The 121,896-nt window shown below is 37.3% G+C and overlaps 1 protein-coding gene and 1 pseudogene across 4 annotated transcripts; one reads left to right on the forward strand and one right to left on the reverse strand.

Moving 5' to 3' along the window:
• Positions 1-34,307: 34,307 nt before the first annotated feature.
• On the reverse strand, positions 34,308-105,983 carry Lepr (leptin receptor). Of its 4 annotated transcripts, none has more exons than XM_042676156.1 (19): positions 105,882-105,983; positions 93,207-93,266; positions 90,019-90,348; positions 87,720-87,843; positions 73,267-73,475; positions 68,976-69,118; positions 67,167-67,311; positions 63,460-63,750; positions 63,184-63,301; positions 59,932-60,131; positions 56,556-56,704; positions 55,178-55,337; positions 54,980-55,062; positions 51,083-51,299; positions 48,462-48,644; positions 47,046-47,141; positions 45,634-45,739; positions 44,517-44,592; positions 34,308-36,432 (listed from the first exon to the last, which is right to left on the reverse strand). In XM_042676156.1, the coding sequence occupies exons 2-19, from the start codon at positions 93,244-93,246 to the stop codon at positions 35,611-35,613; spliced, it is 3,492 nt and encodes a 1,163-aa protein (XP_042532090.1). In that variant the 5' UTR covers positions 93,247-93,266; positions 105,882-105,983; the 3' UTR covers positions 34,308-35,610. The 4 variants fall into 4 exon arrangements, with proteins under 4 accessions (XP_042532090.1, XP_042532067.1, XP_042532082.1 ...); XM_042676133.1 differs by lacking the exon at positions 34,308-36,432 and adding an exon at positions 37,646-39,975; XM_042676148.1 differs by lacking the exons at positions 34,308-36,432; positions 105,882-105,983 and adding exons at positions 37,646-39,975; positions 105,762-105,832.
• On the forward strand, positions 53,943-54,024 carry LOC122113077 (annotated as a pseudogene).
• Positions 105,984-121,896: the final 15,913 nt, after the last annotated feature.

Raw genomic sequence — 121,896 nt, forward strand, 5'->3', positions numbered from 1 at the left:
TCTGATGTAAATGAATCACTCCAACCACCCTCCCCCAAATGCCAGAGAGCTTTATACTGAGATCTGCCATGTGTGACTTCTATTTTAGTATCTTGCCCATTTCAAGAACTCTTGTGGTCATCTCTTGGTGAATGTATGAGTCAGAGTTGCTGGAAGAGGTTTCTAAAAACTCCTATTCTTAACCATGAGGAAACTTATTAGTGCTCTGGAAAGGGACACCCTTGAGCAGATTTTTCCCTTCCACTTTAACTGACACCTACCTAGCAGACTTCCAGAGCTGGAACTGTGACACATCTTGTCAATTACCAGTTGCTTCCAGAAAAGCCTCTAAAAGGGATTCCTCTCTGAACTTCTGTATAACTGTCTGTACCTGCTAGCTGATATCTTATGTAAACTACCTTGAATTAGGTATTCTCCATTGTCTTATAAATCAGGCCTATCTTTTTCTAATTTCCATTAAAGTTTTTTTTAACTTTTTATTTTATTGTAAAGATGCTGTACAGAGGGGTTACAATTACATGAGTAAGGCAATGACTACATTACTTGTTGATCATTGTTACCCCTTTCGTTCCTTGGTGTTGTCCCACTATCCTTTCCCTCCCCCATCTCCTACACTACTCCCCTTTCCCCCCCACCTCCCACACTCTTCCCATTCCCCCCACCCTCCCACTCCCCCCTACCCCGCCCAAAGTTGTAAAGTTCATTTCCAATATACTATCTTGTGGGTATTCTTTTGCAATGGGTCATCCTGTGTCCTGTTTCAGTGTTTTGTTATTGCCCTTCCCCTCCCCAGATTAGACATATGTATATATAAGATGCAGGATACCAAAATCAAGTACAGTGACAACAGAGGATATGCCATAAGGGGAAGAACATGCAAAGGAAACAACAACAACAACAAAAGATAAAATCACGAGGTACATTTAAAACAATAACAATAAAGACAGAACTCTTGTTTCCATATCTTGGGGTTCATTTCACTTAGCATTGTCTAATATGGTCATTTGTACATGGCTTTTGAGCTTTTCAGCTCATCTGATAAGATTATCCTATATGTGTACTAATTGTTGCAAATAAGGGAAACCACGGGACCTAAATTTCTTTGGGACTCGGTTACTTCAGTTAATATGATTTTTCCCAAGTTTTTCCATTTCCTAACAAATGGGGCAGGGTCGTCATGAGACAAGGTGTAAAGACCCTGCCTCTACCATTTTTGTGTCTGCTGTAGAAACATACTCTGTTATGGAATTAAGTGAGACCAAATGGAACATAGATGTAGCTATAGAGCAGGTTCCAAGAGATAGTGAAGAATCTCCTTCACAAGTATTCCAAATGAAGAACTCATCTTTAGACTGTTTGACAGAATGGATATCCAAATCTGAATGCACTCCAGCTATTGAAACTTGGCAGTAGCTGGGCTCAGGGACCCAAGCCTATAATCCTAACTACTTGAGAGGCAAAGATCATGGAATGGTAGTTCAAACCCAGCTGAGGCATGAAAGTTCACAAGACTCCATCTTCCTGGTGCATGTAGATCACAGTCCAGGCCAGTCCAGAAATTAAACAATAGACAACACAAAAAGGGCTCAAGTAGTAGAGTGCCTGCTTAGCAAGCAAACCACAAGACCCTGGCTTCAATCTCCAGGACAGAAAACCTCATCAGTGTGGTTGAAGAAATTCCTTGCCTAACATGATAGTAACTATTGTATTGTTATGATTTGCTGCTTAGAAGTAGGAACATTAAAATTAGATGGATTGACTTGAGTCACGCTGCTTTTTAACCTTAGGGCAATTTTCTTTGCCTCACTATGCTCAATCTCTTTCTGTTTAATAAAAGGTATAGTATTAGTACTTTCTCCATGAAATTGTTATGAAGAATAAACAAACTAGATTAGGCAAAGCACTTAGAGTTGGGCCGAGTGCATAAAGGCTGAAGCACTTAAGTATTGGTTATCACTGTTAATTTCTCTGAACTCCAGGGTCTAGCATATATACAAATAACAAGGTACAGGCTGAACTGAAAGTTGCAGGCCAGTAAAAGAAAGCCATTCTTCCAAGTCACACAAATGAAGCTGGCAAGAGAGATATCTCCTATTAGAGTCATCATGCCAGTACAGCATGTACTAGGCTGACAGTAAAAAGGTTTGCTTCAGAATCTTCCCTGATGGTAGTGGGAAATAGGATAATATAACACAAGCTCAGGGACTGGGTGGAGTGCTGATCTCCAGGTTGGGGAGGGAGGGTCACATGTATCTACAGTTAAGCTGGAAACAAAGGCTTTACCAAGTTCCTTACAACATGAATGTTTCAGAAGACAGTAATTCAGTGTTGAAAGAATCATTTTAGCTGTTCATCCCATTTAAACATTTTCCCAAAGGCCTACGATCACCTCTGCACTGTGCTGTTCTCTAAAGAACAGACATGCAGAGACCTAGAAGTTTATTTTTAAAAAACGTGATATTACAACTTTATCATTCTTTATAACAATTAATAATCTAGACTTTTAATAGAAAGCTCTAGCTTCTACAAAATTGACTGGTATTCTGGACACTAAATTGGGGAAGATTTCAAATAAATTTTATAATCTTACCCCAAAGCTCTCAACACATAATAATCTAACACTTGCAAATCCAAACATAGAGAAGCTTTGAAAAAGAAAAGCTTTCTCTTTGAGACGTGTAGTAATGTAGGGCAGATGTGGCAAGACAAAAAATTTTGAATATAAATAACCAGCTTAGCACATTTCATTTTTTGCCTCGGAAAGGAAACTGTATATTGAATTTTTCTTTATAATGACTACAAAATCATCTTAGAAAACAAACATTCTGTGCTCTATGAAAGAAAAGCTTTGTTCTCTCTTCTTTTCTGGTGAGAAGTCGTGTTTTGTAATAATGTGGTCTAGTAGGGAGCATGTATTCTGCCTCTCTGTGTTCTACTTTTACAGATGGAGGCCGAGGGGAACAGACAAAGCAGATGGAGGCCTCCAAGGCTTCAGAGCAGAGCTATCTTCAAGAGCCAGCACAGCAGTGACCGCGTCAATCTCAGCTGAAATTACATTTGCACAGTGACTAATGCCTTGAAAACAGGAGGGCCTAGAACAGCACACACGCGCACAAAACACACACACACACACACACACACACACACACACACACACCTTTATACTTTTGTTCTAAACTCTTCATCTTTTCAGAAGGTAAAAGTTGTACACCTAATTGAAAACAATTTTTTTTCTTCCTTTGAGCTTCTCAGCTGGTCAACTCTCTCATTTGAAGGTACAGATGCCCCGTTTTCATAGCATCAAGTAGTAAATGACTTCCCGGCAGGTGCACAGTAGCTCAGCTTGTAGCACAGCTGCATTGGGGTCAAGAAGATGAAACTGAAGAAAGGATCTTCATCTCTACTTTAATCATCATGGGTTCCTCACAGTGCACAAGTTAGCAGGGTGTATGCATTTCCCAGCTGAGGGAAAACGGAAGGTGGTAATGAAAAGACAAACAAGGCAGTCCACGGGTGCTGTGACCCAGCCATTCTAGAACTGCCTCTTTCCTTTGCTTTTCTGAATTCTAACTCTATGAACTTCCCTGGAGTTTGGCCTGGGTAATGGATGTGGTTAAAAAATTTTCAATCTATTCTGAATAGTAGAGTCTTGATTAAAATATTTACCCTAGAAATGTCCAATGTTCATAAATTTGGGGAGCTGGATCATGAGAAAAGTAAAGCTCATAGTATCTCAAACCTATTCATATATTTAAACAAATATGTAAATATTATTAAGTATTTATTGAGTGGGCCATAACCTGATGGTCTGACCCCAGAAGAGCAAGAAAAAAATGATATTAACCTTTGTCTGATGGCGCTTACATCTGAATTGGAGAGGTAAACTACAAATCAATTATAATATTGGAACAATGATCAATGCTAACAAGGATTTCAAAATTCCATAATATAACATTTTGGAAGAATTGGATCTAGACTAGGGGTCCCAGAGGTCTTTTCTAAGTGAAGGTAAATGATCTGATGTCTAAAGGATAAAGAAAGATCACAGGGCAGGGGAAATAATAGAAAATGGATTTCCAGCAAAACTCTAGGATGGAGAGCAATACTGAGAGGAATGAAGGAAATCAAGAGTGCCTGGACTGCTGAAGTTCACTGGAATTTGGTGAGAAAGTAAAGCACATGACTTTAAATAGCATGCTAAGGATTACCTCATGCTAAGGATTTGGGACTTAATCTTAAAAGCAATTGAAAACCATCAGAGATTGATTTATAAAGGTGGTTGAAGGAAGGTTCTATATTTCAGGGAGATGTCTCTGGTTGCTTCAGTGAGACTCAATTAGAGGAAGACAAACAAACACAATAGCTAGGTTGTTTTTGAAAGAAGCCAGGCAAAAATAGATGATCGTTTAGTCTAGTGATGACAGTAGAGATGGAGGAAGTAAATAGAGCCTAGGTATTTTTAAGAAGATGCTATATTATTTGAGTATTCACAATTCAAGTCAGATCATTTACTCATATATTACTAACTTACTAAACAAATATTTTGCTAGTGTCTTCTAAGTGCTAGCTAGGCCGTGGAAAAGTTACAATGAATAAAGATGCAGTATTAATTGCAAAGTAGTGCAAAGGCCCATTTAGCAGACCATCCAAGAGCACAGACTTTGGAGCCAGATGTATGGGTTTGAATTCTGATCATGCCTCTTAACAGCTGTGGCAACCTGGGCAAAGATTCTGAGGCACTTTCATAAATAATGCCTACCTCATAAGGCTGTCTTGAAGATGAACTGAAGGGTTGATGTGTTGACAGCATTCTGAATCAATGGTGGTTATTGTCCTGATTTATTAACCAGTTGAAGTGTCACTGATACATCAATCAAGGTTGGTGTAATTTCTAATGTAATAGTTTATTGGATATGTAGACTCCTTTCTAGGTTAATGACCCAAAGTCTCTAGAGCTGCTGTCATTGTAAATATTCTACATTTCACATGTCTTCTGACACAGATGTGTAAATTAGAGGCTTCCACAACTTCCATATCCTCTGCAAACAATATCCTCCAGATCCACCTAGCTCTGTTAGGTCTCCAAATAGTATTACATAATCAACGCAGTAATCAGCAATGAGAACTACAAGGCACTAAAACAATAAGGTGAAGACACTACAATAAGGGAAAACTCTCATGTTCATGAATCAGTAAAATTGTTTAAAAAAAGACCATACTACCAAAAGAAATCTATACATTCAGTTAAATCGGCATCAAAATCTTCATGATTTTCTTTACATAAATAGGAAAAAATCCTAAAATCCAAATTAGGAACCAAAAAAAACTTTACACACATAGAAAAAATCCTAAAATCCAAATAGCAATATAAAAAAGCTCTACATGCCAAGGAGATGCTTAAGTAAACAGAGAAATGCTATAGGTATCATAATACCTAACTTCAAACTACACTATAGCACCACAGTAACAAAAACATGATATTGGTACCAAAATAAGAGACATAGAGCAGTGAAATAAAAGTCCTAGCTATAAGCCTGTGCATGTGTAGACATCTAATTCTTGATCAAAATATACACTGTAAAAAGACATCCTCTTTGGCAAATGGTGTTGAGAAACTAGATATCCACATGTAGAAAACAGAAACCAATCCCCTTTCTCATGGTGTACAAGAATCAATTCAATCTTACTGAAGACCTGAAACTTAGAACTCTTAGAGGAAACAATGGGAAATACACTTATTGATACAAACACAGGTAAAGATTTTCTGAACAAGACTTCAATAGTTCAGGAAATATGACAAATGGGACTATATTTAACTGAAAAGCTTCTGCACTTCAGAGAAGACAATTAGAGGAGGTGACAACTTATTAATTGGAAGATCTTTGCTATTCATCCAGTAGGAGACTGACATCCAAAATCCAGAAAGTGATAAAAAAAATATTTAAACTCCAAATGTTGGCAATAATGTAGGTAAAAACAATGAATTTTATTGAGAAAATTTCATCCTGTGCCTAGGAGACCTAGGGTTTCTCCTGTTCCCTCCTGTAATGTTTTCAGGGTATCTGCTTTGACTTCGAGGTCTTTGATCCATTTGGAGTTGATTCTGGTGCAGGGTGATATTTAAGGATGTAACTTCTGTTTTCTACAAGCATTTGACCAATTTTGCCAGCACCATTTACTGAAGAGGCTGTCGTTTTTCCATTCTATTTTTTTAGCTCCCTTATCAAAGACTAGGTGGCTATAGGTCTGTCCGTTCATTTCTGGGTTTTCAATTCTATTCCATTGGTCCTCAGGTCTGTTCTTATGCCAGTACATATATGTCTGGGACAAGCAGAAAAGGTCAAAAGCTATGTACATATGACCAGATAAGATGATGTTAAGCGAAATGAACTCCAAGATAGGGACACAAGTGATTTTTTCTTTCTTGCTATTGTTCCTAACATATTTATAATGTACCATGTAATTTTTTTTTGTTTCTTTGTATGTTTCTCCCCCACGGTATAACCCCTGTTTTCACTATATTTGATGTCGGTGCTCTGCATCTTACATATACACTTGTCTATCTTGGGGAGAGGAAGGGAAAAAACAAACTGCTTAAATAGAGATACAGGCTGACCCATTGTAACAATGAGATGTACAAGACACTATGTTTAAAAACGAACTTTACAATTTAGGCAGGAAGGGGGGATGGGAGAGTGTAGTTGTAGAGGTGGGAGGGTAGGAGAGAAACAAAGGAGGAGGTAACAATACTTGATAGTAAATGTACTCATTACCTTGCTCATGTAACTGTAACCCCTCTGTACGGTATTTTTACAATAAAAAAATGTATTAAAAAATGGACTTATACACACTGTTGATAGGAATGTAATTAAGTCCAGATTGTGAACATAAGTGTGGATAGTCCTTTAAAGAAAAACTAAATCCAACTATACCACTTGTGTGTGTAAACTCAGAAAAATCAATATCCATATAGTCATATTTATCAAGTTTTGGTAGCAGCCCAAGTGCTCACCAATGTATGAATGGAGGAAGAAATTGTGGTATGTACATACATACACAAAGGAGTATTATTCAGCCACAAAAGGAATGAAATCTTATCATTTAAAGCAAAATAAATAGAACTGGAGGCCATCATGTGACGCAAAATGAATCAGGCTCATAAAAACAGATCATCACGTTATTTCTAGCATGTTGAGCTCAGGAGGTTAAAAGGCAGCATTGAAGGCAGAAGTAGACTATCTGGGCTTACAAATGTGAAAAAGGAAAGGGAGGAGATGGGAGGTAAAAGAGAACCATGTTATACACATTGTGGAACTGTCTTAACAAAGTGCATTATTTTGCACAATAGGTACTTCAAATTAAAAACAAATACAAATAAAACAAGAATTTCATAAGAGATCATTAGAAAAGTTTAAAGTCAAACAATGAGCTATGAGTAAAGTTTTCCTTAACTTACAACTTTCTAAGAAATCACTAAATGACTTGCCTGTTTATGGGATCTTTGTAAAGCCTAGCATTTAAATCAAAAGTTCATTTTTTTAATGTCTCAGAGCTTACTTGCTTTTCAGGCTAGAATTAATGATGCACATATATGCTATTATTTTTCTACCATACAATTATAATAATTATATTACATTCCCAAGTTCTCTAGACCTTGAGGCTCAAAGCAAGCAAGTCTATATGTGTTCGCCAGTTTAAATTATTCCCTTTGAATAATTTCCTACGGTTGGAATTGCTAAAGTAAAGAGAATGCCCATTTAAGGTTTTGAGGGCAGTTTTTTAGACAGCTTTCAGAAAGATTGAGATAAAAACATGGAAAATTCTGGATTGTCCTTTTTGGTCACAATAATGCAGGTCCGTGAAAGAGGATATGCAGGTGTCCAGGGGTGAAGAAACTTTATGGGAGAGTCTGAGTGCACACAACAGAGATATTCACACATTCGTGTTTATTGCAGAACTCGTCACAAGAGCCAAATATGAAATTAGCCCAGATTCCCAACTAAGTGATGAATGGATAAAGAAATATATATATACAATATACACAATATATATACAGTATACACAAGGGAGTTTTATTCAGCTGTAAATGGGGTTATAAATTTTATTCAACCCCTGTGCTTTATTGATATACAGAAATTAATGAATAAGGGATAAAGCAATTAATCTCATGCCCAAAGAATGAATGAAGCAGAAGTGTAAGTTCAGGATGATTAAGATTACAATGGGACTTTTTAATGTGGCATTCTGCCAGGAGGTGCAACAAACAAAATGGCTCTGTCTCTCCATACTAATTCCATTTCTTTGTGTTTCTGGCCATGCATATCTTTCATAAGAAGTTACTGCTTGTCTGTGATAAATTAATTCTATCACTTCTGGTTTATTCCCCTGTGTAACTACAGTACCACCTGTCTTATTCCTTCCTACTCCTTATTCCCTTTGGGAGTAAAGTGATTTTTCACTTGTGCTAGCGAGTAAAATAAATAAAAACTAAAGTCTTGCAATAACGACAGTGTGGCTTGTTAAATAAAGAGTACTTTTGCATTACAAGGTGAATGTTTAGTGAAGGCAATATTGGTTGTTGACAGGATAAAGGAGAATCCTCTCTGAGCCCATGATTTGCATACATATATCAGTTATACCTATAGCTGTCAAAGTAACCAATATTATTTATACAAGATACAATCTTAAAAAGGGCTCAGATTATTCAATCATTGACTGAAAATAATTGGCAGGGCATGACTCCAATCTCATTCTCCAAAGTCTCTTCTGGTTTTCAATGGCTCCACAACATGAAGGCATCTCCAAATGGAACTTCTTACAAGTTTGTTCTAGAACTTATTTCAAGGAGATTATGCCTTTTTTCTGGTTTCCTTTTGAGTAAGTAGGAAGCCTGGCATGGTGTGTTAATGAAACAAACATTTGGCTTAAAAACAAAGGCTCAAGGGTGAAGATGTTTGTGACATGGGAAGAGCCAGAATCATAAACAACAAGGAATCTGGTACCAAGTGGAGGTTTCAGTAACTATTTGTTAAAGAAGACATTACAAGTCATGGGATGGTTTCAAATTGCTGTTTTTCCTTTTTTCTTTCTCCATGATACCACCCACTGGCCACCCATTGGGTTGCTAAGGGAACCAGAATGTTACTTTGGAATTAGGTTTTAGATGCTAGCTTCAAGCCCACATGTAGAAAGAACTTCAGATCCATCTTGGCCAAGACAATTTTTCTGGCTTGACACCCCAATCTCCATGGACTGTGTATGAGTGTGTGTGGCAGGGAGAAGTGGCTGCTACCATTGGGAGGGGAGAGGAAGATGCTTACTCCCTGACGCTACTCTTGGGAGAGTGAGGAGACTTCTGCTCTGGTTGCCTTTCCTGGTAAGATGGCTACATGAACCTCTGCTTTAAAACTATCTTGTTGCCTGTTCTCAAGACTTTAACTACCCTCTGAACCTAGTCTATTCTTTACAAAGGAAGTGGAAGCCCACAAAGGGTAAGCCCAGGGTCACCCTGTGAGTTGATGGTAATAAATTTTAATTACTTGTTTTAGGCCTGGTAAAGAGCAGTTTGTCTTCTGATGTCTGTTGAATGGTTAATATAAACTATGTTCATCCTCAAGAAGTAAGGCTCTGAACACAGCTAAGGATTTTGGACCATTTTTTCTAGTCTTTTAAAGGGCCTAAGTTTTTTTATTTTTATTTTTGAAGAATTCCCTACATCATAGCCAATACATTAAAATTAACCCATACCATAATGTTATATTTAATGTATTATGCATTCCAGTTGAGAGTTGAAATATTTTTTTGAAGACATTTCATTCAACATTCGGTCATTTCCATTCGACTGTTTTCTTTGTGTGAAGTCAAACGTTTTTGATCTCTGGTCTTTGGGCATTTTCCTATGCTCTTGGAAAAGCTGGTGAGCCTTCAGTTTTACAACTATAGTGAACCTTGGAGGACTGTGCAAGTTGGAAAACAAACAGCTCTTTGAGGCAGATGAATTACAACAACGTATGCCCTACTTGAGTGAAATTCGGGCCCTTTGTGTTTCTAGCCATGATTAAGCAGGTGGTAGGAAACAGGAGGAGGAGTGTCAGGGCTAAGAAGCTGCGTCTCTCTGGACACAGAGGACTGTAAGTGAGGACAAGTCTGTGAGTCTGGAGGCTCAAGATGGGAAAACCTATGTTTTCCCCCCTGCAGGATTTACCCTTTCCTTGCAACAGACAAACCCTAAAAGGAATATTCAGGGAATTCAGCACAAACTCCTTATCTTTTACAGCTCTGAGCAAAGATTATGGTGGGAACCTCTGAGGCTACAGTTTAATATGTTTTCCAATTGAAAAAAAAACATGGACCTGGGATCAAACACAAGTCATCCATCATCATGGGTATGGAAAGCTTAGAAGCCCATAAAACTCACTAAAAGGATGAGGGGTGGCACAGAAGTAGACTCTCCCTCATTTAAAATGATGTATCACAATGGGAGACCGAACACTAGAGTATGTACAGCTGCCTCAGTAGCAGATATCTAAAACAGTGTCTCCTCGGAGGGTTGGCCAGCTCCATGCCCCCAGGGACTAGGCCCTCCAGGTAAATGTTGGAAGTCGTCAGTCATCAAACAAGTTGATGAGTAGTGCGCAGGATACAAGAAAAGTGTGTGCCTAATAGGCAAGTGGAACAAAGAAAGAAACATTTTTCACTGAGAAAATTAGGGAGAGGGTGGTGAGGTTCCTCTGGCATACTATTACACAGACAATAAATAAACTCAGTAAAGAAAGATTAAAGGTCTCCTGTTGAAAAAAAAAAAACAACCTAAGAAAACAAATTATTTATTTACCCAAAGATTTATATTAAGTGCTGAACTTCAGGAAGCCTGGGAAATAGAATTTGCATAGTTCTGGACCTAAGCACCACAGATCATATATAAAAATGTTGCTGAGTAATAACAGATTTTTAAATGCCAGAATATGTGGTGTGTATGACCCTGTATGATATTCCCCCACAAAACAATACAGCTGGAGTTGTGAAATCCAGATTTACCATTTACCAGCTAAAGGAACTGAAGCAAGTTATAGGCATCTAACATTGTTTTCTTCTCTGTAAAATGAGAATTTAATAGAACATGTCCCCTGTTATACAACTATTACCCTGAAAAGAAAACCTCTCAAAAATCACTCACTAAAAATAAAGGACTCAATAGAAAAATATAATTGGGAAGATCTCACAAAAGCTGCAAAGCTTTGCAAACCAGAGCGCTCACAAAAACAAAGTTGGGGTCTCAGGGGATCACTCGGACAATCCAGGCATTCAGCAAGGTTAAATTTTACATTGGGTGATATATTAAAGGAGAATAAAAGCTTATAACTATAGAAATGATGTTGTGTGAGGGTTAAGAAAATACAGATAGAAGTAGAGCTGTGCAGCCAGAGGGGCTGCAACAAATTTAGATAGAGAGGAGACGTGTACCTGCCATGAGTCAGAAGCTGATGTAAGACTGGGCTGTGAAAAGAGAGAGAGAGAGAGAGAAAGAGAGAGAGAGAGAGAGAGAGAGAGAGAGAGAGAGAGAGAGAGAGAGAGAGAGAGAGAGAGCGCCCTCAGGGAGAATCATATTTTTAAAATTCTTAAAATAAAGCAGGAAGGGACCCATTCTAAGCCAGGGTTGAGCTGAGGGCTTTGTCATTTCCCAGTAAAAGTTCTTATTCTTTCAATTCTCCTTGTTTGGGGGAAAAATTATACTAAAATCTGTCTACTACTTTCCAGTTGTATGTGAGTCCAATTGTATTATGTATTGGTGCAGAACAAACAATGCTGAAAGCAAAGCATTTTGTGACAATAGGCAAAACTATGAAAACCACTGAGCAGAATAATAGCCCCTCACCCCGAAGATCTTTCTAGCACTGATTTCCTTATGCCCCCAGCATCACCAACTGCTTTCTTTGTATATCCAATGCTCCAGCTTTATAAACTATGTGATGTGGCATCCACTTGCACTCTTGCAATCTATATGTTTGTTTCCACACAGTTGCTTTTATGGTTTGAATATGAAATGTTTTCCCAAAAGGCTTCTGTATTGTAGGCTGGGTCCTAGCTAGTGATGCTCTTTGAAGAGGTTCTGGAAACTTGCAGAGGTAGGCCCTGCCTAGAAGAAACAGGTCACTGGTAGCTTTTCTTGTTTCAGGCTCCTCCCCATCTCTCTTTTGGTTTCCCGGCCACCATCATATGACTGGCTCTGATCTATCATACCCTCCCAGCCATAGTGGACTGAAACCTCTGATAGCATCAGCCCAAATAAATCTTTCCCTCTTAAATGCCAGGCATTTTGTTACAAAGACATGATCTGACACATTTGTCAGATTGGGCCTAGAATGTCCAGTTTTCAACACCTATTGCTATCTAGCTTATTGGATAATTCTTTTTTTTATTGTGAAAATACTGTACAGAGGGGTTACAATTACATGTGCGAGATAATGAGTACATTTCTTATCAATCATTGTAGCCTCCTCCTTTGTTTCCCCTTCCCATACCTTCCCATCCTCCCCCTGCCCCCCCCATCCAATCTTCCCTGCTCCCCCTCCCCCCCACCCCCCCACCCCCCCACCCCCGCACCAAAGTTGTAAAGTTCATTTCTGACATAACGATTTGTACATCTCATTGTTATTGGATAATTCTTATCCCTACTCTCCCCCTAGCCTAACAAAGCCTCCAATACTATCGAGCCTAGACTCACAGAGGCTTAGATATCCCCCTTGATCACAACCCCCACTATCAACTGTCCCTTTAACAAGACTTAGAGCTGCAGAAGGCTAAACACTCTCATCTCTACAGCCTAAAACACAAATAAAATTTGACTAGTTCTGAATAAGTGGTAAGGACAATAGTAACTGGCAAGCCTGAGATTCGATTTTTGAAGGTTTATATATCCAGCTTTGAAATCTACATATTATTTGGTCAATCATTTGGAAATATGTGGATGTTATTAGCACAATAGTCAAAACCACCCTCTAATGAAAGCAGCATCACCAGATCAAGTGGACTGGGTCAGTTAGCCTTAGCACAGAAGCCTCCTCAGAGACTGCTGCTATGGCACAGAGCAGAGGCAATAGAAAGGAGATGGGAAATCCTCAATTGAGAACACAGTGGTCCTGAGACAAGATCTTCAGGACATGATGACTGCTGAGAAGGAAAGAGAGTAGCTCTCAGGGCCTACGTTTCTGAGAGAACGGCAGGCCAGTTTTCAGAAAGAAGAGGAGGAAGAGAATGTCCATTGGGAGTGGGTAGAAGCCAAGTTTGATTTTGTGTATGTAGTATTCTGTCTATTAGTGGGGAGGGCTTTGCTTTTGTCCCACTCAGCTCAAGTTAGGCTTTACGCTAATAAGTCTCAAAACTTCCTTCAGTCCTTGTAATGCTCTATGTGAATAATGTCAGTTTCTAGTCACATGCTTGGAAACATTTTTATGTTCCCACAAAAAGAGAAATTGTGAATGGGAGGTGGAGTGAGACAATTACCACTGAAAGAGAAGGTTAGTGACCGAAGTAGGGTCCAGTGATTGTATATGAGGTGGGGTGAGAATAGATGGAAACAGGCAATGTAAGGCTTTGGGACTTCAACACCAGAAGCTTGCCATCCCAACCAAGCCAGTGAAAACATTAGGAAAGACATAACTGATGATGTGCAGTAGTAGCATGATATAAGATCAAAAATGAGTAGCTTTTCTATAAGCCAATAACAGACATGCTGAGAAGGAAATAAGCAACACAATCCCATTCTCATAACTTAAAATAATACCTATGAATAGTCCTATAGGACCAAAGAGGTGACAGACCTGTACAACAAAGAGCTGAAGAAAACAAAAGGAAGAAGAAATTAAAGAGAATGAATAAGATGGAAAAACATCCCATGTTCATGGATAAGTAGAATTACTAGCATAAAAATATCTACAGTACTAAGTGCAATCTGACAGTCAATATTATAGCCATGAAAATCCCAATGTCATTCTTTGCAGTAATAGAAATCCTAAACCTCCCATGGAAGTATAAAAGATCCCAAATAGCAAAAGTTATTGCTGAAACAGCAATGCTTGAGGTATCACAATACTGAACTTGAAATTATATTAAAAAGCCATAGTAACAGCAAAAAAAGGCATTTCTATTTCTGTGCCTATACTTCAACAAAAGAAAATCAATGGAACAGAATAGAACATCCAGAAAGAAATCCACACAACTTCAGCCACTGGATGTTTTATTACAAAGAAGCAAAAACACACATTTGAGAAAATTCAGCCTTTTCCACATACGTTTCTGGGAAAACTTGTTCTTTAAGTACAAAAGACCAAAGCTAGATGCCTATTTTTTTCTTATACAAAGGAACCAACTCAAGATGGATTAAACATCTGAGTGTAAAATCTGAAACTTTAAAATTACTAGACTAAAACACAGGGAAACATTTAGAAAGCCATTTCCTATCTTGATTAGAACTCTTAACAGCTCAAGAAATAAGAACAAGGATTGACAAATGGATTCCATCCAATTAAACAGCTTCTTCACATGAAAGGAAATGACTGTCATCAGAGTGAAGAAACCACCTACAAAATGGGGGAAAATCTTTGCCAACTACTCATCCAACTGAGCATTGATGTTCATAAACTATATTGTCCAAAAATAATCCAATCAATAAATAAGCAAGTGAATTTAAAACAGTTCTCAAATGAAGAAGCACAAATAGCCAATTATACATGAAAAGTGTTGAACAACATTAGCCATGAGGGAAATGCAAATCCAAACTATATCGACTCCACCTCACTCTGCATGACTCATCGCGAAAACAAATAAGAGAGAAATAAATTGTTATACACTGTTCATGGTAATGTAAATTAGCACAGCCATTATGGAAATCATGATAGAGGTTCCAGAAAGAGAGAGAGAGAGAGAGAGAGAGAGAGAGAGAGAGAGAGAGAGAGAGAGAAAGAAAGAAAGAAAGAAAGAAAGAAAGAAAGAAAGAAAGAAAGAAAGAAAGAAAGAAAGAAAGAAAGAAAGAAAGAACTACTATATGATCCATCTATACCACCTTTGGATGTATACCCAAGGGAATCAGAGTTAGAATATAACACACACACACACACAATTTGTCACAGAACTATTCACAAAATCCAAGTTATGGAATCAGATTAAGTATGAATGTGTAAGGAATTACTACATCATTCTAACCTATCTTGTTTTGTAATCAGACCATTGATGTTGGTGCATAGTCAACGAATATGGCAGAGCACATTTTCTGTATCTATTCAACCTGAGAAAGAAGGTGAAAGAGCCTCCTTAGATCTTCTACATCATTCCCTGTGTGATGGAATTTATTATGGGCTTTGAACATCTTCAGAGAGAATTGTGTAGGAAAAGGATGGGAGATTCTGTAGGTAAATAGTTGTCCTAAATGCTCAAAACATTTTCCACTTGCCCTCCTGTAATACAAACCAGCATAGGTAGGACAAGCAGAAAGCAGTGGAACTGAACCTCAACCCACATTAAACATTATGGGCTGGGTCAAAGGTGTGGTGTCTGGTGGATGGCATATATTTGTTTTGGTTCTTGTAAATATTCTTATTATCTTTTAGTAGTTATATAAAGGAGTGGCCCTTTACTGAAGCAGTTTATGAATACAGTGCCAGATATGATAGAGTATATTTGGCTTGGGTTTTTAAAATATCTTTTTCAATACCTTTATCTTTAATTAGTTGTACAAAGGAGTTGCCATTCACCAAAGCAGTTTATGAATACAGTGCATCTTGACCAAGTCACCCCTTCCCAACATTCTCACTCACCCCTCCCAACCCACCTGTTTCTGTACTTAATTTTAGATTATGGGTTGAATTCTTTGCCACTTAACAAAGCAATTTACATGACGTGTATCACCACTTCAACATCTTCACCACCATTCGACCCTCCCCTTCCCTTGTATTTCTCCATTCTGTGGTATATACAATGGATTCTTGCCCGAATTCTCTCCCTTTCCCCCTTCATTCTTCTATACCAGACAGGTAGCCAATATTTGTAATTCCAGATACTTGGGAAGTAGCCAGCCTGATTAAAGGCCAGCCTGGGCTAAAAGTGAGCCTCTGTCTCAAAACAACCTAGCCATGGTGGGGCATACCTGTGTTCCCAACTACTTAAGGGATAAGATAATGACAATGTGAGGCCACCTAGGCAAAAGCACAACTTCTATCTGAAAAGCAAAAGGATTAGTAACATGGCTCAGATGGTAAAGTTCTTGTCTAGCAACCCAGAGCCCCCGAGTACCTCCTTGTCTACCTGGAAAAGAAGAGTGTAAAGAGGAAGGCAGAGTTTCACAAATACCATGGATCTCTGACTGAGACTTGGACTGACATTATATTAGTGAGAGTCCTGGACCTTAATCTCTCCCCACCCCATGCCCACTAACTAGCCCACCATCTTCCCACAGTAGCAGGAGATGCCAATTATTTAATTGTTTTGCTGTTGTAGGTTTTTTCCCCCTCTTTTTTTAGTTTACCATGAGTTAACTCTTAGATGTTTACAATTTAGGTGGGACCAGCTGAAATAACAAACCAAAGGTCAATAAATTTAAACAGAGCTAAAGCCCTGTTAACCCTGAAATTGCATTTTTTTATTATCTTAGAGAAATGAACCCTAAGATAATGTTTTTTTTTCTTTCATGCAATTGTTTCTAACGCATTTATAAGATTAGTTCTTTGTTGTTTTGTATGTCCCTCTCCCACCGTATAACCCCTGCTTTCTTTCACTGTATTTGATGTCGGTATAATTTATGGAGGGGAAGGGGAAAAACAAGTCGTTTAAATAAGGATTCAGGTGGACCCATTGCAACAATGAGAAGTACAAGTTGTTATGTTGAAAACAAACTTTACAACTTTGGTGGGGGGGGAGGATTGAGTGAAGGGGGTGGGGGAGGATGGGAAGGGATGGGAAGGGGAAACAAAGGAGGAGGCTACAATGCTTGATAAGAAATGTACTCCTTATCTTGCACATGTAATTGTAACCCCTCTGTACAGTATTTTCACAATAAAAAATAAATAAAAATTAAAAAAGAAAAAAAGAAGTAATCCTACCAAAAAAAAGATTTTCACAAGAAATTTCTAAGTTAGGTGTACTAATGGAGCAAAGTAGTAAACTAAGCAAGCAAAACACAAGAGACAATTCCCTAGACAAAGATCATCAGTCATTAACAAGTTCAGGAGAAGTCCCAGACAAACAAGGTCACAATAACAGCAAGGTCAGCTGACCTAAATGGGTTTGAATTAAATTCTATCGAGCTCTCTTTGCATGACCCATCTCCCAGCCATTTCTCATCCTGTGCCAAAGAACACAAGGATTCTCATGGTACTTGAAAGTACATTTTCCCAAAGCCTAGTTTGGGCAAATGCAACGCTCTTCATTTTTTCTCTTGGTAAGCAGAAATTTTCTCCATTTTTCCTCTTATCAATATCCTTGAACACAAGACCTTCAAAACAAAATCCAAACTAGCCAGGTATATGTAATCCTAGTTACTCAGGAGGCTGAGATCTGAGGATCACCGTTCAAAGCCAGCCTGGGCAGAAAAGTCCAGAAGACTCTTTTTCCAGTAAACCACCAGAAAACCAGAAGTGACGCTGTGGTTCAAGTGGTAGAGCACTTGCTTTGAGCTGAAGAGCTGAGGAACAGTGGCGGTGAGGCCCAGAGATCAAACCCATGACAGACAAAAAAAAAAAGGCCAAACCAATGCTTCCATTGAATAAATCAAATACAAGATGTCCTCAAGCCAGGATGCACAATGAAAACCAAACCAAAGAGAAGAAGAAACTGGAGCATCTCATGTTGCATGGAACCACATAGCCAGGCACTGGTGGCTCACACCTCTCTCTAATCCTAGCTATTTAAGAAGCTGAGATCTGAGGATTAAGGTTTGAAGCCAGCCTGCACAAGAAAGATCTTGGGACTCTTACCTTTAACCATGGAAAGAAGAAAGAAAAAGAAGGAGGAGGAGGAAGAGGAAGAGAAGGAGGAAAAGAAGGGAAGAGGAGGAGAGAGAGGAGTCCAGTCATTTTACCAAAGTTACTCACCAATTAAGATGACTTCCAGAAACTGTTCCTTTACTGCAGAAGTCAAATTATACCCCAAAAGTTAATAGGACTGGGCCAGAGAAAGAAAGCATTGGGGGTTGGAAGTGTTCCTCTGGGATAAGCAGCTGATGAACTCATTCCAGGCTCTTGATACAGGCAAGGGGCCTGACAAGCCATAGGAAAAGTCCTGTCTAAATTGCAATCCAATAAGGCACAGTATGCAGATTACAGAAACCAGTTTTCAGAAAGAGAATGTTTGTCCACTAGGCAGCCATGCCTGAGAAAATGGGAGACATAAATCTCAAATCTGCCTCCATGGTGATAGGTCCTGGGATTATTTACGGAGGAAAGGTGATGGGAGTGTAACTAATACCAGGTGGGTTAAATACCAAAGCCCAGTCAGGAGCTAAGAGCAGGTGTTTATTTAGATTTAAGTTGAAGTAACGTGAAGTTTTCTTCTGCCTTTTCTTATATGACCACCAGGTGGGAGCAGAGCATAACACGTTAGAAAGCCCTTGGCAGGAACTATAGGAAAAGAAGTAATTATCAGGCAGTTGTTTCTTTGAGGATTTGTTGTTGGGAGATTTAATTTTTTGAGTTCCAGGTATATTTTAGATATGAGACCCTTGTCCATTGTATGGCTAGTGAAGATCTTCTCCCAATCCGTGGGCTTTCTATTGATCTTGCTAGCCATGTCCTTTGCCATGCAGAAGCTCTGCAATTTCATGCAATCCCATTTGTCCAACCTTTCTTTGATTTATTGTGTTTTGGGTCTCTATTAAGAAAATTTTGGCCTGTTTCAAGGAGTCCTAGGGTTTCTCCTATTCCATCCTGTAATGTTTCAGAGTGTCTGCTTTGACTCTGAGGTCTTTGATACATTTGGAGTTGATTCTGTTGCAGGGTGATATATAAGGATCTAGCTTAAGTTTTCTACAAGTGATTAGCCAATTTTCCCAGCACCATTTACTGAAGAGGATGTCTTTCTTCCATTCTATTTTTTAGCTCCTTTATTGAAGATTAGATGGCTATAGGACTATGGGTTCATTTCTGGGTTTTCAATTCTATTCCATTGGTCCTGAGGCCTGTGGGCTAAAGATTTAGAGAAACTTCTCTGAAGAGGAGATAAGAATGGCCAATAGACACATGAAGAAATACTCAACTCTCTAGCCATAAAAGAAATGCAAATCAAAACAAAGTTGAGATTCCACCTCACCCCAGTTAGAATGGCTATAATCAAGAACTCTAATAACAACAGATGCTGGAGGGGATGTGGCCAAAAGGGAACCCTACTGCATTGTTGGTGGGAATGTAAACTTGTTCAACCACTTTGGAAAACAGCATGGAGTTTTCTCAAAAGACTCCACATAGAGCTCCCCTATGACCCAGCAATCCCACTTTTGGGCATTTACCCAAATGATCACAAACAAGACCATACTAAAGCTACCAGCACAACTATGATTACTGCAGCATTATTTACCATAGCTAAGATATGGAACCAACCCAGATGCCCCTCAGTAGATGAATGGATCAAGAAAATGTGGTATATATACACAATGGAATTCTATGCCTCCATCAGAAAGAATAGCATTGCTCCCGTTTGTTAGTAAATGGAAAGACTTGGAAAAAATTATATTAAGTGAAGTAAGCCAGGCCCAAAGAAACATAAGTCCCATGGTTTCCCTAATTTGCAATAACTAGTATATGTCTGAGACAAGCAGAAAAGGTCAGATAAGTTGATGTTAGGTGAAATGATCCCCAAGATAAGTATTCAAATGTTTTTTTTCTTTCTTGCAATTGTGTCTAACATATTTATAAGATGATTTCTTTGTTGCTTTGTATATCCCTCCCCCACAGTATAACCCCTGCTTTCATCGTATTTGATGTTGGTATAATTTGGGGAGGGAAAGTGAAAAAACAAATTGTTTAAATAGGGATACAGGTGGACCCATTGCAACAATGAGATGTACAAAATGTTATGTTGAAAAACGAACTTTACAACTTTGGTGGATGTTGGGGTGGGTGGAGAGCTGGGAGGGCAGGGATGGTAAGAGGAAACAAAGCAGGAGGCAACAATGCTTGATAAGAAATGTACTCATTTCCTTGCTCATGTAATTGTCACCCCTCTCTATGGTATTTTCTCAATAAAATAACTTAAAACAATGGGATGAGATATATATTTTAAAAATGAAATTGCAATTATTATACAGACTGTACCATTTTTCTACCTTATGATGGTGTGAAAACAATACTATTCTGGAGAAATACTATTTCAGATTTTGAGTTTTGCATGTTCCCCATGCTAGAGAACACGGGCAGGGGCAGCGAACTGCACCTGTCATTAGCCACACAGTCCTGAAAGAAACACCTGAATTAAATGTGTTTTCACTGTCAATATCTTGAACTTACTATGGGCTTATCAAGGTGTGACATCATGGTAAATTGAGAAGTGTGTGCACTTTATGTTATTATGATTGATTGATACTGCTTTTCACTTAGTAATTTAGTAAGTCTTACTTTTAATTTATGAACTGTATCCTAATTCCTTGGACATTTGGAGCCCAAGGGCCTTTTTTCCTCAGCCACTGTTCATTCCAGATTTTGCCGCAACTTTGGTCCAGGTTGAAAAGAGATCTTTTTAAAGAAAAGTATGCTATTGGAAAAGCTGTCTTTAGGCTCAACAACCCTCCTCTAACTCTTCTATTAACTGGTTCTGTGCTACTCATTGGGCTGACATGAGAGTTTAAATGAGCATTTAGAGTTAAGTAACCAAGACAATACTTGCCACACAGGAAGTCCTCAGAGTCAGTCACTTAGCCCTTTCTAAGACAAGTGAGGGGAACAAAGAGGTCATCTATTATGGGAAGGGGTGTCGTTCTCAATACTCCAAAGGAAGCAGAGAAGATTCATAAATCAGATTTTTCCTTGTTAACATGTTCTCAACTACCCTGTGGATGCAAGCCATGACCACATTTTATTGTTCTAAACGTCCCGCTCAAATTGATTTTGTTCGCTTACCTATTTGGTATTAGAAGCTATTGAAGACACCAGAGGTGCAAATATAAGTAAGAAATTGTTTTGTGCAGCTCTTTAGAAATAGAAAATACAGCATGCAAGCAACAGAGATCAAACAAATAATGGCCTTTAAAGCGACACTCACACACTTAGTGCCTGCCTGAGAAAACGCTATAGAGAAGGTATGTTCTTTGCTTACTCAGTAAACCAAGCTCATGAATGAGATATATACTCAAGCTACTTAGACTGCAACTAGAATCAGATCTGAGAAAACAAACCACTGAGAGATGCAGGAGAGGAGAAAGAGAGCTGTCTGCAGCCAGATCTGCAGGGGTGGCTAGAAGTCCAGTGTGAAGATAAACACAGTAAGTCTTCAGCCCACACTAAGTCCAAGGCAGCAGCATCACAGATTCAGCCCCTCTTTCCTACTTTTGATTACTCTAGCTTCATTCTTCCACTTTGGGAGAAACAAAAACAACTTCTTATATAACTTACAGTCTATTTACTCATCTGGTCAATATTATATACAAATAAGTGAATTTCAGAATTCCTAACCCATATATCTGTAAGAAATAAATTTACCAATGACAGCAAGGTGTTTGCATACAGTTCTCTTTGTTGTTAGCCTTCCAGGAAAAAAAAAGAAGTTAAAATACTATTCAGACACATTGATCAATGCTTTATTTTCTTTTTATTCTTTGTTGTTCTGTAATATAGTAAGTGTACTTTCAGGTTCATTTCCCTCTCCATGTCCTGGTTAAGATTTTAACTTATCTGCAATAAATCTCACTTTCTGTGGTACACAGTGTTTCAGATTTGGGTACATTCAGTCAGTCCCTTAACACACAGAGAACCTTCCATCGTATGCTCAACTTATAGTTCACTATGCTTCCATTCACACCCCTCCCTTCGCTTGCAAACCTAGGTGTCTGCTAGCCTGTTTCCCTCCCTGTACACTTACCTATGCAAATGGTATAGAATACCCTTGTGCGTATTCTTTTACTTAGCAAACTGCATTGAAGATTTATCCAAGCCAAGTACTGAGGGTTCATGCTTGTCATCCTAGCTACTCAGGAAGCTGCGACAGGAGGATAGAAGTCCAAAACTAGCCGAAGCAAGAGTCCATGAAACTCTTATCTCCAATTAACCCACCAAAAGTCACAAGTGTAGGTATGGCTTAGGTAAAAGAATGCTAGCCTTGAGTAGAAGTCAAGCAAGAGTACAATGCCCTGAGGTCAAGCCCCAGTACCAACACATACACACACACACCAGATTTATCCATGTTGTTGAGTGAATCTGTGGTTTCTTCCTTTATATTGCTGAGTTATGATCCATCTATTTTATAGATGGAACACCATGCCTTTATTTTCCATTTGAAAGATGTGGGTTATCCAAGTTTTGATAAATATATTTTCCAATTATAAAGCAACTATGATCTTATATAACTATAAGTTTTTATCTTTTGTAGAGAGATATGTGGGAAAAAAGTGCTAGATCATTTGATGATATATGTTCAATGATATAAGAAATTGACAAAATTACTGTTTTCTGAAGTAGCCAGATCTTTTACCATCATGACCAGCCAGGTCAGAGAATTCCAGTAGCCTCATCATCTAGCACATTGAATTAACATATTTTTTAGAGTTTTAAACTTTCATGTGGATGTATAATGGCACATATCTCATTGTATTTCTAGTGACTTTGGGTTGCTTTTCGCATACTTATTTCGTACACAGATATCTTATTTGGTGAAGTGTCCATTCAGCTCTTTTGCACAATTAAAGTAGGTTTTTTTCTTCCTGTTGACTTTGGTGTATTATCCATATACTGAATGTAGCCCTTAAACAGAAATGTCATTTGCAAATGCTTTCACTTAGTCTGTGAGTTGTCTTTAAGAGTGTCTTTTTAAATTTTTAATATTGATTTTAATATTACCATAAAGTCTAATTTTTCAAATTCTCTTTTACCAATGTTTCTGTTATCAAATCTAAAATTCTTTGCCTAACCCAAGGTATACAAGTTTTCCCTTAGGATGTCTTTGAGAAGTTTAACACTCTTCAATTTTACATTTAGATTTTATTGGCTTCATATTTACGTCCATTTTGGCAGATTTTTTTAAATAGAGAATGAGGTGTGCACTAAGGTTCTACTTTGCTATTCTGTATACATACATTCAATGATGCCACCACCATTTTTTGAAAAGACTATCTGCTTGACCATCTCTGTCCAAACTTCATTGCTTATGTCTGGTTGAGTCTATTTCTGGGCTTTCTGCTGCATTCTACTAATGAATGGATGTATTCCTTTGCCAGCCATTATCATGTTCTCTTGGTTCCTGTAGTTTTGTAGCAAGCCTGCAACCAGTAACAAGTCCTCCAACTTTGTCTTTTTCTTCAAAATTATGCGGGCCATTTTAGTACCTGTGACATTTCATATAAATTATAGAATTGGCCTAGAGTCATAAATTGTCAAAAATCTATGTAATAACCCATTGAGAGTTTGACTGAGTACATGTTTAATCTGTTTGTCAATAGAACTGATATCTTGTCAGGAAACCTTCATTGCTGAAATAAAATACCTGAGACTTTTCAGGAGGAAAGGTTCATTTTGGCTCACAGCTGCAAAGGTTTCAGTCTGGCTGCTCTTTTATTCTAGGTGATGTTACTCTTATAAATGTAAGAATCTATATTAGATAATTCCTTGTCTTAAACTCTAGGGGATCTACTACTGATGCTCTTCTTGTTTTTCCAATGGATGGAATACTAGCTTCCTTAGAATTCTGGATTGGGGAGTTTGTGTTTGGCTGATTTTGTATAAATCCTGTGAATTATGTTTTTATATCCTATTATGTATTATGATATATTATATTATTATATATTACATATTAAATATGATTGGATAATATATAAAACAGAAAGTATATCTATATATTATATAATATGTGTTTAATACATATTCATAGGTTGAATCATTTGTATGTAATTTGGAGACATTTTGATATTTCATCTGGAAAACTTCAATATGTCTCACCTGAAATGAAGGTATTTTCTACCCAGTCATATATTACAGCCTATGTTATCACACAAAATTTTGACAATAATTTTCAAATTTGTCAAATGTCTGTCTCTTTGCAAATGTTCTAAATTGTGTTTTATGTATTTGTCACACAAAAGAGTTTTTATTTTAAGGGTTTTATATAAAGAAATATACCATTGCTGCTAGATGGCTTCTTCATGGCAAAGCTTTGGAAGGAAAGGATAGCTATTCAGCATTATATCACAAAAAGCCCCCCAAACAGAGAACATAACATAGAAACATCTTAGGAGGATGTTTCCCAATATTCAAAACTTGGAAATTGCCAGTCACTTTATCAAGCTTATTTTTCAGCTCTAATAAATGAAGAATATTTTATGTACTATGCTATTTCCTACTTAGTACATATAAGTCCATTCACCTTGGCAGAAGTGATGTTATTACACTAAGTAGTTATATTTTCCATTTATGCTTTGGAAAATTACCTTAGGTATCAAAAATTACCTTTGATTATAAACAGAGTCAGCATTGAAGGCCTGGACTCTGAATTTATTTCCCAGTAATGATCCATTAGCACCCACCCACCTAATCATCTCCTAAGTAAGCCACATTCCAACATCAGTGCATTGTTCTAGAATGCTGATGGGAGCCATAGCTATAGTGAAACAGCATCAACATACAGCACTGTCATCTTGGCATGAGTCAACCTTTCCCTCCATATTCATGAGAACAAGGCCATTGGCTACATTTGCCAACGTGTAGATTTCTTGACATATGCCTCTTGATGGTTAAGCTGTTTCTGCTCAACTGGATAAGATTGCAAAACTAATGATCAGAAATTGTTAATTAAAAAAATAAAATTACATGTCTATAAGGGGATTTTACTTTAGAAGACAGATTTCCCCATAGGCAAAGTATTGGAACCATCATGTTCTTGCCTTCGGGAGTGTCTATTTCTTGTAAAGTTAAGGGTGGCATGTCTAACCTGAATCTCCTTCTCTCCATGTTCTACTCAGAGGAAATCTTGCCAGGCTTGATGTTTTTCTGTGAATTCTTTAGTCTTCTACAGAGCTGTGCTTCCCACACACAACACCTCTGTGGATATCCATGGAGACACATCAGGCTGAGCTATTGAAGCCGGGTATACATGTGAGCTGGGAGCAGTTCTCTGAACAGTCTTTATGGAAATTGGATACAGAGCACTTACCCTTGCTCCAAATCATACCCTTGCTCCAAATCATGTATTGCTACTGTTTCTGCAAAAGGAATTTTGGGATTGAAATGGCCAGCCTCTTATAAGGACTCTAATAGCTCAGTTGCCCTGGAGAAGAACATAATTAGCATTTCTCATTTCAATGGCCTTCTATAATAGACAAGACATATATGAACTCTGAAAGAACAAACTCTTCTGAAACCTCCCTGCCCTTGACCAAGATGTCATTTGGGGGAGGGGGACTTCTCTTAGTTCAGATTTATTTGAGTCATCCCTTCTCCTGGTGTTTTGACTGGAAGCAGAAGCGACAACATGATGTCAAGGTGAAGTAGGGGAACTTAACCCAGCCCAGCAGTACTAGAACACACAGCACTCATGGTGCCCTTGTACCATAAACTCCCTCACACCTCTACCTCAGGAAAGAGGTGACAGCTAGTTCTTTCAATAGTCACAGCCAATGATGTGTCCATTGTGGGCCCCATGACCAAGGACAACATGAGAACAAGGAGATAACAGGAATGCAAGATCTCAGCTCACTCTCTACACAAACTCACACATAGAACTGCCATGAGAGATAGCCAGTGTAGGGGTCAGACACAGAACTTGAAATGTCAGACATCCTGAAATGATATTCCCTCGATAGATTTCTAATTCTAGTTTCCATGTGCATTGAAAGGAGTTGGCCAGAGAGGCAGGTGCCCATTGTAGAAGAGGGCAGACTTCAAGCCCTGGTCCTCAGTCTAAGGGCAACCTTCTAAAGTAATTAGTATACTCATTCATTGTGTGAAATAATACCAGCTGTATGAAGAGGTTTCTAGAAAATAAAGATTACTTGAGTGTGAGAGATGTTCATCAGGTCTAAACTACTATGATTGACAAATTGACCTTTTGCATCTCCAATATTGAATAGAAGGGAATATATCACATGTGAGTTATCTAGCTAAAGTTATCTAACCAAAATACTTACTTCTTTAACTTGTCACAAATCCTCACCCTGAGTTTTGGAAGTCCCACGAAAAGGTATTCAATGCTTTCAGGTATCTAAAACTGAAGAACATGCCAACCAAAGGTGTCAATCTACATGAACCAGTACTGGGCACTCTGTTTGAAGGAGGAGAGTGGGGAGGATATTCCATTGTCAATTATCTAACATAGGATAAATTACAACAATGGCAGCAAAAAGATAATGAAAGCTCACCCTCCCCAAAAATTTGACCAAAGAGTTTAAACCAGAAAGACAAAGAGAATAAAAATAAAATGATAGATTTAGGAGAAAAAAATAACCTACAGAACAGCCACTTCTGTGAACAAATATGACAGAGAACATATTTGCATTAAAAAATGGTTGCTTAACTGAAAAATCAAAGATAGTATGCACAGATGGCCTGAATTCCATCTGATCTCCCTGCCCATGAAGTGAATGGTTAATGGACATAGAGTCCAGGAGACTGGGCTTTGAATGGCAAACAGTGGGAGACAAACCCGAGAGTTTCTCATAAAGCCAGAACCTTCTTCACATCAAAATGAACCAATATACAAAATCATGTTTTCCCACAGCACAGTATAGAAAAATAATGTCATTCTAATAACTCTGCCCTTAAGAAATATGCAATTGAAATTCAATTTATATTTATTCTGTAATAAGTAAAGTTATAAATTGTGAAATTAAAGTTCTAAAAGCTTAGTAGTACCCCTATTACAAGGAGAAGAATAAGAGAACCCTCAAAACCCAGGGCGGCAGCACCCTTGACTTAGATCTCTTAGAATCTCTAAAAATTAAGTTCTGTAAGCCATCGAAAACAAACTGACATTTTTAAGATGCAAGAGAGTCACTCTGAGTCAAAGTTAACAGAGATGATAGATTTTTGATGACCTGCAATTTTCAATATTGATATTATCAACTCTACAATATAAATGGATACTGATCAACCACATTAAAAATGGGTACTGGGGGATGGGAAGGTGGCTCAGTGGTAGAGTGCTTGTCTTGCATGCATGAGGCCCTGGGTTCGATTCCTCAGCACCACATAAGCAGAAAAAGCCGGAAGTGGTGCTCAAGTGGTAGAGCACTAGCATTGAGCTGAAGAACTGAAGGACAATGCCCAGGACCAGAGTTCAGGCCCCATGACCAACCAAAAAAAAAAAAAAAAAAAAAGGTGCTGGAATTTTAAAAGCACGAACAAGAAATTATAGAAACAATCACGAAGCAGGAAACTTTGAAAGAAAATTCCACAAATTAAAAAACAGTATTGTGGAGATGAAAATCTTACTATTAGATACTGAGGGGTTACTTGAACAAAGAGACTCAACAATAATTATTCAGGGTCTGTAAGAATACTAAGTTCGTTGTCTGAGGAAGGACTTGGAAAAAATTATTTTAAGTGAAGTAAGCCAGGCCCAAAGAAACATAGGTCCCATGGTTTCCCTTATTTGCAATAACTAGTATATGTCTAGGACAAGCAGAAAAGGTCAAAAGCTATATACATATGACCAGATAAGATGATGTGAAGTGAAATGAACCCCAAGATAGGGACACAAGTGGCTTATTTCTTGCTACTGTTTTTAATGTACTCTGTGATTTTGTTATTTCTTTGTATGTTTTTAATGTACTATGTGATTTTTAAAATTTCTTTGTATGCTCTTCCCCCATGGTATAACCCCTGTTTTCACTGTATTTGATTCTGGTACACTGCATCTTGTATATACATTTTTATAATTTGGGGAGGGGAAGGGATTAACAAAATGTTTAAATAAGCATATAGGTTGACCCATTCTAATAATGAAATGTACAAGACACTATGTTGAAAACCAATTTTACAACTTCAGGGGCAGGTGATGAAGGAGTTGGGGAGGTGGGAATGGAAGGGATAGTAGGGGAAAAACAAAAAAGGAGGTAACAAGGCTCCATAGGAAATGTACTCATTACCTTACTCATGTAACTGCAACCCCTCTGTACAGTGTTTTTACAATAAAAACATATGTAAAGAGTCTGAGGAAAGGGTCAAGAGCAATGAAGCTCTGCTTCATTAACCTATTCAGGATATAATGTGTTCATCTATACCTTGTCCTTTACATCCTTATTTTCATCCTCATTTTAAGAAGTAGTTTGCCATGGATTCTAGCTAACTAAAAGAATGGAGAATAGAAAAGACGTGGCTATGACTTACATTTCCATCTTGCAGATAACAAATATCTTTTCTATTCACATTTCATTGACAAGGAAGAATGCCCCCTTGGGAACCCCTAATGATCCTCCTCAACCTACTATCTGGAATGTTCTACAATTTTATGGCATTTTTTTCCTTTCCTAGTCTTTTTTTTTCATTCATTAAAATTATGTTGAGACATCCACTTTTTTTTGCTTTCAACAATTTATTGTTTGTTGATATGAAATAGCCCTTTGTTGTGTGCATGTAATATAAACTTCGTATCCATTTATATCTGGGTTATTTTAAAATTTTTACCAGTTTAGACAAAGAGCACTAGTGTATAAATCTTTGTAGAGACCTATGTGCCTTCATTTCTTTGGGTGAAATATTATGATCATTAGAGTGGTATCTGACACCTATTAATCTTTTAGAGCCTTAATTTCTCAGCATACAATTGAGCCCAGTACATAGTAAGTACAAATTTGAATTCCATTGCACGTTCTCATTTGGAGAGTTCCTTCCCAGCAGTGTGGAAGAGAATGTAAATGTAAACTGGTGTATATTTGAAAATAATCATACTCATCTATAGGTGCAATTCTTTACGTAATGCTAGAATTCAAATGTCATGCTCAGTAAGAATATTGGTGTCTGGTTGTCTTATCAAGTCTTTTCCTTGATGTTGGCAAGAAAAGGAAGTGAGCCTCAGGGAATAAGTTGGAAAACAGTATGTTCACTTCATTTTTTCTACTTAAACACATGAAAACATGTTCAACTTCATTCAAGTTAAAATTATAACAAAAAGTTCCTTTAAGACACAGAGACAGGAGACTGTGGGATGAGACCAAATCAGCCCCTGCTCCATAAGTCAGCAAGACCTTCTCTCTCTCTCTCTCTCTCTCTCTCTCTCTCTCTCTCTCACACACACACACACACACACACACACACACAAAGCAGACAGGGTGGTACACATCTGTAATCCCAGCTACTCATGAGGCAAATGTGGGAGTATCATTGCCCAATGCCCACTCACACCAATGTGTGAGATGCTGTTTATAAAAACACCCAAAACCAAAGAGCCAGAATTTCGCATAAGTGATACAGGTCCTGGTTATACACCTAGTACTTTGAAGAAGAAGAAAACAAAGAAAGAAGATACTTAAGTCAATTTCAGCTAATTTCTGACATTCACAAATAATCTCCCTAAAGTACATCAATACATAATTATGAAGAATGCTTGCTTTTATGTTGTTCATAATATTAAAAGATGAAAACAACTTAAATATTTGCCAATTTTGAACTGCTAGCTTTGTGGCTATTAGAAACAGTCTGGTGTGTACATTTAAACATATATAGAAATATCAACAAGAAATGTTATAGAGAAAGGAATAATTTCTTAATAGCAAACAGAATATTAATCCAATTGTACAAGTTTTTAAGAAAAACATATGGGAGAACTTGCATATAGCTCAGTGGTAGAACTCTTGTTCAGCATGTACAAGACTCTGGGAACTGCATATAGATATGACAGAGGTTATTTTAGCCAGTGGTAACCAAGGATTGAATGGAAAGAGGCCAATACTCTCTATATTTCTTTATCCATATCACTTGAAACTTGTTTCACTTACCTTTTAAAATTAAAAAGCAAGAAAGAGAAACAACCAGATACTATCTTCAATAGCAAAATCTTGAGTTATTAAAACCAAAGTGACAAAATATATGTCCATGTGTTTTTAGCTCTTTAAGAAGTACAGACTCAAATAAAGAGCTTTTGATGATTAAATGAGCAATATTTCATTGCAAACCACTGGAATGGCAGCAAGAACCTAGGAAGCGTAATCTCTGGAGGAAGTACAGGAGACACTTGGCTCTAAGGTGAGACAAAGAACAAAGGGTGAACCAATGCAACAGCAATATTCATAAGACACTATGTTAGAAATGAAGTTGACAAATTGGGGGAGGGGAAAGTAGGTTGAGGTGAGGGAAAATGAAAGAAATCAAGGAAGGGGTAACATTGTTTCTCAAGAAATGTACTCATAACTGTAACCCCTCTGTATATGAACTTTACAATAAAATATTTTTTAAAAAAAGATGTTGTCAAACTTCTCTCCATGTAAAGCGTGGGTTTATAGGAGCTTCAAAGGCCAAGAATAATTTTTTGGGCAGTCAGTGGTGGGGCTTGAACTCTGGGCTTGGGCACTCTCTCTGAGCTCTTCAGCTCAAGGCTAGCACTCTACCACTTTGAGCCAGAGCTCAAAGTTATTTGGAGATAAGAGTCTCATGGACTTTCCTGCCAGGGCTGGCTTTGAACCACAATCCTCAGATCTTAGCCTCCTGAGTAGCTAGGATTACAGGCATGAGCCTCTGGCATCCAGCAAGAATGATTTTTTTAATGTATTAACTACTTACATGAACACAAAAATTGCTTCTATATATTTTAAAACATTCGATAAAATAATATGTTCTGTATCATATAATGAATAAAATAACCAATTCATAATAATTCTGTTTGGATTTAGGCTTCTCCAAATTATAACATTGCTTATGACTCTAAACAAGAGCAAGATGAAAATACCTGTTCATATCTCCACTATTTTCTCAATAACTTTGGGAACACAAAGGAGAAGGAAGAAGATAAATTTTATAGGAGAATCAGTGAAGCATATCTTGACACTTAGATTTATAACATTTATTACCATAGCAACTGACCAAGCTGGAGTATTAGCCGCATGCCAAACACTCAATGACAGGTTTCAAAAACACAATGTAAGTGTTTCACTACAAAATTAAATATCTTCCACACTCATTCTCAGTTCCAAGGTTTTGGGTGTTTTGTCTTTATTTTTACAAACATGTTATTTAAAATAACCTGTCAGAAATCCTCATAAAACTAAATTTAATGTCATATATCTCAAGCACAGATAATTTTGAAAAATAGACACTTCAGCCACTTTCCAAAATAAATATTGGTAAACTTCGTATAAAAATAATTCATTCAATATAAAACTCCATGGAAACCACTTCATTTCCATACAAGTAACTGTAACTATATCTGTTCTAATATATACTTGGTACTTTGCGTTGCCTCTCTGACAGTGAGAATGCGTGCAGAAGTCCTTCACTATTTTAAAGTAGTTGGTTCAAGAGCAAAATTATGGACTCAACTAGCTTTCTTTTTCATGACGTCATTCTTTTCATAACTCCATGTACATGTTTTCTCAAAATGCTACCTAGCTTCATCATAGTAGAAAATTTTAAATTTGTATTTGGAAACCTGATAATGCATGTTCTCAATAACGAATACTTCAGAAAAGTTTGTTAAGGTAACTTCCCAGAAGAACCTCAGAGAAGTGAAGTAAAAAAATAATTTTTTAAGACTACAGGAAATAATGTAGAAAGAAGTCATTCTGAATCTGCCCTCTAGGTGGCACAGAATTTTATGGTTGCAGTGTACGTTATTACATGGGAACCTGTGTGCCCAACTCTTAAAAGCCAGAGGCTACAATGCTTGATAAGAAATGTCCTTATGGATACAGGTGGACCTGTTGCAACAATGAGAAGTACAAGTTGTCATGTCCAAAACGAGCTTTACAACGTTGGTGTGGGGGGGGGGGGGGGAAGGGGGGGAAGGGGGGGAAGGAGAAGGATTGGGATTAGGGGGGGAGGGGGGAGGCTGGGAAGGGATGTGAAGGGTAAACAAAGGAGGAGGCTGCAATGCTTGGTAAGAAATGTACGCATTATCCTGCCCATGTAACTGTAACTCCTCTGTACAGTATGTTCACAAATAAAATTAAATTAAATTAAAAAAAAAAAGAAATGTCCTTATTATCTTGCCCATCCCATGTAATTGTAACCCCTCTGTACAGTATTTTCACAATTAAAAAAATAAATAAATAAAAAGCCTAAAGCTTATTTTCCTTCAACTTTTGATAGTTACTATCAATAGTCTCTCTCTCTCTCTCTCTCTCTCTCTCTCTCTCTCTCTCTCACACACACACACACACACACACACACACACACACACTCATGCTCACCAGCAATGGAACTTGAACTTATAGCCTAGGCACTGTCTCTTAACTTTTTCTACTCAAGCTTAGGACTCTACAACTTGAACCACAGTGTCATTTCTGACTTTCTGTTTGTTAACTGGAGATTTAAAAAAAAAAAGAGTCTCAAGGTTGCCTGCCTGGGCTGCTACCAATGGCAATCCTCACATCTCAGTCTCCTGGTGATCTGGGACTACAGGCATGAGCCACTGGTGCCCAACTGATAGTTATCAATATTACTAAAGGATGGGACCATATTTGATATTTGAAAATATGATTTGGTTTTATTGGAAAAGGGTAAAAGGAAGTAGAAGAATGTCCTGAATAGGGTTATTAATCCTTATTTTAAGTCTGCAACCTCCCACTGGTTTAGGGAATTTGTGCAAATCTTTCTATTTTCTTAGTAGGTTTGCACAGCAAAGCCTACCTATTTTTGTATTTCTTGTGAACATGTGCGTCATCCTTAAATGGGACATAGAGCTCCAACGCATGGCTCTTGCTCTCGGTAAGGACTGCTTTATGTTTTCTCAATTTGGCTCTTGGGGGTTTGAAGCTAGGAAACATTCTATTCTTGCTAATGGCACATGATTAATCTTCAAGCAATCTGTTTTAACTTGAAACTCCAATGATTAATTTTTTCAGTTTCTTTTGAAGAGGTTCAGATTAAAAGAAACTGAAGAGTAGCTTGTGTGGCAAATTCAGGTCTTAAAATATCCCAATTTCTAGATTTATCGTAAGTTAAAAAGTCCAAGGATAGAGGGATCATTCAGTGGGCTGAGGACTTGTGAGACATGTATAAAGCCATGGGCTCATTCTCCAGTACCAAAAGTGAGGAAGGAATTGTATAGATAAATGAATAAATAACATAAATACCATATTTAAAGCAAGTTCTCAGAAGAGAAGGCGAATATTTGACTATTCTAAACTATCAAATACCATAAATTTGCCTTAAACTTTATAAAAATCTACTTTTACAGAGCAGATAGTTTTCACAAAGACCCAGTAAGACATAGTTGTGAGGTCAACTGTAAAAGAGGAAACCAGAAGTCAAACATACTGCATAGATCTAAATCTATGTGGGTAGGCCAGATTATACCAATTCAGTCCGCATTCTGAAACAAAGTGCCTTAGTATTTCAGAAATCCTTTAGTGTTTGTTGACTGACTTATTTTTGGTGCTGAACCTGCACCAGTATGATCTGTGTGTGATCATTAAAGTCCTTTAACTGAGACCTGAAGCACTACAGTAGTCCTGGGTCCTGAGATGGCTATAGAGTAAACACACAGCCACAGCATTTGAAATGACTGGAACATCTATGTTTCCCTCTCTGGTTGTTCTGGGTCCTCAGCCACAATAGACTCTGTTTCAGTGGCAGTGCTTAGTGAGATTAATCTCCAATTACTACCAAAGTAGTGCAAAATTTAATCCTATATCTCATCTAAGATGCTTTGCCACTTGAACCACCCATTCCGTAGGCTTAATTCTTTGCCTTTTCTATACTGGACTTCAATTAAGCTCTAAATTCAAAATTCTATGTGTGTAGTCATTTGCTCCTGAACCTCTAAACTTTCTGAATATCAGTGAAAGCACTATCTTCTTCCCTTATCTTTACAGAGAGCTAAAGTTTTGTTGTCACACTCACTAGTGAGTTGGGATAAGTCCTACACCTTTCCTTGGTAAGAGGGTCAATGAGTTGAGTATATGAAATTCTGAGACATTTTAATAATGATGACAATGTGAGACAAGTATAATAACTTTGAAGGGCAAATAACCACAAAATATATAGAAAACCTTTTAATTGGGGATCTTTCTTGATTTTTGGAACTGTTCAATTCATAAAGCTGCAACTGGAATAAAAATTGCATGCAGGGATATACTTAGGTAATAGCAAATCAGCAGAATCCAGTGTCAGTGTAAGTACAGATCTGTTGATGCTTAGCAACCCTAAGCATATTCCTAATCACTAACCCATTTTTTTGGTGGTATGAATAGTCTTGAGCTTCTTGTCACTAAATATCTAAAGTACAGGTTTCTAAATCTAGTTTGCTCCCTAATATATGGCCACTGAATTGTCTTGTCATAGCTAAAACTGAAATCTATAATTTGTAGTCAGTCTTAAAGCCAAAGGGGGAATTTGTGCAAGCTGCATTTAATTCTTGATGCAGTCATTTATTTTTTCCTTGCTAGCTTCTTATTGTTACAAGTAAGTTTTATTAATAGGTGGTATTATAAGGCATGCTACAAACATACTCAGTAGCATGAAAAATATGTGAGTTTAAATCTGAATTCTGGTATTGCCCTATTAACTCTGAGACTCTGGACAACTGAATAGCCTAATCTTCAGGCAGAATTGGGTAGCATTCTAAGAATATAAATGTCTAATATAATTACTGTAGCAATTATCTGATTTAGAGTATGTATACCGCCATTCTGTTTTCTTTGTATGGAATGTATCTTGAATTTGGTATAGAAATGATTACCTAATTTGTTAAGTCCTCAAAAGTGTAACCTCTTATCCCAGAGCTAAATTTGTATTTATATCTGACATTTAATGAAGTACCACCTACTTCAAATCACCTAATCTGATGGCACATAATACAAAAACATCACATACTTTCAAAAACACATAAGGATCCCTATTAAGTATAAATGTGTAGGTGCATGTAGATGTGTGAATTAACACAATATAGAAACAACTTAAGGTAAAATGAACACATCTTTGAGACAATCATAGCTCACAAATATTAGTTTGAAGCCTTCTTTTAGATGTGAGTATAATACAGAAGGTTGGCTCTCTACACAGGTCTAATGTTCACAAACAATGGTACTCAACTTATTTCTACTTTGTAAATATAGACTCAAAGAGTTTGTAGGCATTGCTAGGCTCACAAAATGTTTCTCACATTTTCTTATGTCTACATTACTGACAGAAAAAGCAGATATGAATCATTTGGTAACAATGATTTTCAAGTTAGACTGATCATTTTCTTTCTTCTCTTCCCAGCCACAACTATAAGAGAGTATGTTATACTCCTATGACATCCTGTAACACACACCTGAAGTCTTCTTCACAGAAATTACACAGTTAGGTCACACATCTTATTTTCCATTATCTTATGAGTCTGAGTGGAACATGTTTGAAATTGGGGCATGTATGATACAAAACTCTCCTTACCGGAAGTTCCCAAGCTGAAATTATTTTCAACAAAACGTGAACAACTGTCCCGGAGGACTCTGATATCACTGAATAAGCAGTGGGCTGGGAATGGACACAGTACTGCTGATTCCTCTGTCAGAAACACATCATTCTCTCTTTTTTTCACTGAGGTGATCCCTAAATAGTAAACAGACTTTTCACTATGACTTTCTTCAGGGAAGGTTCTCTCCAGTTCCAAAAGCTCTTCCAATCCTGATAACGAAATGGGGGGTGAAATCATTTCAGGTTGCTGATCTGGTAATATAAAAACTGCCTGGGTGTCTCCCTCCCAGGAGCTATCAGAGAAAGAATCTTTCACTGGAGAGCTCTTGCTAGAGAAACTCTTGCTGACAGAACTCAGTAGAGGTCCTGGTTCTTCATCCATCTCACTTGATTTTGAACTGCTTAGCAGCATTGCATATTTTACAGAGGGCTGGCTCTGGCTGTCATCCTCGCAGGTGATCTCCGCACTCTCCATTTCTGAGAAGTTAGCACTATGGCACGGGTCACTGGTGCAAATCGAACCCTTCTCAAGATCTGGAGTGGTCAGGAAGAGTGAGACTACAGTTGCCGGCACCACTTCTTTGTTTTTCCATGATGTATCGACACTGATATATTCTGAAATGGTTTCAGGCTCCAGAAGGAGAGGACCAAATGTCAAGGATCCTGTATGCTTGGTAAAAAGATGTTCAAATGTTTCAGGCTAAAAGAAAAGATATATTTTAATGCTCAATTATATTAAAAATCGTTTGCTTCATTAGGTCAGGCTTGCCAAAATGCACGTGTGTAAGGTTAAGAATAAGGGACAGAAGTCAATCACAAATTTGGGGACTATCTGGGAACTAAAGGAGATATATTCAAAGTCATGAGGGTAACAGTTTAAATGCTTAAAAGTAAGACAAGACAGAATTAGGAAATGTAACGCTATGAACACCAACAAGCATAGTAATCAATTGCTTCAGTAAAACTGAGTTCATGGGACTGAGAAGGTAGCTCAGTGGTAGGGTGTTTGCCTTGCATGCATGAGGCCCTGGGTTCAATTCCCCAGCACCACATAAAAAAATAAAGTCGGAAGTGGTGCTATGGCTCAAGTGGTAGAGCAATAGCCTTGAGATGAAGAGCTGAGGAACAGCACCAAGGCTCGGAGTTCAGGCCCCAGGACTGACAAAAAAATAAAAAGGAAAAAAAAAACAACAAAAACAAAAAAAAGAGTTCAACACTACTTCATATGATTGTGTCTGAAAGCACTAAGCTCAATACAGATGGGTTTCTATAATTGGAAAATCTTATCATCTGAAGAATTCCTTATATTTTTTATATTATCTTACATTTCCACAACTGAAATTTTAAACCCCAAGTAGAAAAAAAAACACATCAAAATAAAATCAAAGAAGTAATTTGGCCAGGCGCTGGTGGCTCACGCCTGTAATCCTAGCTACTCAGGAGGCTGAGATCTGAGGATCATGGTTCAAAGCCCGGGCAGGAGAGACCGCGAGACTCCTATCTCCAATAAACCACCAGAAAACCGGAAGTGGCGCTGTAGCTCAAGTGGTAGAGTGCTCGCCTTGTGAGCTGAAGAGCTGAGGGACAGCGCCCAGGCCCAGAGTTCAAGCCCCACGGCCGACCAAAAAAAAAAAAAAAAAGAAGTAATTTGTCCAAAGATAGTCAAAAATAACTATTTCAGGACCTAAGATATGGCATGAAGTTAAAATAACAGCGACTATTAAGAACATACCTTCCTTAGGTGGTAACAAGAATCTCCTTGAGACTATGAAAATCAGCACTAATAATACCTATTTGTTGAAATCAATGATGGCGAAAGAGATGACAAGACTTATAAACTGTTCCTCCTTGCAAACAACTTCCTATAAAATATAGATTATGGAACACATGGAATGAAGACAAACACACAAGACAAATGTACATCATATATATTATAGGATTGATGGTTACATCACAACAAAAATCCTGCCAAGCAGCTACAAAACAAGAACCTGTTGGCAGAAAAGTCAATCCATACAATGGAAACATGCTGAAAAAAAAATGCAAAATAAAAAATACTATGGATACATCACATTGAAAAATTAACACAACTAAATAGGAAATGTGTTCAGTTTGTATATCACATATACATTTTAGCTTTTGAATTTTACAATTTTTTAAGCTAATAGCGTGACTTAGTAAGCTAATGATTAAGCTAACAATAGCATGACAATTATTCAGCTAATAGATCAGGCTTATTGCTTGAGATGATGGCATTTCAACTGTTCTTCATCATGTCTAGTACATTCCATACAAAAATACAACTCATTTAGCAGCTTGAAACTTTTAAGTGAAGTATATTAGCAATTAAAACAAAAAGAATAAATATACAAAACTATAATGCAGTACACTTATGTAAGTATTAAAATACTGCCTGGTAACAAAATTTATTAATACAATTTTTTTGTTATTCTATCAGTATAATACATGAACAGCAAATAGTTTATATGCTTACTTTCTGACAGAAATCAAGAGATTTCTTATTTCCTTCAAATATTTGCTTGTTCACTTTTTCCCCTAAAGGATTCAACTATTTATATGTGCATAGAATTATTTTAAAATGTTAAATGAACTTAGAAAGTAAGAATACCAAATAAAGGAATTAGGTTTTTATCACCATAAAGACAAAAATAAAAGTGCACAGAAAATTACCCATAATATACAGTCCAACCCATAAGTGATCTTCAAATGACTTGTTACATCCTATGCTCCCTAAAACCTCAGTATGGGCAAATAATTGTTGGAATCAAATACTATGCATTTCTTCAAATGCATTCAGGTGGAAAATTTCACTAAGAAATCAAACCCCTATATTACTAAAATATATTTTGCTAAGGGTCACAACACTATTAAAAGTATGTTTATTCCAAAAAAAAGTCATTTGAAGTGACACTGATCAAGCTGCATTGCATTTATAAACTGCTTTGTTAACTGGCATATCCTTTGTACAACTACGTAAAAATACAAAAAAAAATTAAAAAGATTTCACTCTATGCATTTAATTTGGGGGGGACATATTAAACATTCATTCAGCTGGTAAGAATTTTTAAAATCTTTTTATAATTCCACTCTCAGATTTTCCATTCCAATGACATCTGTTAATAGTCAACGGAGAAAAACACATTCCTCTGAGGGTTTTTTTTCCACATCCAAATAAAACATTGAATAAATCTAATATAAGTGATTCAAGCATCTGGCTAAAGTTCAGTATTATTTGGGTTCATAAATTTGATTTTGTTTGACTGTGAGCAGCAGAGTACAGTTGATATGCTAATTGTGCTCTGGTGAGTGGTCTTTTGTGAGGTAAAAGAGTCCTCACTATGAACTATTTGTAAAAATGTCAAAGAGTGTCTCTTCTTTATACCATTACACACTTTTCTGCTGCCAAAACTCTTGAATAGCTCAGTGGATACAAATTAGATTTAGGCAGGAATTGCCCAAGAAGGCTGGACTGGAGGCTGATGCTCTCTTTTGATCTGCAGAATCTAACCTGAATATATAGAGTTATTCTTATAAGAATTCTAACTTCCACTGGCCTGGGACCAGCACAAAACACATCTGGCTTTCTTCAAATATCATGCCATTTTCACAGCTATTGAAAACAGAAATTTCTAGATTGATCTAAGTTAGATACCAAAAAAAAGCTACAAGACACGAAAAAAGCCACACAAATGGATCCAATTGTAGGTTCAAGTTTCCATAAAGTAATTTAACGTGGAAATTTGGGGACATAAGAATTTAAACTAAATATTTTCACTGCATTCTGTAGTTGGAGTCATTCTGTTTCTAAGGATATGTATCAGAAGTTGCAGTTTTGGAGTTCACTTAGCTATAGCTCATCTAATGGATGTTTCATGACAGCAACAGTCATAATTTTTAAAAAATGTTTTATGATTAGGAAATGTGACCTCAAATCCAGAAACCATCAATATTACTTTCAAGCTTCAGATAAATTTGAAAATCAACTCTACATCCCAACTAAGCTGGATTCAAATCTATAGCAGAACTCCAAATTTACACATCTCTTTTAAATACAGTATATGGTAGTCCTTGATAGTTCAACCATTATTTTTGTTTGTTTGTTTAAATTTTCTCCCCTTCTTCAAAATGTAAAAATCTTCTAATAGTCTATGGACTGTTGGAAAGTTGGAACACTGGGTTCATCTGTAGTGATCATGATTAGACTTCAAAGAATGTCCGTTCTCTGTTTAGATAAAATGAAACAAAATAAGAGCTCAAAATTTTTTTTAAAAAATGCTCAATATACAAAAGAAAAATATTTCAAAGCATTTCCTGTCAGCCATAGTGATGGATTATAAATTCTGTGTTTACGTGACTGTAGTGCATCCTTTTAGGAAAGGATTTGAAATACAGTTGTTTTTTCCTTTTCGTACAGGATATCATAATATTATACTCCAAGGACAGATTTCGTTAATCCAACGTAAGACAAATTAGAGATGCGTAATAAAGTAGAGAAACCAAGAGAAGAATAAAAGCCTGATTTATACATTTGTAACCTCTTTGTGCAAGAGAAGAGAAGAAGAAAAACAACAACAACAACAAACAACAACAAGAGTATAATTCAAAGAAAGTGAGCAAAGAAAACAGAGGACCATAAAACACTCAGAGTAGACTGCACTTGTCGAGTAAGTGGAAGGGGTGAGTGGAGAAATTGCTGGTAAAACACATACATAGGAAGGAAGGAAGGAAGGAAGGAAGGAAGGAAGGAAGGAAGGAAGGAAGGAAGGAAGGAAGGAAGGGAGGGAGGGAGGGAGGGAGGGAGGGAGGGAGGGAGGGAGGAAGGGAGGGATACTGAAGGCTGAAAACAGGCCTGAAGGAAGCTCAGACTATTTGACTCTGCTGAACACAGAAGAGCCTTCATAAAAGAATCCCCTCCATATCCAAATTGGGGATAATTGATTTCTTTATTACAAGTCTTCCATAATATTTTTTACTTTCTTTTTTTTTAATTTAATTTAATTTTATTTGTGAACATACTGTACAGAGGGGTTACAATTACATGGGCAGGATAATGCGTACATTTCTTACCAAGCATTGCAGCCTCCTCCTTTGGTTTACCCTTCACCTCCCTTCCCAGCCTCCCCCTTCCCCCCCTCCGTATCCAAATTGGATATTTGTTCTCTAGGGCAATGGAGAAACAGTATGAGATCAGCCATGAGATAGTACTATCTTAGAACTGCACGCCTAGGATGACAGTCTCTGTCTGTATGTCCTGGGCTTCCAGTCAACCTAACTACTTCTTCATTCATATAGGGAAAAAAAGGAAAAGAATTACCAGATATTTGTGAGGAGTCTGAAATCAGAAAAGAAAAGCCAAGCCAAACAAGAGGAAAACATGACCTGATGAAAACAGAAAATTCAAAGGAGAAAAGAGAAATTTACAGGTAAACATGCTAACATTCAATACGCATCTGTGAACATGGAAGTAAAGATCCTGCGGGGCTGGGCGGGCTCCGGAGGGAGAACAAGAGAAGGGATGACACGGAACAAGTACACTGTAACACCGTCCTCATGGATTGATATGGTGAATTGAAGTCCTGTTGTACAACTTCAGATAATCAAAAATGCATAGAGATTTAAAATTTCTACAATTGGTATTATGGTAAGACTTAAGAAAATTTTGCATGCATGCATCAACAAAACACTGAAGAAGATAGTAGTTAGAAATGTGCAAACAATATTAATATTTAAACACCCAACAACAGTACTGAAAGAATAGAAGGTGGCAACGTATCAGAATACAAAACAAAAAGATACAGCTGTACACAGATGATCCAACATCTAGATACTAGAAAGATAGAACCAAAGAAATGGGAGGGAAAGAAATAATAAGATTTCTTAGGCTTAAATGATAACCAAGTTAAAATTTAGAAATGCACTGTAAACTTAACATTAACTACTCAGGAGGCTGAGATCTGAGGGTTGTAATTTGAAGCTAGCCAGGGCAGGAAAGTCGTTAAGACTGTTATCTCCAGTTAGTCACAGAAAAATCTGGAAGTGGTCCTGGGGCTCAAGTGGTAGAGCACTAGCCTTGAGCAAAAGGAGCTCAAGGACAGTGCCCGGGCCCAGAGTTCAAGCCCCAGTAACACTAAAGTTTTAGAACATCAAAATAGAAAGAAATACTTATTTTGTATTAGCAAAAAGATAAGAAGTACTAAGAAAGTGCATATTTGATAGAACAAGAATGAAAGTGGTGGCTCATACTTGTAATCCTAGCTAATCAGGAGGCTGAGATCTGAGGTTTGCAGTTCTAAGCCAGCCCGGGCAGAAAAGTCCATGAGACTCTTATCTGCATGTAACTAGCAAAACGAGCTGAGGCTAAGGGAAAATGCCAAGGCCATGAGTTCAAGCCCCAGTATAGACATAAAAGAAGAGGAGGAAGAGGAGGAAGCGACAGAAAGAAGGGAGGAAGGGAGGAAGGAAGGGAGGGAGAGAAGGAAGGAAGGAAGGGAGAGAGAAAGAGAAAGGAAAGAAAAGGGAGAGAAAGAAAGAAAAAAGATAAGAAAGAAAAGGAAAAAAGAAAATAAGAAATAAAGAAGGAAAGAAAGAAAGAAGGAAAGGAAGGAAGGAAGGAAGGTAGATAGGTGGTATGTAGGTAGGAGGATGGGGAAAAGAGAAGGCGAGAAAAAGTATATGGATGAGTAAATTATCATGAGCAAATACAAGTTTATTTATCCACTTTCCCACAGGAGGAGATTTAAATTATTTGAACTCTTTTTTTCATTTATTACAGTTTCTGATTACTGCTATTTACAGCAGTGCTTCAGGAAGCATGACTGTATATATTATTCAGTTGTCTGGAGCGCATGCCCTGATATTTCCTATTACTTAAAAAAATTGAAAAAGTACATGTACACAGTTCACTAGTAAGACAGTAGGGGAGAATATCTATTGAAAATATAGTGTTCTCTATTTCAAGTAAGTAGTAAAATTATTTTGTGCGTTTCTTTCACTTCTTCATAGCTGTATGGATGTGTGTGAGAGGTTAGAAGATAAAACATAGTTCTCACTGTGAGTCATGCAAAAAAATGTAAAGTCACTCCCATACAGAACAGACCCCAAAGTTAGACAAATTGGCTCTAAAAAAGTTACCTAGCCACTGTAAACTTCAGTTTCTCTTATATAAAATAAAGAGCATAGGGCTGAGAATGTAGCTTAGTGGAAGCTTGCCTAGTATGCGTGAAGCCCTGAGTTTGATTCCTCAGTGCCACACAAACAGAAAAAGCCAGAAGTGGTGCTGTGGTTCAAGTGGCAGAGTACTAGCCTTGAGCAAAAAAAGCTCAGGGGCAGTGCCCAGGCCCTGAGTTCAAGCTCTGGGACTGGCAAAAATATAGATAGATAGATAGATAGATAGATAGATAGATAGATAGATAGATAGATAGATAGATAGATAGATAGATAGATAGATAGATCGATCAAGAGCATAATAGTTATATCAAGGATATCTGAATAATACTAAAATAGGTTATGTAAAATATTAACTAATATTTATCAAAATCCTTATATGCTACAAGTATCATCTTCAATCTCCATTAACAACCAGTAAGGTTGCAGCTCACCTTAACCTCACTTTGCAGGGGAAGACACAAACATCCTGAGATCGATGGGAAAAATCACAGGAATATAGAAGCATGTATCTCACTGACCTGCCCGTGCATAAATGGACTCATATTTCCAGGAACTACTTAATGAATCCTACCTTGCTATACTGCCCACAGCAGGAGGAAGTTCACAAGTTCTTGTGATGAATAAAATAGTCACTGTCTTCAGAACATTAAACAATAATAAGCTTTAGGAACTTAACTGGGTAAATATTCTCATGAAATTTATAATTAAAAAGGGCCTCGAGAAAGAAGGGCCAAGTGCAGTATATTCCTTGAGAAGGAAAGCTGGGTATATGTAGAAGGAAATTAAGGCCTAACAAAGGCCCAGGGGCACAAACAACTGGGAAACAGACTATAGAGAAAGGCAATGGAGAGCTGGCTTAAGAGGACTGTTATCATCATGTAGCCAGAAGAAAAACCTGAAGATATTCACAAATGATTAACGATAAAGATTTATTGATGGTTATTATGTTCTCCAAATAACTTGTTTTAATAGCTGTGTGTTTTGCCATGAAGAATCCATTTTATATTTCTAGTTTGAGGAGTCTAGAGTCTACCTGGCTTCAGGAGTAGAAAAACTACCTCATTATAAGCAATAATAAAAAAAATCCATTAAATCCTAGAGTTTTCTGAAAAAGTCTTTTACAGAAGTAGGATCAAACTATTTTATTATAGTTAGGTACTTCATAAGGTACTTTTGCTTAAGTAGATATATATATATATATGTAAGTTTTACTGCAATTGCATATTTAGATAGTAGTGAGGATACGATTGATCTTTGAAGGTTATTAAATAACTTTGGAGAGTAAAACAATAGTGATAAAAATATTGATTACTAGCTGTTTGACTGAACATAGTTTACATTAAAAAAGGTTTTGCCATCAGTTTTGACCTTTAATATCTAATATTTATTTCATTATGTTCTCTGAACAGAAGACAGACATATATATGCTTCCTCCTATATCCTGCTATTGTTAAAAATACATAATAACCCATATTAAAGTGAATTGAATAAAAACTTTTAAATCTTAAAAAAATACTAAAGGATCTAAAATTCATATGACATCTAAGGTGTGATCTTACATATTCTGGGTTAAAAATTAATAAAAAAGTGAGTGACCTTCTGAAAATTAAGTCCTTGTGCCCAGGAACAATTCTTGGGGTTTGGAACATCTTCCCAAAACAGTTTTTTCATTCTACAAAGGAAAAATAAGACATCAAAAATTACAGGAAAATCCCTACATTGAAAATATTACTTGTGCAGACAGATGGGGTTGGGATAAATGGGCAGGAAGAGTAATGGAAGCAGTGACATTGATCAAGATGGATTGTACACAGAAATGTACACGTTGAATTGAAACCTTTTTTTGTATGTTGACAGTTAATGAGCATACAGAATATACATTAGCTCATCACACCAGTTTTAAGTTAAAGAGTTCTACTGAACTTCTATCTAGAAACAAGTTAATAATATTCTAATTAAAAAGCCCACTCTGATGTCCTAATAAAAAATAGTTTCTGTGCCAATAGTTCTGTGTTACATACTGTGCATACATCTTTCTCCAAAAATAAGAAATGAAAAATGAATCTGGTTGGTAGAGAGAAGCCCAGCTCACTTGGCTCCAACAACTTAATTGACTAGAAAGTAAAACCAGTTTCTAAACTTTTCCTTCCTTTTCTTTTGATGGAAGAAAAAGGTTGCCTCAGAAACCTGGCATGCGTCTGGATGTCTCAACACAGGGTGATGTGACACAAAAATAGCTCAGAGAACTCAAGGCCATTTGTCTGATCAGTCAGGCAGACTAGAGCCAAGGCCCATTCTCTCAGAGCAAATAAGCTCCAGGTAGCCACCAAAAATCCACTTTTAAGGTCCTGCAACCACCACTAAACCCTCAATCCAAACTGAAGAGCTCCAAAAGCTTTTAGCCACATCCAAGAATATTGTACCTATATTTTTCTCCTATAAGCCTGTTCATTCTTCTGTGTGTGTGTGTGTGTGTGTGTGTGTGTGTGTGTGTGTGCATATAAAGAGAAAAATGATATACCTTAAATTCTTTCTTGAGTTTTATGTTGTCTAATCAGAGTGGAAAATCATTTCCTGAAAACAACTCTTTCTTTTTTATGCTAACTTCATTGTATACTACATACATACAATATCATATAAAATACTTTAATGTTCATGATTTGAGTTGTAGAGCAAGGCTTAAATTTACATGATATTAACACTATATACATACCTTTGGTGTGATATTAGCAATGTCCCAAGCAGTAAGACAGAAGAGGAAATAATTATGGGCACAATTACAAATAGACCTGCATCATTCTGGTGTTTGTTGATATCATCTGAAAGAGAAATATCATTTACACAACTCAGAGCAAAAGGGAATTTTAATCTACTTCTGTATAAAAATTATGCTTTTTCTGATTTCAACATAAATCTGTATTAGTCTCAAAATTATAAAAAAGCACAAAATATGTGCACATGAATAATCATTTTATTCAATATTAGATTAAAAATGTAGCAAACTTTTTTCCCAGTTATTTGCTTGCTCAGTTTCTCCATGTGATAATTTATAGATCACATGAGTCAAACGTGTCCATTAAGTTCATATGATGAGTCTCACTATCTGCTTCTGGCAAAGCCAATTTGTAGCACCTGCCACTCTTTTATCTCAATCACTGCAGATGCACTGATTTCTTGCCATTCTTTGAACCCTGTGCTTACTCAGCAGGGCCTTGGCACACGGACTCTTTAGCCTGAAGAGCTACAAAGTCCTACAGGAGTTTACTCAAACATCAACTCTACAAAACAAAACAAAACAAACAACAACAGCAACAACAACAACAAAAAGACCATTTCTGGCAATCCTAGCTAAAACACCACATATTAACTATATGCCTTCATATTATTTTATTTTCCTTCAAGCATATATCTGTATCTGACGTACTTTATATAACTTACATACTACCCTTCACTCATTTTGGAACCTTGGAAATTAAACTCCATAAGAGTAGAGACTTGTATTCATGAGCTTCTCCCAAGTTATTAAAACAATGCTCAAGAGATAGTTATTAAATAACAGACAAATTTAAAGTTATTTTTATTCTCAATTCAGATAAATGCTTCTCTCTTGAAGTTACTTAGCTAAGTTGCTTTGATTTAAAAGTAACTTAAAAATAACAAAATTGAGCCAGGCACCAATGTAATCCTGGCTACTCAGGTGACTGAGAGCCGAGGAAACAAGCCAGCATGGGTTGAAAAGTCTGTGAGACTCTTATCTCCAATTAACCGGCAAAGAGCCAGAAGTAGAGGTATGGTTAAAGTGGTAGAGTAGAAGCCTTGAACAAAAAGAAGCCCAGCAAAAGTGTGAGCCCCTGAATTCAAGTCCCAATACCAGCACAAAAATAAATAAAAATGTTCATTAAAATTAATTAGAAATAGAAGACCTATGAATTTACTACTGTAACAGTTCTGTTTTTAGAGAAAAATTTATTCCCTTTGAACCATTCTATAATAAATATCTCTACATAAGATTCAATTCTCCCATTATTATATCAAATACAAAATAATCCAATGGCAACACTACTTCTAACATATTACAAAACACACCAGTGTAAAAAGAAAACAAACTAAAAATAAAACTTTTACCTTGGGTGAAACTATTAATTATCTTCGGTTTTCCCACTCCCTCCATAAATACTGGGTGAAGACTGAACTGATACTTCTCAATGGGGATAAAATAATCTGAGGAGAAAGACATGGTAAGAGCTCATTTGTACTTAACTGTGTGAAATGTATACATATAAAAACATAGCTTAAATAGACATATATGCAGAAATAAGATGTCAATTGAACTGATGATGAAAGAAATTTCAAAATTAGCCCCAATACTTCAAATTTTCTACCAATACAATTTTCCAAATAATTTTTCAAAAATCATATCCAGACACAGATGATTGCAATTTTCAAAGGAATGTTCCTGGTATAGCCAGTTTGTTCAAGTTCACTGGTAAATGGCCTCTTGTTGTACCCTCATTTTCTTTGCCAAAACACTACATACTCCATCATTTCACTTATCCTCACAGTAGGTAATAGTCTTTTTCTCCAGGAAGTTGTCTTACTTAATGTACCTACGCAAGATATCTGGAAAATTAAAGTCTTGTGAAGTCCTCTGTAAGACAGGTAGAATGGAGACCCAGAGTTCTCCTACAGTAGCTGGGAGTGATCATCTCCACAGTAAAGCTCAAGAAAGATCTAGTAATGTTTTTCACAAATGCTAATAATTGTGTACTATTCCAAAAGAGGTAGATACTTTTGAAGTCTAAATTCAGTATATCTTTGGCTTAAAGAAAGGCACCTAGACAGCAATGGGAAGGAATTTAGTTCTCCATCAATAACTTATACATAAATTTATCCTGATTCTAGATCACTGGAAGGAAATGGAGGTGTGAGTCCCATGGATGATATTGCACCATGACTGTGGAAATCACCAACTCCACTACTTAACATCCCTTAATCCTCACTGGAACTTGTCAGTGCTAGGCTGTGCACAGATGCTATGTGCTCTGCTGAACTCTAGGACAACTGGTCTGTCTTCAAGAGACACTGGCCTTGTTCACCAGATCCTAGATCCTTAGACTTGTGACCTTGCATTCCCACTCATTACCAGTGATAGCAAAGTGGATGCATAGTTTGGGAAATAATTTAGCATTAGGTATTAAAAGCCACTAAAAAAATGATGGTGTTTTTTGTTTATTTGGGGGGATGTTGAGGATAAAGTTGAAAGCAACTTGAATGGTTTAAGTAGATTTTATAATATGTAATAATATATATATGTGATCATCTAAAATCATAGTAAGAAAAAATTAGAGACAAACCTAAAAGATTTAAGTGTGTCTGTGTACAATATGAAAGAAGCCAGGGAAATGGAACAAAATGTTTCGCTAAGATGATGGGGTCTATGTTTTCAAAGTTTTTATTAACTGGCAATTATTATGTAAGTACTCACCAATTGCATCATATTATTGCATCAAAGAAACTTACTAAAAATTACTGTCAACTTACCATGAATGTAATACTTCTTGACAGTTGAAGGGATCCTAAGCCATTTACTTTCATCATCTTCATTGAGATTTTTCCATTCCATAATAAAGTACATTAGGTTGTAATCGTTGGGTGATAGCATCCAGGAAACAATCACACAACTGCTGTTTAAAGGATAAGCACTGAGTGACTGCACGATATTTACTGAGGGGAAAAGAAGGAAATTTATTTTTAAATTCAAGATTAATGAGCATTTACTAACACCCTTGAGGAACTTATAACCTACTGGATGAGGGGAAGAGGAAGAGAAGCCAAGTGATTTATACAAGTATAATACATGGCAATTATTTCTGTAGCATAAGAGTCACATAAGCAGAGAAATAAAGGACCCAACCAATGGTACCAAAGAAAAAAGTGATTCTTTCTACAGCCTAAAAGTCAAAATGGTTCTCAGCAGAAATCCTGCCAAAGTCTATTCACCATTCTGTGTCTCTCCCACTGCTGGATGGCACAAATCAGGTCCATCTTAGTTTAAGGCTCCCATGGTTTTCCATACCTGAGATTGGCATTGCTGTCATGTCTACAAGTCCCTCATGGCCAAGTGTCAAACACCTCTCTGCCCTTTGTGCTTTGTAATGCCAGCCTGGTCTTCCTTCATGTCTTGCTCTGTGTTGTGGAGGTGTTTGGTCAGGCTTCTCCTCTGTTTGAAGCATATGATTTTTTTTTTTACCTCCCTCAACTTGGGGAAATTTAACTCAAACACTTCAGGTTTCTGTGCCATACTCTTTCCTCAGAATGACATCTCTGACTCTCAAAGGCCAATAGAGTTCCCTTTCCTTTCTTTTTTTTTTATAAAATTATGTTTCTTTCCTGAGGTCACTTATCTCAATTTCTAAGCAGACATTGTATATTATTTGATTACTATCTGCCTCCTGTGTTAGTCCCTGAGTGATGTAACCATTACACTTTTTCTCATGTGGAAATCTCCACCACTGCACACTAAGCACTCAACAAATATTTCTAGAACATTGTTACTGAAAAACTTTTAAGTGTAAAACATTGTACTGGTGTTCTGTGTTCTATCAGAAGTTTACACTATGCATTCAAAAGTGATCATAACATAAGACAGTCTTGTAAAATATGTAAAATAACTTAAAGGTAGAAAGTACAAAAGTTAAAAGAATGGATAAGACATACTCAAACCAATAATTAGGCTGGGCATAATGGCTCCTGCTTATAATCCAGGTAAGCAGGAGGTGTAAGCAGGAGGAAGTCTGAGGCCAAATCTGTCAAAAAGCGTTAAGACTCTATTTGAAAATTACCTAAAATAAACAGGGCTGGAAGCATGGCCCAGGTACTAAAGAGGTTGCCTAGCAAACATAAGGCCCTGAATTCAAATTGTACCACCACCACCAAAAATCTAATAGGCCAAGACTCCATGGAGGAAATGATACTTGGAGAGGCATTTTCTATTAAAAATAGGTACATTGTATAATCCAGATTAGAAATTGCTATGAGTACTTCTCAGTTCTCTGAATAATCAAATATATGAAAATTAATGAAAAAGTGTTTGCTACTCATATTAAATGAAATCCACAGTAATTTTCAAGTCCTAGATAATTGCCAAGACTTGAAAATAGATAGCATGTCATACTATTACAATATGTGTGCATAGCATTTTATATTAAAATACTATATATAGACAAAGCCAAAAGGAAGGAAAACAAAAACAGCAGAAAAGAAAGAACCACTTGTTTCTATTTCCTGGAGTTCATTTCAATAAATACTATTTTGTATGAACAGATGCATATAGGTGTTGCACCTTTTTGTTCCTCTCCTAAAAGTGCTCTCCTTTGGTCTTACTGTGTGTGAATGCTTAGAGACTTGTATAATTTATCATATTCCAGTGTATTTTAGATTTAACTTTCGCATGAGAGAAAACACGCTTTCTTTGTCTATATGTCTTTGGGATTGAAAGGGGAGGCACAGAAATGCAGGGAGAAAGGGTGAACAAATACAACAACGGTACTCACTGGACACTATGGGGAAAATGAACTACACAACTTGTGGGTCAGACAGGAGGGAAAATCTGGGAGAGAGTGAGGGAAGGGGTGGCATTGATCAAAAGGAAATATACTCTTTGTTTGGCTTATGTAACTGTAACCCTTCTGTTTAATAAATATTTTAATAATAAAAATAAAATACCATATAAACATAAATACATTACATTCTAATAATACCCCACACAAATACATAAGCTATAATGTCCACAGTGTACAACAGTGCGTTACATATGCTACATCATATACTTACATACAAAATAGTATGTATACTTATTTTTACCCTCAGATACATTTACAGAACACACACACACACACACACACACACACAGACCTACCACAATCTTCCTCTCTGCAAAGGCTCAAGTAATAGGTTACTAGAAAATTGTCATTTTGTTATAACACTTCAAAAATGTTCTGCCACGTGAATATAATCAGTGTAGAGTATGTGTTGTTATTTTTCAAGCATAGTGATGGATGAATGGGAATTCCAGGCTGCTCAGAGATAATTTAGATGGGAAGAGTATGCACAGATCAAGTGCTTACAGGAGCAATGGATTCCTACTCTGTTACTCTTCTCACCTTTGCTCATGGGCCGTGAGAGTGTGAGATTAAAATTTGCAGAAGAAGCACCAACAGAATTGATGGCCAGAACCGAAACAGTATGTGCTTGCTCTGTCCACAGGAACATGAGTTGGGTACGATTTCCCACATCTTCTGACCATGTTCCATTGTGGGAAGTATGATGCTTTACCACATATCTCCTCACACTGCACAGTGAGTCACTTTGGGTCAGGGGCTGTAGTAAACATAGAAATTGATTAGTGGAAAGACTACAGTGCTTTTATACCAAATGAGCACACTGAGCTCTGATTACAATTTCCCATCAGTAGCTACCAGTTAGATGAAGGCAGGAACTGCCTACTACAATGCTGAGGTTAGTGGGGAAGGACAGAAACGCTTCCAAGCACATTCTCCGTGAATGTGTCTGAGTAGTAACAGAGCAGAGTAAACTTATTTTTCTCCTTTTGAGTTTGTTCTTTTCTCAAGACCCAAAGAATACATCCCTTGAATACAGTGAAGTAAAGAAACAATTAGACACCTTCCTACTAAACTGTTTTATCAGTCTTTAGAGAAAGACTGACAAGGGATAGTTTGCTCAACCAAACAAACAAACCAGGATCAATTATATGAAGCAAACAAAAAAGCCCTGAGAAGATGTTAATGTGCATTAATCCTACGAAGATCATCAGTAGTTTTCCCTTGCTCTGATGAACTTGGAGGATTTCAAGCAGGGTGTGCTTGCAAAGAACAAGGGACAAAAACTCTTGGGTTAATGGATAAGGCCATAGGATTTCTGTCTTACAGCCCTTTATAAAGACTAGACAGTGTTTTTTTTTAAAATTCCTAAGTAAAATATGCACCAATGTTCTTTTTGATTCAGTGTTGTTCTTCATTCTAAAGAGCACAGCAATCGGGGCTGGGAAGGTGGCTCAGTGGTAGAGCGCTTGTCTCGCATGCCTGAGGCCCTGGGCTTGATTCCTCAGCACCAAATAAGCAGAAAAAGCCGGACGTAGTGCTGTGGCTCAGGTGGTAGAGTACTAGCCTTGAGCTAAAGAGCTGAGGGACGGCACCCAGACCCAGAGTTCGGGCCCCACAACTGACCAAAAAAAAAAAAAAAGAGAAAGCATAGCAACCGACCCTATTGCAGACAGGATGAATTGCTGTCAATCCTTTCTAACAGCCTGGAAAGCTGGACTAACTTACAATTTTAAAAGCTTCTCATGATTTAAGTAGGAAAACAACAAACAAGTTATTTGGGTTGAATGTCCCTTATCTGAAAATTTGAAATCCAGAATGCTCCAAAATCTGAACATTTGAATATCATGTCGGTGCTGAAATGGGCGAGCTTTCAGTGATAATTTCGGACATCAGATTTGAGGCTTAGGGATGCTTTGGTTCTTGGTGTTTAGGCTTTTTTTTTTTTCAAAAGTATCATGCCTACTATATGTGTCCATTGAACACTATTGGGAAAATACTGTCTAGGTCTGAGCCGTGTAGGCTTGGGGAGAGGCTATGGTTTGGCTCTTGAGCATCCACCGAAGGTCTTAGGTGTTAAAAACTTGGTCACCAGCTTGTAATGCTTTTGGGGACTGGTAGTATAGCAAGGAAACATGTTCTAATGGAAGGAAGTGAGGTCCCCTTGAAAGGGATATTAAAATAGCACCACTTTCCTCTTTCCCAGTGTTGATTAGTGAGCAGTTTCTTCAGTCATATATTCCTAGCATGATGTACTGCCTTGCAAATAAAGCCAATAGACCATAGGCTGAAGCCTTTAAAACCCAATGAGCCACAATGAATCTTTCCTGCTTATACATTGTTTATAATAAGTTATTCTGTCATAGTGATAGAAAACTAACATGGGAACCATAACAATTGATCTTCCTAACTTCAAGTTAGAAAATTGAACTGAAACAATACAAAACTAGGACAAGATTGAAAAAAGATAATTCAGCTGATAAAAGGCATTCATGTCCCTTGAAAAGTGGTAGCAACAATGCTTTCTCTCCTTATTTCAAATCAAATTTGAAGAACCCAATATGAATGACAAGGGCCACTGTGGCTATTTACATTTTAATTAATTAATTATGAGCTAAAATTCAGTTTCTCAGTCACATTAGGCACATTTCAAGTGCTAATAGACACACGAGCCTACTTTATAGGACAAACCATTTCCATTGTTACCGAAAGTCCCAGTGGACAGCATCATTGAAGAAACATGAAAGCTATGATATAAAGAAAACATAGAAAAGACAATAGTTTGTTGGGCCTATTAGGGTGGAAGAAGAGGGAGGAAGTGACTGCAGCTGGGGTCAGAGGGCAATTGCTACACTCATGAGGGGGTTACAGTAAAAACAAAAAGCAAAAAACATAAAGGTGCTTAAATTCTGTTCACGTTTGGCCTACCACTGTCTTAGAAACATCACTGCCTGATTCTCACTGTAGAAACACTCAGATCTTTGAAGCAGGTGTTCACAGAAATAAAACAATGGAAGAAGGAGAAGCAAACAATCTGTTGAGTAAATGGCTGTTTCTTATTCAGCAGAGCCTCCTTCCTTGGTGGGTTGAGCTCCCCACTCAGTCACGTACAGACCCTGAGCCCCCTGGGAGTGGAAATGTGAAAACTGCTTAGACAAAAAATGATTAATAAGGGTGGGGGTGGGGAGGGGAACAAAGGGGGAGGAGGCAACAACACTTGATAAGAAATGTACTCATTACCTTGCCCATGTAATTGTAACCCCTCTGTACAGTATTTTCACAATTAAAAAAATAAAAAAATATGCATCAGATTTAAAAAATGATTAATAAACATCAGCACCAGTTTTTAATGTTAACATTAAATTAGAAATGTTGAAATAGAACTATTTAGAAATAGTCTTGAAAGACTATACTTTCAGGGATCATTTCTATAGTTTGTTATTCAAAATAGTCTTGATTATGCAAACAAGTAAAATTATACAGTAACTAGATTTACAAACTAAACATACATAAACCTTGTATGTCTCACTTTTTTACATAAGGATTGATCTTAGATAAGCACACATTTTAAAATCACATTAGTTTACACTTGGGGAATGAACTTAATTATTTAGGGTGACACCAATATTGTTTTATTTTGTGTGCTTCTTTCCAAAATCATTCTTAAATTAGGTATCACTTGGGATAGAAATCAATTCATTTGAAACACAATGTTTAAAATTTTCTGAGTATTTATCATTGAAGAGAATATTACTTATCTGCTATTATAGAGATATGTTACATTTTAGATATTCTTGAAGTATGAAGGGGAGTCCACATTGACGTTATACAAGCTTAATTGTTAAAATAGGGATACAGATTGACCCATTGCAACAAGAGATGTACAAGGCACTATGTTGATAAATGAACTTTACAATTTAGGTGGGGGTGGGGGAGGGGGGGGTAATAGCTGAGGAGGTGGGAGGGAAGATATGGTAGGGGATAAACAAGGAAGGAGGCAACAATGCTGGATAAGAAATGTACTAATTACCTTGCTCATGCATCTGTAACCCCTCTGTACAATATTTTCACAAGAAAAAGTTAATTTAAAAAGATTAAATATAGATACAATTTTTGGATTCAAGGGTACACTAAATTATCATTTGGCCCAATTTATACTCATACACCCTTTCAATTTTGACATCTAAGTGACTTCACCAAAAACAGTTGTGATACAATTATGTTTAAATGAAAAGAGAATTAAATTCTCCTAGCTCCACTCCAATGCTCCAAGAACTATAAATCTTAGCTCTTTACAATCAGATCTCAAAAATGAAATGAGAATGCAAAACCAGAGGTCATTTAGGAGGTTAATAATGGCAGGATTATGAACAACAAAATAAGTATATCTTTTAAGAGAATAAAAGTAAAATTTAAGAATGAAATACAAAGCAGGGATACCTTCCAAAGTAAGGTGACGTTGTTCTCTTTTTTAATAATATCTCCATTTATTATTCTCCACAATTCAGGTCCTCTCTTGGGAACTACAAAATGAAAAGAAGGCGGGATTGTCCATGTGTCTTCATCAAAAAATACTTTAGTCATTTATGAAGCGACACCTAAGCACTTTCAAGACACATTTACAAAATCTTTGCAGACCTTTAACGTCCATGACAGCTGTGTATGCTGGGTTGCTCCAATTGCTCCAGTACCCCAGGCCGTCTAACCTCTTGCAGCGCACCTGAGCAGCATAGACCGCACATAGGTCTGGCACTGGGAAACTGGCAGATTTTGATTTTGCATCATACACCTCATGCATCTGTAAGTCAAAGTAGTAGACTGAATTTCACCAATATGCGTGTATTGAAAGGGCTCCATTTTCATTGTAAAGCTTAGAACAATTCCAACATTAAGAAAAAATTGATTTTGTGTTCAAAGCCAACCTGGGCAGAAAAGTCTCTGTGACTCGTCTCCAATTAACTACCAAAAAACTGGAAGTAGATCTAGGACGCAAGTGGTAGAGTGTCAGCCTTAAGCAAATAGCTAAATGACATTGCCCATGCCCTGAATTATTCAACCCCTCATATATTGACACACACACAAAAAAAGACTTGGGGGGGGGGGGGAGGTCAGTCTTGGGTTTGAACTCTGGGCCTGCATGCTGTCCCTGAGCTCTTCAGCTCAAGGCGAGTGCTCTACCACTTCAGCCTTACATCCACTTCCAATTGTCTGCTGGTTAACTGGAAATGAGAGTCTCACTGACTTTCCTGCCTGGGCTGGCTCTGAACTGAAATCCTCAGATCTCAGCCTCTTGAGTAGATAGGATTACAACCGTGAGCCACCAGCACCCAGTAAAAAAAAAAAAATTTAATTTACTGTTTCTCCCTAGAAAATGGATAAAATGCATGTTCATTTTAGTTGACATAATTGTGATGTAATACATAATTAAGTTTCCTGATGTATTCTGGGTTTTTGAAAACTACTACCTCAAAACAAATGGAGAGAGCAATTCTACACATTCTTGCTTCTATGGATATAAATCTGCATGTTTAATTAAAGCAACTTCTTTTAAAGTGTGTTCTGTTGAATACATTTATATGCATTAGTAGATGTTAGAGAAAAAAAGGTCCTTGGAAATATAAGTTTGGGAACCACTAGATAAAAAAAAAAAGACACAATTGCCTCTTTTATGTAAGACATCTCAAATTGTTAATATGCCATGTACTGTAACTCTTCCCTACAAAGATACTCTAATGCAGATTTCTCTAAACCTATTTAAACATATGTCTTATAGGATTCATGTTCTGTGTGAAATGTATTTGGGGAAAGGAATGATCTAGAAATGTTGTTTTATAAAAGAGTTGAAAGACTGAAAAATCTAACTAAAATACAGGATGATATACTTTTTTTTAATTGTGAAAATACTGTACAGAGGGGTTACAAGTATACCAATAAAATCAACCTTACATTAAAAACTCTTACACATTAAAAAATTAAAACAGTGAGGCAAACTGAAGAAATTTCTAAGGAAAGATACCTTCCACTGTATTTCTTTCCCACTTAACCCATATCGAATCTGGAACTGAAGATTATTCTCTGGAAAGAGTGGCTTTTCCCAGGATACTTTCAAAAATCCAATGTTTACTGTCATTTCTGCTTTCACACTAGATGGAGGAAGTGGTCTCACTAGAAATTGTAAGAATAGTATAGAATTGTAATTTAAACAGCTGTGTACTTAAACATCATACTATAACACATAACTTAATACTACATATTCATAATCCAAAAATCCTCTTAAAACTTTCTCATTACCTCATCTTTCATCTTTATAACCTTACATAAGACATAAAAATTATTTCTATTTCACAGAGAATTTCCTTAAAAAAATCAATAATCAGGGGCTGGGAAGGTGGCTCAGTGGTAGAGCGCTTGCCTTGCATGCCTGAGGCCCTGGGTTCCATTCCTCAGCACCACCTAAGCAAAAAAGAAAAAAGCCGGAATTGGCGCTGTGGCTCAAGTGGTAGAGTGCTAGCCTTGAGCTGAAGAGCTGAGGAACAGCGCTCAGGCTCAGAGTTCAGGCCCCATGACCAGACCACCCCCCCCCAAAAAAAATCAATAATCAGTTATCCATGGCACTCTATAAATTAATAAAATGCCTCATTAGAAATTGAGCCATTGAGACTAACAGGATATGACTCACTGATAGATTGCTTGCTTACTATGAGCACGGCCCAGGGTTCAATTCATAGGAAGAGGAAGGAGAAAAGAAAGGGGAAGGGCAAGTTCAAGGGGAAAGGGGAGGGGAGGAGGAAAGAAAGGAGTTAATGTCTGGGCGTATACTATAACTCTGTGATACAGGCCTTGTCTAACATGTATAAGGCCTTAGCTTCAATCCTCAAGGCCACATAAAAAGCAAATGGAATCTTTGGCACTACATGTAAAGGTATCATACTGAAGACATAAATGTCAATATTAATCTGTGTTCTTTAGCTTAAACATCTCCCACACAGACACTATCTCTGAATTCATAAAGCCACTCTTCCAAATAATAAAAGACAAATAAAAGATTGGATATTTGATACAAAAATTGAAAGCATAAGCATAACTATGAGCCTCTGGACCTCTGGTGTTGATTATCTGCCCAAAGAGAGGAGCGTTCCACAGAGAGGTCGTAGAGCCAATTGATGTGATTCATGAGTTTCAAAATACTTAAGTGGCATACATGCACACTAACTAGTAAAGAAGTGCTCTCCACAGAACACCTCCAAAACGAGCTCACGTACATTTGAATGACCCAGCACCTAACAGGTGAATGCTTGGCACCAAAAAGGGCCTCCAAAGAGGGGCAGAAATGCCACTTTTCTTACTGATTATTTTCTTTTTTTTTTTTTTGTCGGTTGTGGGGCTTGAACTCTGGGCCTGGGCGCTGTCCCTCAGCTCTTCAGCTCAAGGCGAGCGCTCTACCACTTGAGCTACAGCGCCACTTCCGATTTTCTGGTGGTTTATTGGAGATAGGAGTCTCACGGTCTCTCCTGCCCTGGCTGGCTTTGAACCGCGATCCTCAGATCTCAGCCTCCTGAGTAGCTAGGATTACAGGTGTGAGCCACCAGCGCCCGGCTTTACTGATTATTTTCTTTTTTTTTTTTTTTTTTTTTTTTTTACATTTTTATTTTTTTTTTATTTTATTTTTTTTTTTTTATTTTTTTTTTTTAAATTTTATTTTATTTTATTTGAGAACATACTGTACAGAGGGGTTACAATTACATGGGCAGGATAATGCATACATTTCTTACCAAGCATTGCATCCTCCTCCTTTGTTTACCCTTCACCTCCCTTCCCAGCCTCCCCCCTCCCTCCCACCCAATCATACCCCAAAGTCCTCTCTGCACACTTGCAATCCAAAGTATTTGTGTGACATGTCCAAGTTTACAAAGCTAGTATGTGGTGGAGCTGCCACTAATTTCCAGGTTGAATTTGCACATTTCTTTTTTTTAGCTAAGACAATACTTTCAAAAACACAAAATATCACGGTTTATTCGGAGCATATATTACCGAATCCATGTTGCCTTGTCGCGTTACTTGCATACTTGTGAGTGTTACCTGTGTGTGTTGATGGGTCGGAGGGATCTTTGCTATCTTAATTTATTTAAGATAAGATCATGCACAATGAAGTTACATATAAGAGAAAATTAATTACATGGAAACTTTATGTGTTCACATTTAAATTAAAAGGTACATTTCACTAATGCAGTAACCCTTGTTTTAATTATGTTTTTCCAGCATAAAGTTTTAATTTATTCATAATATTTTATTCATAATTTTATTCATAATATTCATAGTCATAAATGAATATTTTATTCATTTTTATTCCAATTAGTTGAATAAAAATGAATAAAATATTTGAATTTTTGTATAATACCCAACAAAATAGTATATAGAAACAGTTGCTATTCTTTTTTACATTTTTTGGGGGGGGGGGTCATTCGTGGGGCTTGAACTCTGGGCCTGGGTGCTGTCTCTGAGCTCTTCCAAGCACTCTACCACTTGAGCCACTTCCGGTTTTCTGGTGGTTTATTGGAGATAAGAGTCTCATGGACTCTCCTGCCAGGGCTGGCTTTGAAACGTCATCCCCAGATCTCAGCTTCTTGAGTAGCTAGGATTACAGGTGTGAACGATGAGCACCTGGCACAATCGCTATTCTTTAACTTCTGTTGTACCATCAGAAATAAGTTATTTCTCCAAAATTTCACAAGTACACTGGAGATATGTACCAAATATTTCAAGGGCTCTCTGAATTCTTAGATCTCAAAACTTCTGTTGAAAAGAATGTCCTAAATATCATGAATGTGCCATCAAGGTGTCATCTTAGTCTGTTCTGTAATCCATAGAGTAGTATGCTGAAAATGTTCTAATTGCTATGTATGAGTTATCAATACCTATGAAGAAGTACGCCAATAATAATATAAGATAGACTCAATTTTTCTAAGGTTGGTCATCTTGTGAATTTTACTATATGCAGAAAAAAAAATTCTTTTGAAAATCTAGTGTGATTAGAAAATGGCAAAGAAGAGCCAGGCACTGGGGCGGCTCACACCTGTAATCCTAACTACTCAGGAGGCTGAGGATCGTGGTTCAAAGCCAGCCCAGGCAGGAAAGTCCATGAGACTCTTATCTCCAATAAACCACCAGAAAACCAGAAGTGGCACTGTGGCTCAAGTGGCACTCGCCTTGAACTGAAGAGCTGAGGAACAGTGCCCAGACCCAGAGTTCAACCCCTATGACTAATCAAAAAAAAAAAAAAAATGAAAGAAAGAAAGAAAAAAGGAAGGAAGGAAGGAAGGAAAGAAAAAAAAAGAAAATGGCAAAGAATAATATTAATTCTGAATTATCTTGCATCCAAATCTACTACTTACCTACAGAATCAGGGACCACACATGTTGGCAGGGAGTTGAGTGAACCTAATGAGTGATTGACAGTAATCCACATTGTGTAGCCAGATAATAGAAAGATTGGCTGGAAAATGCACTCATAAAAGCCATTCCTCTGCAAATGGCAATCTTTGGGCTCAGATACAGGATGAATAGATGGACTATCAGAACAATAAAGACTGCTCCTAAAGACACAAAAATAGCCAATTAACATACAGCACTGATCAAAGCAATATGGATATTTGAGAATTCTGAATTGTTCTAAAAGAAATATTTTTCTCCATCTGAAAATGGTGTATTTTTAATTAGAAAGGCATTCTATAATACCCAGTTATTTTCCAAGCTGCATCTTTCCACAGAAATAGTAATACCTATAAAATATTGTATTCATCATTAATTAGAGGTGTAAATTTAAAAGGCTCTAATAAAAATATAATCCAGTTAGAGATAGCATCTATAATACCTTGAAAGTCAAGCTAACATTTTATATTAGTGAAATAATTTTAAAGGTGTAGATTAGAAATAATAATTGCAACTCCCAGGAAGGTAAGAAATAAGGCTGATTCTTCATATTTCAAATCAGGAATTGATTCTACAAACAATTGACTATGTAACTGACAGTTTAACTTAACAATACCTAATACTTTCTCATTTAAATTAAAATAATGCAAATCCCTGATATGTATATGAATAATATACTCAAGTATTACTCATTTTCTCGGGTAATAAAACAGTTAAAATTTTGAGTCTCAACCAACATTCCACCTCAGGACATACAAAGTATTTCTTCTCTACTCTGGCACAGTGCTTCCACTACTATTTGTTCTGAATGCAGCATTTAAATGGCTGAAGTAGCAATGAGGAGCAGAGTGAGGAAGTCCGAAGAAAATAAAACATTTATGATGTTCTCTCCTCTATCATTTTTGGACACTTTTATTTCTCGCAAGATTATCGATATGGATGTAGTGTGTGTGTGTGTGTGTGTGTGTGTGTGTGTGTGTGTGTGTGTGTGTGTGTATGTGTGTGTGTGTGACACAGAGAGAGAGCATTTAATTATAATTAAATAAGATGTTTTATTAATTCTCATAGAAATCCTGTAAATCCTGCTCTCTCTCCTGTTTATAGACAAAGCTATTGAGAGTTCTGAGGCTGAGGGACTCAGCGACATGCAGCTAATTTCATGGGTATTCTGTGTTTGTAAGGTAGATGAGCCACGAGCTTTTAGAAAAGTCTTCCACAAGCTCATCCTGTTTCATGAAAAGAACAGAAAGACATGGGGTAGAAGTGAAATCACATTACCATGAACATTTTATTGGGTTAAAAATAGTCAAAGTTGACAGGTTTAAGGCAACTAGTTTCCCATTTCAGAAACTGCTATATTTATCCTAACACTACACAGTAACAGACTCACAGAATTAGAACCAGAATTCAGACTGCAGTATTTGAGTGAGGAGATATATTCTTCAAGTTGAAATTTTAGAGTTTAAGAACAGTAGGGCAAGCCGGGCACTGGTGGCTGATGCCTGTAATCCTAGCTACTCAGGAAGCTGAGATCTGAGCATCACAGTCAAAGCCAACCCAGGCAAGAAAGTCCGTAAGACTCTTAGCTTCAATTAACCACCAGAAAACTAGAAGTATGCTGTGCCTCAAGGTATAGAGTGCTAGCCTTGAGCTGAAGAGCTCAGGGACAGCACCCAGGCCCAGAGTTCAAGCAAGCAAGAGAAAGAGAAAAAGAGAGGGAGGGAGGGAGGAAGAGAGGAAGGAAGGAAGGAAGGAAGGAAGGAAGGAAGGAAGGAAGGAAGGAAGGAAGGAAGGAAGGAAGGAAGGAAGGAAGGAAGGAAGGAAGGAAGGAAGGAAGGAAGGAACAGTAAGGCGTAGTGTTTAAGAGCAGAATGTATAAATATGAAAATGACTATGAAATACTTTAAAAATAAAAAATGTGTATGTATTATCATTTCTAATAAAAATAAATGATGCTAGGAAAGACAAGAGAAATGCTATGAGATGTCTTAATAAAACCAAATTTAAAAATAAGCAAGTGCAATGCATATTTCTCCTTATTAGAACTTAATACTTTTGATTATTATTTCCCAAATAACTTCACCAAGAGACTGAACCTAGGGCCCTGCATATACAAGGAAAGCTCTCACTTGTATTTTGTAGTTTATTTTTAGTGGTACTAGGGTTTAAACTCAGGGCTTTGAGTTTGCTAGGGAGGCATGCTACAACTTGAGCACACCATCAGCCCTTGTATTTTGTTTTTGACATGGGGTCTTGCCAATCTTGCCTGGGCTGGCCTGGAACTCTCAAACCTTCTGCCTCTTTTTTTTTTTTTTGGGGGGGGGGGGTCTGGCCATGGGGCCTGAACTCTGGGCCTGAACACTGTCCCTCAGCTCTTCAGCTCAAGGCTAGTGTTCTACCACTCGAGCCACAGCACCACTTCCGGCTTTTTTCTTTTTTCTTATATGGTGCTGAGGAATCGAACCCAGGGCCTCCTGCATGCAAGGCCAGCGCTCTACCACTGAGCCACCTTCCCGGCTCCCTGCCTGTCTTTCAAGTAGCTGTGATTACAGGTGTGCACCAGCTCACTTGGCTCCTCATCTAGTTCTTAAAACCATTCATACTGTCTCTTAGAATCTTTATCTGACCTTTTTTTAAACATCAATCTTTAGCCAAATAATGTTCAATATTTTTAATCCTCCATACCCTACTCTAGACAATTTTTAAGTCAAGTTAAATGTACATAATTTAAATATATCATTGATGAGTTAAAACTCAATTATAGCCAGTCACCGTGGCTCACACCTGTAATCCTTGCTACTCAAGAGGCTGAGAACTGAGGATCATAGTTCAAAGCCAGATTTAGGAAGGAAAGTCCATGAAATTGTTATCTCTAATTAATCACCAAAAGGCCAGAAATGGAGATAGGGTTCAAGTGGTAGAACAGCCTTCAGCAAAAAAGTTCAGGAACAGAAGCCAGTATCTGAGTTCAAGCCCCAGGTCAGGCACAATAAATAAATAAATAACCCTCAGTTGAAGATAATGAGTTGTCAGACAAGGAAACTTAAAACATACTAGAACTTTCTTAACCTTGGGTGTGAAAATTTCCAAGTTGGTTATATTCTACCTTCTGCTGTCAGGAAGAAAAATCTATAAAACTACTGTTTTAGTGGATATTTCAATAGAAAAGATCTCACCCTACTCACAGAAAAACAAAAGAGCAAAAACCATACCTACCTGTGATATCTTAACTGCAAAGATTTTCCCACATGTGATTGGATTGGATTGGCTGACCATCTGCAAGTCATTTTAGTTAAGTACCCATCAGTTTCACATGATATATTGATATTGACATCTATTTAAAACACATTAAAATATTAATACAAAAATAAAAACACCAAAAACAATTAATGAAAAAAATACTTTATTTACATTTTTAATAGGACTCTGCTATAGGGTCCACAATAAAAGTGATCTTGTGAGACAAAAGGAAGAAGACTTTGGAATCCTTACCGATCACATGTAACTCAGCGTAGCGGTGGTGGCACTCCTGCTCACTGCAGCAGTACACTGCGTCATAGGTGAACTTCCCTCGGAGCTTGGTGGCTTTCACATTGGGAAAAGTGACTTTGCTGACAAGATCACTCACAACAGTATACTGACTTTGAGGAATTTTTTCAGCTAAATTCATCCACCAAACGATCTTTGTGGAGGACACAAGCTGGTTTGCATGTTTATAGATGCAGTGAAAAGACACATTCGACCCAGCACTTGTCAAGATTTTAGCTGGGAAGTATATGACATCTACAACGAGGAAGAGAGAAAGGAGAGGAGATAAAGACAGAGAGCATCATGAAAGCAACTTACACTATGTAAAAGATTCCCAACACAGCCCAGGGTTATACTCTTGTCAACAATAAAACCAGTGTACCAAGAAACTGAATGACTCTAATTGCCTTTTCATGGACAGTTAAGTCTCACAACTTCTGTTCCCAAGTGCTTCAGCCTCTGTGATGCCTTTGTTACCTTCTAAACCCATAGATTTGCTCACCATGAACCATCTTTGAGGGAATAACTGTTACTGGCTAAGTTTTCAGCAATAATAATGATAATAATAACTGAAATAAAGTACAGTTTCATTCTACAGTGACATGTTATCCATCAGCTACTGCTTTAAGAATCAGTGAAACCAGAGGAGGGCTCTTAGAATAAATCACCATGACACAAAATCCAGAAAGAAAAGATGGTTATTTTTATTGCCTTGTTTTATTTTGTCTTTATTCTGCTGTCTTTATTGTTTTAAATACTTGAAATTTTCAAGAAAATAGGTAAAGTAGATAAAACAAAAATAAGATAATTCATTAGGAAATGTAATATGACCAATACACCAGCCCAGGAAGCAGGGAAGGTGTAAATGTTGGTCTATAGCACCATTATGAGTTACTCAATGCCACTGTCCTGTGCTAAAGGACAAATAGATTGTATTCTAAAACATGACTTCTATTGTCTGTGTGCTGTTTATTCCATACTTTTTAGAACAATTTATTGGAAACTTAGTTTACCCATCAGAAAGGTACATTGATAGACCCTATCCCTATGAAGGTAGAATAGGTTAAAAGTAGGCTAGGAAGAAACTATTTGCATCATGGTTCATGGAAAAAAAAAAACAGAAAAACAGTCTATCTTGACTGCATGATTTTTCAGTAAGCCATTTGGGGCTGAAGGTCTATTTGTGTTTTATGTGTCTATAGTAAATTGAGACAAGAAAAAAACATAGTAGCATGAAATGATTGAGCAGAAGACAGACCACTCAATTATGAGCACTACTGAGTACAAGCCCAGCCCAGAAGGGAACTCAGCCTTCATCTGTACATTACATACTGGAGAAGTTCCTACATCTGAGAGATCACTAACCTACTATCCCAGAGCTAACAATCTCATCACTGAACTAGCTCAAAGTCTTAGAGCAATTATTTTTTATTTTAAAAAAGTACTCAGGAAATTTCACAAAGTAAATTCAATAAAGCCCAATTCTCTGTTAACTAGAAATAGACATTAACATCTAAATCTGTTTTACAATAGATCCCTTAGTCTCCAAGGCAAAAGTAATTGCTCTCCTTGTTTAACACATTATTTAGCTCTTCTCACAATCTTACTTTGTGCTGAGAAATTAGTTACAAATATGTCTATCACCTATCTCCTCTAAATATGGAGATTTTGAACATACAGACTGTAGATTCACAAACCATAATGGCATCTAATGCTTACTGAGTGCCCACTAAAAGTAAGATGCTCTGTATCTGATAAAAGCCTCATTGTATCACTTTGTTTTATCCATATAAAAATTCTTTCTTTTTTGTGTGTCAGTCCTAGGGCCTGGACACTCTTCCTAAGCATTTGTACTCAAGGCTAGCACTCTGCCATTTGAACTACAACTCCACGTCCAGTCTTTGGATGGTTAATTAGAGATAAGAGTCTTATGGTTTTGTTGCTCGGTCTGGCTTTGAAGTGTAATCCTCAGATCTCAGCCTTTTGAGTAGCTAGGATTACAGGCCTGAGCCAACAGCACCTGGCAACAACTCTATTTTATAGGTAAGAAAATTGAGACACAGAAAGGTTAAGAAATTCTGCAAGTAAATGGTGAAGCTATAAACTGTCAGACTCTGAAATCAATTCACTTAAAATCTTTAATGATCCTTTCTGACTAACACTTTTTAAAAATAGTAACTAATCAATAACTACTCTTTTTGAGTTAGAACAATTATTTGCTTAGTATTTTACATGATACTTGCAGTTTCCACATAATCACAATCAACTTGTGTAATTTGAACAAGAATAATAGTTCTCCTAGTGACAAATCAGACAACTAGGGCTGGGAAGGTGGCTCAGTGGTAGAGCACTTGCCTTGCATGCATGAGCTCCTGGGTTCGATTCCTCAGCACTACATAAGCAGAAAAATAAAAGCTGGAAGTGGCACTGTGGCTCAAGTGGTAGAGCACCCAGGCCGAGAGTTCAAGCCCTAAGACTGGACCCCCCCCCCAAAAAAAATCAGACAACTAAGCTCTATTGATTATCCTCATAAAATCACAATTTAACATGAGGCAGGATAGGACTATGCTGGATTCCTGGGCCTCTGTGTGAAATTCTGCAGCTCATTTTTATGATGAAGCTCTATTGATTTCAGTTTTTCTGTCACTAAAAATAATCTGAAAACTATGAAATTTTACATTAAGAGAATGTAAATTACTCATTTATTAAGTAACATGATATTCAAATATATTTTAGTGTTTTATGTCAAATACACTTGGTTTTTATATAAATTAAAATATCATCCTCCAGACACCAGTGGCTCACGCCTGTAATCCTAGCTGCTCAGGAGGCTGAGATCTGAGGATCATGGTTCAACGCCAGCCTGGGCAGGAAAGTACATGAAACTCTTATCTCCAATAAACCACTAGAAAACCAGAAGTGGTAAACTGGTAGAGGTGTTGTGGCTTAAGCGGTAGAGCGCTCACCTTGAGCTGAATTGCTGGGGGATAGCATCCAAGCCCAGAGTTCAAGCCCCAGGACCAACAAAAAGAAAGGAAAGAAAGAAAGAAAGAAAGAAAGAAAGAAAGAAAGAAAGAAAGAAAGAAAGAAAGAAAGAAAGAAAGAAAGAAAGAAAGAAAGAAAGAAAGAAAGAAAGAAAGAAAGAAAGAAAGAAAGAAGAAAGAAAGGAAGGAAGGAAGGAAGAAAGGAAGAGAGAGAGAGAAAGAAAGAGGAGAGAGAAAGGAAAGAAAAAGAAAGAAAGAAAGAAAGAAAGAAAGAAATTATCAAAACAACTGGTGTTCTGAAGTTAAGTGAGAAACTATTTTAATTGATTGGTTGTCTGATGGACTGATCAATTTAGGAAAGGATCTCTCTTCGTAGGCTGGTTTTGAGCTCACAGTTCTTCTACTTCAGCCTCTCAAGTACTGGGATTAGAGGTGTGTAATAATATGACCAACATAACTTTTCATCTATTTTTTCTATGAAGAGAAATTCACTAAAAAAACTACTTTGAAAGCACAAAAACATAGGAACTCCACTACAATTTTAATTAATAATCAGCCTGTTCAAAATTTAAATAAAATAATAATATTGTGACCACTCTTTGATTTTAAGGGTCGTACAATTTAAGATGTTTATGATATGCCAAAGGCAAATTCCTGAAGTCTAGTTCACTCTAGTACAAGACATACCTTGAGTGGTAAAGACATGAGGCGAACTCCAGTCACTCCAGACTCCTGGGCCATCTAGTCTTTTGACCCTCACCTGGACCTCATATGAAGACCCAGGAAGCACGCCATCTACCAGCAGGGATGTAGCTGATACAATCTCATCACCCTGTTAAATATTATGTTCAAACATCAGACCACCAAATTAGGGTGGAACCTTAGCTGATAGTGATCATAAGCAAGTCTCCAAAAAAAAGTTACAGGGGAGGTATCTGGCCAGAGTTTAATTAAAACAGAAATCAATGACAAAGTAACAAATGTTTGTATACTAGTCAAGAAAATGTTAACTAGCCTAGGGTCAAAACATCATATGACAGTTGTCAAATACACTTAACCAGATGACAATGAAAGGATGCCCTTTAGAATACTGAGAAATGAAGCTAACGTCAGTGGAAAATTCCAAACCACTGCTGCCATCTATACACCTGCTATAAAAAAGAAGGGGAGGGAGAAGTAGAGACTTATCCTAGCTCCTGAAGGAGTGGTTCAGGGACAGAGGGTGTGAATGATTTCTAAGAAACTGACCCTGATGATAAGCTGTATGGCATAAGTCAAAACATAGCTTGTAAACCAGAAGGAAAACATCTGAGTCCAGGACCTGCATTAAAAAAATCCTCTAGCTAAGAAATTACTTAGGGAATACATTCAGTTTCCCAGTGTAATGTCCTTCAATGTTACTAAATTCTGTGGGCTCTTTAGAACCATAGGGTGAAGGAAATGGAGAGAGGTTATAGTCTGAAAACGATGGAAAGCATCAGTAATACATGAGACAATATCAGATCACTCACATTTGAAATCCTCACTTTACAGATGAGAACACAGAAGCCTGCAATAGCCCTAACTGTGTTTCCAAACATGACACTTCCAATCTCCAACCTGCTGCTGTTGGTAAAAATAAAGCTGTAAGCAAAATTAGCTCACCCCTTGTCTAGGGCTGATGGGTTTGAACACTTACTTAGCAAGCACAAAGCTCCGAATTCAATTTCCATTACTGAAAAAAAAAACCTAAATGAGCTTTTAACAACAATAGCAACCAAATGTACACATACTATTTGCTGGATGCCAGTGGCTCATGCCTGTAGGTCAGGAGGCTGAGACCTGGAGGTCATGGTTCACAGCCAACCCAGGCAGAAAAGTCTGTCAGACTCCATTTCTAAAATAACCAGAAAAACATAGGGCTAGCCTCTGCATTACTATTCTCCCCAGATACCTACAACCTCATTTCCTTCAAATTCTTACTAAGATGCTACTTCTCAACCCAGCCTGCCTCAACTTCCACTACAACTCATCATTATCACCATCTCATGCAAACTCCTCTTACCTGGTTCTATAATCCCCAAGGAATCCAAACACAGTAGATCATATCCTGGTATCAAGTAAGTGCTCAATAAGTACTTAGTGAATAAAATAGGGTTTGAGTGCCTTTACAGTAAAAATGTACACACTGTATGTTAACAAATATATTAAGTAATAAAGAAATGAGAGTAAAATGTAAAACCAGTGGCCATATGTGAAAAACAGCTATAAAGTTTCCCAACTAGATTCCTGGGCTCCGTGTGAGTACAAAATATCTGATATGTGTGTGTGTGTGTGTGTGTGTGTGTGTGTGTGTGTGTGTGTGTGTGTGTGTGTGTGTGTGTGTATCAATTACAATTGTTTCTGCTATAGAAAGAGCATGCATATATTGTAAGAAAAAGGACTGTTTTTATGGGTCTTATGGGATGCTTAGTTACATCTCAGTTTTTTTTGTTTTATTTACTAAAATATACTTACTTCTCTTAGAACGGTAGAATTCTCTGAATATTTCACTTGATACTGAAGTGGAAATGGAAGTGAGGTTGAGCTGTACCAAGAAATCTTCAAATTACCATCATCTGTGATTTCCATATGTAAACCTACTGGTGGATCAGGCTTCACTTAAGGAAAAAGCAAAATACTTTTAAGTCAAGTAGTCTTCATGGAAGTGAAGTGTTAGTGAGATGAACTCAAAACTCTGTTTTTCAACTACTTAAAAGATAATCTTATTCAAGATTAATTACAAAAACCAAATCAAAGTTCCATGACTGGGACTACACCATGTACTTTGTCATAGCAATCCACACGTCTTCATCTTCTTCCCCCTAAGTTATAAACATAATTGGGATAAGTGTAATTTTCTGTTACAAAAATCTTACTTGGGGCTGGGAAGGTGGCTGCGTGGTAGAGTGCTTGTCTTGCATACATGAGGCCTTGGGTTCGATTCCTCAGTACCACATAAGCAGAAAAAGCTAGAAGTGGCACTGTGGCTCAAGTGGTAGAGCGTTAGCCTTGAGCTGAAGATCTGAGGGACAGCGCCCAGGCCCAGAGTTCAGGCCTCACGACCAACAAAAAATCTTACTTAACTTTATTTAACCCAGTACTTCTCAAATTGACTTGAAGTGTCTCTCTATCCTCTCCCACCCCACTTATCTTAGCAGGTATTGAGGAGACAAGATGGCAGACAGTATTTTTAAAATGCACATGGCTGTACAAACCTTGGCATGACTGTTGGTTTTAAACCACATCAATAGAAAGACACTCAACCCACAAGATGAATATTCCCATGTAATAAATGTATGCTTAACAAAGCTTGGCTGTCTCTAGGAATAAAGTTCCATAGCTTAACGAGAAATTTTATGAAATAGATGATTTCTGAATTCAAATGCATATGTTCATGTTTATATGTATTAAATATTTGGCTATATGCACATGAACATAGTTGAAAATAAAATCTTTAAAATATGTGTAGGAGGGGCTGGGTAGGTGGCTCAGTGGTAGAGTGCTTGCCTTGCATGCATGAGGCCCTGGGTTCAATTCCTCAGCACTACATATGCAGAAAAAGCTAGAAGTGGTGCTGTGGCTCAAGTGATAGAGTGCTAGCTGAAGAGCTAAGGGACAGTGCCCAGGCCCAGAGTTTAGGCCCTACAACCAACCAAAAAATATGTGTGTGTGTGTGTGTGTGTGTGTGCACGCGCGCGCGCGTAGAAACAATTTAAACACCTTACAATTAAGAATAACTTCAGGGCTGGGAAGGTGGCTCAGAGGTGGAGGCTTGCCTTGCATACATGAGGCCTTGGGTTCAATTCCTCAGTATCACATAAGCAGAAAACGCTGGAAGTGGTGTTATGGCTCAAGTGGTAGAGCGCTAGCCTTGAGCTGAAGAGCTGAGGGAAAGCGTCCAGGGCCAGAGTTCAGGCCCCATGACCGACAACAAACAAACAAACAAACCCCAAAAACGAATAACTTCAATGAATTATGGTTCATACTATACTGGAAATCTAGGTAGCTACTAAAACTCATATTGCATGTAAATGAATATGCTAAATCAAAAGGAATAAAGCTTTTTAAAAAGCAAATAATATTTTTTCAAACAAGAATAAGGAAAATGTATGCTTTCAAATTAAAAGGGTTAATCACATATTTATACCTGTATTCTTGAACTAGCTAAACACTCAAGTCTAGAAGCCAAAAGTAGATCTGGCTGAATTCTCATGATCAAAGTAATACAAAACAGACGCCAAAGAGAAGTAAAGTCATAAAATGATAAGCTGTTGTCCATTTCCCTTCTGCATACCAGTGTGCATTAACAATTAAAATAAAAACAATTTTTATTATTCTCTTCCAGATTTATTCCCACCACTGTACTTTTAACACCCTCAGAAGAAACGGCACTACTGACTCTCCACTTTGCATCCAGGTTCTAATCAAGATACTCTGGATCTTCCTCATAACCCATATCTCTCATCAGCGCCAGTGCCCTTTCTCTTCCTGAACTCTAAATGTGTCATCTCACACAATCCCCTATGCTAACAACCACCAAATATATATTTCCCCAGATCATTAGACTCCTGGATGGAAGGAATTGCCTACTCAGTAGCTCTGAGAACTCTATCAGGCATCTCAAAGATAATGTGACCCCAATACAGATCTGGCTGTCTGCACACACATCTACATAGTCCTCTCTGAATTTCCCAACTTTCATAACTCATAATACCAGTCACTAAGATGTTCAGGTCTAAGTTCTAAAAGTTATTATCCTGGATTCTTCTCTGTCTTTAACAGTCTACAACCCCATCTACTAGAAAGCCCAGTCATCACAACTTCCTAAATTCATCCTAGTCTCATCAATTCTGCATTTTTTAAATTTCCTTCAGCCCTAAATTAACTGGCCTATCCTCAAAACCTTACTTTGGCTTTTCTTTCTGTTCTTCCCCTTCCCTTATCAAGTTCATGCTCCACATTGTAAATATAAGACATACAAACATGTATCTAATTATATTCTTCTAATTCAAAAGTTGTCATTGCTACTGGAACAATATCCAGATTGGTCTGAGATATCTCTGGATCCAGGCAAGTCTGCCCTTGTCTTCGACTATTCCCACATGTCATTCACTCTAAGGACAATGGCTCTTTGTTGTTCCTCAAGTCATCATTCCATTTTTTATGGCATCAAGATTACTCAAGAACTGCACAGTGGTATACCTGATGTAAAAACATGGCATGCAGCTTGGACCCAAGGATTTTTCTTTTTTTGGCAGTACTAGGGTTTGAAATCAGAGCCTTGCACTTCTCAATCAGGCAATCTACATCTTGAGTGATGCTCCTGCCCACCACTGGGATTTTGTGATTGTGTTCTTCGTGCTTGGGACATCTTTTGTCTAAAGTTTTACATAGGTAACACTTCTACATTCAGTTCAAATACTACACTCTAAAAGATATCTTTGACTGATCATCTTACAAGAAATAATTCCTCCCACCTCTAAAAGTTCATCACATCATCTGTCTTACAATTGGGGGACATTATATGCTTAAATACAATGAAAGGCATTTTCCCCTAAATACCTACATAGAGACAAAATTCAGAGTTTTCAAGTTCATACAAACTCCACATCAGCACTCCTTAATTACTCTTATTTTAAAAATAAATTAAATGTGATGCTGGTTTTGAATACTTTTTTTTTTTTTTGGTCGGTCGTGGGGCTTGAACTCTGGGCCTGGGCGCTGTCCCTCAGCTCTTCAGCTCAAGGCGAGCGCTCTACCACTTGAGCTACAGTGCCACTTCCGGTTTTCTGGTGGTTTATTGGAGATAGGAGTCTCATGGTCTCTCCTGCCCGGGCTGGCTTTGAACCGCGATCCTCAGATCTCAGCCTCCTGAGTAGCTAGGATTACAGGCGTGAGCCACCAGCGCCTGGCAGTTTTGAATACTTTTAAAACTTACCAGGTAGAACTAGTTTTAAAAAGAGAATAATATGGTATTTACTACGTGTGTCTTTTCTTCCTACGCAATTGAATCTCTTCAATGTCATTGTAATGATGCTGTATGCTGTAAAGATCACAACTGTATCTCTAGAAAAACAAATCATTTGAAAATCTTAATGATAAAACATACTGTGATGTTCTAAAAGTTCTATATCTCAAGTAACTTAGGAGGAAATGAAGCGTCACTGTAGGTGGAGATGAATCTGGTAAACTGTGATCAAGGATTTAACAGTGGTTTCCAGGGTATCAAAACTATTGACACACGGGTGGATAGAAAAAAGTAAAAGAACAGTGATTCACAAATAGAAGTAGAAAATAATAACGCTGCTGAGTTATATATAATATATAAAATGCAATTGACATGCACCCAAAACTGAGTTAATAAGTTGAGTAAGTTGTGTCTGCTCATTACCATTGTCCTTGAAGTGTGAGGCAGCAGCTATGTGTCCACAGCTCCTCCAGCACTCAGGACAATCTTGGTACGCATGACCTCTGAGAAACAGTTACTGAATGAATCAATTCAGGGAGAAATATGCTTATAATCGTATTCAGAAATAGCTATGTGAGCTATAGAAAAACATCTACTAGATAGATCTGGGATTTAAGTTCTACAGAGACAATTACACAACTGTTAACTCACTGGAGAAGCTGATCGTAACACACTCTAGTGATTACCTTCACATGATTTACAGCTTTGGTCAATGTGATGTAAGCCTGTAAAAAAAATAACTTTAACCTGCGAGCAGTCATCCTCTGGTGATTGGTTCTATACTCAGCTGCAACTTACCGACATTGATGGGCTGAACCGACATGAGAGGTGACTGAAAAATTGCTCCACCAGATGTGATTTTCAAATACATAAGAAGAGTAGAGTTGAGTTTGGCTGTGAGGACAGGCACGTGGCATTCCCAGCATTCCTCGGCTCTACAGATGCACTGCACAGCCTGGAAACTGTCTGTCTGGGGAACCACAGGCAGCTCTTCTCTCATTCCACGCCTGTATTTAAAACGAAGAGCTAAATATTAACATGGACATGATACGTTATGAAAGTAGAACACCAAATCCAAAATTGAGGAAAGCTATTATGGACACCCGGCTTAAAAGGCTTCTGGGAAAATGATGTATACAGAAAACAGAAAAAGTAAGTGTTACAGGAGTGTTTTAGAGTCTTGTAAGCAAGAAGTTACAATACAGAAAAAAAATGGAGACTAGAAGGAAGGAAAACTGCAATCATAAAAATCTCATATCTAGCCCAGAAAGTCTTTAAAAATAAATGTGAAATAAAAGCTTTCCTCAGATATACCAAAATTTAGAGAATTCACCACCACAAGATTTCCACTATGGAATATATTAAAGGAAGTCATCTGGCAAAGTTTCAGAAGGACAAAAGCACCAGGTACCAGTAGCTCACACCTGTAATCCTAGCTACTCAGGAGGCTGAGATCTGAGGATCATGGCTCAAAGCCAGACCAGGAAGGAAAGTCCATGTAACCACCAAAACACCAGAAGAGGGGCTGTGGCTAAAGAGGTAAACACCAGCCTTAAGCAAAAAAGCTAAGGGATTAGGGCACTCAAGCCTTAAATTTCAGCCTCTGTAGCAACCCCCCCCCCCCCCCCCCCCCCCCCCGCACACGCGCCCACCCACTCACCCACTCCCACACACAGAACAGACACCACATGTTTGCTCCCACTTATGGATGCTAGATCTAAAGGATAAACAAATACATAAGCACACACAAGATCATATGTAAATATAAATATCATATGTATATGTAAATATTGTGTTTGTAATTTAGCACTATTTGAGTGGATTAAAGAAAGGAAAGGAATAGAGAATGTTAGAGATAAACAATCTCCACGTTCACTACCTATGAATGAAGATAACCCAAAATTAAACTTATTAGCAACTGTTGAATAACTCATATATTTCTGTTGGAAATGACACACTTTTGAAAACAGCTTGTTAATTTCTTGTCATTAAATTCCTTACAGAATGAATTGAACCCATTATATTTCCAAATATTCATCCCAGACTTGAAAACAAGTCAATTCCAGAGAATTATAAAGCTTTATTTGCAATCCTCAAAACTTTACTCAATTAAAGTATCTATCAACAGGTGAGTGGATAACACGCTGTGGCATATACACATACAATGGCACGAAAAGAAATGAGACACTGATATAGACATTAGTGAATCTCAGAATAAACATGCCAATAAAAAATAACAAGACAAAATATTATATGATTCCATTTAATGAAAATTCCAGAAATGCAAGTAAATCAATGTTTTCAGAAACCAGATTAGTTATCTCCATGAGATTATGAAGGGGCAGAGGAAAATTTGTAACTGATAAATTCATTTTCTTTATGATAGTAATGGTTTTATGAATAATTTTACATCTCAAAACCTATCCATTTTATACTTTAAGTAGGTACAGTTTATTGTATACCAATCAATTGTATCCCTGAAAGATATTACTATGTCTCCACTATGTACAAAATAATGGAAATTTTTTGAAATCTCAGAAAAAAATTGAAGCATTGGCTACCATTGTAAACTCCCAAACGAGTAATTTAACACTGAAAATTTTGTAATTAGGTTAGCAGGTTCACCTAATGTGGGGCGTAAAGAATAACAAGAGGCATGCAAGTTCCAGAATATTGTATTTCTGATTCATCAGATTTTTTTTAATTCTGCCTATTCCTAAGTTAAGAAGTCTTAGCTTTAATAAGATGTCAAGTGAGCACAGCAGGGAGTAACAGCACTTCACATGAGGGTCTCCATATTGTTTTAGACATCCACTACCTATGTCAAAATCACTCTGTGCTTTTATAAACCTTGAGGATACAGAAAGAGAATGACCATGACTACATTTTCAGAAATCCCAACACCTACAGACCTTTCCAATGGAAAAAAAAAAAAAAAAAAAAACACTGTAAGCACAAGAAATAACATTCAGAGTAGAAAAAATTCATTGCTTTATAAACTTTGATAACTGGCATACACATGATCATTCGCATATAAACAAAACACAGAAAAAATGAACCTTAATCTTCCTACTTACAACCCACTAATGCTGAGTGTTTCCAATTGATGACAAACCTTCAAATTCTTGCCATAATAAGAAACAGTCAAAATACAATATTCCTAAAGTTTCATTGTGTGAGGAAGTCTACGAGGTACTGTATAAGGGACATTATGACTGTAAAAATGGTACTGTACTAACACCAAGACCTAAAGTCAAGTACTTCTGTTTGCTGATCAACCATAAGACCACAGTTAAGCACTTTCATGTCAGCTTAGTTCCCTTAGGCAGTAAAGCAAAGATAATGCCTATACCAACCATGTTTACAAGGTTGTTTGAGGCTATTCAAGACAATAATTGCATAAAATTATTCTCAGAACAAGTCTGATTTTGTTTGGGGTTTTGGTTTATGGAGGCAGGGTCTGGCTACTTGGTCTTGGCTGGCCTTGAACATTCCATTTCCCTGCCTCAGTGTCCCAAGTACTGATGAGGTAACACAGGTGCACCATCATCATGCCACAATGGAAAGTTTGTTTTGTTTTGTTTTGTTTTTTGGGTCCAGTTGTGGGCCTGAACTCTGGCCTGGGCACTGTCCCTCAGCTCTTCAGCTCAAGGCTAGCTCTACCATTTGAGCCACAGCACAACTTCTGCCCTTTTTTTTTTTTTTTGCTTATGTGGTGCTGAGGAATCAAACTCAGGGCCTCATGCATGCAAGACAAGCGCTCTACCACTGAGCCACCTTCCCAGCCCCTACGATGGAAATTTTGTTACTACAAATATTTGGAATTGGAGGCAAAATGACTTACTGTTTTCCATTTTATTTGTAGCTTTAAACAAAGCCAACAAAAATGTCATATTTTAAAAATATCAAATGTTAAAATAAAAACAGCCAGGCATTGTTGGCTCATGCTTGAAATCCTGTAGGAGGCTAAGATCTGAAGATCATGGTTCAAAGTCAGCCTGGGCAGGAAAGTTTGTGAGATTTCCTTTTTGTTTTCTTTTTGCTGGTCCTGGGGGTCTTGAATTCAGGGCCTGGGAGCTGTCCCTGAGCTTTTATGCTCAAGGTTAGCTGTCTACTACTGCAAGCAATGCTCCACTTCTGACTTTTTGTTGCTAACTGAAGATAGAAGTCTCACAAACTTTTCTGCTCATGCTTGCTTTGAACCACAATCATCAGATCTCAGCCTCTTGAGTAGCTAGGGTTATAGGTGTGAGCTATCAGCATCCAGCTTTTTTCAATTTTTTAAAATATGCTTTTTATTGTAAAAATACTGTACAGAGAGGTTACAGTTATATGAACAAGGTAATGAGTACATTTCCTATCAAGTATTGGTACCTCCTCCCTTGTTTTTCCCCTGCCCTCCCTTCCCTCCCACCTCCATAATTATACTCTCCCCCTCCCCCTTCTCTCCCTCCCCACCTAAATTGTAAAGTTCACTATGTTTTTCAACATAGTGTCTTGTACATCTCATTGTTAAAATGGGTCAACCTGTATCCCTAGTTAAGCATTTCGTTTTTTTCCTTTCCCTCCCCAAATTAGAGAAGTGTATATACAAGATGCAGGGCACCGACATCAAATACAGTGAAAACAGGGGCTATACCATGGGGGAGGAACATACAAAGAAACAAAAAAATCACATGGTACATTATAAATATGTTAGGAACAATAGCAAGAAAGAAAAAACCAGTTGTGTCCCTATCTTGGAGTTCATTTCGCTTCACATCATCTTATCTGGTCATATGTACATAGCTTTTGACCTTTTCTGCTTGTCCCAGACATGTACTAGTTATTGCAAATAAGGGAAACCATAGGACCTATGTTTCTTTGGGCCTTGCTTACTTCACTTAATATAATTTTTTCCAAGTCTTTCCATTTCCTAGCCTACGTCTCCCAGGCACAGGCCGAAATTTTCTCAACAGAGACCCAGAAACAAAACAAATCAAATAAAGTTGGACAAATGGGATTGCATGAAGCTGCAGAGCTTCTGCATGGCAAAGGACATAGCTCGCAAGATCAATAGAAAGCTTTTTTTCAATTTTTAAGTTAATTTTTACTTTTATCAATGTGATTCACATGTATGGTTTAAATGAATCAAATAATTGTTCAAGGCAAATACCATTCAATCATTATCACTCATTCCTTTCATTTTTATCTCCATTTCCTTCCAATTGCATGCTGTAAGACTAGTTAATTTTTACTTTCAGAAATATGATTTTGCTTCCTATAATGTAATCTAAAGATTTAGCTCTTTTGCCCTCTGCTCCACTAAATCCAAGCATACTTTGTTTCCCTGTCGGCACAAAATATCTGAATTTTAGTTATGATTCAAACAGCTTTCAATATCTGTACTGTAATGATTATGTATCTCCAATTCATTACCAAAAAGCCAGAAGTGGTTCTGTGGTTCAAATAGCTAAGCAGTCACTTTGAGAAAAACAAAAAAGCTCATGAACAGCACCACAGCACCTAATCCATGAGTTTAAGCCAAGGATTGGCATAAAAATGAATACATACATGCATACATACGTACACACTGTTACAAAGAAGAATGTGAAAAACTGACAGTGTGGTATTTTAAGTCCAAAACAGGCTTGCCAGGTATTTTGCTTTGATTGAAGAAATCATATAATTTGAGACAAAAATATAATGGAACACAGGCTAAGACATATTTTCCACTAATATTTGCAAATAATAAGAAATTTAGTCAATTTTATTCCTTTTAAAGCATACAAAAAATTCTGAATCATATTTGTAGAAAATACCTGATTACCAATTAGATTAACTTGGATAATTAGATAATTCTGTCACTTCACTGTTGGGTCTGTTCACTCAATCTCATTTCCATTTTGTTAGCAATTATTTTAGTAGTTGCATAAATCATATACCAGAATATATATCCTTAATGATGAAAATACATTAAATAAATATACTACAAAATATTTATTATACCAATTCATATTCTTTTGAAGAAAAGCAGCTCCTTGCAGAAATTTCCCTAACCACTCTAAGAGAAAACACCATCCAGGTACTGTTCCATGTAAAATAACACCAAATGAATGGAATGTCACCAAGGATGAGAGGAGGAAAGGAAGCAAAAGAGGAATGCAAACAAAAATAAGTGAACTTCAGTGCCTATCAGCTTATTAATATAACCACATGGTGAGGAGGGACTAGCTTAATTAATTATAGAACATAAAAATATTTTGATCCTGTAACCTTTAGCCTTAGTTAATTACAAAAGGAGAGTAAACAATTCTGCACTTGAGTTGGTACATTTGCTTTTCACAGTGGTAGGGGCTAGCCATTCCAAAACCACCTAATGTATATTCTAGGATTAGGCAAGTACATAACACAAAAATTGAGGGAGGGGAGAGCCAGATATCTCCTTCCTGAGGGAGAAGAGAGACAGAGACAGAGAATTTGAGAGAGAGAGAGAGGGGAGAGGGGGAGAGAGAGAGAGAGAGGAAGAGAGACAGACAGACAGACAGACAGAGAGAGAGAGAGAGAGAAAGGATCTATAATGGACCCAGTGGTTTTGGATTAGAATGAAATATATTAGTATGAACACTAAATATATACATACACAGAGATGTAGAAATATTGATTTATATATTTTATATAAACACACATTGTATGTATCCTGTGTGCACAAACATATATGTAGCTCTGTTCATAGGTCTAGAAATGATGTCAAGGATGATATCAAGGAGCACTAGACACCTGTGACTCTATTGTGAATACCATTCTGCAATGAAAGAAACTATAGCTTCTTGGGGACATGGCTGGTACGATGTTCTGTCAGGTAAAGAAGATCAGATTAAGCATCTTGTAATATTGGAAAGAAAGTCTCCAGGAAAAAAAGATGATGGTAATAGAGACACAAAATTGACTGGGTAGCCAGCTGTAATAGACTTCCACTGACCACATATAGATCAATCTGAGTAGTAAAATAATTACAATACTAGTCAAATCACATAAAATAAGAATCCATGAAAAATAGGAAGAAAGGGAGGAATTTTCTGCTTTATATGACTTCCATGAAATTACTGGCTTACAGCTTCCTGCTCTCTCTCTTCCTACAAGGTTTTGTTTCCCATATCATAAGCTGATTGGTATTCAGCAAACCACTCCAAGTGACCCTATAACAAATTTCTGTGTATGACCTGATATCCAAGTACTTTGCCCTTTGAATTTAAACCCCCTTATATTCTGAACTCCTATCTCTATCTCCTCAATTTGGCAATGTTGCTGAGCACTGCCTGAGATTCCGCAGTCCTGTTCTTCTTTCCAGAAATCTTAGAGGATTACTTCCATGAGGAACTGACTGTTCTGTTCTGCCCACATCCAATGTATGAAAATAGTTCTTTCCCACACTTTACATGGGTTTCTAGTTGTTTATATCTAAAGCATCCAGGACTCCAAGACTCATGGCCCAGAGTCATTTCTGTTGATTGTTGATAATAGCTTCTGAAGAGATAGTATCTTCACAGAGTTTAAACTCTTTTTTTAAGAAGTAATGAAACGCAATAGATTCCATGCAGTTATGCACTATCAAGGAAACTTATCTTTAACTGGGAGTTATTATAGCATATACATTGACTGAGATGGAAACTTGGCTGTCCGGTCAAGAGAGGGTTAAAACATGAATTGTCCTTGACCAGGAAACAGGGCATGGGTCCTGGAACACAAGAGAATAGGTTCACCTTAGATTGGAGCCCTGAGGATAAGAAGAAACCTTTGTGAAAGCCTGTCTTTAAAAACAGATTTTGGTGAGACAAACAAGGATGAGTGAGCCTCTACCTTCTCTGCTTTCTCAATGAGACTGTAAGACAAAGTCATCAATGTGCCTCTCCAACCCACTCCCCCAGGGAAGCCAGCCGCCATGCTGTAAACTACCTTATGGAGAGATCCACAAGACAAGGAAAGGAAGGAACCTCCGGCCAACAGCAGAGAGGACCGAGGACCTCTCTTTACCCAGAAGAAGCAATGAAGCCCCAGGAGTGAGCTTGGAATCAGACAATCCTGCAGGAGATTCTCGAACAGATGTGCAAGTGTTGATGTAACCCACACATCCAGTTGAGCCACACCAGGAGTCCTGACCCAGGAAGATGATACATGTTGTTTTCAGCCACGGAGGTGGCTGATGCAGATATTTGAGCCTGGAAGTGGTACGCCACCACATAAGAAATACCTACAAATGTAGAAGGCGCTTTGAAACCAGGCAACAGGTAGCCAGAAGGATCTGGAGGAGCACAGCAGAAAACCTAAAGGGCCTTTTTGTAGAAGTCTGGACTTCTTCCAGAACACTGCTCATAAAGCAACAAGAATGTCAGGAACAGCTTACTAGAAACCGGAGGAATGGGGAATTTTCTTGGTAAGTAACCCTACCCCACATGGAGAAATGTGGAAAGCATAGACTGCCCAGGCAGGAGTTAAATTCCCTCTTCATTTCTTCTTGTTGTGGAAATAGAGCTAGGCAGTGAGGGAGGGGCTACTGAACAAAGAAACCAGGACTTAATTTTTCTTAATTGATGGAGAAGCATCCAGCCTCTCCAGATAGAAAAAGCACTAAAATTAAGAAATGGCTTCTGAATAAAGATTAAAAAGAGAAGAGCACTCCAAAAGACTTGTATCTAATGGAGTGAATCTCAACAGCCTTCACAAAAGACATCCTTGTGGCCTGGGGTAGAAAAGCATATTAACAAGAACCCTGCTAATCTGAACTATCAATACAAATACTGAAATGGAGACCCTAGAGAATGGGCGGAGGGAGAGTGTGTGGAGAGGTAGCAGTCAGGAGAAATGACTCAGGTGCCTGATGAAAAATCTCCTTTCAGGAAGAAGAAAGGGTGACTCCAGCCAGAACCAAGTAGCCAGAGGATCAAGCCAAGAACCATAGAGGTGAACCGTGAAGCTTGAAGGGGAAGTAACTAACACAGGGGTAAGGAAAGAAAGATGGTAAAAGAAGATTCCTGAAATTGAGATCACAGAAACTGCAGGCTTATCAACAATGTCAGTATCCAGGATATGGATCAATTAGGTGGAGTGGAAAACACTCAACTATTGAAGGTATTCAAAGAATTGAAGCTACCTCATACGGATGTTGAAACCACCAAGAATGATGACAGCATGACAGTGAAGAGACAAAGTCAACTAGACATGGGAGGAGGAGGTTGTGAAAGTCCAAACTCCCTAACATGACCTGGGAGGCACTTCATCATTTGACCCTTGCTTATTTATTGGTATGTCTAATCTCTTTTCATTCCTGGATTTCACAGTCCAGTCTCTCTATGTGCTCAGTCCTCAAATGTCCTGCCTGTGCCTCAGGGCCTTTGCAAATGTCCTTCACTCTCTCTGGTTCCTTTTTCCTTGCCAATTCTTTATCTGGATTGGACAGTCCTAGAGTCTGCTTCCAAAACTCCCATTATTTACTATAGTACAGCTGTTGAAAACTTGGCTCTTCCATCTTGTGTCTTTATAATATTAACAACCCCACGACCTCTGTGATTGAAACTTGTTCTCCTCAACCAGGTCAGCAGCCAGTACACATAATAGGGACCTCATAAAGGAAAAGGTGAACTTCCTTCCCAGACATGAGACAAAAATGTTCAAAATAGTTCTAACATATCACATTTCTAGAGTTTATCTCCTTCAGATTCTTCGACAAACATTAATATGTGAGTTCAAACAATGCTTTCCTTCAAGATGGTATTTATAGTTTTAAGTCCTTTATACACATCAAGCTTTTTAGTTCCTTAAAATAAATGGTTTCATTATTTGCACATGAGAACCTTTTAAAGATTTCTCTAATGACTTCTCTTTTGTCACTAAAAGAAGATTTTGATCAAAAACTTTCCTAAAGTAACCACCATCATACATTGTTTCAGCCCTAGATCTCACACTTGTTAAACTGACCTAAATACATACACAGAAGTCAAGGCAGTAACAGCATATGGTAAATAGTATCATAAATAAGACATATCAACCAAACTACACAGAGAAATAATGTGGCAGAAATATAATGAGAGCATATTTCTCAGACTTTATGCAAAGTGATATGTTTGACTGAACTAATAACTTTAGAAACCTAATTTCAAAATAAAAGCTGGCCAAAAAAATAAATCTGAGCTGGGTGCTGGTGGCTCATGCCTGTAATCCTAGCTACTCAGGAAGCTGAGATCTGAGGATCGCAGTTCAAAGCCAGCCCTGTCAGGAAAATCCGTGAGACTCTTATCTCCAATAAACTACCACCCGAAAACCGAAGTGTTGCTATGGCTCAAGTGGTAGAGCACTAGCCTTGAGCTGAAGAGTTGAGGGACAGCGCCCAGGCCCAGAGTTCAAGCCCCATGACGGAAAAAAAAGAAAAAAAGAAACCTGTCAAATTAATCAAATAAGCAAGTTGGGAAACTCCTTAATTCATTACCATGTTTTTCATGCACCTGGTCTAACCATTTAGATAAATAAAGCAATAAATACTAATTGACTAAATGAAGCTAACATTCTCAGGTATAGATAAGTTACTAACCAAATATAAAATGATTTGATGTATTTATATATTTTAAGGACTTTAGTCTACACATAACACAATCTAATCCTTACGCATGAACACAGGGCTGTAGAAATGAGTACAGTACCTCAGCTTGCTGCTAATATTTTTAAATGCTTTAGACGAGACAAACAGGAATCATCACAGAAATGCATCATTTTTCTCAGAACGAAAACCTATTTTTCGGCTGGGTCCCAGTGGCTCATGGTTGTAATCCTTGCTAATCAGCAGGCTGAGATATGAGGATCATGCTTCAAAGCCAGCCCCCATGAGATTCTTATCTCCAATACCACTCAGAAAACCAGAAGTGGCACTGTGGCTCAAGTGGTAGAGCACTAGCCTTGAGCTGAAGAGCACAGGAACAGCGCCCAAGCCCAGAGTTCAAGCCCCATGACTGACAAAACAACAACAACAAAAACTATTTTTCCTCCACAAAGTAGGAAATTTTCTGCCCTTAAATATGTATCTATCCATTCCAGAGCCTGAATCTTCTCTCAGTACTCAGAAGCTGAGGTGAATCTCTCTTATGGTGTAGCTCCTAAATATCCCCTGAAGGCCTAGGTGAACAGTTTTGCCACCAGCCTCCAGTGCTGCAAGAAGATGGTAGAAGTTTTAGGAAAAGGTCTAGTGGAAGGAAGTTTGGTATTAAGAACTTTGGCGGCGGTGGAAGGAGGGGGGAGCAAGGAGTTGGGAAGGTGGGGAAGGAAGTGATGGTAGGGGAAAAACAAAAAAGGAGGTAACAAAGAGGAGGAAATGTACTCATTACCTTACTCATGTACCTGTAACCCCTCTGTACAGTATTTTTACAATAAAAACATACAAAAGAAGGAATATGTACTTGAAAACATACAGGGTATCCCTACCCCTACCTCTGTTTTTCCTTTCCAGCCACCACAAACCTAACAGCTTTGTTCCACTCTTTACTCCCATTATGATACTCTGTCTCACCAAAGGCAGTGAAGTCAACTGAGCAGGGGAAGCTCTGAAAGTATGAGTCACAAGAAACTTTTCCCTCTTTTAAGTTGGTTTCCTCAGGTATTTTGTCACAGTGATGGAAAACTGACTAATAACTTTCTTTAATTTTTTTTTGGGGGGGGGGTCCGGTCGTGGGCCTGAACTCTGGGCCTGCGCTGTCCCTCAGCTCTTCAGCTCAAGGCTAGAGCTCTACCACTTGAACCACAGCGCCACTTCCGGCTTTTTTCCTTTTTGCTTATGTGGTGCTGGGGAATGGAACCCAGAGCCTCAGGCATGCAAGGCAAGCGCTCTACCACTGAGCCACCTTCCCAGCCCAACCTTCTTTAATTTTAAAATCAACAATCCTGTTGTGCTTTTTCTGGAACTTGCCTCCTTCCCAGTTATATATTCTCTATTATGTATCTTGTATTATGTATCTGCAAACAGGCCCCTCTTACCATCCTTCAACTTGTCTCTCCTTGCTAGGTAACTTCCATTGGATAGAAATAAGCTCATGTTCTTTTCATTTTTCAACTATTGCTATGGTTTGAATGACTCTGTAAAACTTTTGTTGGAATTCAATTGCTGATGTGATAGTACTGGGAGGTAAAGCCCTCAAGAGGTGATTCAGTCATTAATCACCTAAGAATGGACTAATGCTATTGTCACAGGACTGGCTGTCTAGTAAAATGAAGTTCTCCCTATTCCTTCTCACGCTCTTACCATCTGATTCCCTCTATCACGTTGCCTCCCTACTCCATGCAGTCCCTCCACGTTAGCTTTCCAGCCTTCAGAACTATAAAAACTGAGCTAATTATCTTTATTAACTACCCCTTCTCTGGTATTCTGTTACAGCAATAGAAAATGGATTAAGACATTTACCCTTGGATTATCCACAGTGCAGTTCAGGATGTGTATCTGTATGTGTATATGTATATGTGTTTATCGGTGTTGTGATATGTGTATATGTATGCAGGTGGCATGTATGTATATTTGGTATATGTTACGCAGTGTGTATATGTGGTGTGGCCAGCGTCTAGGTGTGTGTTCTGTGTGTATATTGTGTGGTATACGTATGTGCATGCTGTGGAAAGTGTATGGACATTGTGTGGTGCAGTGTAGATGTGGAGTGTGTGTGTGTGTGTGTGTGTGTGTGTGTGTGTGTGTTTGTATGGGTATGCATGTGTGGTATTTATGTGTACTATGTTTGTATATATTAACTAATTTCTTCTCAATCTCCTCCTTCCTTGTATTATCTTTTATAAAAAATTTTTAGCAATAATAACTTTACCTAAAAATTATACTTCACTTCTGGAATATTTACACAGGTGGAGCTGTGATAGAATATGAGAAACAACTAATAATGCTCCTGAAATATCAGTGCTGTGAATATTGCTCAGAAATTATCACAATGAAAATTGGAACATAGTATTATCCCCCAGAGGTAAGAATATCTCCTTTTGTTTGAAGAGCATGAAGTTATAAGAAAGTTATAGTTGTAGAGAAATTCAAGTATATGTGCCGGGTGCTGGTGGCTCACACCTGTAATCCTAGCTACTCAGGAGGCTGAGATCTGAGGATCATGGTTCAAAGCCAGCCCAGGCAGGAACATCCATGAGAAATTCAAATATGTGTAAAAAAGTGTGTGTATGCCAACTATCCCAAGAAGTGAATTATGCTACTTATTAAAAAATTAAAAGCCAGCCTCTCTTTTGCTTTGCCAGGCTGGGTTGGGCCTCTGCAAAGCATATTTACTATATAAAAATCTTGTGAAATTCTACACCTAGGGGAGCTAGAAAGAGGACTGAGGGAAGAACAAGGAACGCAATGCTCTTTTGCTTTTCATTCTTGAAATCATACCACTCAGAGGCAGTTTGCCAAATTACCAGGATGTTAACAACATTCTTAGAACCAGACATCGATTATCTGGCTATAGATCCTTCTGCACACACTTGAATTCCCATCTCCAGTATGTGACATCTGACTTTGCAAGGCCCTCATCAAGTATCTGAGAAACTACTACCAACCTCTTGAGAGCTCAGCTTTTCAGGATCCTTACTTCAACACGTCTAGTTCTCATAATCTCCCTTTCTACTCTCCTGAACCAACTGTGGTTGAAATCCCCACTACTTCCACATTACCAAGTCCACAAATATAAATCAGACCTTATTATGCCTTTCTGCTATATATAAAACTGTTAACCTCTCAACTTCTTCCACTTCTAGAAAACATTATTCTACAAAAATATTTTATGGTTCATTAAGACATTTCTGGAGGGCAAATTGGCAAATGTTTTAGAAATCGTTCTGCTACTATGTATTCATTGATTCAACAGTTTTTAAACATTTGGGTGAACACAGAGTTAAAACCAGAGGTAAACCTATTAAGACACAGTAACTGCTGTGTGTGTTTACTTATTAAGTGGTAGGCCACATAACCTGACTCTAAAATCTACCCTATTAGCTTCTTTAATGGGCATTTTCAAACTTAAACTCCATCAGAATTACCTGGTAAGCATGAACTCACAAGCCCCAGGGCAGAACTGTAGATTTACTAGTTCTCTGGTCAAGCTAACTGCAATTTCTATCAAGTTTCCCAGTGATGCTGACTCTGCATAAACTATTCCACTACACATTTTTTAGCTCCCTAAACAACTTTGCCTCCTGTTTCTTCTCACCAGCTGGGCCAGATCACCCATCAAGGCTCCCACACCAATATTACACTCTCTCTAAACAGCACGCGTCACTCTCCATACCAGTAGCCACTAAAACAAAAGCCTGGTACATGTCTGTCCCAAATACCAACCTGTGTGCACCTCAAAAGAAGACAGCTAACTATTAGTCTTTGTAGTATAATACAAAATTTATCACTGTGTAACTATTTTAAGTGTAAGCTGAAGCTACATTTTTGATACATTTGAATCTTTGTATAAACATCATCACTATTCAATTCAAACTGAAACTATAAACAAATTAAGCAATGATGCATTTCCCCTCCTCCAGCATCTGATAACCATGACTCTAATTTCTATCTCTATGCAAATTCATTTGGAGAGCTTGGTAACACATTTCTCATCAATGCTATAATCGTAAGCAAACCCCAGAGTGGAAGTCTCATCCGTCTTAAGCATCCATTAAAACTAATGAGAAATAACATTAAAGAGTTAAAATCTTAAATGAACATTTTTTGTTGGAGTTAAGAGAAAATTTTACTCTGTTACCAGGTGCAATTACAAGTATATACTTGCTTGAAATTGCCATACTGGATTTCTGCTGAGAGAGATATAATATTTTTCAAGTATATGTAAATATTTATATTTTCAAGATAATAAACACCTCAGTTAGATATAAAAATATCTAACTGGAAAAAAGAAATATAAAACAAAATTTTCTACTCAAATATCAAGGACCCTGAATTGAGTTCACATTCCTTACAGACTACGTGTTCATAGCTATGATATCTTACTTCTAGAATCAACCAACGAAAAAAGAGAAAACTAATGGAAAAGAATATTGTATAAAAACATACAAGCCACTCTCTATAAATGCCCCTAAATACAGCAGGATATGGAAAATGCAGGAACAATGGAGGTTTCGTAATCCAGTTCTATATATGGAAACACTTGTGACTTCTTTCCCAACTCTCCTCACCCTCACCTCCCAAAAAAGAAAATTATGAATAGTAGAAATAGCCAAATTAATTTGTTACTTACAAAGTATATGAAAGATTGACTTTAAGGTCACCATTCTTGCATGAATTTTTAAACAATGACTCCATAGAACAGATGAATAATGTTAAGTCTCCTTTCATCCAGCACTGTATGTTCCAGTTTGCACCTGAATTGAAAACAAACATTAAATTCAAAAAATGATTTTGAACAACTCAGTGAAAGAGAAGAGCTAAATTGAATTTATCAGTGTTCTCATACAACTCCTACTGCCCATTCTGGGAGGAAATACAGCAAGCTCTAACCATATGATGTTTGCCCAAGTCATTTCTTCAGTTTCCTATTTTGTAAGGCAAAAAGCAATTAATTAAATTCTTGCTTCCCAAACTTGTCTTTAGTCCAAAATTACCTAAATTGAACAAAAGATCTCAAAATTCATCTAATTCAATTCACTCTCACTTTTTCAGATTAAATACTAAAGAATAATCAAATCAAGAGGTATAGTTATATCTGACTTAAATAAAAGTACAGTGAATAATTCAAATATGAACTGTGACGCACATCTTAAATTTTCATTAGCATAACACAATGGGCCCCATATACAACTGATGGAAATGCATTTCCCTGAACACTGAAAATCTTACCAGACATTGGTAAATATAAATCATAAGTAATTCATCATTTACAAGGCAGAGATTAAAGGTCATGACTAACAAGACAAAACCAGAAAGATTTCCATCTATAGGGACTTTGTAACATCGTAAACAACCTACTTGGAGGGATAAATAAGTTAAAATCCTCAGTAATTTGGTCACAAACCTAAGCCATTCAATTATTGGCCCTCCTTTATAATACAAATTCAAAATATATGATATCATAATCATTCCTTTCCATAATTGAAGAAAAGGCTAATACAGTTTACCATTTCAAGACTCAACATTAATAATGTCTTTGTTTACTTAATGATCCTTAGATTGGCTAAGTGTCCCTACAAATCTTATCGTATTTTATTTCTGTATGAGGGCTTGAACTCAGGGTCTGGGTGCCGTTCCTTAGCGTTTTCACTCAAAGCTGGTGCTCTACTACTTGAGGCACAGCTGCTCCACTTCCGGCTTTGGGGGGGTTAATTTGGAGGTAAGAGTCTCACAGACTTTTCTGCCTAGGCTTCTTACAATCATGATCCTCAGATCTCAGCCTCCTGATTATTTATAATTAAAAGCTTGAGCCACTGGTGCCCTACCTCCCTACAAGTTTTTAGAAGATTCATTTAAAAGAAATGTAATGTCTATGAACTGAGTTGAAATCTCTGAGAGTTATTCCTACTAACCTAATTTTAAAACCTAACCGTTTTCTGTTTCTTAAGTTTCATCCTTATTCCTAATCTGATTTCAACATGCTGGAGAATTCCTGGCATCTAGTCAATAATGTTGAGACCTTGTGAGACTTTCAGGGACATATAGAAATATGAGGGGGGTTGTTTGCTTTTTTCTTTTTGGAAAAAGAGTCTTGCTATGTAGCCTGGGTTGGCCTGTCACCCTGATCCTCCTGCCTCAGCCTCCAGAGTGATGTCTGGACAGCCACCACTGTGCCCCGCTGGAGATATTTTTTTAATTAGAATTGAGGAGAGAGGGCTGTGAGCAACCTGTAGAGGCCAGAGCTGCGATTAAGCAACCCACTCAGAGATCAGCCCCCTAAAACCAAGAATCCAGACCAAAATGTCAATAGTGATTAAATTCTGTTCAGGAGTGCAATATTTACCTGTCTACTTTCATATAGTGGGGCACACTAGATGATGGAGGCAATTGACTCTGCTCTAAGAGTTGAGAACAATTTTTGCTTATACTTTCAGATTCAGATTTCTTCAATAAAGAAGGTACATTTAGAATGCATTATACCTAAAATAAGAACTAAAATCCTTGATTTAAAATATTTCATTTTAGAGAGATTTCCTATTTGAACCAATCACTACTATTATTCAAGGGTGTTTTAATATTTAAGTATTTCAGTAGTATTATCAGTAATATAATATTTTACCTATATAATAAGAATATAGCATCTCTATTCTCTCTCAAAGGAAACTGAGAAGTCTATGAGAAATGTACATAATGTAAATACAGTTTCCTCATTGCTTTTTTATAGGATATAAATGATTCGGGCTTTATTTTTTGATCACCTGATGCATCCTAATTTTATGACCAATAGTAAGTGATAACATTTTGTTATTTTGTTATCATTTAGGATAACATATCCATTAAGATATTTATCTCATAAAAGTTGCAGAAAATTAAAGACGTTTGTTCAATACAGATAGAGCACAAGAGTTGATGCTTAGGACATTACTTACCTAGTTGTTGCAAAACTGAAGAATTTGTTGTTGAATCCACTGCTTTCCTTTCAATGTTGTTCATACCTAAAGAGCAGTTTTTATCTTGCCCACTCCCAAAGTAACAATAGAGAGTTGTGTTGGATCCGTCAGAGATGTAGGCACCACTAGATTTAAGCCCATCTTCCTCAGTTGCCTCATAGTCTACACTCATATTTGATGTGTTCTTTGAGATTCCATCAGGCAAGAGGATGCAGTTGTTGGTTACATTTTGTGGCATGCAGAACAATTGAAATTTCCAGGGAGTTACTGGATATGCCAAATTAAATGCAGTTATCGCATAAAGAAATTCTGTTAGGATAGCAAAAAGATAAAGAAAAGGAATCATTTTGACTAAAATGTAATTAGAAACAACCTGATATAAAAGCATGTTGTACTCTGTGACACTTAACTTTCCAGTTGCTCAATCAGTGCCCAAAGAATAGGTGCATGGTTACATCATACTATGCATTATTGACTGAAAAAACTCCATTGGCAGCTCCTTTTGAAAATGCACACATATTTTTTCCTTATTAAGCTAACATATTTACATTTTTGGAAAGAAAATTAACACTAAATCTTTTGGCCTTTCTTTCCTAAAGTAAAATTACGTTAACTTACAGAATAACTGGGAAATGTGCAGATGTGTTTTATTTATTTATTACAATACTGTTTAAACTCAAGATGTTAACTTGGTAGGCAGGAGCCCTACTAGTTGAGCCATATTCCTAGTCTTTTCTTACTTTTCAAACAGGGTCTCACACTTTTCCCCAGAATCAATCTGAACTGTGATCCTCGTACCTATGCCTCTGCCCAGCAAGGAATATAGGTTTCTGCCACATATCAAACTTAATCCCCATCCTATTCCCCAGCTGCCCTCAAACCACAATCTTCCCAAAGTCCACTTCCCCAGTAGCCGAAATCAGACATGTACTACCACCTCCAGCTCTAGATATACAATTATATAAGTAAACATGAAAGTGTTCTTATATTGATTAAAGAGATTAATTAGTTAATATTGTTTCATTGAACACTTTTGGAGAGAGTTTATTTTTGACTCAAGAAAACTAGTCTCCTGAATCTACCCAGAATGTTCCGGGTAGAAGATATAACATTTGACATTATGTAGGACATTCCCTAACTCACTCTCCAAAAAACTATGCAAATAGACCTTTCCTGGAGACTTCGAATGCAAATTCTGTTTCAAATGTAAAGACCAGTGATAAGGTAAAACCCAGAATTCAGCATTAACTGATCTCCCTTTCTTTCTAGATGTATGGGCAGATGAATAAACACTGATATCAGCATCTCTGAATAGATCCACCTGAGCAGGTGACTGCTTCACATTGGCATGACGGTGTGCTCTGCTTGTGATTGGAAGCTCTGAAGCTCTACTTGGCATTTTCTTTCCTCCAAGGAGGGCTCATCATTCAAACGTGACCAATCTGATCAAATATTGTGGGTCTCGCTTACTTACAGAGGGTCATCTTTGTCTGAATCCAATGGTTATTGGAGGGTTTTGTTATTTGGCAAGGGGAAGGGAGTTCCTGGCTTTTTATTCTTAATAGTCCTTAAACAATATTCATGAAGAGAATGAATACTTAGAACTGTGCCTCCAATGATGTAGGACAGTATGTCATTATACATTTGTCAAAAATCAACCACTGTGTGAGAGTGAACCCCTGTGTAAACTAGAGACTTGGGATGATAATAACCTATCACCATAGGATTGTTCACTGTGCCATTATAGTGGGGGATGAAAACATCAGAGGAGGGTATAAATATGTGAAAGTAGGAAATGCATGGGAAATCACTGCACCTTCTTTGAAATCTTGCTGTGATTTGCAAAATAAGGTCTATTAAAAATGAAAGGAAACAAATTAGAAAAGAATCAATTCGTAAATGTAATTTTATAACAGGAAAGGAATACATGTAAAAATATTTAAATGATGTACAGGTAATGATCAGTGTTCCATTTCAAAATACTTCTATACATATAAATTAATATAAATATGTACAGATGCAAATACTAAAACCAGAAATCAACCTATCACTGTTGTGCTCTTGATGAGGAAAATTAGACATTGTGACACCACCCAAAACCAATCCTTATTACATCCATGTTTCTTTGGACTTCAATTTTGACATATCTTTCTAAATCTGCTACCAAAAGGTATTATTCTTTTTAGCTACACATGGAAGGTTCATTAAACTGAATTAAAATTAGCTTAAAATTCTAAAGGCATTGAAATCTAAAATGAAAAGATAAACTTCATACCCAGCAATAATTGAGTCAGGATGATTAAAAAATAACCATTTTGTTTACATATTTCCTTTGTAACTGATGTTTCTTTCACTCAGAATGAACCCTAAACAGAAAGCGGTTTAAGCCTTCATTCGAAGGCATATGTTTCAAGTATCAGATAATACACAATCCCTCTTCTGATTTATAAGACAGTGGAGCTATCTTAGGTATTTTCTGTAGAGATGCATATGGCTTCAATGAGAAAGAGTGGATTGTACAGGAAGAATCATAGGGAAGCATATTATATGAACACCTTGAATTGAAGTAGCAGAAGAGATAGATCAGAACTAGTGGACACAGAAGTAATAGATGTCAGATAAAGTAAACTTTATTAAAGATGACCTGACTTTAATTCCAAAACGTTGGAAGTAAAACTAAATTAGATGATTCAAATTTAACAAAATCAGAGCTTGGTATTTAACTCAATAAGAGAAAGAACAATATGGTGCAACATGACTCTCCAGTGGTCAACCCCATGCAGAAGTCTACAAGAAACGCACATAAAGACAGTTTTTATTAGGAATTATTTACTATTTTCATCATCTGATAAATCCTAATTTTATTAATTTAATTATTGTTTTAATGTTTTTATTTCAGTACTTGCGCTTAAAATCCTGGCCTGGTGCTCTTGATTGGCTTTTTTGCTCAAGAGTGGTGCTCTACCACTTGAGCCACACTTCCAGCTTTTTGCTGACTCATTGGAGATAAGAGTCTCCTCATTATTATGATCACAAACATTTTTAATCATAAATGCATATGGGATTTCCTAACTAGAAAAAGGAAATTATGTTAGTCAATAGAAGAAATAGCAGCTTGAGGGTAAAATTTCTACTTTACATTGGCATTATTATAGTAAACGACTTACCCCAATGTAAGAAAATCACATAGTATTTTTGCCAGGTCATCTTACTGCAGAGATGTGCACCTGAAAAAACAGTATATCAGAAACAGAATATCATACATGTAAAAACCCAGTGTGCACACTACGTCAGGCAAAAAGGGGAAAGGTTATAAGTAAGTCCTTAAATTTTAATCTTATAATATCAATATTGATATTGACTGATATCAGGGAAGTATTTCACATTAAATTGTAAGATACAGATTTATTGCTATGCACATGTTATATGACACAGTAAAAAGTCAAGCCACATAATAAAAAAAGCACTTGATGGTCTATTATTCCATGCAAACTAGGACAAGTATCAAAGAAAAAGCCTCAACTTTAAACCACGTTCATGTAATAGCTAATTCAACATCATTAATACTGCCAGCTCTATATTTTTACTTTCATGCTCAATGCTGAAGACTCTTATTTTTTTTAAGATTTTGTCTTTTTTAAGTTTATCATGTGCAGGTTTTATTTATTTGTTTCAGTCATTCAGTGTGTTTACTGTTAGATTTATGGGCACATTCTAGTTACCACAAATGAAGGAAACCCTGAGCCTGTTTCTTTCATTCTGGCTTACTTCACCAGATATAATATTATTGATACATATTATTTTCCAATTTTCATTTCCTTACAAATGCTACAATATCGTTCTTCTGATGGATGAGTAGAATCTCACTATATAATATATATATGTATATATATATATCATATTTTCTTGATCCATTTGTCCACTGGGAGACATCTAGGTTGATTCCATATCTTGACTATGGTAAACAATGTTGCAATAAACATGGTTGTGCGGGTAGCTATAGTTTGGCCTGGTTTGTGGTCCATGGGATAATGCCCAGGAGTGGAATTGTTGGGTCATAGGGAAGCTTTATGTTTAGTATTTTAAGGAACCTCCAAACTGCTTTTCAGAACAAGTTTGAACAAGTTTACGTTCCCACCAACTGTGTAACAGGATTTCCTTTTGGTCACATTCCTGCCAGCATTTGTTATTGTTAGTTTTCCTGATAATGACCGTTCTGTCTTTTTATAATACTGCAAACTCAAATGCTTATAGCACTGGTAATTGTTGTATATATATTTCCAACAAAAAGGGAGACATTTTACAAAGTACTGTCAGAAACCTATTAATTATTTAGAGATAAGGTAATGTTCACATGGGATAGTTATCAAAGTAGCATAGGGAAGTCTAATATGAATTAATACATCCAAATCCAGGGATCAATTCAGAAATTAGGTTTGCCATAAAATCTATGAAATATATCACACATAAGATTATTTGTACTGCTACATCATGAATTAAAATAGCTCTAAAGTTGGACTGTCCTGAGCTTGGTCTTGTACTGAGATCCTATACCATCCTGATGTTTCAGTCTTTTGGGGGGAACACAAATCTATGACAAAAACACAATATCGGGTAAGAACCCCTGAATTCAGTATTAGCAGAAACATTGGAAACAAAATCTAGCTCTTGTAATCAGCTCTAGGACACTGTGACCAAATAGATCCGTTTGCATCTGGTTCCTCCTCTACATATCAGGTTGTTGGATAATCCCTAAAATCCCCTTTGGGGTTACCTACACTTCTGAGTAATTTTATTTTAAAATAGAAATCACACCTTTATTACAAAAGTTATTTTAAATTATTGAGAAGGATCTGTAACTCATAACAAAGATGGCACCCAGTGATGCCTAAACAAGAAAAGGAGTGTGATTGCTTATTTTACGATTTACAAACTCTCAGGGGAAAATGAATGAGCGTGTACAATCTGTAGCCCAGCATAAGCGTTTTCAAACAGTCAGCTTTTCATCAGAACTCGGGTCCCTCTTCACTGATGTCATAACATTACCTTATGATCCTTAGAATTGGGTTTAGTACATAGATGTCTCATGATCTACGTGATATAATTGCCTAAAATGTATGCAAATTCCCTGTTTTTTTATGGTACTTGTTATTGATATTAAAATTTTTCCTAACAGAAACCCAAGGGCAGGTTTCATAACTGGGATAATTTACTTAAATAACAATTTAAGTACAAATCACATTTATGCATGTTATTTGAATTCAAATGTAACCGTTTAACAAAATAAATGTGATTCCAATCTAATATCTTAGGTACAACATACCACTGGACTGATTTGATTAAACTAATGATGTGTAATTCAGTCCTAAAGTCAATATGGCTCACATTTGACTCAACTTATCAGCTAAGAGGCCAAAGAGATCTGTTGTTTACTTTAAATAAGACAATTGTGTCTTTATTTAATGTTTTAGGCAAAGCACAAGCTATTCTAATTATTAGGATCCTAGCCGACAGGTTCCATTATTTTCAACAAAGCAACAATCATAAATGTAAAATGGGCTCAGATATAACCTTGAAGAGACTATGAAAAACATGATCTCATACAGCTTCAATGAGGGAGAAATTTATACATACTCCAAATTGTTCCCAAAGCAATATCAGGAGGTTCACAAAAACATTTGTAGAAAACAAATGGTAGAAATTTTTAAACTACAATTTTAAAAAAATCAAGCAAAGTGAAAACTAATAATACAAAATAAAAAATAAGTCTAATGCATCAAGCATCTTTTTATTTGAATATGCTTCATAAAGATGAGCCATAATTTTCTCTAAATTTTCCTGGAATCAAATAAATTTGCAGAGTATTTAATATGAAAGGTATAAATAATCCTAACCCCAAGAATACTTGAGACTCTAATTCATTTCATAAGGTATCAGGAATAGTGTCATAGCTTCGTGGGATATAAAAATTCAACCATTTATCATTCTCTACTGTGAATATCTTATTCTATTCTACCATCATCGCTTCTTTTGACTATCAAAAGAAGCTCTTATTTATTCTCTGCACTTCTGCCCTATTCCCCAATTTAGTCTGTCCTTAAACAGCAGTCATATGATCTTGATACTGCATAAATCAGATCATATGAATATGAATGTATGGGTGAATGATAGCAATGGATAGCAAGGTATGACTCTTGGGATATCTTCTAACGTGGGCTGATGGCATCATACCAAGACAAAAGTTAATGAAAACAATTCTATTATCCACATAAATGGTTCTTTTAGAATCTAGCTTAATACCAAGAAGCACTTCAGAGCATTGATTCTTTTTTTTTCTTTGCCATATGCATTTTATTTTTTAATATATATATATATTTATTTTAAAGACAGAACATTGATTCTTAACTACGTTTGGAACTCTTCAGTTATTACAATTAATATTAAACAAAAGAAAATTCAAAATCCATATTCCAGTAAATGATCATAATATAGATTTTTTTAGAGGCGGTCAAATTGTCTCATTTCCATCATTGATGATTATTTGTGTTACATTCATTTCTCAAATATTCTTAAATATAAAATTGAGGAATCTCAATCAGTCCCCGAACTAGTGTTTATACAGGGAAAAAATTATCCATAGCTTGCTCTAATGGTTTAAAAAGTATCTGAGCCTGTACAAAAGTTTGAGTAAGGAAAGCAGTTCTCATCATTCCATCACCTTGATTAAAAAGTGAAAAAAAAAAAAAAACTCAAAGAGCCTTATCTGCCACTACTACTTTTTGCATTCTCTCACTGTTAAAGAAACTAATACTTAAGTAAATTTAAGTACAAGTTAAATTCATGCTTCCTATTTAAATATAAATGCAAGTGTCAACTCTTTAACAAAATTAATGCGGTGCCAATCTAATTCTAACTTATAATTTACTTTTGACTTTTGTACCACTCCTGGGGCTGGAACTCTTTGGCTTTCTGGGGATTAACTGGAGATGAGAGTCTCATGGACTTTCCTGCCTGGACTGGCATTGAACAGCAACCCTTAGATCTCAGCCTCTTAAGTAGCTAGGATTACAGGTGTGAGCCAGCTGTAAAAGTTTACTTTTATTTCTCTAGCTAGAATAGAAATTGGTCATGTTTTCCCATCAAGAAGCTATTAAAGGGTTAAATTACTTTGAAAATCAAAAACAAAATCCTCATCCATCACCCTAGCATGAGTATTTCTGACTTTGGAAATGTAATTTTAAGTACTTTCGATCCCAATATGATTTTAATGGTATGATCTTGTGACAAAGTAATTCCTAAAACAATGAAGAAGGATATTATGACTCATAGACCTTGGTGTCATAAAGTCAATCAAGTTGAGTAGTCATTTTATTTAGTCACCTAAATGTTTTACATAAACTAACTTAAATATTTACTAAATGTTTAATCTAAATCACTATAAAAGAAACTGGAGACATAATAATTAAGAACCTTTAGCTATAAGAAATAACATTCTTTTATGATATTTTTACATACCAAAGTATTTTTTACTAATATGAATGAATAAGAAACATCAGATGTAAGATAGCCAGGTGGACAGATTTCCTCTTCCTCCTAAGATAACTTCAGCATAATTCTCAGAAAGAAATGATTTAAATAAAATGTTTTATCTAAACTCTAAATTAATGTCCATAAGGTTTTGGACTAAAATATTTAATGAAGAGAAAGTATAAAACAGTTAAATAGATATCTTTTAATTTATTTTTCCCCCAGGGCCTTGCGTGCACCAGGCGGGCGCCCTTCCACTGAGCTAAACCCCCAGCCCTAGATATCTTTTTTAATAGTAGAAAAAATGGTGATATGTATTAAAAAATCTGTTGGTGCCTAGTATTTAAAAAATTACAACTACTTAGAAAGAAGGATAAGGCATTACTTCTAGTTTGAGATAGCTGATTCCAGAGAGGACATTTGATGAATGAGGACAAATGTGAAGCACATTCTAAATATTGTAGAAGATTCTCAAAGAACCTGGGGTTAGTAGAAACAAAGGTCACCCACTGAGATGACCTTCAAAAATAACAAAACATTGATTTGTAAGTTTCGAATCATATCAGTCAAGAGAACAAAAAGCAACTTGCCTAGCAGACTGGTTTTTGTTGTTGGGGGTTGGTTGGTTGATTGGTTGGTTTGGTGTTGGTACAAAGGCTTGAACTCTGGCCAGGGCATTCACTTTAAGCTCCTTTTTTTTTTTTTTTTTTGGTCGGTCGTGGGGCTTGAACTCTGGTTCAGGGCACTGTCCCTGAGCTCTCCAGCTCAAGGCAAGCGTTCTTACCACTTAGGCCACAGTGCCACTTCTGGTTTTCTAGTGGTTAGTTGGAGATAAGAGTCTCACTAACTTTCCTGCCCGGGCTGGCTTTGATCCACAATCCTCAGATATCAGCCTCCTGAATAGCTAGGATTAAAGACATGAGCCACGGGCACCCAGTACTTTTTAAATTAAAGCTTTTTTAAATTAAAACTCGGGCTCTACCACTTGAACCATAGCTTCACTTACAGATTTTTTTACTCGTTCGTAGGAGGTAAGAATGTCACAGACTTTCTTGCTTTGGTTGGTTTCAAACCTGGATCCTCAGACCTCAGCCTCCTGAGCAGCTAGGATTATAGACATGAGGTAGTGCCCAGCTCTAAAAGACTGCTTTTTATCGATTATTCTTTCATATCCTGATGGGTCCATAAGAAAGCCTTTTCTCCCCAAATCAGACCTACAACTACACATAATACGAGCCTTGTTCACTAGAAAAACACTTGATGTCTCCTAGATAGGTCTAATATGATTAATGTGCCATAATTTAATATCTTACTACTGATAATACCAACTGCAATTACTGTGTGTGACAACGTGTTTTCTCCCTAATACACACACACACACAACTATATATGGGTATCATTTATTTTTTTCCATGTTCTATAGACTAACCACTTCGATCCATAAATTCTCTGGACATATTCAAAAATACAATTGTTGGGCTATCACATGTTTACACTTTCTTAGTTGTCAGTTTAAACACGAAATGACAGCTGCCAGCTAAGATAAAATGAGAAAATATAGTTCTGAGGAAAACTAACTGGTCTTGTCTTCACAAAACAGATATTAGGGGACAGCTGTTCTTAACATTAACTTCACCTTTTTAAAGCCTATTATAGCCTTAGAATCTCTTCTTGGCTCCATCTTTATAGCCATTATCCAGTACAAGCAGACAAAACATGTATATGATTGTCTCACAAATGTTATAGAAATTACTGACCCAAATATAGGATATGCCAAGTCTGCTCACATTCCCTCATCTGTGCTTGTGATTGGGTTCTTGTGCAAACTCACTCTCACATATATATATATATATACATATTTCTTTATATATTGTGGTACATAATTATGTATTATATTTTAAATATATAATACATATTTTATATTTTATACATAATATAATTATATACTATATTTATTATATTTTACACAATAATATATAAATATAATATATAATGAAACATAAAAAATACTCTTCCCTTGCTCTTCTCTCTACTTTAACTGTCTCTAACCTTCTCTATCTCAATCTTTTATATATAATTAGAATATATAATTGGAATATACATATAAAAATCTTCCTGAGGGCTGGGAAGGTGGCTCAGTGGTAAAGCGCTTGCCTTGCATGCATGAGGCCCTAGGTTCGATTCCTCAGCACCACATAAGCAAAAGGAAAAAAAGCCAGAAGTGGCGCTGTGGCTCAAGTGGTAGAGTGCTAGCCTTGAGCTGAAGAGCTGAGGGATAGCACCCAGGCCCAGAGTTCAGGACCCACGACTGGACCCCCCCCCAAAAAAAAAAACTTCCTGTTTCTCTCTTTCCTTCTCTTTTCCTCCTTTTCTGGCTTGCTGACTGATTCTTTTTACGTTCATTAGTTTTTTTTTCTTCCGTAACACACATGATATAACTTAGTCATTTAATATATTCATTTTGTTCTGCCCTGTTATTTTTTACAGGCACTAGAAGAGTCATATGCTTTGCCCATCATCCACAATAATGTTTAATTCACAGTAAGTGCTTAACAAATACTTGTTGAACAAGTAAATGAATCAAGATGTTGATAATATATGCCAAGATGGTACTAAATGAACATGAAGCAACCTAAAGCCTTTGTATTCTCCTGAATTCATTATTGCTCAAAGTTTATTCATTTTTCCAACTTTGGAAAAGATATGTGTGATAACTTCTACAATAATCCCTAAATGATAAATTCACTTAAAATAACAAAAGAAACCTTGGAATGTAGAAATAGAAAGGAGAAAAAATTATGGGGCAAATAAGGAGGCTATGTGAATAAATAAACATGTCTTAATATCCAGTAATTAAGATAAATAGTAATTGATTAATTATCCAGTGTGAGGCACAGCATATAAGATACCTTAAACATAAGTGCTGTTTATAAGAAATACATCTAGATATCAGGCTGACTACAGGAAGATAGGGAAAAATACAGTTCAAAGTGATACAGCTGAAACAATACACACACACCTGAAAGCAAATGGATGGCAAAATGATTTACTAAGAAGGTACAAACAAAATAGGCTTTAGCAGGGCACCAGTGGCTCATGCTTTGTAATCTTAGCTACTCAGGAGACTGAGATCTGAGGATCATGATTCAAAGCCAGCCCAGACAAGAAAGTCTATGAGACTTTCCAGTTAATCACCAGAAAACTGAAAGTTTTGAGCTGGAAGTTTTGAGCTTCAGCTCAAAGTGGTAGAGTGCTAGCCCTGAGCAAAACAGCTCAGAGACAGCACCCAAGCCCTGAGTTCAAGGGCTGAGAAAAAAAAAAAGAAAGAAAAGAAAATAGGCTTTACTGCAAAAATAAATGGAAGAGGGTAACCCAAAATTGATAAAACCAGAAATACAAAAGTTTAAACGTGTGGAAATATAACATAACCTCCAAATACTATGCATGTCACAATGCCTCAAAATGTACAACATGAGCAAAGAGACAAATGAAGATTATACCAAACTAAGAAGCTTGTGCATAGCAAGGAAACATGAGTAAAGAGACAAACTACAAAATAGTAGAGAATATTTGCAAACTATTCATCCAATCAAGAGATTAATATCCAGAATACAATAATAAATCAAAAATCTCAACAGCAAAAATTAATAATCACAATTTTACATGGACAAATTATTTGAATAGATATTTCTCAAAAGAAGATATACAATATAAATATCAAATAAGAATGAACAGAATAAAGTACATACATAATCTACACTAAAATGTTAAATTGGAATAAGAAGATTAACAAGTTTGATATCCATAGAGCCCTATACCCAAAAGCTATTATGCATCATTTTTAAAGGCAGGGAGAACATTTATGAAAATTGATCATGAGTAAAAACAAAACACATGTTTCTCTGACCCCAGTGTTCATAAAAGAGAAATAAAGTATTTGAATCTTTGCCAGAGCAATAAGGCAAGAGAACAAAATAAAAAGCATACAGATAGGAAAGGGAAAAGTCAAGCAAGCAACTCTTGCTTTCAGATAACATGACTCTTTAGTTAAAAGATGCTGAGGACTCCACAGAAAATTCTTAGACATGATGAACACTTTCAGCAGACAAAAAAGGACATAAAAATCTGCATACAAAAAATCGCTTTTCTATATGTCAATAATGAATAGGCTGAGAAAGAACACAAGAAAACAATTCCATTTCAGGTAGCCTCAAAAAAAAATATCTGTGAACAGGTGAGGCATAGTAACGCGTACCTTCAGTTCAGCTATTCAAGAGGCAAAGGTAGGAGAATCACAGTTAAAGGCCAATCCAGGCAAGAATTTACTAATACCCTATCACAAAAACAAGCCAGGTCTGGTCAGCCACCTCCCTAATCCCAGCTATTCAGGAGATCGGATGATCATAGTTTAAGGCCAACCCTGAAAAAAAGCAAAAGAGTCCAGAAAAGCAAACTAAAACATGTTGGAATTCTTTCCTAGAAAGCACAGGACCCTGCTAGAGAATAAAATAAATAATAATAATAAATAAATAAAACACCTAGAAATAAACCTAAACAAGGAAATAAAAACGTAGGTAATCAACATCCAATGGAAAAAAAGAAAATGTGGTACATAAACACAATGGAATATTTTTATTAATTCATATTTTTGGAAGTCATGGGGTTGGAACTACAGCCTCATGCTCTCTAGGATTCAGCCATAAAGAATAAAATTATGTCATTTTCAGTAAAATAAATTGAACTAGAGATCATCACGTTTAGTGAAATAAGCCAGGCTCAGAAAAACAATGAGACAGATAAAGTAAGACAAATACTGACAACCTGCTATTGGATTAGTAAAGACTTTGGCAGTTGTAAACCTTGCAGTCAGTTTGATAAATTACTGAAAGCAAAAGTTGGATAAGAATAGATTTAAACAAAGGTTTTGTAATTCATAATGTTTGCTTTAAAGGGAAGAAAAGAAATGGCTTAAACACAACAGATTGGTAAGCAAAGCAATCTAAAAAAAGAATTTGTAGTTCTCTTTATACAGTTTTTATTGTATTTCTCTTAAAATAAAAATAAGGTGAAACTACATTGTGATAAGAAAGGAACAGACAAAAAGATTCTGGGAGAAACGATTTTTTTTTTTTTTTGCCAGTCCTGGGCTTGAACTCAGAGCCTGGGCACTGCCCATGAGCTTCTTTTGCTCAAAGCTAGAGTTCTATCATGTAAGCCACAGTGCCAATTCCAGCTTTTTCTGTTTATGTGGTACTGAGGAATTGAACCCAGGGCTTCATGCATGCTAGGCAAGCATTCTACCACTAAGCCACATTCCCAGCCTGGAGAAATGATTTTTGGCAGAGTTCTTTTTCTTGATTAACAAGTAGTGGAGTATTTGTCTTATAGATGTCTGTTAAAAATGACTTGCTGAATGCCAGAAAGTGTCAACGTGTTTTGGGAGGAAGGTTAAAGAGAGGGCACATGAAAGGAGGGATAAGAGCGAACAAAGGCAGTCAGTATATTCATTGTACATCATGTGAAAAATTGAATTACATATCGTGAGGATAAAGATGGAAGGGGACAAAATAAGGATGGAAGGTGTGGCATTGATCAAGATGCATTGCGTTCATAACTGACATATGAAATCACAACTGCTTTATACAAAAACAACTAATCATAATGATAATAATAATAAAAATACTTGTTACATTGTCAACCAATATATTTGTTGTAAGCACTTCAGATATGCTATAGCTCAAAGGATTAAAAATTTTCAGATTAATATGATCATGCATGTGAAAACAGATGTTACTACTGAATCATAAAAATATTTGAAAAATTCCAAACAAAAATGGATCAGATTGGAATACAAACTCCAAAACATGCTAAGTCTGACCAGTAGGTGAACATTTGTGCCTTTCTAACTTAATTAAAATTGGAATTTGTAAATCACACAAAATCTTAAGAATTAAAACCAACCTTAAGCCTTTTCCTTCATTTCTAACTCCACAGGACATTTTTTTAAGTATGAGTGCTTGGCTCTCAGAATAAAGAATATAGTACAATATCTGCCAAAAGACTACTTTTTATTTTTTTCTGGATATCTTTAAATCTTATTTCCAAGACCTCCCAAAGCTATTGCGTTTCCCAAATACAAACTATTCGGTCCTATAACAGTGACCTAAGTGGGAAGAGAGGACTGTGTTTGTCTCAATAAATAAGTTTGAAGGGCAAAGGTCCACATCTCAAAACCACAATGGTACTCCCAAGCCATCAATGACTTGGCTGTGGCCCCTGAGCTCTCAGATCTATCTACAGTTCCAGTGGTTTTCCAGGCATCTCCCGGTCAGGGAGTCTAAGTTCTACTCTCTGTGCAATCAATAAGCAAGTTGCTTAAATCTCTGAGCATCTGCTTCAAAGGAGAAAAGCATCTACTTCTGAGACAGGGAATTAAAATGCCTGAATGACGGATGCCATTCCAGTCCAAGGGTGGAAAGACATCAAAAATAAGTTAAAACATGCTCTTAGGAGTGATTCAAATCAATTCTACTCTCCCAAACTGCACACAAACCGCAGTGTGGGGCAGATTATTTTACTCCAAAGCCAGCTGAAAGAGATAGAAGTACTTCTATGCCTATCTTAACTAGCAATGAATAAGTCTCAAATAATTTTGAAAGCACTAGCAACATCACAAGTAGAGACGGAAACTAGCCTATCTTTCTCTGTTCAAACAAAGTCAAAGGTTTGTGTTTTTGTTTTTCTCAAAAAGGAAGCAAAGTTACATTGACACTTTACAGTACACATTCAGAGTACAACTTGTGTTTCTGTATGTCAATTCCTAATTTCCGGCTTATCTGTTTAGTTAACCTCTGCTATTTTCTGGGATTCATTCCAAGACAATGAAATGTATTACTGGCATCTGTGGTCCTGAGCTTAATTTCAGAGAGGCTCTGAAGTGGTCTGAAACCACTTTTTTAATATTCTGCACACAACTTTATGCTAAAAGGTAACAACAATATTCAGGGGTAGCAATTAAAAGGTGCAATTTTTATTTTTCTCCAAAACAGAACAAAAGCTGTGCCACATTTGTTGTGCATCATTGCAAGTATCGTTTTCAAGTAAACACAGTTCTTTAGGTTAGTATGAGGCAACTTATCTTCACATAGTCCCATGGTGCTGGGTTTCTTACACACGTGTTTTCTCTATAACTTTAGGATGGAAAGATCCTGAGAGCATACAACATAAATACCTAGAATAACCCAAATGCCGAGATCAATACCGATTTGGGGATTTCATGACATTAGCAATATTTATAACAGGTTAAAGAATTAAAGCATTATCCCTTTTTTCATCTGGAAAACACCTTAGATACTACTAAATGAAATAGTCCTAAACAATACTCAGTAATTACCTTAACCTAAATATCTCGTTTGAAAGATGGAGAAATAGAAGTCCAGCCAAAGCACAACATGCTAGTCAGTGAGTGATCCTGCCAAAACTCAGATCTCCCAATCGCAAGTTCAGAGCTCTGAAGAATCATTTGTTTCAATAGATGTGAATACTGTGGACACTTCAGGCAAGCTCTCCCAGGACAAAGAACCCCCTCAGGCATACAAGAAATACAAACAACAACAACCAAGTCCGCGAACTAGCACCTGCAATAACCAGTTCTTTAAAGAGCATCACCCTACCTGTTGTTTCCCAAATGAGTCCTTCAGTTGGGGCCCCCTGTAAGTAAATGCACTAGTTGGGGTTGGAGTTAGGCTTAAGCTGCGGGCTGGGGGGGGGGGGGGGGGGGTGAAGTAGAGGGGAGGCTGGGTTTTTGTCTTTTGTTTTGCTTTTTTGTTTGCTCCGGGGCATGTGTGTGGTGGGAAAGGGAAGCTGAGGTCTAAGCCACCCCCACAACACAAATTTTACCCAAATCCATCCCCTAGGCCCCTGGCTTCCTGATTTACCTGGCTGTCCCTTCCATTTCCAAAGTAGACGGAAGGCCTGGAATAAAGTTACCGGGGTCGGCGTCCTTGCATCCCTCGTCCCCGCCCCCCGTGCACCCCTGTCCCCGCCCCCCGTGCACCCCCATCTCTGGGCTGTAGTAGGTATGCGCTGTTTCCTCATTGCTCCTGGGGGAGCCAGGGGGTCTCCCTGAATCCCACCGGATCTACACAGCCTGGGGGGGTGCTGATCCTTCTGGGGGCCCTGGAAAGCGGACCCACCTCCCCAAATCTCCAGTGGGCTCTGTGCCCGCCAGCACGCGTCCCAACGTGCGACTCTGGCGTGGCGCCGTGCTGGAAGAGGTGGCAGTGCGGGATGGAGGACAGGGAAGCGGGTCCCACCTGGATCCTGGAGTCCGACCTGGACAGAAGCAGAGATGGCGGTGGCACCCGCGCTCCGGTCCCTGCGTGGCGGCGATGGGATGGGGCAGCACCAAACTCCTGGCTGAAGGTGCAGGCAAAGTCGGGAGGGCGGGGCGGCGGCGGAGGAGGAGTGGGGAGGAGGGGCCAGAAGGGAGCGGGAGCCAGGGGGGTGGCGCCCGTCGTGCGCCCCACGACCTAAGTGGCGGTTCCAATTGCAAGTGGAGAGGGAGGCTGCCTATGTGACTGGGGCGACACCGGGGGTCCCTGCCGCGAGTGGGCACAGGTGTCCCCGCGCAGGAGAGGCCTCGGAGCCCTGTGCGGAAAGAGATCCCGACAAGCCCAGCCTGAACTGGTGTCACCAGACCCTCCAGCAGGCAACTGGGCACTGCCACCCTGAGCCAATAACTCTCAGTCTTGAGCTTGGCACTGAGGATCCTCTGTCCCTCCCGCCGCCAGATTTCCAGGCCTTCACTACAGCAGGTGTGTCTAAGGCTGCACTAGAGATGGCACCAATGGAAGGGGTAGAAAAGTGACATGGAAAAAAACCAGCAGTCAAGTAGCTAGTATTTTGCCCGTGCTTGTTAGGAAGAGCGTATTCATGGATCTAGTGATGGGTTGAGCTAATAACTATTTGTTTCTCTTTCCATCCTGAAATTCAATGACATTTGACGTAAAAAGTACAAAAAAAAAAAAAAAACCCTGTCCTTGTACATTCTGACTCCATGCTCAAAGTACAAAGGTATTTTCTTGTTCTCTGATCAAAATGTTCCACTTATTTATTTGTCTTGATTTAATGTATTTTTTATTCTGGATATATTATGTACTCGACAATATGTGAAGTCCAGTTATATTATGCTGTTTGAACTTGGGGTTGGGGGTAGGGGGACAGGCATATAAGTAAGCAATGCAGAAAATACCCAATTGTACCTGGTAATCTGAAAGAAAATAAGGTTATGAAAGAGAGAGAATAAAGACAACGAGACATACCCTAGATTGAGTGGATGGTTGTAATCCAAGGCCTCTGAGAATCAAATTGAACCATCTTTTTCGTTGAGTCACCAGAGACTTGGAGACCACCAAAGCTGGGTAGGGCCAGAACCAAGGTCTTTGGCTCCTTATCCCTGCCACATTTCAAAAGGAAGCATAGTCCTGCATTGCAGAAGGAAGCTTCCCACTTCTGGAATTCTTCATGGGACTTTCCCTCATAGAAATATCCTCTATGACCAATGCTACTTGTTTGAAAAAGCCTGTGGACCTCCAACCATTTGTGGACCAATCATTCAGAAATGTCCATGTCTGTGCACTATAGGAACTTTCTAGGTTAGGCAAAAATAAGTTCAGAAATGCTAACCTTTGGGTTTTCATGAAGCATCAGAAACCAGACAGATAGAAGCATGAACTAGAGTAGAAACACTAGTTTCTCTAAATTATTATGAAACAACAACTGGCTTCTCTGAATGATTATGGGAGAAAAAACACAAAAGAATCCTGCAGAAATAATTCACACAAATAATCTGTGTAAATTAGAACATTTGTTTCCTGGGAAAGCTAGGAAGCCACAGATCAGACTACCACCATCAGCTTAGGGGAAACTTCTTTTTGCTTCTTCCATAGTTCTTTCTCAGCTTGTAGCTGCATAATTCCAGTCTCTGCCTCTATCCCCAATGTATCTTTTCCATGTCTGTGTTATTTTCCAGTCTTTAATGCTAGGATATTTGTCCCTGGATTTAGAGACTATTCCATAACTCAGGATGATCTCAAGATCCTTAATGTGATTACATCTACAAAAGCTCTTTTTTTTTTTTTCCAATCAGGTCAAGTTCAACTTCTAGAGATGAGACAGACATTTTTAGCACAATACAACTACTGGTAAATTATTAGAGCCCAAAATCATTGTCCACTGTGGTATCAAGGTTTCATTCCAGTATTAGTCATCAAAATGATATTAACTCTAAGTATAACTAATCATTCCATTCATTGTAAACAACTAAAAATAAACACAATTAAACCTGTCATTATGAAGAATAATTGCTCTATGGAAATGAAATATTAAGGTTCAAGCCCTTGTCTCATGTTTGAATCACAGGTAATATTTAAAAGTCAAGCATGTACCATTACATGCTACTATTATTATAGAACTGAATCCTACATGGATTTTTTTTTTCTGATGATGTAGTTAATATTGAGCATCTTCCCTGAATCAGGCTCTGAGTCAGGAGCTCCTGGTAGAGTTTATATTCAAGACAACAGCAGTTTTGAATTTCATGCCCTCTGGCACAATGCATGAGGCTCATCTCAGACCTGATAGAGTTGTGAATGAATAAATGAGTAAAATAAATCACTACCAATCTGCTAAACAATTATTACCACATTGAAAAACATCTTTATAATAAGATAGAATTTAGCAGTACAAAACATATTAACACTCTGACTCATTCAGGTTTTTGAGTGAAGGAAAAAAAAAACCCTACAAGGAAACCTTTGATTTGGAAAAAGAAATTAATGAGCCCGCCTAGATTTTCTTTTGAAAAAAAATCAATAAACTGCCTATTTGCACTAATACCTATCCTACTGAGAGCAATCAATCATGACTGAACTTACAGTTACCTAGGGAGAATAAAATATTTTATCCAAGTATTTTGGCTGTTAGTTTCAAAAACATAAATATTGTCCAGTTATTAAGTTAATATTATTGATGCATCACATCTTAAAATGCTTTATGATTTCAATGACCCTATTCTCTCTTAATAAACCTTCTTTCCTCTGATTGCTCTTCTTACCTTTCCCCTCTTGCAATCTTGAACAATCAACCAGTACAATTGGAACCACCAAACTGAGTCAAGTTCACTGACTTATATAGATCATAGAACATCTATCCATGTGCAGTCAATGAGTTGGAATATTAAGACAGTCCAGGAATTAATCCCCTGTCTATTTTGTAAAATTGCCATTTCTGTAAAATAAACCATGGGAAGAGGGCTGGTCTTTCCTTAACAAAAGAACTGAAGCAGGAAATGGTACTCCAAATAAAAATGTAGGTACTATTACCAAGGGTGATGTAGGAAGCACAGATACCCAATCCAATAGATTTTCAGAGAGTATATATTATTCAAGACCATAATCAATTGGCTATAAATTGGAGACATTATGATAGGTAGTCAGGATTGCCCTGGTTCAGTCCAGCTTTACATCTGGAAGGAGCCAAGCCTTCAAAGAAGGAAACGGAAAAAGGCAGAGAGGTATTTCTACCTGTTCATAGAAGTTTTTAGCTCATAACTGAGAAGTTTCAGCCCCTGCCTGAGAGTTTCAGATTGCCTATTCTATCAGTCTGCCTCTCAGTTTTGGACTGGCCTAGTGATTCCCCACAATCAAAAAAAAAAGCCTATTCCTGATGATAAACCTCTCACTGTGCAGTTCCCTTCAGTTCTGTTTTTCTAGTTGTACCATAGTAGACCTTGGTGCCTGAAAGTGGGGCACAGGTACAACAAAAATACAAGTGTGGAAATGCCCTTGGAGTTGAGCAAGGCACAGAAACTGGCAGAAGATGAGAGAAGCCTTCCTTATCTTAAACAGACTCTCAGTGGAAATAGGGATATGAACCTCTCTGCTTCCTAAGGAAACAAGAAACACAGTAGAGAAAACATTGCCTTAGAGAACACATAAAAAACATCATGAGTAGTCTATCAGTTTTTCTACCAGTATGTTGGACAATCAAGTGGTTGCTGGTAAGGACCCAGAAGGGAATGAGAGCTGTGTTACTTGAAGAAGGGTAATGCTTGCTACGTAGTGGCTAGTTTTTTTAGCAGAATCATGCCCTACAGTTATGTGGTCAACAGAACTTGTAAGCAATGAGACTGAACATACAATCGAAAACATTGCCAAGCAAAGTAGTTCAATACCATGTAGGAAAATATGAGAGCACTGAGATAAATAAGGAAATGATTGCTAAACAAACAACAACAACAAAAAAGAACTAGCTCTTGATTTCTAAAGTTCTTGGCTCACCCAGATTCCAATACATGAGAAATTTAAGAGATTCACAGTCAGGAAAGCATTCTGTAAACAAAAAACTTAAAAGTTTGTTGACAGGATGGAAGCATGTTAGAAAGAGTAAGCTAGAGCACATTTGATCTAAGGTTAATATATGTCATTTATGTCAATCTAACAATGAAACCTCTTTGTACAATTAATTTATGCCAAGTAGATGTTTTCTTACAAACAAACAACGCAAAGAAAAGTTTGGCTGGTCAGCCTTTTCCTAATACCTTGGAAAGAGTTTTTTAAATCTGAATATTTAGTTAAACAAAAGGCTTTTTGAAGTGATCAGGTAAGTATAGATTCCTTACAGCCATCCTGGAGCCCCCAAATAGAGGTGAAATGATCTAGAGAAAGGAAACTTTCCTCTGTAGTGAATTCCTCTAATACATTCTAGAAACAACATCTTTATGGATATTTTTTAACAGTAGAAGCAGTTCCAGCTTAAAATTAAAGGAAGCTACAGACTCCAAAAATCTTATAGACAGACACCAAGTTGATAAAACTACTCAGCTTCAGACACAGACCACACCACCCACATATGCACATGTGTACACACATGTGTGTGGGCGGGCACACACACACACACACACACACACACACACACACACACACACACACACAGGACAGGGATGACCAAATCTTTTGGAGGTAGATACATGACTGCATTTTAATAGCCCCATCAGAGAGAATTAAAGAAAAGTAGTTTGGAGAATAAAGCAAGAATCATAGCTCACATTAGACATTGGAAAATGGTCATGATGAAGATATGGCAGCCTTTTCTGTGTAGTGTCTGTGAACCCAACTGAGATCAGTGAATTGAAAAATCATGGAGACAGATTTAAACTAAAATTAAAGGGTAACTTTTTAGTTCTCATAGCCATTAAAAGTAGAATGATGGGGGAGGGTTCTAGGAGAGGGAAAAGTGGGAGAAAATGAGGAACAGGATAAAACTGTCCAAAAAGAAATGTTCTCATTACCTGACTTAGGTAACTGTAACCTCTCTGCATATCACCTTTACAAAAAAATTTAAATTTTGAAAAAAAAAACATAGAATGAGCTGTCTGATGAGCAATGAGATTTTCAACATATTTTCTATGATCAATCAAATTTTTGTTTTTATAAAAATTCATCAATAAAACAATCTGTTGTCCTTTTCAATCAGATTGCCACCTCTAAACCCCATCTATGTACACATTTGCAGCCAGCCATGTGGCTCTGGAAACATATTCCACATGGTATTTGGGGTGCTCATCACCATATCTTCCAGAGCTTTATATTCCATATCCTATAAGTAATCCCTATAATCCTATAAGTAATGCCTCCTGTATTGACATAAGCACACTAATTTCTATCTTTGGAAATTTTTACTTTTTAAAATAATATTTTGCATCCCTCTCAACCAACTCTTTCCCTCATTTTTCTTAAATTTTAGAGAATATATATATATATATATTTAATTTTTTTGACTACATTCTCTCCCCACATTTCTTCTGTTCATTCATCTACTCCCATCCGCTTGGCACCATTCCAACGCTTTCAAGTACCTGTTTCCTGGTGTTTGTTTTGTTGAATTGTGATTTTTGTCGTTCTAAGGAATTACACTGTTGGAGCTCTCCCCTAAATCATTTTGTTTTGTTTAGTTTTGTGGTGCTGGGATGGAACCAAGATTTTTATGCATTCTAGGCAAGCTCTTTGCCCTTGAGCTTTATCCCCTAACAACTGTTCCTTTTTAAAAGAAACTAGATGCTCTTTAGAAATGTTGGAGGGGGGCGGGGCTGGGAAGGTGGCTCAGTGGTAGAGTGCTTGCCTTGCATGCATGAGGCCCTGGGTTCGATTCCTCAGCACCACATAAGCAGAAAAAGCCAGAAATGGGGCTGAGGCTCAAGTGATAGAGCGCTAGTCTACAGCTGAAGAGCTCAGGGACAGCACCCAGGCCAAGTTCAGGCCCCACGACCGACCAAAAAAAAAAAAAAAAAAGAAAAGAAAAGAAATGTTGGAGGGCAATGTTGGATGAAAAAGATGCTAGATTGGAATGATAGTGACTGAGGTCATCCACTTCATCAAATAACCTATGACTTAGGACTGAAACTTCTGAGATTACATGAAGAAGATACGGTCTAAATGATGTGCTTTTCAATAAAGATGTTATGTACCATCGGTCATAGCTTTAATCCAAAATCTTTCCATAGCATAAGCAATTCATCCACCCCTTTGTGGTGGTGACTTTTTATTTTCCCACATCTGTTCTCCATTGTAAAGACAATAGAAAAGATGCATGGATAATGAATGGATGGATGGATGGATGGATGGATGGATGGATGGATGGATGGGACAGATAATACAAAGATACATTATTTCAAGGTGGCTGGGTAAATCTGAAACAGGAAACTTGAAGCCTGTAATTATACGTACACATATATAGCCATGTATAAAGCCATTAGGTATGGAGCACCATCACTCTTCAGGAGTAACTAGAATATACAGATACAGCAAGCTTAGTAAAGTTTCTTTACTAAGTAATGTCAAAAAAGTCTGAAATAAACCTGTAGATGTGAAAGAACTATGCTATTCACATCTAAAACTGTAAGAGATTACACAAACATCAAAATTCATGAGTTATTTGAGACTAATTGGTTATTGAAGTCCTAAAGAATATTAGTGAGCTTTTTATAAATTGTAGTTTTGTAGTTTCTGATTTTTTTTTCCTTTAGAAGGGCAAGTGCGGTGGAGTCATAAGATTGGGATCTCAGACAATGTGATGAGTCTTCAGGAAAGGAATACAGACATACTTAGATTTACTATTTTTAAAATATGGATTGGTAAGTTAGAAAGCTGTTCTATATACAACTAAATCTATTCTCACATTTAAATGTACTAAATTGCATTAGCTGGATCAACAATATAATTGTTTTAGCTAAATAGTGGATCCTAAGACCAAAGGAAATATTAAAAGAGAAAACCTTTTACATAAAAGTGTTTAAAAATTTTTCCAGTTTGGGGCTGGGAAGGTGGCTCAGTGGTAGAGCGCTTGCCTTGCATGCTTGACGCCCTGGGTTCGATTCCTCAGTACCTCATAAGCAAAAAGAAAAAAAAAAGCCGGAAGTGGCGCTGTGGCTCAAGTGGTAGAGCACTAGCCTTCAGCTGAAGAGCTGAGGGACAGTGTCCAGGCCCAGAGTTCAGGCCCACGACTGGACCAAAAAAAAAAAAAAAAAAAAAAAATTTCCAGTTTACCTGACATGCTATTAGCAGATAATCAGCAGGCTCACTTATTTGAATAAATACTAGCTAATCCCTCTGACTACACCAGAAATACACTAACAGGGAAAGTTCAGAGCAGGTAATAGTAACACCAATTTAACGAAAACCTAAGATCATTTTTTTCCATATGAAACACAAACAGTACCCCTAAAATACATTCCATTTTCACAAGGTAAGATAAAATAGCTAAAAAGCAATGAAAGAAAGGAAAATGAAGAATAAATAAATGTGGATGTTTGCATATTTGATTCACAGGATAATTAATATCAAAGAACCAACCATGGATACCTTAGGTATTAGCAATTTTTTTCTTTAAAGTACTGATGTTCATAATGACTACTAACATATGGTCTCCAAACCAGAATTTTAGCCAATTTTATGCAGTTTACATAGCTTCTGTATGGTATATTCAACTCATATTGTTGTTCCATAAATGCATAGTGAATGAATAAAAGATTTAATGAAAAACAAAGAGCAAAAAAATTGTGCAAAATCAAATGAACATTTTGTGGCCAAACCATAAATTGTGGAAGGCAAATACTGTTTAAGCTCAGTCTGGTGCTTAGATTTACCCTCAGAGTGCTGGCAACTCAGTTTATTAGTGTTTCCTCCTGCCACAGGAGATAACCCACCATTACCTGGACACATCCTGGTTTCTTTTTCTGCTTGATCTTTTTCATGCTGTTTACTTGCTTCCCAACCCCCTCCCATCCCCCCCCCCCCCCCCCCCCCCGGCCTTCCACAGCACACCTACTCAGGCATTACCCAACACCATCATGTCCTGATTAAAATCCTAACCAATTTGCCAAGACCCAACTCTTTGATGATTCTTTATATTTTCTGAAATTGGAACTATGCTACCTATGATCACTTAGAAACATGTTTTCCTTTTATTTGATTCATTTAATGTTTTTTTAAAATATCTATCTGTGTGCTCTAGGACAGAGGTTATTTCTTATCTCCTTTGTCTTTTGATGTATGACAGTGCCTTGAGTATACAAGTTGCTCAATTAATAGACATTGGACTGAAATATAAAAAGCAAATCTTATTGTTTTCCTTCTGTATAATTAAAAGAATAAAAAGAGTGATTTGTTTTGAGAATTGTTCACAATGGTTATCTACCTACAGTACAATTTCAAATTCATATACCAAAAGGAGGCTCTTATTCTAAATTTGTATAGTATAAGTATTACAGGGATTATTGTATAATCTCAGTGGGATGTATGTGTGTGTGTGTCTGTGAAAGAAAATATACCATCATACAAATAGTACATATATTTAAGTTGTAGAATAATGGATGGTTTTACTTTGCTCTTGATTTTTACCTTACCAAGTTATCTTTAAATACAGATAGAAAGAAAGTATTTGAAAATATCTGAGTGAGAGTATGTGTCTTAAGAGATTAGTCCTGGGCTGGGAAGGTGGCTCAGTGGTAGAGCACTTGCCTTGCATGCATGAGGCCCTGAGTTTGATTCCTCAGCACCACATAAGCAAAAAGAAAAAAGCCGGAAATGGCACTGTGGCTCAAGTGGTAGAGCGCTAGCCTTGAGCTTAAGAGCCCAGGCTCAGAATTCAGGCCCCACAACTGGACCCAAAAAAAAAGTGTGAGGACCTGAGTTAAAATTCCAGTATCACATAAATAAATAAATAAATAATAGCATTTTAAAAAAAGAGAGAGAGAGATTAGTCCTGGGAGGTAGAGCCACTCAGAAGCTCTTAAGGCCTGGATGCTGTTTCCAGCCAAATGACCTCACTTAGGCTCCTAATCTGTTGGACACCTGTCCTCAACATCTGGAATGCTGCCAGCATGGATACATCAGAATGGTATTACCTTGAATGCTTGTGAAACCCACCACACCTATTTATATGCTGATCAAAAGATCTTTAGAGAAATGAAAGGCAAGTTAACTGGATTGCTTGTTTACAGTTTTGTACCAAAAACAAAGATTATTTAACCTCTAGGTTAAAATTAGTCCCAGGACTAAAATATGACTTTTCTTCAAGATACTTTTATTAAATTTTTGTAGTGCTTCTTGCTATATCCTTATGTTTATTAACTACTTTCCTTATTTTTCAGAAGTGGATAACAGTGTATAAGCAAAATTATATAATTCTTTTCATTTTGTATATAAGCCATTATAATTATTATTTTCTTATGTCCCAAAGAGTATAGTGAGAAATAATGCTACAAGAATAAATATTGAAGGATCACTCCTGAGTGTTGACTGAAAAGGCTGCTATGAATAAGTGGTTGGAACGAAATCATTTCTGAATTCTGAAGCTAAATGTGGTTTTCATAGAAATGTATTTTAGATTTTAAGTCCCTATGGATCTTAAAGGAAACCTGAATCTCCTGATGATCTGTAAACACATACCACAAACCAATTTTCACATAGCACAAAACACTTCATTCTCTGCAGGAGCATAATGGGATTTGAGAGCAAAACCCACCAGGCCACTCACTGACCAATAAACCAACTCTCAGAGTTAAGTTGCTTCGCAGATTTACAGTACAAATCTAGGTGCTATTATTTTTTTTTCCAGAAGCCCTAGTTTTGAATTAATAGGTCATGAAAGTATCTTGTTGGTTTTGTTAGTTTCTGGCTCTGACCCTAACAACATGACACTCAGGAACTTTTACTAATATAGTTATACAAACTAGCTAATTCAGTTCAAATGTCTAACTGGCCCTCTCCCTTTCTTCTTTTCCTCTGATCAGACTACTCCCTATTGGCTGAAGAACTGGGTTTTCCCTAACTCCAAACACACGGGTCTAGTTGGGCTGTCAGTTAAAGCAGCATCCTAGCTGGAGGCAGAGGCTACCCAGCACGTGGTCCAAGCTGGATCTGTTACGCTATCTCCAACCTTCCACAGTATTCCCCACCTCTTCCTGGAAGATAGCATGGAAATGTGGTTAGAGCAAAGTCAGTCATGCTGTTCTCTGAAGCTTTTCAAATAAGAGCCGGGATGCGGTAACAGGCTATGAATTACAGCCTTTTCCTCCCACATGATGACTGTAGTGACAGATTCTACATCCAGAATTCAAGCAAAAACAGATTGAAAGTACTTTCTTAAGTTTACTACAGTGGCTCACGCTGTGATCCCATCTATCCAGGAGGTAAAGAACAGTAGAATAGCAGTTTACAGCCAGCCTGGACAAAATGTTAGCAAGATTCCGTCTCAACAAATCAGTCTCAATCACACATGTCTGTGTTCCTAGCTACACAGAACACTATAGGTAATTGGATCTCAAACTGAGGCCAGCCCTGGGAAAAACCTCAAGACTCTTCCTGAAAATGAACAAAGCATAAAAAGACTAGAGGTATGACTTACATAATAGAGGGCCTACCTAAGCAGGAGGAGCAGGAGGATGAGGGGGAGGAGGAGGAGGAGGGAGAGGGAAGGGGGGGAGGAGGAGGAGGCGGCGGCAGTGGCAAGAAAGGAAAGAAAAGAAATTATTTTTAAAACTTGTGCAAGGTCCTTCCATTCCTTTGCAAATGATGCATATTTTTTTCTAATGGATAAGTAAACTTCCATTGTATATATCCATTCATCCATTGAGGAGCATCTAGGCTGATCCTGTACCTTGGGTGTGAGGAATAGCGCTTCAATGAACACAGTTGTACAGATGGCTTTATTGTATCTTAGTTTGTAATCTTTTGGATAAGTTCTCAAGAGTGGAATTGATAACATGGTAGTTATATGTTTAGATTTTTAAGGAACTTCCAAACTGTTTTCCAGAGTTCCATACTGCTTTTCTAGAGCTGAATGAATTTACATTGCACCGATGGTGTAATTCCTTAGAAAGGCTAACTCTCAGTCAAATAAAATAGACAGTGGGTACTTGAAAGGGTCAAGTGGAAGGGGATAGATGAATGAAGAGAGGAAGGGAGAGAATGCAATCCTAAAATTCAGTGCATATTATACACAATTAAGAAATTTGGCCAGGCACCAGTGGCTCATGCCTGTAAGCTTAGCTACTCAGGAGACTGAGATCTGAGGATCACGGTTCAAAGCCAGCCCAGGCAGGAAAGTAGTCTGTGAGACTCTTATCTCCAATTAACCACCAGAAAATCAGAAGCGGCACTATGGCTCAAGTGGTAGAGTACTTGCCTTGAGCTGAAGAGCTGAGGGACAGTGCCTGGGCCCAGAGTTCAAGCCCCACAACCAACAAGAAAGAAAGAAAGAAAGAAAGAATGAAAGAAAGAAAGAACGAAAGAAGGAAATGAAGAGAAAGAAAGAGAGAAAGGAAGGAAGGAAGGAAGGGAGAAAGGAAGGAAGGAAGGAAGGAAGGAAGGAAGGAAGGAAGGAAGGAAGGAAGGAAGGAAGGAAGGAAGGAAGGAAGGAAGGAAGGAAGGAAGGAAGGAAGGAAATTGAAGAAAGGGGTGGGATCTGAAGGGATGGGAATACATTGAAAGAAGTGACGCTTATCAAGATGCATTGTATTCATAAACTGCTTTGTTGAATGGTAACTACTTTGTACAACTACTTAAAGATAATAAAAATAGGTGTTTTTAATTGGGCCAATATTGGACATCTTTTCTTCTTATTCTCTATACAACCTGACTATTTACACTGCATTAAGGAGTACAGGTAATTTGTAGGTATTTGAAGTACATGCAAGGGTGTATATAAGTTCTGTGCAAATACTCCACTATTTCAAGCAAGGAACTTGAGCAGCTACAGATCTGGGTTTAGGTGGAAGTCCTGGAGCCAGTCTTTGATGAGTACTGAGGGACCAGTGAGTGTGTACATGGCTGTGAGCTGCAGCTGTTAGTTCTCAGTGGCATGGAAGAGCCTGATTTGCTATAAAAGACAGAATTTCAAGCCCCAGAAGCAAGTGTTCAGAAACCATGGCCTAATTATTTTTGAATCTAAACACAATTTGTTCGGTAATATTCTTGTCTTTATCAACTAATAGATGGTAAAACTCAAAGAATTCCAGTTCCTGATTTTCTTTTGTTTTGTTTTGTTGGTTTATACATAACTTCCAAGCAGGGGTCAGTAGAAGGCAAAAGAAGGCAGAGCCAGGAAAGCAAAGTTTCTGATCCTTGTTGAATTTGGCATCTATCTCTTCTGTCTGTTTTTGTGTGTGTTGTTCTACATGGAGCCATGCCAAAGGTCACTTCAGATCAATGACTATCCTTGCTTGCCCTGTGTCTTTTAAGCAAAATGCACCAAGAAGTCTTTGCCAATGCTCTTTGAACCATGGGAAGTTTGGGGAGGTTTTCTAAGTCTGGCACCATGTCTGTGCTATGTTCCAGAACTGTTCTGATCTTGTTCCTTTCTGAGTTAAGTCAGAACTCCATGAAGCTGATTGAGATATAGCCACCTTTATCACCCAGCTACAAGTCGTTATGTCAAAAAACGAACTTTACAACTTTGGTGGGGGGGAGGGGAGGATCGGGTAGGAGGGGGTGGGGGGTAGGGGATGGGAAGGGGAAACAAAGGAGGAGGCAACAATGCTTGATAAGAAATGTTCTCGTTATCTTGCCCATGTAATTGTAACCCCTCTGTACGGTATTTTCACAATAAAAATAAAAATAAAAAATATCACCCCATGCTAAGTCAAGTCCCAAAAAACAATAGCAGCCTCTCTCCACCACCCATAGCTCTCTTTGGAATAAAGGATAAAAGCTCTTCCTACTCTGATTCTCTCAACTCTGGGATTCCCCCAAACTCACTGGAAAACTCTGCTACTTTTCCCCTACAGGGATGAGTCCTGGAGTATAAACTTCATCATGGACGTCAAACACTTGGCTCCAATGTCGAATTGACAAGACTTGAAATTATAATGCAATTTTAATTTTTAATACTAATAAACATAAATGCCCACTGTAGGTTTCTTGGTGATGGAGTAATCAGCTGGGTGCAGAACCCTTCTCTCAGTAGCACACCATCTCAGCTTTCTTAGCTTCACTGCTGGCTTTCCTCTTTATCTCTCCTATAAGACATGTCTCTCATGTAGTCTAGATTCATGCTCAGACTATATTCTTGAAAATCAAAAGCAGTGGACTACAATATCTGCTTCAGTGCTAAAGGGTTAAAATATTAAGTAGTGGAAGAGAATAATAGGGTAAACAAAAGTCTGAGGGAAAATAGCACAAAAAATAAAATACTTCTCTGTGGAGGACACAACACCCAGATGGAGAAGGAGCAGAGACTACAAGCCAAAAGAGTAAGTCTGAATGGTATTTAACTCCTGGCCCTGGGCTCTCAGATTCCCCAGGTGCCTGATGGCCTGCCAGATGCATCATCAACCAACTCTTCCTTCAATTCTATGGGCTTCCTTGGCATTGGAACTCAGTCCTCTCTACTTAAACTAATTCTAGTTGTATTTCTGTTGCTTGTACCCTGCAGAATTTTGTCCAATGTATTATTTTAGCCAAAAAAAGTAGTAACTCCCATTTTGTGGAGGATTCAAATGGCTAAATAACAGGTAGAACAAACAAGCAGATGTTCTGGGTGTCCGAAAATCAGCAGGAACCTTCTCTATATCCTACCTCAGCTTCTTCATTCTTACCAACTTTCTTTACATGGTTATAAGCACTACTCCTAGGTTTTCTAGAAACTGATATCCACCATTGAAAAAAATAAACAATAAAACTGGGGTTTTATGCTTCTGTTATTTGAATTTAGAAGTAGAGAAATACAAAGAGAAAGGAAATTCTTGAGTTCCCTAAGCTCTTCCAAACTACATGGAAGATAATTTATACCTATACTATAACCTTGTTTTTTCTTTCTGATTATGCTATTTGAGTACTTAAAAATTTTAAGTGTGTAAAGGAAAGAATAAATTTATGATTGTCTTGTATCTTTCCTTAAGCTAAATAGAGAATGAAATAATAACAATGAAATAATGAACAACAGAAGTGTCCTTAAGCAAGGTGAAAACTACAATCAGTACCTTTGCAGCCAAACACTAAATATGACTTGATTCAACAAAGAAGGGCAATACACTTCCAACATGGAAAGCTGTTAAGTCAAGAAGACAGAATAATAAAAACACAACTTATGTTCTTTTATATTTCCCAAATATAAGGCGCATCAAATCTTTTCTTTCAATTGCAGACTGAATGCCCTTGGCATAATGGAATGTATTCAATTTGGAATGCCAGTAAACACATATGTTCCATGCTTGTTACTTAGTGAAGGAGTCATCTATAAATGAGCTGCTATAACTGCTTACAATAAAAGACTTGAAATATGGCAAAGGTAAACATTCTTGGATGTGTGACCATGTATTTCTAAGTCACTATCAGGAAACATCTGTACTTCATGGGCTGGCTTGAGCTCTTCACCTCTTCCTCCACCCATTTTCTTCAACATTCCAATGAAATGCAATGCTGGTCAATGTTTTGGGAACTCAAAACACAACGTGAAAAGTAAATAAAAGTAAAAGCACACTACATCATAATTTCTTCTTCTGTTGCAATGGTTGTAGCAAAAAAAAAAAAAACCACTTTAAATTTTTATACTTCCTCTAGTGTCCCCAAATGCTATTTTCTCTTTGACCAGAAGTGGTATGATAAGTTATACAAACAGTGGGATCTCTGTAACTTAAGTGCCTGTGACAGTTATTGGCAAGGTTCACCAGATTTGTAAGATTCCTGTGGGAAATGAATTACAGCTGAATTCTGTTTATGTTTCAGAGTTGAGTTCTTATACAAGATTGTATTTCAAATGTGAAATTTCAAATATGTGTGGAAAAACAGTATAGATTTGCCAACTCTTTCTGTTGCCAAGTAAGGATTTGGGGAAAATAATGTTCTCTATTATCAACAATATTTCATACCAAAAAAATGAAGAATATTTTAAGAATAAAAATAAGCAGTGCATTGACTTAATGTTATGAAGGGGAGGTGTGGTCATTCCCAAGACAGAAAGTTGATAAATATATAATAATTGTATAAAAACTTGGCAATTATATATAAATTCTATCAGTCAAAATTCCAATAGCAAAAAAATGAATCAAGACATAATTTGTACCAGTTTAACAAGGTTTAACATCAACACCCAATAAGAAATAGTGAGCTACCCAGAGACTAGCAACAACAGGAAGCCATTATTCTATTCAGCCAGAAGGAGTGAAAAATGAGAATGGGGCTTCCAGAGTCAAGTAATAGGTGGGTTTGACAGGAGCTAGAGTTACAACAAATGGAGCCACTGCCATTATGAGGGCTAAAAACGTGCTCTTACTCCCAGTGCTTGAAGCTACCTGGGAACCACAGGGCTTGTTATCCACAGTGTCGGCCTTCACAACACGGAACACAACAGAAAAGGTGAGAAATGAAAGTCACCATGGTTAAGGGTCCACCAGCACATATTGATGACATCCGGTGGTCAAGCTGTGAGGATCAGACAGAAAAAGGGGTACCTGTGTGATTTTTTTTCCATTCTCATCATTCATTTGTGGGAAAGTTACAAGAGAGATTTTAAGATATAATTATATGCTTGACACAGTTGTCAATTAGTGGCCTAATGTCTAATAGTGAGACATCAAGTGGGCACTGAAATGGGCAACTTGTTCCAGTACTTTATTTTTATTTCATTCAGTATTCAAAATTCAACTTTGCATAGGTATAAAATAGAAGCAACACTCAGCACTCTCATTTTTACTTCAGAACACTGTAACATTCCTTAATGCACTGCTACAATGTTAACAGCTTCCATGGCTCAAGGACTTCTACCCTAAAG

This window comes from Dipodomys spectabilis, unplaced genomic scaffold (genome assembly GCF_019054845.1).
Source record: "Dipodomys spectabilis isolate Male_0828 unplaced genomic scaffold, ASM1905484v1 ptg000002l, whole genome shotgun sequence".
NCBI lineage: Eukaryota > Metazoa > Chordata > Mammalia > Rodentia > Heteromyidae > Dipodomys > Dipodomys spectabilis.

Bases quoted from the DNA above. Each gene is read 5' to 3' on its own strand.
- Lepr (XM_042676156.1), bottom strand. From the start codon at position 93,246: ATGACCTGGCAAAAATACTATGTGATTTTCTTACATTGGG. The intron at 51,300-54,979 runs GTATCCCTGCTT...TGTTTACTACAG, and splicing joins ACGTCACCTTACTTTGGAAG to CCCCTGACCCAAAGTGACTC. The intron at 44,593-45,633 runs GTATGTATATAG...TTTCCTTTGTAG, and splicing joins TTGCTAATATCACACCAAAG to AATGAAAAAACTGTTTTGGG.